This window comes from Ranitomeya variabilis, chromosome 4, assembly GCF_051348905.1.
Source record: "Ranitomeya variabilis isolate aRanVar5 chromosome 4, aRanVar5.hap1, whole genome shotgun sequence".
NCBI classification, from domain to species: Eukaryota; Metazoa; Chordata; class Amphibia; order Anura; family Dendrobatidae; genus Ranitomeya; species Ranitomeya variabilis.
The window spans coordinates 754,242,388-754,369,502 of record NC_135235.1 but is presented as its reverse complement, the minus strand read 5'-3'; the positions used below and the strand labels follow the sequence as shown (position 1 = coordinate 754,369,502).

General features: G+C 45.1%; 1 protein-coding gene and 1 long non-coding RNA gene across 4 annotated transcripts; one reads left to right on the top strand and one right to left on the bottom strand.

The window, feature by feature from the left end:
* Positions 1 to 31,274: 31,274 nt before the first annotated feature.
* LOC143766847 (gastrula zinc finger protein XlCGF66.1-like) lies at positions 31,275 to 114,000 on the bottom strand. Of its 3 annotated transcripts, XM_077254833.1 has the most exons (7): positions 49,470 to 49,561; positions 37,896 to 38,131; positions 36,014 to 36,472; positions 35,808 to 35,931; positions 35,627 to 35,724; positions 35,338 to 35,428; positions 31,275 to 31,935 (listed from the first exon to the last, which is right to left on the bottom strand). In XM_077254833.1, exons 3-7 carry the CDS (start codon positions 36,266 to 36,268, stop codon positions 31,334 to 31,336), a joined length of 1,170 nt encoding a protein of 389 aa, XP_077110948.1. In that variant the 5' UTR covers positions 36,269 to 36,472; positions 37,896 to 38,131; positions 49,470 to 49,561; the 3' UTR covers positions 31,275 to 31,333. The 3 variants fall into 3 exon arrangements, with proteins under 3 accessions (XP_077110948.1, XP_077110949.1, XP_077110947.1); XM_077254834.1 differs by lacking the exons at positions 37,896 to 38,131; positions 49,470 to 49,561 and adding an exon at positions 113,927 to 114,000; XM_077254832.1 differs by lacking the exon at positions 49,470 to 49,561 and having other exon boundaries at positions 37,896 to 39,416.
* On the top strand, positions 48,798 to 65,276 carry LOC143766853 (uncharacterized). The gene is made up of 3 exons (XR_013213652.1): positions 48,798 to 49,120; positions 50,283 to 50,463; positions 64,059 to 65,276. It is a non-coding gene; the product is annotated as an uncharacterized LOC143766853 (long non-coding RNA).
* Positions 114,001 to 127,115: the final 13,115 nt, after the last annotated feature.

Here is a 127,115-nt window from a genome sequence, read left to right as displayed (position 1 = left end):
TGTCCCTGCATCTCTCCTCTCTGATGTGCTATTCTGTGTTCTGCAGTAGTGATGTGTCGTTCGTGAACGAGCCGACACAAAGAGCCGGCTCCCTGCTGTGAACGATGGGAGCCGGCTCTGCAGCGTGAGTGAACCGAATCTTTTTTTTTTTTTTTTTCCTTGTCTGGCGCCTGCAGCCTATCAGATTCAGCAGCTCAGTGAGTGTGACTGCGACTCATGTGGGAGGAGCAGACAGGAGAGAGGGAGATGTGAGTCTGTGGAGTGTAAAGAAATGCATGGGAGTCCAGTGAAAATCAGTCCCCAGGAAGGCATTCACCTCACACAAGTACCGCAGCTGTGCAGCCTGTAGCCTCCCATCAGGCCAGGCTTGTGCTGGAGAGGTGGCCATGCTGTTATTATCAGCTCCCTCTAATAACGGCTGCAGTTCTGTGCCATCTCCAATTATCTGACACTCTGCAGCTCTTCTTGTCTTTACACTTTTGCAACCTTTTTAATGCACCCAAAATATCTGCAAATCATGGTGATTAACCCCTTCATGTTGCAGCTATTGTTCTTTTTCTGCCACACCTTTCAGGAGCCTTTGTAAGGGCTTGTTCACACGATCCTTTTTTCGCTGCGGATTTTTCAGGTCCTGATTTGTGAAAACCACAGTGCAAAACCTGCGGTGGTTTTCACTGCGGTTTTCAGTCCTTTTTCTACTGAGGATTCCACTGCGGGTTTCCACCTGCATTTTCCTATTGGTGCAGGTGGAAACCCGCTGCGGAATCCGCAGAAAGAATTGACATGGTACTTCTTTTTTTCCACTGAAAATCCACGCTGATTTTCAAGCCGAAAAAAGGATAGTGGGCACAGCGGATTTCGTTTTCCATAGGGTAACATTGTACTGTACCCTGCATGGAAAACATCTACGGATCCGCAGCTGCAAATCCGCTGCGGATCCGCAGCGAAAACCGCATCGTGTGAACATAGCCTAAGGGCTTGGGGTTTTGTGTTTCTTTTTTTGCAGGACAAGTTTTAGTTCTGAATGAGCCCATTTTACCATATAATGTCCTGAAAAACCAGGAAAAAAAAAGTTCACAGTGAGGTAAAATGAAGGTGGGGAAGCAATTCCACCGTATAGTTTGGGGGATTTGTTTTGCGTAGTTCAGAGTGCACGGTTTCATTTGAGGTGGTCTCACATGTGGCATCACAGGAGGCTGGGGCTGCACTCGCTTCTCTGCAGCGTCTCGCCACATTGATCACCTACAGTAAGGGTACCGTCACACAGTGGCACTTTGATCGCTACGACGGTACGATCCGTGACGTTCCAGCGATATCCATACGATATCGCTGTGTCTGACACGCAGCAGCGATCAGGGACCCTGCTGAGAATCGTACGTCTTAGCAGATCGTTTGAAACTTTCTTTCGTCGCTGGATCTCCCGCTGACATCGCTGGATCGGTGTGTGTGACACCGATCCAGCGATGTGTTCGCTTGTAACCAGGGTAAACATCGGGTTCTAAGCGCAGGGCCGCGCTTAGTAACCCGATGTTTACCGTGGTTACCATTGTAAATGTAAAAAACAAACAAACAGTACACACTCACCTTCTGATATCTGTCACGTCCCCCGGCGTCTGCTTCCCGCACTGACTGTGAGCGCCGGCCGTAAAGTAAAAGCAGAGCACAGCGGTGACGTCACCGCTGTGCTGTGCTTTACGGCCGGCACTGACACAGTCAGTGCGGGAAGCCACCGGCGGGGGACGTGACAGACATCAAAATGTGAGTATGTAGTATTTGGTTTTTTTACATTTACAATGGTAACCACGGTAAATATCGGGTTACTAAGCGCGGCCCTGCGCTTAGTAACCCGATGTTTACCCTGGTTACCCGGGGACCTCGGCATCGTTGAAGACAGTTTCATCGATGCCGAAGTCGTTCCCCTGATCGTTGGTCGCTGGAGAGCAGTCTGTGTGACAGCTCCCCAGCGACCACACAACGACTTACCAACGATCACGGCCAGGTCGTATCGCTGGTCGTGATCGTTGGTAAATCGTTTAGTGTAACGGTACCCTAAGGCCAGGCCATCAATGTTAGTCATGGACAATCTCTTTAAACTTGTTCTATCTGTAATACTACCTCAATCATATTTACTGTAACTTAACTGTTAATAAAGTTGGTATGTAACTAGGGTTGCAGTGCCATATTCTGTTTGACTTGCTGGGATTTGTAGTGCTGTGCACCACCAGCAGGAGAAGTTGATACCATGGTATAGTAGCATTTATACATTTCTGTTCCACGTTGTGTTGAAATAAACTGAGTTTACTATTCCGTATGCTTTGCACAGTGTGTGTGTGTGTGTGTGTGTGTACAGTGTATACATTGTGTATGTGTACAGTGTGCGTGTAAGGCTACTTTCACACTAGCGTTGTGTGGTGTACGTCGCAATGCATTGTTTTGGAGAAAAAACGCATCCTGCAGAATTATCTGCATGATGCTTTTTTTCTCCATAGACTTTCATTAGCGACGCATTGCGATGTATGGCCACACGTCGCATCCGTCGTGCGACGGATGCGTTGTGTTTTGGTGGACCGTCGGCACAAAAAAAGTTCCATGTAACTTTTTTTGTGCGTCACGTCCGCCATTTTCGACCGTGCCCCCTCCTCCCCGGACCTTACAATGGGGCAGCGGATGCGTTGAAAAACTGCATGCGCTGCCCCCGTTGTTCATTTCTTTCACAACGTGCGTCGGTACATCGGGCTGACGCATGGCGACGGCCCCGTACCGACGCTAGTGTGAAAGTAGCCTTAGCACAGTGCTTGCAGCATGCCTTTATTTGTATGAATTACAATCTTATACAGCACCAACATATAGCACAGCACTTACTAATTCAGAAAGGACGTGTACAAAAAATGGCCCATATTACAAAGTAATACAGGTTAGGCTGGGTTCACATTGCGTTAGTGGCGTCTGTTAGACGGACTATGTTACACAGCAGCATAAACGCGGTGTAACGCAGTCCGTTACGGCCGCCATTGACTCCAATGTCGGACGCATCACTAGCGCCCACCCACAATGGGCGTGCACTAGGGATGTGCCGTCATTGAGTGACGGACCCTGAGACGCGGGCTGCAGCGTTTCCGGGTCCGTCACTGCTAGCGCAGATAGAGCTAGAAGATGCTCTATCTGCGCTAGCGCAATGTAAACGTCGGCACTTGCGTTAACAGCAGCCCGTTACCGTATGTGCTGAGCGGGCTGCTGCTAACGCAGTGTGAACCCAACTTAGGACTACAACCGAGTAGCGCGGGCTCTGTTCACAAGAGCCAACAATCTGCGGAAACAGCAATGCTAAAAACCAGTCTTTACTGCTTCACTAGATACTTATACAGGTGTATCATGAGGCTGTCACTTTACAGGCAAAGACTGGGAACGATGACAGTGTAAAATCTAGTTTTATTTAAAAAAAGAGCCGGTTCACGAGCCGAAAGAGCCGGCTCTTTATAGTGAGCGGAGCCGAAAGAGCCGGATCACCAAAAAGAGCCGGACTGCCCATCACTATTCTGCAGGCAGCTGTTTCTGCCTGCCCTCTCCTTTATCAGCCCTTGCTGTTAACCCCTTCCATTCATCCCTGCAAGAACCAACAGCCAAACAGCCTCATCTTCAAGACTGCTAAGTATCACTTCTTTTTGTTAACCCTTTCCCATAGGAAAAGAGTGATAGGCTGTAAGTGTGTGTGTGCGTGTAATTTACAGTAGATAGTTGGGAAGGAAATAATATTAGGGAAATATTAGGGTTATTGTGGGTTAAATTCTATATTATTGTGTGTATAATTGTGCGATTGTAGTGGTCATTAATTACAGTCGACTACTGGTTGTGTATAATAAATATCCCTTTTATTAGTACACGGATTTGTCTTCTTCAGTCGCCATGTGTAGAATATAGTTCAAAGGAATCTGAATAGCAACAGGCGAACTATTAGCCGAATATTGATTATTAATGGTCAAGCCTGACATTAATAATTAATACACGTATACCGCCCTGCGGCAGGAACCTATTAGACACATGTTCTGATATTTGTTCTAATATAATGAGTCTTAAACTGGTGGAATCTCGTTTATATTCTAAAATGAAATGCCTAAACAGACAGATTACACTTTTCCTAATATTATGTCTATGACTGGTCATCCTATTATGGATCGCTTGGGTCGTTTTTAGATCCCTGATATTGGATGAATCTCCCTTCTCTCCCTCCTGTGCTGCTAAATGTGATCATATGGTCCCTACAAGACCAGGTCCAGTCTTTCTGACCAAACTTCACTTTTATGATCGACAACATTAAATGTGCAGTGAGGCCAAGTGTGAATCTCTGTACAATAACAGAGTTTCCCTTTATCCTGACTTTTCAATTTCTTTCAAAACCGACTAACTTCAAACAGAATTCTTAAACTACATGAAACACATTACCCCTGTGCCATGCTATATCTCTAAGCTGTGTGTGGCTGATGGCTGTAATATACATTTATTCCCGCCTGCAGGAGATGTGTTGGCATGGCTGGAGCCCTGGTTTCATGGATTCACTCCACATCATAAATTACCGTATATAATGTTTTCAATACTAAGGAATTCAGATTACTGCCCAATCTCTCCTGAAATGTAGAGCACTAATACTTTCTCTACTCTTCTGGTCAGGATTCACAGTAGCTCCAATGGTCCACCATAAATGAGTGTGACTCCAGTTTAGTTCTCCCTCGTACATACATTGCATTGTTGTTGGGGACGTGCCCGAGATCTAAATTTAAGACACCGGACCTCTGCAGTATTAAAAAAAATTTTCTATGAAATTTTGTCTAACATTTCTTCTTGAAATTTCTCTGACAGAAAATATTGGCCCTTACGATAGTTTAAATTGCCAAGAGCCACCGAGCCCCATTCTGTAATTACCCCAGAGAGGTTTCATCACTAGTTACTCATTTTTTACTGATGAAGACTGTTAACTTTGATAATTTCAGTAGATGTTATTGTCAAAAACTGTGACTATCGACTACTGTAGTCGGTGTCAAAAATACTCTGATCTAACCAGAGCCGATTCTTCAAATCTGACGTGTCTCACTTTATGTGGTGATAACTTTGAAATTCTTCCCAAAGAATTCTAGGAAACAAATGGACCTTACAAATTATTTTCCACATTCTCTTCAATCCGACAATACCCTGTATATGGATGTGCACTACTGTCTGGGCACATGGCAGGGTTAACATAGGAAGGAGTACCATTTAGCTATTTGAATGTAAATCTTGCTGGAATAGTTTGCAGGCACACTGCATTGGGAGCACTGTTCATGGTCATCTGGCAGCTCAAGAGATGGCCACCACAAACGGGCTTGATGTTTGTCTAATCCATTTTCCAGATCCCAAGGCTTGCCTTGCTCATCATCCTGACCCATGCACATGGATCTGGACTTGCACAGAGACCCCTAGGCTTGGGCCATGGTGTTATAGTATGTTAGGTAATATGAGATGGCAAGAAGAATACTCAGGTAGCCGGGTCAGAACCAGGAGGGCAGAGAAAATACAAAATCAAGATGCAAGATCAGTCAGTAAACAGGCTGGGGTCACAACAGGAAACAATTACACAAGTCGGGAGCTGAGCACAGAGGACTGAACCCGAGTAGAATAAGGCTGTATCTGGCAGCTTCCAACAATACGCTGCAAGCTTTAGTATGGTGTGGTGCTTTACAAATGGCTGAAGCAGAGAGCAAATTACTTCAGCTGGACAGCACACACACTCATACTGCCAGACTAGATGGTACTATTGGTCCCAAGCACCCTAATCTTAGTCGCTGGAGATAGCCCTTGTTACAGAACCCCCCAGCCCCCAGAATATGTTGTGCAGTCATATGTATGTATAATAGGTTCCATGTGAGATTCATGTCCCTAATGCATCAGCCCACAGGCGGCGCCCCTGGGTAGAGGGGACAAGATATTCTCCATCTGACCTCCCCCACCTTTGTAATTCCCACAGTAAATATCGGCAGGCTCCGGCCACCTGCGGCTATTGTAATGTATGTCTGGCCTGCCACTTTTGAATTGGCCTGCCCTTTGTATCTGTGTGATATATTCTGTGTCCTGTGAGTAAAGAGTTGTCACACTGGAAATACGTGGAGAAGCAGTGATATTTTATATGCGCCCATGTAATGAAGCCATTCCAGTCAGCGTCCTTCATTCAGAATCCAGCCAAAGCAGAGTGGACCTCCTAAAACACGGGGTGGTACTGAAAGAGGTACTACAGCACAGAAGACCCTGTTACACTGGTGGCAGACAGCGGGATGTGATACCCCATCTACAGGAGGAAAGGAATGAATGGAAAACAACTACCAGAAGTTAAAGAGGACTACATTAAAAGACCTGGTGGAAGCTCAAGGGTTAATCGCCAGCAACAAAACAAAAGCGAATTTGATAGCAGCCATCATGGAACACGACAGTGCAGCGCCCTCCAATGTGAACGTGGAGGAGACTGAATTCCAGAGGGACGTAAAGAACAGACTGGCGTTCTATGGCCCAAACCCTGCAGTAGAGCTCATACGAGAGGTGATGGCAGAGCAGACCAGGATAGAGCTGGCCAAGGTGGAGATGGCAGAGTGGAGAGAGAGGAGAGTCAGCGAGCAGAGGGAGCTCTGGCCTCCGCCCAGGTACCTTCAACAGTAAGCCACAAAAAGATCCAGTATAATGCCTCCGACAGTTGGGGGAGGCAGAGGAAGACATTGATGGCTTTCTGCAGGACTTTGAGCAGCAGTGTGCCCTGCATCAAGTGAAGCCGGAGGAACAGGTTCAGATTCTGGCCAGCAAGCTGACAGGCAGGGCAGCGGACGCCTATCGCACGGTCCCTTGGAGGACTGTATGGACTATGAGCGAATCAAAGAAGTGATCTTGGCCCGGTATGCGCTGACACCAGAGGCATACCGCCAAAAGTTCCGCAGACTTATAAAACGGGTAACCGATACCCACGCTGAATGGGCCTGTAAATTACGGCGGTCACTGCTACAGTGGGTACAAGGGAGCCAAGCAACCACTAAGGAGGACGTCCTCCAGCTCTTCTTGTTAGAGCGAATCTTTAATGGACTAACCCCCGAGACACAGGAATGGCTTCGGGACAGACGACCAATGACTCTTGAGGAGGCCGCTCGTCTGGCCGACGAACACCATGATGCCAGGAGGTCTCAGTCGGCCAGATCAAAGATGGTCACTAGGGGTCCTCCCATGGGTCCAGAAGCCCTCAAACCACAGAAGATTGTCGGGGGACCAGCTCAAAACCCGACCTACCACAGTCCCCCTGGGGCGTGATGCCACACCTGCCATAAGCTGGGCCACCTGCAAAGACAATGTCCCAACCGGACTACGACTAACCAGGGGGTGGAAGTGATGGAGGAAGTGCTGCATGAAGTAGACCCCGTGCAGGCGGCCTGGGCAGATAATCGACAACAGCATCGACAGGTCGTGCGGGTTAATGGGAAACGTATGCAGAGACTAAGAGATTCCGAGCAACTTTGACCCTTGTGAAGCCTCATTTCGTCCGGGAGCAAGAGAAGACGGACCGGACAGTGGCAGTCCGTGTAGCAGGGGGAGCCATACATCGACTGCCCACTGCCAGGATTCACCTGAACTGGGGAGTCGGGGATGGCCTGGTTGAGGTCGGCTTGATGAATTGCCTGCAGATGTCTTGCTGGGAAATGACTTGGGGCCTATGTTGTCTGCCTTCTCGGTCGGCCCTCTGGCTGAGACATATCCTGTGACCACCCGGAGACAAGCTCGAGCTGTGGAGGCGGAATCACACTCAGAGGAGGCCCAGGTAAGACACCCCAGCCCTACACGTATTCCCATAGCCAGACAAATTTCTTGGGCCACCCCAGCTGAATTTAAGAAGGAGTTACTTGAGGATCCTTCATTAGAAGGATATCGTGGGAAGGCACGGGAGAGAAGTACTGGAAGGGGAGCAATTGGATAAATCAAAAATAGAACTTTCCTCACGGATTACAGAAAATCAAAATAAAAACTTTCTAAAAAAATTTGAGAAAAAATTTATTATTATACAAATGGAAACCAAAGAAAAGAAAAAGGAGAAATTTCTTAGAGATAAACGAGATTATGAAACAGGACAAATTTTCTCCTGGAATAAAAATAAAAATATATTTTTATTTTTTTTATAACAAATGCTTTGATAAATCTCCCAGAAAACAAAAACCATCGGGGGATGGATGGATAACGGACTCGATAAAAATGAAGATAAAAATGAAGAAATAGCAACATCGTCATCTGTTTTAAACACACCGGCCCCTTTAGGAGAAAGATCAGGAGAGGGGGCCGAAAAAAGCGTAAAGAAAAAACGCAAACAAGTGTCATGGAGAAAATAAAAGATGGAGTGGATTTAAATAAAGACGTTCTACAAATTCTCAATTTATCTAAAAGAATTCTTACAAATGATCAAATTGGCGTTCTATCACGGGGATTAAATTTTTGTCTGCCAGAACCTTTTGATTTATGTGAATTTAGAATTGATCTTTTTAAGAGCATAAGAAAATTACATCTACACAATTATTTTGTTAAAAATAAAGAGGGAAATAAATCCATTACCTCCACAGACAGCCCCACTACCATCGGAAGTTTGGGGTTCATGGCATATCCATCAACTAATGTAAAGGATATAGAAGACGCGCTTTTATTACCGCATTTAGATGAGAACTATGGGGAAATTACATCCCTCCAGGCACTCCTGTACAAAAAAACAATCGAAAATGTATCATCCCGTGAACAAAGAGCTTTAGCGGAAATACAAAAATGGGATGATATTGTTATAAGGAGAGCTGATAAGGGTGGAAATTTGGTTATTCTGGATACAAAAAAACTACATAGATGAAGCCCTTTCTCAATTAAATGATTACAATACTTACCTTATTTTGGATAATAATCCTACAACTAAGTTTAAAAACAAATTGAGAACACTTTTGAGAAAATATGTAGAGAGGGGAACCATCACTAAAAGTAAAGCAGAGAAATTACTACCAGAATACCCAAATTTCCCCCATTGGTACAGCATACCTAAGGTCCACAAGAACCCTAAACAACCGCCAGGACGCCCGATCATATCGGGAAAAGATTCCCTGACGGAGCCATTATCCCAATTCCTAGATTGGCTTTTGAAGCCTCTATTGTCAAAAATCCCTTTTTTTTGTTAAAGACTCAGGAGATTTTTTATTAGTCCTAAAAGACTTCCATTGGCAACCAAATTTCTCATTAGCTTCCATTGATATGGAGAATCTGTATACCCGAATTCCACAGACCAAAGGCTTGGAAGCTATACACCGAATTCTATCGCATACAGATAAAGATCTAGATTTCATCTCATTTATAATGGAGAGTTTGGACTTTGTGCTCTCCCACAATGCGTTTAAATTTATGGAGAAATGGTACCCTCAAAAGATCGTTACCGCAATGGGTACTCCGGTGGCATGCGTTTATGTAAACCTGTTTCTTGCAGCGTTTGAGGAGAAGCATGTCACCGGGTCCCAAAACCCATATTTGAAACATTTACGGATGTATTTACGGTTTGTGGACGATATTTTTATAATTTGGGACGGGTCTGAACAGGAGTTTAATAATTTTGTAACATTCTTGAATTAAAATAATGATGAGAATATGCGGTTTCCTTCAGTTTATGGTAAAAATAAATTAGACTTCTTAGATGTAAGCCTTGAAATTAAAGAGGATACAATTATCACAACTGTTCACAGAAAACCGACAGCCACAAATAATGTTTTACATTTTCAGAATGCACATCCTATGCACACGAAACAAAGTATCCCCTACAGCCAAATGGTGAGATTAAGAAAAATTAATAGCAGTGAGAATAATTATAAAAAACAAATTACAGAATTAAAAACGCGCTTTATCAATCGGGGCTATCCTCCAAACTTATTAGAGCAAGCTGAATTGCGCGTGGTAAATCTCACCCAAATAAACCTCCGAAAAAAAGGCAAAAGAGGAACTCTTAGTAATGTCGGAATAAATTCAAACATTAATCAAAGATTTTCGTTTTTGTTTAAACACAGCCCCATGGACCAAGAAATCCAGGCCTCTATACGTAAGAACTGGCACGTATTACAAAGAGATGATGATTTAAGCAAATTTACGACACTAGCGCCGCAGTTCGCCTATAAAAGGACAACAAATTTGGGCGATCTTTTGGTTAAAAATTACCTTCAACCGCATAATAATAATTGGTTTAAAAAAAAACCCTACCACAGGGGAATTATAAATGCGGGAACTTCAGCTTCTGTCATTTGCATAAAATTGATAATCCCATAAAAATTGGTACAATAGAGCATTATGTCAGAGATTTTATCACCTGTAGAAGTAACTTTGTAGTTTATGTAATTTTCTGCCCGTGCGACCATTTGTACATTGGAAAGACAATTAGGCCTATGTTCACCAGATTTCGTGAGCATTATAACTCAGTATTAACAGGCAAAGGACGCGTACGATTTATTAAACATATGCAGGAAAAACATTGCGGTGATCCCAGCCAATTGCGTTTTGCAGGCTTGGAAATAGTAAAGTTTCCACCGCAAGGAGGAAACCATAATAAACTACTACTGCAGTGTGAGGCCAAATGGATAATGCGTGCTAATGCCCAGGGCCCTTTGGGCTTAAATGATAAATTGGATATGGCAATTTTTTTATAATTTATTTCTGAAACTTAACATGGACAAAACAGAATTCATCATCTTTCCCCCATCTCACGTGACCCCCCCCAAAGAACCTATCCATTACAGTAAATGGCTGCCCACTCTCCCAAGTCCCACAAGCTCGCTGCCTCGGGGTAATCCTTGACGCTGATCTCTCCTTCAAACCACATATCCAAGCCCTTTCCACTTCCTGCTGACTTCAACTCAAAAATATTTCACGAATCCGTTCATTCCTCAACCAAGAATCTTCAAAAACCCTAGTCCATGCCCTCCTCACCTCTCGCCTTGACTCCTGCAACCTCCTGCTCTGTGGCCTCCCTTCGAACACTCTCGCACCCCTCCAATCTATTCTAAACTCTGCTGCCCGACTAATCCATCTGTCCCCCCACTATTCCCCGGCCTCTCCCTTCTGTAAGTCCCTTCACTGGCTCCCCATTGCCCAAAGACTCCAGTTCAAAAACCTAACCATGACGTACAAAGCCATCCACAACCTGTCTCCATACATCTGTGACCTCGTCTCCCGGTACTTACCTACACGCAACCTCCGATCCTCACAAGATCTCCTTCTCTACTCCCCTCTTATCTCCTCTTCCCACAATCACATACAAGATTTCTCTCGCGCATCACCACTACTCTGGAACCCTCTACCACAACACATCAGACTCTCGCCTACCATCGAAATCTTCAAAAAGAACCTGAAGACCCACCTCTTCCGACAAGCCTACAACCTGCAGTAACCACCGATCAACCAAACCACTGCATGAAAAGCTCTATCCTCACCTACTGTATTCTCACCCATCCCTTGTAGATTGTGAGCCCTCGCGGGCAGGGTCCTCTCTCCTCCTGTACCAGTTATGACTTGTATTGTTTAAGATTATTGTACTTGTTTTTATTATGTATACCCCTCCTCACATGTAAAGCGCCATGGAATAAATGGCGCTATAACAATAAATAATAATAATAATTTATATACAGTCTGCTTTATAGAATTTGATACATTGTTTTTAATATGGTATATTAAATGTATATTTTGATTTATCACCTGTATTAGTCACATTCTATATATAGGAAGTGACATCACCACTGAAACACACATGGACACGTAAAAGCGCAAGTGCGTGAAACGGCCGTCGTTCGTTTGTTCACTCCCCGCACCCCTCTCTTTTCCATACCTGCTGCCGCAGAAAAATGTCTGTAACCTGCTAATCGCAAATAAAGGACAACACTTCATACTGCTCAGAAGGGTGAGTACCACTTTATTCATCTTTAACTTGCTTCATGGATTGTTCTCTTTCTAAAGTTGTGCACCACCCATGTCAGTAACTAGCCTCGTAACGCCCTGATCATCTAAGGATCGATTAACCCTATATATTTCAATGCGAAGCACAGCATTCTGTGCCGTATCATACCCATCTTTTTTTGCAACGATCGGTCTAGATGTGTTTGTTCCTTAGTCTGTGGTTGTCCGACAAACCAGAGGAGGCCACGCAAATGAGAAACGATGGGCGATTATGTTCACTTGTCTATCCATTAGAGCCGTCCACATAGAGGTAATCGAATCTATGGACACTTCATGCTTCATAAATGCTCTCCGGCATTTCATTGCCATCAGAGGACCCGTCAAACATATTCTTTCAGACCGAGGCATGAACTTTGTTGGAGCAGCAAGAGAACTGCAACTCTCTTCCAACATGGATATCAAGGACGTAGAAAAATACCTAAGTGTACATGGGTGTACTTGGACTTTTAACCCACCACATTCTTCACACATGGGAGGTGTATGGGAGAGAATGATAGGTGTTGCAAGGAGAATCCTCGATTCAATCTTCTTAGGCTAGGTTCACATTGCGTTATTGGGTGATCACTAACAGACAGCGTTGCACGGCGAAAATGTCGCAATTAACGCCGTGCAACGGGTCAGTAGCGCATCACTAGCGCGTGCCAGTTTTGGCACACGCTAGCGATGTGCCGTTCTTTTGTGATGCGTCTCGGACGCTGCTTGCAGCGTCCGCAGCGTGCCCGAGGTCCGTTCCCCGCTGTGGCAGATCGGGGATCTGCACTAGCGGGGACGTTAACGCGGCCCCGAAAAAGACATTGCGTTAGCGCAATCCGCTAGCGCTAAACGGATTGCCCTAACGCAATGTGAACCTAGCCTTACAGGAAGGATCTGCAAGGCTGACACACGAAAGCTTGATGACATTCATGGCCGAAGTGTCAGCCATCATAAACGCCAGACCGTTGACTCCAATTTCCAGTGATCCTGATGACCCAACTGTTCTCACCCCAGCCCTGCTGCTTACGCAGAAGACCGACCCTAATTGCTCTCCACCTGGAGAATTTACTGTTAAAAACCATTACAGGAGTCGATGGAGACAAGTACAGAGTCTCTCCAATGCCTTTTGGGACAAGTGGAAAAAACAGTACCTGCCTACTCTGCAACAGGAGAAAGTGGCAAACCAGCAAGCCTAACCTCCAGCCTGGTGATAGTCTCTGAGAAATGAATGGCCATTAGGTCTCATTACCAAGACATTCCCAAGTAAGGATGGAATCGTACGTTAGGTAGAAGTAAAAATAGGAAAACAAGGTGAGACCAAATTGTTCCTCAGGCTAGTAGTAGGTCTCGTTCTGCTGTTCTCGTCCAATAAACACAATAGCGATATCGGCTGACTTCAAGCGGGGAGTGTTCTGTCCAGCCATATAATTGCTGTCTAGAAAGTTTTGTCATTTTTATATGTCTCTGTTATTACAGAAATTGTATTTTTGTGTGCATTAATCCTTCCTATATTTCATATTGTAAGGTAACAGCACTACCTGCTGGTCGTTTAATGCACAGATTCTAGTTTAATTTGCAATGTGTTGTGGGAAGTTCCTAGGGCATTGTGGGATTGTTCCTATTGCATTGTGGTCTTATTATGACACTGTGAAGGGAACAGCAGCCATTCTTCCTCCTTGCGTCTTAGGAGAAACCACATCATTCGTTTTCTTCATGCTCCTTAACCCCTTAACGACCGCCGATACGCCTTTTAACGGCGGCCGCTAAGGGTACTTAAACCACAGCGCCGTTAATTAACGGCGCTGTGGAAAAAGTGAATAGCGCCCCCCAGAGTCGGATTTTCTCTGGGGTCTCGGTTGCCGAGGGTAGCCGAGACCCCAGAGAACATGATTCGGGGGGTTTTTACCGACCCCCGAGTTGCGATCGCCGGTAATTAACCGTTTACCGGCGGTCGCAACAAAAAAAAAAAACGCGATTTGCCGTTTAATTTCTCTGTCCTCCGATGTGATCGCACATCGGAGGACAGAGAAATGTGGTCCCCGATGGCCCCCAATAGCCCCCCGATACTTACCTACCTCCCCCGGTGCTCCTCGCGGCTCCCCATGGGCGCCGCCATCTTTTTTCCGGGAAAAAATGGCGTGCGCACGCGCAGTACGCCCGCCGCCCGGCACCCGGAAGATCTTTGGGGTCTCGGCTGCCGGGGGTAGCCGAGACCCCAAAGAACATGATCGGGGTCGGTTTGCACTGACCCCTGCTTTGCGATCGCCGGTAATTAACAGTTTACCGGCGACCGCAAAAAAAAAAAAAAAAAGCGATCAGTTATTTCTCTGTCCTCTGATGTGATCGCACATCAGAGGACAGAGAAATAGGGGGATTCGGGGACCCTAACATACTCACCTGGTGTCCCTGGGTCCTCTTCTGTCTTCTCCTGCCAGCCGGCTTTTTCATCATGGCGGGCGCATGCGCAGTGCGCCCGCCATCTGCTGCCATCTGCCGGCCGGCAGGAGAAGACGAGTTGGGGCTAAAATTAGGGTTAGGGTTAGAGTTAGGGTTAGAGTTAGGGTTAGGGTTAGGGTTAGGGTTAGAGTTAGAGTTAGGGTTAGAGTTAGGGTTAGAGTTAGGGTTAGAGTTAGGGCTAAATTTAGGGTTAGGGCTAGGGTTAGGGTTAGGCTACTTGCACACTAGCGTTTTTTGGCTTCCGTTGCAATGCGTCGTTGGAGAAAAAACGCATCCTGCAAAAGTGCTTGCAGGATGCGTTTTTTCTCCATTGGCTTGCATTAGCGACGCATTGCGACGGATTGCCACATGTCGCATCCGTCGTGCGACGGATGCGTCGTGCTTTGGCGGACCGTCGACACAAAAAAAACTACATGTAACTTTTTTGTGCGACGTGTCCACCATTTCCGACCGCGCATGCGTGGCCGGAACTCCTCCCCCGCCTCCCCGCACCTCACAATGGGGCAGCGGATGCATTGAAAAAACAGCATCCGCTGCACCCGTTGTGCGGCGCTTACAACGCTAGCGTCGGTACGTCGGCCCGACACACTGCGATGGGCCGAGTACGACGCTAGTGTGAAAGTAGCCTTAGGCTTCTTTCACACTTGCGTCGGTACGGGGGCGGTCGCAATGCGTCGGCCGACGTACCGACGCACGTTGTGAAAATTGTGCACAACGTGGGCAGCGGATGCAGTTTTTCAACGCATCCGCTGCCCAGTCTATGTCGGGAGGAGGGGGCAGAGTTACGGCCACGCATGCGCAGAAATGGCGGACGCGACGTACAAAAAAAAGGTTACATTGAACTTTTTTTGTGACGACGGGGGCTAAAGTTATGGTTAGGGTTGGGGCTAAAGTTAGGGTTGGGGCTAAAGTTAGGGTTAGAGTTGGGATTAGGGTTAGGGTTTGGATTAGGGTTGGGATTAGTGTTACGTTTGGGATTAGGGTTGGGATTAGGGTTAGGGTTGGGATTAGGGTTAGGGGTGTGTGGATTTAGGGTTTTGATTAGGGTTATGGTTAGGGTTGAGATTAGGGCTGTTTTGGGGTTAGGGTTGTGATTATCGTTAGGGTTGTGATTAGGATTATGGATCGGGTTGAGATTAGGGTTAGGGGTGTGTTGGAGTTAGGGTTGGAGTTATAATTTGGGGGTTTCCACTGTTTAGGTACATCAGGGGGTCTCCAAACACGACAGCCAATTTTGCGCTAAAAAAGTCAAATGGTACTCCCTCCCTTCTGAGCTCTGCCGTGCGCCCAAACAGTGGTTTACCCCCACATATGGGGCATCAGCGCACTTGGGATAAATTGGACAACAACTTTTGGGGTCCAATTTCTCCTGTTACCCTTGTGAAAATAAAAACTTGGGGGCTAAAAATCTTTTTTGTTGGAAAAAAAAATATTTTTTTATTTTCACTACTCTGCATTATAAACTTCTGTGAAGCACTTGAGCTTTCAAAGTTCTCACCACATATCTAGATAAGTTCCTTAGGGGGTCTAGTTTCCAAAATTTGGTCACTTGTGGGGGTTTCTACTGTTTAGGTACATCAGGGGCTCTGCAAACGCAACATAACACCCACAGACAATTCTATCAAAGTCTGAATTCCAAAACGGCGCTCCTTCTCTTCCGAGCTCTGCCGTGTGCCAAAACAGTGGTTTACCCCCACATATGGGGTACCAGAATACTCAGGACAAATTGGAGAATAAATATTGGCATCCAATTTCTCTTGTTACCTTTGTGAAAATAAAAATTTGGAGGCTAAAAAAATCTTTTTTGTGGGAAAAAAAATATTTTTTATTTTCACTACTCTGCATTATAAACTTCTGTGAAGCACTTGGGCATTCAAAGTTCTCACCACATATCTAGATAAGTTCCTTGGGGGGTCTATTTTCCAAAATGGGGTCACTTGTTGGGGGTTTCTACTGTTTAGGTACATTAGGGGTCTGCAAACGCAACATAACGCCCGCAGACAATTCTATCAAAGTCTGCATTCCAAAATGGCGCTCCTTCCCTTCCGAGCTCTGCCGTGCGCCCAAACAGTGGTTTACCCCCACATATGGGGTACCAGCATACTCAGGACAAATTGGACAACAACTTTTGGGGTCCAATTTCTCTTGTTACCCTTGTGAAAATAAAAACTTGGGGGATAAAAAATTGTTAAAAAATATATATTTTTTATTTTCACGACTCTGCATTATAAACTTCTGTGATGCACTTGGGCATTCAAAGTTCTCACTACACATCTAGATAAGTTCCATGGGGGGTCTAGTTTCCAAAATGGGGTCACTTTTGGGGGGTTTCTACTGTTTAGGCACATCAGGGGCTCTCCAAACGCGACATGGCGTCCGATCTCAATTCCAGTCAATTTTGCATTGAAAAGTCAAATGGCGCTCCTTTGCTTCCGAGCTCAGCCATGCGCCCAAACAGTGGTTTACCCCCACATATGGGGTGTCGGCGTACTCAAGACAAATTGTGCAACAACTTCTGGGGTCCATTTTCTCCTGTTACCCTTGGTAAAATAAAAATTTGGAGGCAAAAAGATCATTTTTGTAGAAAAAATGCGATTTTTTTATTTTCACGGCTCTACGTTATAAACTTCTGTGAAGCACCTGGGGGTTTAAAGTGCTCACCACACATCTAGATAAGTTCCTTAAGGGGTCTAGTTTCCAAAATGGTGTCATATGTGGGGGGTCTCTACTGTTTAGGCACATCAGCGGCTCTCCAAACGTGACATGGCGTCCGATCTTAATTCCAGCCAATTCTACATTGAAAAAGTAAAACAACACTCCTTCTCTTCCAAGCTCTGCGGTGCGCTCAAACAGTAGTTTACCCCCATATATGGGGTATCGACGTACTCAGGAGAAATTGCACAACTTTTGTGGTCTAATTTCTCCTGTTACCCTTGTGAAAATAAAAATTTGGGGGCAAAAAGATCATTTTTGTAGAAAAAATGAGATTTTTTATTTTCACGGCTCTACGTTATAAACTTCTGTGAAGCACTTGGGGGTTCAAAGTGCTCACCACACATCTAGATAAGTTCCTTAAGGGGTCTAGTTTCGAAAATGGTATCACTTGTGGGGGGTTTCCACTGTTTAGGCACATCAGGGACTCTCCAAACGCGACATGGCATCCGATCTCAATTCCAGCCAATTCTGCATTGAAAAAGTCAAACGGTGCTCCTTCACTTCTAAGCTCTGCGGTGCGCCCAAACAGTGGTTTACCTCCACATATGGGGTATCGACGTACTCAGGAGAAATTGCACAACAACTTTTGTGGTCTAATTTCTCCTGTTACCCTTGTGAAAATAAGAATTTGTGGGCGAAAAAATCATTTTTGTGAAAACAAATGCGATTTTTTATTTTCACGGCTCTACGTTATAAACTTCTGTGAAGCACTTGGGGGTTCAAAGTGCTCACCACACATCTAGATAAGTTCCTTGGGGGGTCTAGTTTCCAAAATGGTGTCACTTGTGGGGGGTTTCCACTGTTTAGGCACATTAGGGGCTCTCCAAACGCGACATGGCGTCCGATCTCAATTCCAGCCAATTCTGCATTGAAACAGTCAAACGGTGCTCCTTCACTTCCAAGCTCTGCGGTGCGCCCAAACAGTGGTTTACCTCCACATATGGGGTATCGGCGTACTCAGGAAAAATTGCACAACAAAATTTGTGGTTAAATTTCTGTTTTTACACTTGTGAAAATTAAAAAAAATGGTTCTGAAGTAAAATGTTTGCAAAAAAAAGTTAAATGTTCATTTTTTTCTTCCACATTGTTTTAGTTCCTGTGAAGTACGTAAAGGGTTAATAAACTTCTTGAATGTGGTTTTGAGCAGCTTGAGGGGTGCAGTTTTTAGAATGGTGTCACACTTATATAGACCCCTCAAAATCACTTCAAAGGTGATGTGGTCCCTAAAAAAAACATGGTGTTGTAAAAATGAGAAATTGCTGGTCAACTTTTAACCCTTATAACTCCCTAACAAAAAAAAAAATTGTTTCCAAAATTGTGCTGATGTAAAGTAGACATGTGAGAAATGTTATTTATTAACTATTTTTTGTGACATATCTCTCTGATTTAAGGGCATAAAAATACAAAGTTTGAAAATTGCAAAATTTTAAAAATTTTCGCCATATTTCCATTTTTTTCATAAATAATTGCAAGTAATATCGAAGAAATGTTACCACTAACTTGAAGTACAACATGTCATGAAAAACAATCTCAGAATCAGCGGGATCCGATAAAGCGTTCCAGAGTTATAACCTCTTAAAGTGACAGTGGTCAGAATTGTAAAAATTGGCTCGGTCATCAAGTACCAAATTGGCTCTGTCACTAAGGGGTTAAACGGCCTGCCCTAAGCATAGTTGGTAAGCACTATCTATGTGTTACAATCCTGTGTTTATCAATACGTTTGTTGTACTAAGTAGATAATCATCAGTTTGTATATTACCTCATGTTACCTGTGTATTGCAGACTTTGTGTTTCATGCTCTGTGCAGTGATATAATCTGAAATGCTCATGTTATTGCATCCTATAGTTTCACCCTTTCCTGCCACATCTGCAATCAATAAAAGAAGGTTACAATTTTACAGTCTCTTTTTTTAAAGAAGGCAAGGGGTTTAGCTACATGTCTCATTGCACACCCTGCTAACGTGTATGAGGACAGTATACATCTACTGAAATGATCAAGATGAACATTCTTTTTATTTATAAAAAATAAGTGACTAATGGTGAAACCTTTCTGGGGTAATTTCAGTATGAGGCCCTGTGGCTCTTGCCAATATAAACTATCGTAAAGGCCAATATTTTTTATCATGAGTTTCAAAAAGAAATAATAGACTTTTAACCCCTTTCTGACATCAAACGTACTATTCCGTCCATGTGACCCAGGCCAATTTGACCATGAATGGAATAGTACGTTTCAGCGATCGGCTGCGATCAATGGGGGCGCGGCCGATCGCTGCTGGTGTCAGCTGATTCTAACAGCTGGCACCCGACACTAGGTGCTAGGAGCAGTCACAGACCACTCCCGTCACTTTAACCCCCGAAATACTACGATCCAACAAGATCACAGCATTCCGGGAGCCGGCACATGGACTGACAGCCACTCTGCCTTTGCATCGGAGACCCCACGGCATGACCCGGGGTCCCGATGCTGCCATGGTAACCAGATGTCATCATGTCGACATCTGGGTCACCAGAGCTACAAAACTTCCTGGCTATGCGCAGTGCATGATCAGGAAGTCTCTCAGTGTCATTGCACTGGGTGCAGCGTTGACAGCTTCATCTTCATACTATAGAAGCGATAAGCCTGCAAAAAGTGATTGCCCCATAGTGGGACAAAATAAAAAAGTAATTTTTTTTTTTTAAATAATTGCAAAACTATATATATATATTTTAAAAATCAATATAGTCTATCACTAAATAAATATTTGGATAAAAAAAATTAAACAATAAAAAGTACCCATATTTGGTATCGCCTTGTCCGCAACGACCCAACATATGAAGCTGGCCCACTAGCTAACCCCTGTAGAAAACACCATAAAAAATGCAAAAAACAATGCTTTATCATCATACCGCCGGACAAAAAGTGAAATAACACGTAATCAAAAAGACGGATATAAATAAACATGGAACCTCTGAAAACGTCATCTTGTCCCGTAAAAAACAAGCCCCAATACAGCTCCATCAGCAGAAAATAAAAAAGTTATAGCTTTCAAAATAAAGGGATGCAAAAATTATTATTTTTTTAAATGTAAAATAGATTTTATTATATAAAAGTGCCAAAACATAAATGAGGTATCGCTGTAATCGTGCTCACCCGAAGAATAAAACTGCCTTAAACAATTTTTGCCGCATGCGGAACGGTAATCGCCCCCCCCAAATGAAATTCATGAAGTGCTGTTTTTTGTTTATTCTGCAACCCAAAAATCGGAATAGAAAGCGATAAAAAAAGGTAATGTGCCCAAAGATGGTGCCAATAGAAACGTCAACTTGTCCCGCAAAAAACAAGACCCCCACATGACTATGTGGGCCAAAATATGGAAAAATTAGAGCTCTCAAAATGTGGTGATGGAAAAACTATTTTTTGCAATAAAAAGCATCTGTTAGTGTGTGACAGCAGCCAAACATAAAAACCTGCTATTAAAACCCGCTATAAAGTCTCTTTCACATGTCCTGATATTTCCGGTACCGGAGATGTCAGTGTCTGTGTGTGTAATACTTGCGGAACATGTGTGGCATGCATGTCCAGCATCAGTACCACATGGACGGGTGCCTGGGAAGGAGTGTTACAGTAAGCGGCAACCCTCAGCTGTCAGCTTCAGCAAGGTTGGCTATCAAGAATAGAGGATCCCCACAAATAAAAAAACAACCGGTGTGGGGTCCCCCTTATTTTTGACAACCAGCCCTGCTAAAGCTCACAGCTAGGGGCTGGTATTCTCAGGCTGGTAAGGGGCCATGGATATTGACCCCCCAGCCTAAAAATAGCAGCCCACAGCTGCCCAGATAAGGCACATCTATTAGCTGTGCCAATTCTGGCACTTTGCCCAGCTCTTCCCACTTGCCCTGAAATAGTTGTGGGGTTGATGTCACCGGTGACCTCAAGCCCACGGCTTAGTAATGGAGAAGCATGCTGGAAATCCCACCCATCGGTGACCCCGTCACGTGATTGCGGGTCACCAATGGTTTGGCATGACAACCAGGTCTCCAGCAGACCTCTATGGTTGTCCCTGCCGGACTGTAATAAGCACCGTCTGCTAGCCAAAACCACATGGACCAAGGATCGTCCCGCCGAACTGCCACTCTCCTTTTAACATTGGCAAAATGCTACTTAGACAACACAGGGTGAGGGTAAAACAGTGTGGCAATGCTTTACTGAACCGCAAAACAGGCAGATAACACATGGAACAGTCCCATCAAAATACCCAAGATGGTACACATTACAGAGTCTCACCCTTCCGCTGACTCGCCGGGATAATAGCAGCCATGACTTCAGACCTTCCAGGGTTGCTACCCCACCTGTGACACACACACAGAGAGAAGGTAACGACAAGCATAGGAAGATACAAGTTCAATATAGAATCACCGCACTCATACAATGGAAAAGGTATGTTTCAGGTGAATATTTATTAACAGTGATGAGTAAAGCGACCTTTTCCATTGTATGAGTGCAGTGATTCTATATTGAACTTGTATCTAAGGGGCCAATGGTCCCTTTTCACTAGCACCATATATCCATATTGTCTTGTCGAGTGCTAAACCATTCATATATACTAAGCGTAGGAAGATGACAGTCCATTCAATCGATACAAGGCCAGTTAATCCGAGGATCACAACCTGGCTTCAAATTCCAGGGTTGGTTACTCCACCTGTAGCATGCACACACAGACGAGGGAACAACAAGTATAGGAAGATGACAGTCCATTGAGTCCATACAAGGTCAGTTGATCCGAGCATCACAACCTGGCTTCTCCAAACATATCCATGGTTCAGCGATGGTCAATAGAGCAGATCTGTATTCTTCCAACCGAGGCTGAAAACGCCTAGGTTGTTTCCTATAGAATGATAGATCCGTGATCCTCGTGATGGAGCCATAATGTGTAATGGCTGCTGTCTTGTCTCTGGTCCTTTTGGGATGTATGAATGTCTTGGCAGAATCTCTCTGGCTGTTTCTCTCTCTCAGTTTCTCCATACAGAGGCATGTAACCTACGTTTAGACTTAACAAGTGTCCCTCATTCAGCATTTACATAAAGGGTAAGAATGGAGCCAAGATCAAGTATGATTACTTGATTATTTTAACTAGTTGTATAGTTTTTCCCTCTCTGCTTTAAAAGTCAACAAACTGGCTAAATAATAAAATGCATAATTAGCATATCAGCGAACATCAGTAGTGGTTAAGGATAAGTGCACAATAAAAGTCGATATTACAGGCTTAAACAAACAAAAGTGTTTTCTTGACCAACCAGAAATCAACACTTCAAGTGAACCTGTCACCATGAAAATGCAGTCTAATCTGCAGGCACCATGTTATAGAGCAGGACGATCCGAGTAGATTGATATATAGTTTTGTAAGAAAAGGTTCAGAAGAACCTGTGTTTTAATCTGTTAAATTTCTGCTTTTTCTGGGATTTTTGGTCCAGTGGGCGGACCTATCTGTGACTGGCAGTTATCTTTGTTTACACTGTTATACGAGAACGCTGCGAGTCACTGATAGCACTGCCCACTGGACCAAAAATCCCAAAAAAAGCAGAAGTTTAACAGATTAAAACACAGGTTCTTCAGAATCTTTTCTTACAAAGCTATATATCAATCTACTCAGATCCTCCTGCTCTATAACATGGTGCCTGCAGATTAGACTGCATTTTCATGGTGACAGGTTCCCTTTAAACTTGAACGCTAACATACAGATAATATTCTATTATTCTTCGTTTGCTAAAAATAGTCATCTGGTTAATTAAGATACAATGCTGTATGTCTTCACAATGCCAAAAGTAAAAAAAAGAAAAAAAAAGAGTTTTTAAAAATATTAAAAAAATATAAAAGTTCAAATTACCCCCTTTTGCCCCATTCAAAAAAGAAAAAAACAAAACAAACAAACCCTGGCTTCCTGTTGATGTTCAATACATCCGAAGGCGTTAATTGGGCGTATGGCTCGTGTGATGTAATAACTTCACATAAGCCCCATGACAGTGAGGCTCGACACCACTGAAGCTGAGGCCGTACGCCAGTGGAGAATGAGTGTTTTTATTTTAATGAGGCCAAACATGAGGAAGGAGTTCACTGAGAAAAAAAATGATATAATATATATCTTGATTAGAAGATTCATTGACAAAGGATAAAACTAAACTTTATTAATTCCAAATGTAAAACTATACCCACAATTCACCCCCTGAAGGTTAGTCAGAAGGCGACTAATAGAAAAATGATAATTACTTACGGGTAATTTGATTATCCAGAACCATGACAGCACCGCACATGAGAGATGGCATCCGCCCCCAGGAACAGGAAACCTGCAGCAGAGATAAAAGAATGGGGCGGCCACTCTCTCCTCAGTTTATTTCAGAGTATGGAAGATGACCGCTTTGTTAGTACACATTCATATATCATATTTACATTGTATAGCTGTATATTAGCTCTTATCTATATGTTCAAAAGTATGTATATATTATCTATTTATTTATATATATTATTATTTTTTTTTTTTTGTGAATCACACAACCATCACCAAGATAGGGCGGGAATTAATGCGGTGCTGTCATGGTTCTGGAAAATCAAATTACCGTAAGTAATTATCATTTTTTCCCTTCACCATGACAGCACCGCACATGAGAGGAAGAAATAGAAGACTCCTTAGGGTGGGACAACAGCAGATAACACCTTTCTCCCGAAAGAGAAGTTTGAAAGACCTAAATCTAGCCTATAATGACGGAAGAAGGTAGAGGGTGAGGACCATACTGCCGCCCTACAAATCTGCTCCACCGAGGCGTTTGCCCTTTCCGCCCAAGATGTGGCAATAGCACGCGTGGAGTGGGCCGTAACACCCTGTGGGGGAATTTGGCCAGAAGAGGAATACGAAAGTGAAATAGCCGTACGCAACCACCGTGCAATAGTTGCCTTTGAGGCCTTTTTTCCCCTGTTTGTCCCCTGGAAGGTGACAAAAAGGGCTGATGACTGACGCCAAGATTTTGTGGCTTCTATGTATTGAAGCAGGCAGCGTCTGACATCAAGACAATGGAAGGTTTGCTCTCCCTGGGATTTTGGTTGAGGACAAAATGAGGGTAAGATAATTTCCTGGTCCCTATGAAATTTAGAATTGACCTTTGGTAGGAAGGCCGGGTCAGTTTTGATAATTACTGTCATCCTGGAAGGTAGTGTAAGGGGGGTTCACTGAAATAGCCTGCAGCTCGCAAGTACGGCGGGCTGAAGTTAGAGCAACCAGGAGGACAGTTTTAAGGGTCAAAGATTTTATTGAAATAGAATCAAGAGGCTCAAAGGGGGAAACAGTTAGAGCATTTAAAACTAAATTTAGATCCCAGGGAGCCACCTTGGGAGATAATTTTGAGGGTCTAGATGTAAAGGAGGCTCGGGTGAACCTATAGACCCAAGGGTGGTCAGCAAGTTTGTGATCAAACAGCGCACCCAGGGCGGAGACATGCACCTTCAGGGTGCTAGTAGATAGCCCTCTCTCCAACCCTTTTTGGAGAAATTCTAAAATTTCTTTTACCGGGACTTCTTGGCTTGTCTGGGACAACTGTCGCCCCGAGAATTCCAGGATTTTTTGCCAAATTTTTTGATATTTTTCTGCGGTGACTTTTTTCCTGCTAGCGAGCAATGTGGTCACTAAAGGGTTCGAGAATCCTTTTGCTAGTAGAAGTCCCCTCTCAAGTTCCAGGTGGTGAGATGTAGCCTGTGTACTTGAGGGTGTTGAACTGGTCCCTGGTGTAGGAGATCCGATGTATCTGGAAGGATCCACGGGTCCGAGATAGACATGCGTCTGAGCCACGTGAACCATGCCCTTCTCGGCCAAAAGGGAGCTATGAGTATCACTCGTGCCTTGTCTTCCCGAATTTTCCTGAGGACTGTCGGGATTAACGGTATTGGGGGAAATGCGTATGCCAGATGGAAGTTCCACTGGTATAGAAACGCGTCTACCCCTTCTGGTTGTTCTCTTGGGTTTAGAGAATAGAACTTATTCGCCACAAAACAAAATCGGAAAGTGAAGAAGTCTATTTCTGGAACGCCCCAGTTGGCACATATTTTCCCAAAGACTTCCTGGCTCACGGCCCACTCCCCTTGATGTAATGGGTGACGGCTTAGGAAGTCGGCTACTTGATTCTCTGATCCTCTTAAGTATGTTCCGGTTAGAGAGAGAAGGTTGCTTTCGGCCCACAAGAAAAGTTCTTTGGCTTCTGCAATCAGGGATGGTGATCTTGTGCCCCCTTGGCGATTTATATAAGCTATTGTTGTGTTGTTGTCAGATAACACCACCACATGCCTTCCTTGTATTCTTTCTCCTATTTGAAGAAACGCTTGTCTCACCGCTGACAGTTCTTTTAGATTGGAAGACGCTGCTGTCATTGAGGGCTCCCATTGACCTTGTAGGACCTGATCCTCCACATGCGCTCCCCATCCCCATGGGCTCGCATCGGTGGTGAGGACTACTGGATTTTGTAATGACCACGGTACCGCTTTGCTTAGATTTTCTGGTTTTAGCCACCATTTTAGTGAGTCTTGGACCCTTAGAGATAGGAGAATCTTCCGATTCAGATTGTAAGGATTTCTTGCTTGCTCGGCTAGTACCTGCCATTGCAACTCTCTCGTGTGGCTTTGGGCCCACCGTGTTGCTGGAATTGTCGCCGTTAGAACTCCCAGGAGCGACATTGCATTCCGTGGAGAGATAGATCGTTGTAGCTGAAGAAGTTGTACCTTCTGTTGGATAGACTGAATTTTCCTCTGTGGGAGGATACACTGCTGTTTGATGGAATCTAGTAGGATCCCGAGGAATTCTTGAGACTGTGTTGGGACAAGTCTTGATTTCTTCAGATTTATCATCCACCCCAATTTCGTTAACACGTCTAGAACTGTTGTGACTGCTTTCTCGCAATCTTCTTTGCTGTTTGCTATCACCAAGAAATCGTCCAAATAAGGCACCAGTAATATGTCTTCTTTTCTGATGAAGGACGCCACTTCGGAAATAATTTTGGTAAATACGCAGGGTGCTATGGCTACCCCAAATGGAAGACATTGATACTGTAGGTGGGTGGGAGTTTTTCCGAGGTTTACTAGCAGTCTGAGATATTGCTGATGTTGGATTGCGATTGGCACATGGTAGTAAGCGTCTGTAAGATCGATTACTGCCATATAACAGTTTGGGTTGAGCACTTTTATCGCCGTCCTTAGAGTCTCCATCTTGAATTTCTCTATTTGAATGTAACGATTTAAGGCCCCTCAAGTTGAATATCACTCTCAACGAGCCGTCTGGTTTTGGCATTAGGAACAGGGTGCTGTAGAACCCTTTCCCTATTTCCTGATGAGGAACCTTTACTAATACCTCTTTTTGTATGAGGAGATGAACTTCTTTTTCCAGCGTGGCCTGATTTTTTTCCGCCACTTGGGTCATTGTCACACGATTTGGTGGGAGGTTGGAGAATCTGAGTTTCAGACCTTCCGATAATAGGTTGGTTATCCACTGAGAAGCCGGCAGTGCCGCCCAGTGGTGGACAAACCATTGGAGTCTTACCCCCACCGGAATCCTGGCGTCATTGGTGTTTGGGATCAGATTTAGGGGGAGGCTTGTTGAAAAGGAATCCCTTTTCTTTTCGATCTCTCCAAGGTCTGCCCCGGCCAGACCTGTCATCTGAACGGCCGCAGGTCCCCCTGTATCCAGATCCCCGAAAGGATGAACGGGAAGTCTCCCATCGGCACCTAGGAAAGGAAGGAGGTGGAAACCGCTTCTTTTTGTCAGACGCTTTTTCAAGAATCTCGTCCAGAGCTTTACCGAAAAGATATTGCCCTTCACAGGGTACTCCACAGAGTTTAACTTTTGACTGGAAGTCAGCCGCCCAATTCTTCAGCCATAATGCTCTAGGCCCAGAGTTGGATAAAGCACAAGCACGTGCGGCCCCTCTGACAGAATCAATTGATGCATCTGCCAGGAATTTTGCGGCACCTTGTAGGGAGGGCAATGCCTCCAGTAGTCTTTCTCGTGGGCACTTATTTTTGATTTGGTCACTTAACTCCTCCAGCCACTTGACCATAGCACGTGCCGTGCAAGTGGCCGCAACCCCGGGTTTAAATGACCATGTTGATGCCTCCCAAGCTGATTTTAGAAAGGCATCTGCCTTCTTGTCAAGGGGGTCTTTTAGGGCTCCCATATCCTCAAAAGGCAATGCTACCCCTTTAGAGGTGCTGGCTATGGCGGCGTCTAATTTAGGAGCCTTTTCCCATTTTTCACATACCGCTTCATCAAAGGGGTACTTGCGTTTTAAGGCTTGAGGAATGGAGATCTTTTTATTGGGCTTTTTCCATTCTTTCTTAATTAGATTAAGTATATTATCATGGAAGGGAAAGACCTTTCGCTTCTTCCCCTCCAAGTTACTGAACATGCTATCCTGAACTGACCGCGGCTCCTTTAGGGTTTCCACCCCAATAGTTGGGGGGGCTGACTAGTTTGAGCAGTTTTCCAATATCCTCTGACTGGAAATACGGGTGGCCATACTCCTCATCCGAGGAGTCTAAGTCTGAGGCATCAGAGGGGGTTAACACTCCCGGCTCATCCCCTGAATCTATGCCCGGCCCCTGTTCACTTGCTGGGGGAGGGGGGTTTTCTTTAGCCGCATGATGTTTCAGCTGCTCTTTGATTGTGGATTTAACTTCTCCCCGTATTATTGTCTTAATGTTCTGTAATAAGGAAGGTGATTCTTCTGCAACTGTTATCTATACAGGCCCGGCAGATTCTTTTGGTATATAGCTTAGGGAGTGTCACCTTACATAGTGGACAAGCCCTATTCTTTTGTTTGGAGGTGGCTTTCCTTCCCTAAAAAGACACAGTATATAGTGTATCAGTGTGTGTGATCTTGCCTTACAAAGGCACTCACCCCTCCAGGACCCCGGATACCGCGGTAGCTTGCGTCTCCTCAGATATTCTGGGTGCAGGCATCTCCGGATGCATCGCTGGTTCGGTCATTCTAGCAGGCAAACTGCGTGCTGTAGAGGACCAGCGGCTAATCGGTTGCTCCCAGTATATAGAAGGAGCGGTGCGCGCGCCACTGGAACAGCTTCCGCCCGGAAGTGTCCAGCACACCGTCTCCTTCGGCGTGTGACGTCGCTTCCGGCGCGACCGGAAGTCGTCATCCTTCACTTCGGCGGCCGGCGGCAGTGAAGGACACGCCCCCTACCCCGGACCTGCCTCCTGCCCAGAGCGGTCGCCGGGGAGTCCAGCGAGGGGAAAAAGGCGCGGTACAGCAGCTCCTTCACCCGGACAGCACCGCACGCAGTGCCGCCGAACATGGCTGGTCCCCCCCCGCGGACCTCGGCCTCCGGACCGGAATCATCAGAGGGTATCCCTCCGGAGGTATGAGCTCTGCCACAGGCGTCCACCTGCAGGAACAGGAAACCAAACTGAGGAGAGAGTGGCCGCCCCATTCTTTTATCTCTGCTGCAGGTTTCCTGTTCCTGGGGGCGGATGCCATCTCTCATGTGCGGTGCTGTCATGTTGAAGGGAAAAAAACATATACCCCACATCTCAGTATATAGGGTGTGGTGACGTATACACACTCACTCTCCAAGTCTCTCATTTCTAATGGTTTCATCGTCCTCACCAAAGACAACTCCTGAAGAAACTAGTTAATATTGACCTATATTCAAGTGAGACTAGATGAAGAAAACCCTAAAATCATGTATCGTGTTATCCGAAACAGTCAGAAAACTAGCCATATATAGGCAGACCCCAGACTTTATACTATATACTTCGTCCACGCCCCTTTTGAGGAAGCTATTGCGAAACGGCGCTCATCGGGCCTGGGGGAGCAGTACCAGCACTCCACACATAGCGCACGGACCTGCTATATTATCAACTACACAGCAGGTAATTGATATATTACAGTGCATTTTCTTCCCTCCTCTTACTTTTCAGGCTGTATATAGGTAGTGTAGTGGTTGCACCACTCCCCAGTTTTATTAGCAACAAATCTTGCCTTGCTGGGCATACCTTCATCTGCCTTTCTCTCTTAGGGAATACAGTACATTTGAACATATTTATATAATAACTGTCTCTTGCGCTTATACATACTGTAACTGTGCAAATACACAGTTTTTAATTGTACTCCTTATCACTTCTCTTCTTTTATGGCACCCACCATATTAGAATATGTTTTTGATATATACCGTATTTTTCCAACCATAAGATGTACTTTTTTTCCTCCAACTTTGGGAGGAAATTGTGGGTGCGTCTTATGGTAGGGATGTAGCATGTGGGGAGGGGGCAGCAGCGAGTGGGATCGCACTGTTATCCCACTTCAGGAGGCAGAAAAATGTCCCTGCTGCCCGGAATCAGCACTGGGGAAACCATGTGGTCCCGATGATTAAGTGCAGTGAATATTCATTAGCTGCTTCCCGCCCACCTATCAGCTCAGCGGTGAGCTGGGAGCAGCAAATGAATACTCCACTTAAGCAGGGATACACTTGGTTTCCCCAGAGCTGGATTCCCGCAGCAGCTGGGGAGATCTGTGTGTCCGGGGGAGGAGGCAGCAGCAGCAGGGGCCAGGGGAGAGGAGATCGCTGCATACCTGCCTAGGCTGGACGCTGAGTGCTGTGCACAAGAGGACCTGTGTGAGGGCAGAAGTGGGCGGGCTGGAGCATCACATGGCAGCTCAGAGCCCTCCCTCTTCTTGACATCATCACAGGTCCTTCAGACTCCCCACGAGAATCTGCAGGCTTCCTCTTATAACCTGTGCTGTGGAGAGGCAGGGAGGGCTCTGTGTGTGCAGTCATGGGATGCTTTTACCTCACCACAGTGTGGCTGGCTGCCACAATTAAGAGGTTAGTCTTTACAAAACACAATAAAGCACTCTGCCACTCCTTTGGTGAACTATAACTCCCAGCATGTCATAGGATCTGCAGGACATGCTGGGAGTTATAGTTCTCCCATGGGATTTTAAAGCAGCACTCCAGTGTTATTTTGCAGTGCTGGAGTGGTGCTTTCAATATAAGCCCTGTGCCCCCATTCTTATACTCACCCCCCAGCATCTTCATATAGTACTTCACAGATTCCACACTGGTCCCGCAGCTTCCAACATAACATACTATTATATATAATAACACCATAATAGTGTTATAATATACTAGTATGTTAGTTATGTTATTAAATATTTTACCACATTTTTTTGCTTCAAATATTTTTTTCCCTATTTTTCACCTCTAAAACCTGGGTGCGCCTTATAGTCTGGTGCGTTTTATAGTCCGAAAAATACGGTACTTCGTAAGTTTATAAGTGTCAGGAATAGATAGTATGTGAAAATACAGTATATACCGCTCAGTGAACACTTAACTTCCAGATATCATTTCCATATTCATACTAAATAATTGCACAGATCTCCCAGACATTATGGTTGCACACATCCCTAGTCTTTATAATGATATTGCACTTATTCCCTGACAGACCGCAGCATGGCCATTAGTTAGAAGCTGCTAATGATCTCTGTGGCAGGTAAGTGTTCCCTGAGTGGTATATATTGGGACACCTGAAAATTGAGTTTAGTTTAGGACAACCTGTCTGCACTACTAATTAACAGCTGTTACAATACCAAACTAGGGCAGTCCCTATAAGAGAAAAAACACAAGAATTATACTGTACCTTCACATACATCCTATTCCTGACTGACCGCCACTGCAGTGGCTTATAAACTTATGAAGTATCTAGTTTGAGGTCTGGGATCTGCCTATATGTAGCTAGTTTTCTGACTGGTTCGCATAACATGATACATGATTTTAGGTCAATATTAAATAAAGTCTCCTGATGAGTTACCTTTGTGAGGACAACAAATCCCATAGAAATGAGAGGCTTGGAGAGCGAGTGTGTGTACCTCACCTCACCCTCTATACTGAAATGTGGGGTACATGTTTTTTCTATTAGTCACCTTCTGACTAACCTTCAGGGGATAAATTATGGGTATAGTTTTACAATTGGAATTAATAAGTTTAGTTTTTCCTTTTCTCATCAAACATGAGGAATGACAAGAGACAACCCCTTTAAGAAGATCCAATTTGGATAAATCGATTCCCACATTAAGAAAATGAAAAAGGCCTCTCTATTTGACGGCTCTGATGTTTATTAACAGCTGATTTCCAAGTAAAATATTTTCCACATTAAGAAAATGAAAATAGCTTCTCCCCTGTGTGACTGCTCTGATGTCTAACAAGACGCTTTTTCCGATTAAAATATTTCCCACATTCTGAACATGAAAAAGGCTTCTCCCCTGTGTGAGTTCTCTGGTGAATAACAAGCTCTGATTTCTGTTTAAAACATTTCTCACATTCTGAACAGGAAAAAGGCGTCTCCCCTGTGTGAGTCCTCTGGTGACATACCAAACTTAAGTTAAGATTAAAATTTTTGCCACATTCTGAACAGGTAAAAGGCTTCTCCCCTGTGTGAGTCCTCTGGTGGATAACAAAATGTGATTTCTGTGTAAAGTATTTCCCACATTCTGAACATGAAAATGACTTATTTGCTTTAGAAGAAGTTTGTTTTTTAATGCCTCTGTTGTGAATTTGGTTTTCCTTTGTAGTCGATAATGAATCAGAAGATGGGACCTGTTTCATAGGACCAGATGACAGATCTTTGCTGTGAATGGATGATGATATATCTGGAGTAATAGCATTCACTTCAGTTGTATCGTGTAGGATCTCAAGATCATCCGATTTAAAAATTGAAGATGTCAGCTGTCCCTCTGATCTCCTGGTACAGTCATCTGCTAAGACAAAAAACAATTATTTTGTTAATAAAATATCCTTGAGTTTCATATTTTTGAACATTTCTACTTTCCATAAAAATGGCAAGCTGTGTAATAGAATTTAATTATTTACCAAGACAATGACAGTTCAGTCTAATAGAAAACTTTATTGGGTGAGCCAGTAGTGTGTGGTGTTAAACTGTTTGTTCATTCTGCCTCCCAAATATCGAATAAAAAGAAACCAATGTTATGTAGGCAAAGTAATACCAATTGTCATCTCACAAAAAAACAAGTCTCCTCTCAGGTCCATCATCTGTCAATGGAAAAACAGAGGTGTCCACACTATTAGTGGCTCAAAGGCTGTTGAAAACCAATACGGTTTCTCTAAACCAATCCAGTAAAATCCGCTCTCACTTCTGAGTCTTGCAGTGTGCTCAAACAACATTTAGGATCCCTGTATTTAGCAATATTATATAGTGAGAATAACCCACTTAATTTATGGTGTGTGTGTCTCCTGGAGCACAATCTGGGCACTATGTGTTGGGTAATAAAATGGCAAATGTGTAATTTTCGCTCTTCAACATCCACTGCCTGTTAATTTATGGAAAGTGGCTGTGGAGTCAAAATATGCACTCCTCCTATAGATTATAACACTCAATGAATTCATTTATAAAATGGAATCACTTTATGGGGACTTTGACTATTCTGGTTTTCTGTCATTTCTGTGTCCAATCTCATCTGGGATCTGTTCCCGCTGTCCAGCTGGAGTAATGTGCTCCATACTTCAGCCAATTGGAAAGTACCATACCCTACTAAAGCTCAAAGCATATTGCCGCAATTTGCCAGATACAGCGTTGTTCTCCACTGGTCCCGTTATCTGTGCTCAGCTTGCGGCTTGTGTTTTTGTTTTCTGATGTGACCATGGACTGTTTACTGACTACTCGTGTCTTCTGATTCTGTATTCTGTCCTTCTGGTTCTGGCTCAGCTGCCTGACTATTCTTCTTGACATCTAACACCACAGAATAGCAGGTAACACCATGGTCCAAGCCTAGGGGTCCCAGTGTAAGTCCAGATCCATGTAATGGTGTTAAAGGGCAATGATCAAGGCAATACTTGGGATATGGAAAGCAGAGAAGATAGTGCTAAGCATGTTCATAGTGGAGATCTTTTGAGATGCCAGGTGACCATGAACAGTGCTCCCAATACATTGTGTCTGCAAACTATTCCAGCTAGATCTGCATTCAAACAGCTAAATGGCGCTCCTTCCCTTCTGAACACTGCCATGCTCCCAGACAGTAATGTACAACCGTATATAGGGTATTGTGCGAATTTGGAATATAATTTGTAAGATCCATTTGTTTTCCATTATCCTTTGTGAATAATTCCAAAGTTATCACCACATAAAGTGACACACGTCAGATTTTGAAAATGGAGCCTGATTAGGAACACAAAACTGGCTGCAAGAAGAGGTTAAATCAGAGGATTCTGGACACTACTGTAGTTGAAAACTGTGACTATAGACAATAACATCTACTGAAATCATCAAATTCAACAGACATCATCAGTAATAAATCAGTTACTAGTGGTGAAACCTCTCTAGGGTAATTGAGTATGGGGCTCGGTGACTTCACAATTAGTGATGAGCGAGTATGCTCGTTACTTGAGTTTCTCTGAGCATGCTCGGGTGGTCTCCGAGTATTGGGGATTCAAGATGTCTAGCAGCCACAAATCATGCAGTTGCATCGACATAAATTAAATCTCCGAGCACTCCCAAATACTTGGAGACCACCCGAGCGTGCTCGGAGGAACTGGAGTAAAGAGCTTACTCGCTCTTCACTATTCACAATCTAAACTACTGTAAGGGTCAATATTTTCTGTCAGATGAGTTTCAAGAAGAAATATTACACATTTGAAAGAGAACTGTGTATAATAGTGCAGAGCGGAGATGTCTTATAGGGAACCTGTCAGCAGGATTGTGCACAGTAACCTACAGACAGTGTCAGGTCGGCGCCATTATACTGATTAACAATGATACCTTGGTAGATTAAATTCGTCTTGTGGTTGTTGCTTAATCTGTATTCATAGTTTTCAGTTAATGAGATTCTCGTGCTTTGGGGTGGGGCTGTGGGCGGGGCTTTATATGGTGCCCTGATTACATATTCATCTGTATTGGCTTATGGCAGGTCACTGATCATTCAATGACCTGCCCCCCATTTTTACATAATGCATATAATAGTGTTGATAATGCCTAAAATATTGTGGCCAGAAAAATGTCACCGGCTGTGGCGCCACCTGCGCAGTAGCACCTATAAGTAAGAGATAGATGCAACTGGACAGGCGCCACCGGTGTCATTTTGCTGGATGTTAATTTTTTTTTTCTAAGCCTTACAATAGCCACAATATTATAGGCATTATCAACAATGAGTAAGCAAAAAGTAGTAAGGACGGATAGCACTCACCGATCCTTAAAAATCTTGCTTTATTTCAACTGTAGGGATTTCACTCACTCAGGTGCGACGGCTGACACTTAGGAGGCAGGTTCCAACAAAAGTTCAAAGGTTTATTGCTTCATAAACCAGTTTAGCATAAACAGGAAAACAAATAGCCTTTAACTCAGGCAAAAAGGAAAAAACAAGTGTCCATTCCTTCAGGCTCAGTGCTGGAGCCTTAATACACTGGAGGCTAGCTCCTCCACACATATCCCCCTGTGTTAAGCATTAGCCTGTCTAATATAGAGCTAACCATACCCAGTAACCCATCACATGATTAGCCATGTGGTCTGACATCACCACAGGTCCTGAACACACATATATACATGGTAATATACAACAAAGAAATACTCCGGGCTACATTACAGCAACAAGGCACTTATGTGGCACATACCTCCCATCGACTACACACCCTTTAGCCATGCTACACAACGTATAAAGCATCATGGCCAGGAGAACAGATGAAGGAGTGTGTGAGCCAGTGCTTCTACGGGTCCCGGCCTCACTGCACATTTAATGTTGTCGATCATAAAAGTGAAGTTTGATCAGAAAGACTGGACCTGGTCTTGTAGGGACCATATGATCACATTCAGCAGCACACAAGGGAGAGAAGGGAGATTCATCCGATAAGATCTCAGGGTTCTAGGAAGCCAACAGCATCATTATTCTCCGATTTCTGTTCTTATCAGCACATTCTACGTACGCTGTTTGACTTTGTGATTTACAGATCTTGGCAAGAAACGGTCAGCGTCTTCTAATCCTGGGGGGTTTGTGGATCCTCCAGGTTGTAACTTATATAGAAAAGGGTTGTGGTCTAAAGGCAAAATGGTGATCATGGTAATACGGCCGGACTATACCACCGATAAAGCAGCCACAGCCGATGTCTCAGAAGAATCTGTGACTTCTCTGTATTTAATGGTTACCACTCACCTGAGTAGTCATATGTAGGAATCTCCTCTTTACACCTCTCATCCCCCCTCATATATGTCTCTGTAGTATTAATATGGGTCAGATCTTCACCCTGAAACAAATATTGTAAAAGTCACAGACAGATGGAGAAGTCCCATCTATGATCAGCTGTAATCCTGCCATCTCCACCGTTCTCATTACACAAGTATAAAACATATAATACTGGTGGATAAAACAAGACTGAGCACAAGACCTTCACCGGCGTCTACACATCATAGGGGAGATCTCCTGACACCTTCTCTCCATCTACCTGATGATCCTGAGGAACATTGGGATCTTCTTGTTTATAGTCCTGTGGAAGAAGAGGACGGGGACATCTCTCTGGTGTTGTCCTCTTACTGGATAGATCTGGAGGAAACACATACAGGGGGTGAATTCATTCTTTACATACAGATAATTATAGGCCGTGTGTATTTAGTCCTGTCTATTACCTGGAGATGTGAGGGGCTGGGGAACCTCCATTATGACGTTCTTGTACAGATCTCTGTGTCCTTTTAAATACTCCCACTCCTCCATGGAGAAATAGACGGAGACATCCTGACACCTTATAGGAACCTGACACATACAATGATACCGTCATCCCCCGATCCCTTCATAGCGTTACTGTTTTATGTCCCAGCATTCCCAGCAGTGTCACCTCTCCAGTCAGCAGCTCAATCATCTTGTAGATGAGTTCTAGGATCTTCTGGTCATTGATGTCCTCATGGATCAGGGGGTGAGGTGGAGGTCCCGTGATTGGGTTCAGGGGTTTTCCGCATCCCTCAGACACAGGGTCCTGACAGCGATCACTAGAGGTCTTCTTCACCACTGTGTAATCCTGGTAATGGAGAGACGCATTAATAAATCTCACTACAGACATTTCCAGAGTCCTCACCTCTCCAGTTCTGTCCATCTGTTATTCCCATAGATAAGAATGATGTAATGTGACGTCATCAGAATCTCTCAACTCTCCAGTAAGCCGGAAGAGGATCTCTAGGGTGAGGTGTAATATCCTCTCCGCCATCTTTTCTCTGTCCATATCCATCTGTGATGGGTAAATCAGGAAAATTCTCTTTTGTAGAAGATCTTCACTGGGAGGATCCGATATTGTAGAGACCTGAATGAGAAGATGAGCCGATGTAACATCATAAAAATCCTGTGTAATAATACAAATACTGGAGATAATAAAGGAAACATATGAGGAGATTTATTATTTTACAGTATTTAGTTTCCTTCTTTACATCTACTAATAAATCCTATATATTTAGGCCACAGACAACAAGCAGTTTCCTCCTCGGAGTCGGCAGCTGAATACGTTCCTCATAGACTCATCTTCCATAACACTAATTCTCGTCTCATTTACCGACCCTGGAATCGGCATTAGTAATACTGCAGGAGATATTCATTACACGCGACATGAGAAATAACTACTTCAGGATGAGGACGACATCTTCATCTTCTACTACGGCTCCAGTAACAAGCTTGTCCGAGTTCCCGATGCCTGATCGAGTAGTGGAGAGCGGCTCACTCATCACTAGTATCTACATTATTGTGCTGGAATTAGGAGAGAAATAATTGCATTTTGTGAGAACTTCTTTGGGCTTCTGTCCTCTCATCCTGCAGTTGTTTGAATGGATCTAATGTGGGCTTGGGATCCAGCTAAGCCCCAACCTGTCCACAGCTGTTATGCAGCAGTGTAGCTACCGGGGGGGCAGAGGGGGGTGGTCGCCCCGGGCCCTGTGCTCTGAGGGGGCACACCCGAAGCTATGCTACTGTAACTGTATCGGCGTGCACAGTGTGCCCATACAGTTACATTCTGCGGCAGTGCAGGGACAATAGATCTCCCAGCTCTGCTGCCCGGCCGCTATGGGGCCCTTAAGCAGGCGGGGGGGCCTGGTGCCAGCAGTGTGCCCCCCGCCCATCATCGCAAGTTCAACTGTATCGGCTAGATTCCGATAGAGCTAACCACAATAATGAGAGAAGGAGTGTTATGCTCCCTCTTCCATTATCCCCCTTTCAGCGTCTGATATCACTAACACCGACACTGACAGGGGGTTACGGTGACATCACTACCTGGCGCCCGCTGTCTGGAGATGTGCGTGCGCTCAGAGCAGTGGAGGAACCAGGAAGAAAGGGGAGTATTGGTTTAATTTTTTTTAATGGGGCTGAATTATGCTATAAAGGCTGCCTATGGGGGTGCATTATATTAAGGGCTGCATTATACTATAGAGGCTGCCTATGGGGGTTGTGGCGTTGCGCCTACTGTTTGTGTTGGGGAACACTCGCTTGGCAGCGGATTAACGTAGCCAGGCACAGTTCTTTCACACAAAATAGTCCATATGGTTTATTGAAACATCATAAACCCCTCCTTAAGCCAGGTTGCTTATCACCGGCTTACACATAGTCCATTACTTCATCACGTATGGCTTTACAAAGCATTCACTAGTCAAGCCTGTCTCTCTCCAGTCACTGGGCGACGCCGCAGTTCAGTAAATGACCTTTGTCAGTGCACATAGTTCTTTCCCCATACCTGGGGTTACCTCTCAGGAGCTCTGCTCCACAAGCTGACTCCTTGTCAGTCTTGGATTCGCAAACAAAGAAGCCATCCCAGGCTCTGCAGGTACATGGTATCACCAGGTGCTTCCAGGAAGTCTTCACTCACAGGAGCTTCCAACACCGACCATCCAGGTCCACAGTCTCTCCACGTCCTCTTCAGGAAGTCTCCACTCGCCGGAGCTTCCAACACAGACCTGACCTCTTTCAGGACCTACAACATCTACAACAATATTGCCAGTCCCTAATTCAACATCATAATTGTGCCTCCAAGCGCATCCTGAAGCGCACACACAGCGCCCACTAGCTGTAACAGGGTTCACTGTGTCACAGGGTGCATTATTTTAAAGATTGCATTATACTATACAGGCTGCCTATGGGGATGCATTATATTAAGGGCTGCATTATACTATAGAGGCTGCGTATGCAGGTATATTATATTAAGGGCTGCATTATACTATAGAGGCTGCCTATGGGGGTGCATTATATTAGAGGCTGAATTATGCTATAACGACTGCCTTTGGGGGTGCATTATATTAGGGGCTGCATTATGCTATAGAGTCTACCTATGGGGGTGCATTATATTAGGGGCTGAATTATGCTAGAGGCTGCCTATGGGGGTGCATTATATTAGGGGATGCTTTATGCTATAGAGGCTGCCTAGGGGGGTGCATTATATTAATGGCTGCATTATGCTTGAGGCTGACTATGGGGGTGCATTATATTAAAGGTTGCATTATGTTATAGAGGCTGCCTATGGGAGTGCATTATATTAAGGGCTGCATTATACTATAGAGGCTGCCTATGGGGGTGCATTATATTGGGGGCTGAATTATGCTATAGAGGCTGCCTATGGGGGTGCATTATATTAGGGGCTGAATTATGCTATAGAGGCTGCCTATGGGGGTGCATTATATAAGGGGCTGAATTATACTAAAGAGGCTGCCTATGGGGCTGCATTATACTACAGAGGCTGCGTATGGGGGTGCTTTATAGTAAAAGCTGCATTATGCTATAGAGACTGCCTATGGGAATGCATTATATTAAGGGCTGCATTATACTATAGAGGCTGCGTATGCAGGTATATTATAATAAGGGCTGCATTATACTATAGAGGCTGCCTATGGGGGTGCATTATATTGGGGGCTGAATTATGCTATAGTGGCTGCCTGTGGGGGTGCATTATATAAGGGGCTGAATTATACTAAAGAGGCTGCCTATGAGGGCTGCATTATACTACACAGGCTGCCTATGGGGGTGCTTTATAGTAAAAGCTGCATTATGCTACAGAGGCTGCCTATGGGGTGAATTATATTAGGGGCTGAATTATGCTATAGAGGCTGCCTATGGGGGTGCATTAGGGGCTGCATTATGCTATAGAGCAGTGTTCCCCAAGTTCGGTCCTCAAGAGCCACCAACGGGTCATGTTTTCAGGATTTCCTTAGTAATGCCCAGGTGAGAACTCCATAATCTAGACAGGCAACAATTCCATCACCTGGGCCATACTAAGGAAATCCTAAAAACATGACCTGTTGGTGGCTCTTGATGACTGGAGTTGGGAAACACTGCTATAGAGGCTGCCTATGGGGGTGCATTAGATTAGGGGGTGCATTATGCTGTAAAGGCTGCCTATTGAGGTGCATTATATTAGGGGCTGCAATATGCTATAGAGGCTGCCTATGAGGGTGCATTATATTTGGGGCTGCAATATACTATAGAGGTGGCCTATGGGGGTGCATTATATTAAAGGGAATCTGTCACCAGGTTTGGCCAATGAGATACGGCTTCACATTTCTGGGCTTATCTACAGCATTCTATAATGCTGTATATCTTCCCCCTACCCGTCCTGTAAGAGAAGAAAAATAACTTTTATTATACTCACCTGTGGGGTGGTGTGGTCCGAGGGGTGTCGCTCTTCCTGGTCCAGCGCCTCCCATCTTCTTATGATCACCGTCCTCCTGCTTGCTTCATGTGGATGATGCGTTATTGCATCATTCACACAGGCTCCTCTGCATCACGCTCCTGCTCAGGCGTACTTATCTGCCGTGTCGAGGGCAGAGCAAAGTACTGCAGTGCACAGATGCCGGGGCTCTTTGACCTGCGACATCCCTCAGACTGGCGTGCCATACAAATGATTATAATATAATAAAAGGTCTTTTTCTTCTCTTACAGGTCGGCTTGGGGGCAGATATACAGCATTATAGAATGCTGTATATCAGCCCTGAAAGGTGATGGCCGTAATTTATATAGGCCAAAACTGGTGACAGGTTCCCGTTAAGGGCTGCATTATACTATAGAGTCTGCCTATGGGGAGAATATTATACTATATAGAATCTGCCTATGGAAAGTGTGTTATACTATATAGAGTCTTCCTAATGGTGAGCTGCATTATACAATAGAGTCTGCCTATGGGGAGTGCATTATACTATATGGAGGCCTATGGGGAGTACATTATACTATATTGAGGATTGTCTAGATTGCCATCATACAGTGTGGAGATTACACTGTTGGAGTTATCAAACCGTTTGGAGGATACTAAGGGGTCAGTATATACAGTGAGGTGGCATACTGTGTATAAGAGCATCATACTGCATAGGAGAGCTGTACAGGGGAAAACTAGGAACATTATAAAATGTAATGTGGACACTTATTGTTATAGGGGAACTCAGGTTACTGTGACTGTCAAAGGGGCACACAGGGGGAATTATTACTTTCTTGGGGGGCAAAATATGGGCACTGTTTTCTAGGGCACTTGCACATGGCATTACTATATTCTGGAGGGTTGCTTTAGAATTTAGAGGGCACAGGGAACCACACAGCAGGGGCAGTAATAGGGACACATACGGCAGCAGCAGCTCAGTATTAGGGTATCAGGGGCAGTAATAGGGACACATACGGCAGCAGCGGCTCAGTATTGGGGTATCAGGGGCAGTAATAGGGACACATACGGCAGCAGTGGCTCAGTATTGGGTATCAGGTGCAGTAATAGGGACACATACGGCAGCAGCAGCTCAGTATTGGGGTATCAGGTGCAGTAATAGGGACACATACGGCAGCAGCGGCTCAGTATTGGGGTATCAGGTGCAGCAATAGGGTCACATACGGCAGCAGCGGCTCAGTATTGGGGTATCAGGGGCAGTAATAGGGACACATACGGCAGCAGAGGCTCAGTATTGGGGTATCAGGTGCAGTAATAGGGACACATACAGCAGCAGAGGCTCAGTATTGGGGTATCAGGTGCAGTAATAGGGACACATACAGCAGCAGCGGCTCAGTATTGGGGTATCAGGGGCAGTAATAAGGACACATACAGCAGCAGCGGCTCAGTATTGGGGTATCAGGGGCAGTAATAGGGACACATACGGCAGCAGAGGCTCAGTATTGCGGTATCAGGGGCAGTAATAGGGACACATATGGCAGCAGCGGCTCAGTATTGGGGTATCAGGTGCAGTAATAGGGACACATATGGCAGCAGAGGCTCAGTATTGGGTATTGGGGTATCAGGTGCAGCAATAGGGACACATACGGCAGCAGCGGCTCAGTATTGGGGTATCAGGTGCAGTAATAGGGACACATGGCAGCAGCGGCTCAGTATTGGGATATCAGGTGCAGTAATAGGGTCACATACGGCAGCAGCGGCTCAGTATTGGGGTATCAGGGGCAGTAATAGGGACACATACGGCAGCAGCGGCTCAGTATTGGGGTATCAGGTGCAGTAATAGGGACACATACGGCAGCAGAGGCTCAGTATTGGGGTATCGGGGGCAGTAATAGGGACACATACGGCAGCAGTGGCTCAGTATTGGGGTATCAGGGGCAGTAATAGGGACACATATGGCAGCAGCGGCTCAGTATTGGGGTAACAGGTGCAGTAATAGGGTCACATACGGCAGCAGCGGCTCAGTATTGGGGTATCAGGGGCAGTAATAGGGACACATACGGCAGCAGCGGCTCAGTATTGGGGTATGAGGTGGAGTAATAGGGACACATACGGCAGAGGCTCACTATTGGGGTATCAGGTGCAGTAATAGGGACACATATGGCAGCAGCGGCTCAGTATTGGGGTATCAGGTGTAGTAATAGGGACACATATGGCAGCAGCGGCTCAGTATTGGGGTATCAGGGGCAGTAATAGGGACACATACGGCGGCAGCGGCTCAGTATTGGGGTATCAGGTGCAGTAATAGGGACACATATGGCAGCAGCGGCTCAGTATTGGGGTATCAGGGGCAGTAATAGGGACACATATGGCAGCAGCGGCTCAGTATTGGGGTATCAGGTGTAGTAATAGGGACACATACGGCAGCAGCGGCTCAGTATTGGGGTATCAGGGGCAGTAATAGGGACACATATGGCAGCAGCGGCTCAGTATTGGGGTATCAGGGGCAGTAATAGGGACACATACGGCAGCAGAGGCTCAGTATTGGGGTATCAGGGGCAGTAATAGGGACACATACGGCAGCAGAGGCTCAGTATTGGGGTATCAGGTGCAGTAATAGGGACACATACGGCAGCAGTGGCTCAGTATTGGGGTATCAGGTGCAGTAATAGGGACACATACAGCAGCAGTGGCTCAGTATTGGGGTATCAGGGGCAGTAATAGGGACACATATGGCAGCAGCGGCTCAGTATTGGGGTATCAGGTGCAGTAATGGGGACACATACGGCAGCAGCGGCTCAGTATTGGGGTATCAGGGGCAGTAATAGGGACACATACGGCAGCAGCGGCTCAGTATTGGGGTATCAGGGGCAGTAATAGGGACACATACGGCAGCAGCGGCTCAGTATTGGGGTATCAGGGGCAGTAATAGGGACACATACGGCAGCAGCGGCTCAGTATTGGGGTATCAGGTGCAGTAATAGGGACACATATGGCAGCAGCGGCTCAGTATTGGGGTATCAGGTGCAGTAATAGGGACACATACGGCAGCAGCGGCTCAGTATTGGGGTATTGGGTGCAGTAATAGGGACACATATGGCAGCAGAGGCTCAGTATTGGGGTATCGGGTGCAGTAATAGGGACACATATGGCAGCAGAGGCTCAGTATTGGGGTATCAGGTGCAGTAATAGGGACACATACGGCAGCAGCGGCTCAGTATTGGGGTATCAGGTGCAGTAATAGGGACACATACGGCAGCAGCGGCTCAGTATTGGGGTATCAGGTGCAGTAATAGGGACACATACGGCAGCAGCGGCTCAGTATTGGGGTATCAGGGGCAGTAATAAGGACACATACGGCAGCAGAGGCTCAGTATTGGAGTATCAGGGGCAGTAATAGGACACATACGGCAGCAGCGGCTCAGTATTGGGGTATCAGGTGCAGTAATAGGGACACATACGGCAGCAGCGGCTCAGTATTGGGGTATCAGGTGCAGTAATAGGGACACATACAGCAGCAGAGGCTCAGTATTGGGGTATCAGGGGCAGTAATAGGGACACATACGGCAGCAGAGGCTCAGTATTGGGGTATCAGGTGCAGTAATAGGGACACATACTGCAGCAGCGGCTCAGTATTGGGGTATCAGGGGCAGTAATAGGGTCACATACAGCAGCAGCGGCTCAGTATTGGGGTATCAGGTGCAGTAATAGGATCACATACGGCAGCAGCGGCTCAGTATTGGGGTATCAGGGGCAGTAATAGGGACACATACAGCAGCAGAGGCTCAGTATTGGGGTATCAGGGGCAGTAATAGGGACACATATGGCAGCAGTGGCTCAGTATTGGGGTATCAGGGGCAGTAATAGGGACACATATGGCAGCAGTGGCTCAGTATTGGAGTATCAGGTGCAGTAATAGGGACACATACGGCAGCAGCGGCTCAGTATTGGGGTATCAGGTGCAGTAATAGGGACACATATGGCAGCAGAGGCTCAGTATTGGAGTATCAGGTGCAGTAATAGGGACACATACGGCAGCAGCGGCTCAGTATTGGGGTATCAGGTGCAGTAATAGGGACACATACGGCAGCAGCGGCTCAGTATTGGAGTATCAGGTGCAGTAATAGGGACACATACGGCAGCAGAGACTCAGTATTGGGGTATCAGAGGCAGTAATAGGGACACATATGGCAGCAGCGGCTCAGTATTGGGGTATCAGAGGCAGTAATAGGGACACATGGCAGCAGCGGCTCAGTATTGGGGTATCAGGTGTAGTAATAGGGACACATATGGCAGCAGCGGCTCAGTATTGGGGTATCAGGGGCAGTAATAGGGACACATACGGCGGCAGCGGCTCAGTATTGGGGTATCAGGTGCAGTAATAGGGACACATATGGCAGCAGCGGCTCAGTATTGGGGTATCAGGGGCAGTAATAGGGACACATATGGCAGCAGCGGCTCAGTATTGGGGTATCAGGTGTAGTAATAGGGACATATACGGCAGCAGCGGCTCAGTATTGGGGTATCAGGGGCAGTAATAGGGACACATATGGCAGCAGCGGCTCAGTATTGGGGTATCAGGGGCAGTAATAGGGACACATACGGCAGCAGAGGCTCAGTATTGGGGTATCAGGGGCAGTAATAGGGACACATACGGCAGCAGAGGCTCAGTATTGGGGTATCAGGTGCAGTAATAGGGACACATACGGCAGCAGTGGCTCAGTATTGGGGTATCAGGTGCAGTAATAGGGACACATACAGCAGCAGTGGCTCAGTATTGGGGTATCAGGGGCAGTAATAGGGACACATATGGCAGCAGCGGCTCAGTATTGGGGTATCAGGTGCAGTAATGGGGACACATACGGCAGCAGCGGCTCAGTATTGGGGTATCAGGGGCAGTAATAGGGACACATACGGCAGCAGCGGCTCAGTATTGGGGTATCAGGGGCAGTAATAGGGACACATACGGCAGCAGCGGCTCAGTATTGGGGTATCAGGGGCAGTAATAGGGACACATACGGCAGCAGCGGCTCAGTATTGGGGTATCAGGTGCAGTAATAGGGACACATATGGCAGCAGCGGCTCAGTATTGGGGTATCAGGTGCAGTAATAGGGACACATACGGCAGCAGCGGCTCAGTATTGGGGTATTGGGTGCAGTAATAGGGACACATATGGCAGCAGAGGCTCAGTATTGGGGTATCGGGTGCAGTAATAGGGACACATATGGCAGCAGAGGCTCAGTATTGGGGTATCAGGTGCAGTAATAGGGACACATACGGCAGCAGCGGCTCAGTATTGGGGTATCAGGTGCAGTAATAGGGACACATACGGCAGCAGCGGCTCAGTATTGGGGTATCAGGTGCAGTAATAGGGACACATACGGCAGCAGCGGCTCAGTATTGGGGTATCAGGGGCAGTAATAAGGACACATACGGCAGCAGAGGCTCAGTATTGGAGTATCAGGGGCAGTAATAGGACACATACGGCAGCAGCGGCTCAGTATTGGGGTATCAGGTGCAGTAATAGGGACACATACGGCAGCAGCGGCTCAGTATTGGGGTATCAGGTGCAGTAATAGGGACACATACAGCAGCAGAGGCTCAGTATTGGGGTATCAGGGGCAGTAATAGGGACACATACGGCAGCAGAGGCTCAGTATTGGGGTATCAGGTGCAGTAATAGGGACACATACTGCAGCAGCGGCTCAGTATTGGGGTATCGGGCAGTAATAGGGTCACATACAGCAGCAGCGGCTCAGTATTGGGGTATCAGGTGCAGTAATAGGATCACATACGGCAGCAGCGGCTCAGTATTGGGGTATCAGGGGCAGTAATAGGGACACATACAGCAGCAGAGGCTCAGTATTGGGGTATCAGGGGCAGTAATAGGGACACATATGGCAGCAGTGGCTCAGTATTGGGGTATCAGGGGCAGTAATAGGGACACATATGGCAGCAGTGGCTCAGTATTGGAGTATCAGGTGCAGTAATAGGGACACATACGGCAGCAGCGGCTCAGTATTGGGGTATCAGGTGCAGTAATAGGGACACATACAGCAGCAGAGGCTCAGTATTGGGGTATCAGGTGCAGTAATAGGGACACATATGGCAGCAGAGGCTCAGTATTGGAGTATCAGGTGCAGTAATAGGGACACATACGGCAGCAGCGGCTCAGTATTGGGGTATCAGGTGCAGTAATAGGGACACATACGGCAGCAGCGGCTCAGTATTGGAGTATCAGGTGCAGTAATAGGGACACATACGGCAGCAGAGACTCAGTATTGGGGTATCAGAGGCAGTAATAGGGACACATATGGCAGCAGCGGCTCAGTATTGGGGTATCAGAGGCAGTAATAGGGACACATGGCAGCAGCGGCTCAGTATTGGGGTATCAGGTGCAGTAATGGGGACACATACGGCAGCAGCGGCTCAGTATTGGGGTATCAGGTGCAGTAATAGGGACACATACGGCAGCAGCAGAGGCTCAGTATTGGGGTATCAGGGGCAGTAATAGGGACACATACGGCAGCAGCGGCTCAGTATTGGGGTATCAGGTGCAGTAATGGGGACACATACGGCAGCAGCGGCTCAGTATTGGGGTATCAGGGGCAGTAATAGGGACATATACGGCAGCAGCGGCTCAGTATTCTGGTATCAGGGGCAGTAATAGGGACACATACGGCAGCAGCGGCTCAGTATTGGGGTATCAGGGGCAGTAATAGGGACACATACGGCAGCAGCGGCTCAGTATTGGGGTATCAGGGGCAGTAATAGGGACACATACGGCAGCAGCAGCTCAGTATTGGGGCATCAGGTGCAGTAATAGGGACACATACGGCAGCAGTGGCTCAGTATTGGGGTATCAGGTGCTGTAATAGGGACACATACGGCAGCAGCGGCTCAGTATTGGGGTATCAGGTGCAGTAATAGGGACACATACGGCAGCAGCGGCTCAGTATTGGGGTATCAGGTGCAGTAATAGGGACACATACGGCAGCAGTGGCTCAGTATTGGGGTAGCAGGTGCAGTAATAGTGTCACATATGGCAGCAGCGGCTCAGTATTGGGGTATCAGGGGCAGTAATAGGGACACATACGGCAGCAGCGGCTCAGTATTGGGGTATCAGGTGCAGTAATAGGGACACATACGGCAGCAGCGGCTCAGTATTGGGGTATCAGAGGCAGTAATAGGGACACATACGGCAGCAGCGGCTCAGTATTGGGGTATCAGGGGCAGTAATAGGGACACATACGGCAGCAGCGGCTCAGTATTGGGGTATCAGGTGCAGTAATGGGGACACATACGGCAGCAGCGGCTCAGTATTGGGGTATCAGGGGCAGTAATAGGGACATATACGGCAGCAGCGGCTCAGTATTGGGGTATCAGGGGCAGTAATAGGGACACATACGGCAGCAGCGGCTCAGTATTGGGGTATCAGGGGCAGTAATAGGGACACATACGGCAGCAGCGGCTCAGTATTGGGGTATCAGGGGCAGTAATAGGGACACATACGGCAGCAGCAGCTCAGTATTGGGGCATCAGGTGCAGTAATAGGGACACATACGGCAGCAGTGGCTCAGTATTGGGGTATCAGGTGCTGTAATAGGGACACATACGGCAGCAGCGGCTCAGTATTGGGGTATCAGGTGCAGTAATAGGGACACATACGGCAGCAGCGGCTCAGTATTGGGGTATCAGGTGCAGTAATAGGGACACATACGGCAGCAGTGGCTCAGTATTGGGGTAGCAGGTGCAGTAATAGTGTCACATATGGCAGCAGCGGCTCAGTATTGGGGTATCAGGGGCAGTAATAGGGACACATACGGCAGCAGCGGCTCAGTATTGGGGTATCAGGTGCAGTAATAAGGACACATACAGCAGCAGCGGCTCAGTATTGGGGTATCAGGGGCAGTAATAAGGACACATACGGCAGCAGTGGCTCAGTATTGGGGTATCAGGTGTAGTAATAGGGACACATACGGCAGCAGCGGCTCAGTATTGGGGTATCAGGTGCAGTAATAGGGACACATACGGCAGCAGCGGCTCAGTATTGGGGTATCAGGTGTAGTAATAGGGACACATACGGCAGCAGCGGCTCAGTATTGGGGTATCAGGTGCAGTAATAGGGACACATACGGCAGCAGCGACTCAGTATTGGGGTATCAGGGGCAGTAATAGGGACACATACGGCAGCAGAGGCTCAGTATTAGGGTATCAGGGGCAGTAATAGGGACACATACGGCAGCAGCGGCTCAGTATTGGGGTATCAGGGGCAGTAATAGGGACACATACGGCAGCAGCGGCTCAGTATTGAGGTATCAGGGGCAGTAATATGGACACATACGGCAGCAGAGGCTCAGTATTGGGGTATCAGGTGCAGCAATAGGGACACATACGGCGGCAGCGGCTCAGTATTGGGGTATCAGGTGCAGTAATAGGGACACATACGGCAGCAGCGGCTCAGTATTGGGGTATCAGGTGCAGTAATAGGGACACATACGGCAGCAGAGGCTCAGTATTGGGGTATCAGGTGCAGTAATAGGGACACATATGGCAGCAGCGGCTCAGTATTGGGGTATCAGGTGCAGTAATAGGGACACATACGGCAGCAGCGGCTCAGTATTGGGGTATCAGGTGCAGTAATAGGGACACATACGGCAGCAGCGGCTCAGTATTGGGGTATCAGGGGCAGTAATAGGGACACATACGGCAGCAGCGGCTCAGTATTGGGGTATCAGGGGCAGTAATAGGGACACATACGGCAGCAGTGGCTCAGTATTGGGGTATCAGGTGCAGTAATAGGGACACATACGGCAGCAGCGGCTCAGTATTGGGGTATCAGGTGCAGTAATAGGGACACATACGGCAGCAGCGGCTCAGTATTGGGGTATCAGGGGCAGTAATAGGGACACATACGGCAGCAGCGGCTCAGTATTGGGGTATCAGGGGCAGTAATAGGGACACATACGGCAGCAGTGGCTCAGTATTGGGGTATCAGGTGCAGTAATAGGGACACATACGGCAGCAGCGGCTCAGTATTGGGGTATCAGGTGCAGTAATAGGGACACATACGGCAGCAGCGGCTCAGTATTGGGGTATCAGGGGCAGTAATAGGGACACATACGGCAGCAGTGGCTCAGTATTGGGGTATCAGCAGGATGAGGAGTTTGTGCAGGTTGGGAATAGATGGTGATGGGGCTGGAATATGAGAAGTGAAATGTGTCTTTGTTGTATTCTCTGCAGACGAGTCGTTGCTGGAAGACATCATGTCGGTCTGGGCCAGATGGAAAAGACGGGAAAAGTGAATGATTCCATCAGAAAAAACATCAGCGGTAAGACATTATCTGTAACTGTGCTGTGATGTTATATGTTCTGTAGGGCTGGTATCTACCACTGACCATATGGCAGTAATATCCATGTTGGTCTTTATATAGAGATTATCTTCAGTAACAGCGCGGTCATCTGCTGAGGTTTTCCTCCACTATTAGGGGGCGTCACCCAGCTGTAATGAAGGTTACCTGGTTAGGGGCCCACTCAGAAGCTTCGCCCCCCTGAAGCAATACCCTAGCTGCGCCTCTGTGTTACATCACTGTTCACACCACACAGAGACCCCAAAAGGGCCTCAGTGCTGAAGGGGTTAATGTCCCCGGCTGCGCTCAGTAATGGGGAATCTCCACATACCTCCACCTGCAGAGCCGCACTCCACAGATATGGTAAATGCTAGAGTATGGGCTCTAGTGATGTGACGTTCATGAACGAGCCGACTCAAAGAGGCGGCTCTTCACTGTGAACGATATGAGCCGGCACCTATCAGTGAGCCGCTTGTTATCTAGTGGCTCTCTGCTCTCCTCCCTTCCCTCAGCCTGGTGGTGGAGGGGGAGGAAGGAGCCAGGAGAGTCTGTGTGCTGGAGGGGGAGAGAGGAAAGCTGCTGCTGAAAGTACTCAAATCCAAAAATAAGTCTAGAATTGCCATGAAAAACACGCAACAAGACTCAAACCACAATGTTCATTAATATTAAATGCAGTAATGTTTATTAATAATTACAAAATAACAATAATAATTTTTACCAGCAAAAAACCTCCAAATGTAAATGGAGCGGATATATCCACATAACATCAATAAAAAACCTATCTGAGGAATCAATAGCAAAAAATGCCCATACAAAAGGACCTGTCTTCTAATGAGCTGCGACCTGTCAGAAAATGTGACCGTGGTGCACAGAGCTCAATGAACATCGGTGGTGGAATAAATAGAGCTCTAATTAGTTAATTACTGCCACACAGCAGGTATATTAGCGCTCACTACCTCTATCAGATTGTACCGAGAAAGATTACAATTACAGAGTGGACACTCACATGAGGTATGATGGCCGGGTCTCCGCTCCTATACCCCGTTGCACATTTTTTGCATTTGTTTGATGTTCTTATAATGAAAAATAATATAAACAATGTTAATCTGTTAACTAGAAGGTTTTGTGTCATTATTTTGGTGAGATTACTGAAGAGCCGATTCAAGAGCCGAAAGAGCCGATTCCCAAAAAAAACCCCGAAGTCCCATCACTAATGGGCTCCTTCCAGGTGTGACGTCATTTCCAGGGGCGTGTCCTATCGGGAGGGGGCGTGTTCTCCAAGGCGGCAAAGGAAAGCAGCATGACAGCTTGTGGACGCCATGGAGGTCAGTGGTTTCAGGGTGAAAAATGCTACTTGCCGATCGCTATTCGCTATTGGGGGGAGGCCCTGTGGTGGTCGACCTACTTGTCTGTGTGGGGAGTGACCCGTGGTGGGATTTTGGTGGGCTCCGCTGTTGCTGGCTATTGTGGGGGGCCTCCGCTGCTGCTGGCTATTGTGGGGGACCCCTGTGGTGGGATTTTGGGGGGGCTCCGCTGCTGCTGGCTATTGTGGGGGATCCCTACGGTGGGATTTTGGGGAGGCTCCGCTGCTGCTGGCTATTGTGGGGGACCCCTGCGGTGGGATTTTGAGGGGCTCTGCTGCTGCTGGCTATTGTGGGGGACCCCTGCGGTGGGATTTTGGGAGGCTCCGCTGCTGCTGGCTATTGTGGGGGATCCCTGTGGTGGGATTTTGGGGGGACCTGCTGCTGCTGGCTATTGTGGGATTTTGTGGGGGGGGACTGCTGCTGGCTGTTGTGGTGGACTTCTGTGGTAGGCGACCTGCTTGTGTGAGGGGGGCTGCAGGCTATTGGGGGACCCCTGACCTGCTTGTGGGGGGGCGACCTGCTGCATGCTATTGGGGGTGACCCATTTTAGTGGGGGGTGACCTGCTTGTGGGGGGGACCTGCTGCTGGCAATTGGGGGGACCCCTGTGGTGGGATTTAGGGTGACCTGCTGCTTATGGGGTGACTTGTTTGGGGTGGGAGACCTGCTGCTGGCTATTGGGGTGACCCCTATGGTGGGACCCCTGTGGTGTGATTTGGGGGCGACCTGCGTGCGGGGGACCCCTTTTAGTGAGGGTGACCTGCTTATGGTTGGGTTTGGGGAGGCGATCTGCTTGTTGCGGGACCCCTTTTATAGTGGTGCCCGCCAATATTTATTGCTAAAGAGTGTTTTTTAGGGGGTTCTAGGTCTCCTTGTTCCCCCCTTTCTTGGAGAGTGGCACACTACTTTGTTAAATCTGGTGATTATGGATTTACAGGCCAGGGAAACAGCTTGGAGCCAGAGGGCTCAGGGGATTTTTGAAAAAACTGGGAGTGGTGCCAGCATGGAATCCACTAGTGATGATGGGGGTTTTGCTAAAGTTACGAATGAATTAACTAACTTACATAGATCCTTAACTAAAGTATGGTGGAATTTGAGGAGCTTGGAGGAGTATAAGATGTCCGGTTTTGTCCCTCGTGGACTTAGGGTCCAGATTTTCCCTGCTTGGGAGGTAGATGAGTGTTTTCGTAAAAATTGGGAGACTGGTTTGATGAAATGCTCCCTCATACTTATTGATATGTTGATTACACACGATCAGGCCCTTCTAAATAAATTAAAGGAAGACATCAAGACCAGAGAGATTCTGCTAGCCAGTTTTGATGAGACACTGATCTCCTCTTTCAAGCAGCAACTTAAAACCACTATTGATAAATATGAAAGGGAGATTTCTGAAGGCAAAAAACGTAAATTTCAAAGGGACAAAGCAGATTTCTCTGGTGGTTTTGCCTACAAATGGGGCCATCGAGGCAATAAGAGGGCGGTGTCCTTTGATCCAAAAGCCCCGAGCGACATCAATACAAGACTTGAAGTCTCCTCCAGTGATTTTTTGTCATCAGACCCTAGCGACCTCGAAGGGGCCGCAGGCGGGGTCGACGTAAGACTAGGAGGGGTAAAGAAAAGGAAAACCAGGGCTTACAGGAACTCTCCCCCATTGCACAAACGGGAGACGAGGTTCAACCGCAGGAATTATTAACTTTGACTCTACCATCCCTGTTGGAACATGAAGACTTCCAGGACCCAGGTAATCTTCAGATTATTAATCTGTCAACACATGCCTTGACATCAATAGAAACAACGGTATTGACCAAGGGATTGTCTTTTTCTCCCATGAATACACTTGATAAATTCACTCTTGTCAAGGATGTTTATTTGTTTTGCCGTCAGTTAATCTTTAAACTTTTGTATCACCATCCTTCTCTAGCTGACCAACTTCCGAATGATGAAAGACAAGTCCTTAGGGATCTTATGGACTTGCTTGAGGAAAATGATACAGATCCAACTAGGAAAAGATTCTCTGGAAGACTGCCTTCACAAGCCACTCCATCTCTCTCCCTTTTCCCTGTGGTTCAGATCTTTTTTAACCGTACCTGCAGAGATATACAGACTCTACGTTTGGATGGTAATAAGAACAGGAATTTGAGTCCACCTGAACGGAAGGCCCTTTTGGGTCTACAGAATAATAAGGAGTTTCTGATCCGTGAAGCGGATAAGGGGGGTAACATTGTTTTATGGCCTAATTCCCTTTATTTACAGGAGGTTGAACGGCAATTAGGGGACTCTACATGCTACAGACGTCTACCTGCTGATCCCACTGAGATTTTTAAGAGGAAACTGGACCAACTTGTCGAACAAGTGTTTCGATCTGGTATTTTGAACAAGAAGGAGGTGGATTTCTTGACTACAGACTATCCTGTGATACCAACTTTCTACTTGCTCCCTAAGGTGCACAAGTCATTGGAAAAAAACCCAGGTAGGCCAATTGTGTCTGGCATCAATAGTCTATTTGAGAAACCTTGTACCTATCTGGATTTCTTCCTTCAGCCTATGGCCATGTCATTAAAATCGTTTATTAGGGACTCGACACGTTTGATTCAACTCCTTCAGGATATTGCTCTACCATCAGGCACGTTGTTGATCACTTTGGATGTCGAGTCCTTATATACCAGTATTAATCACGACATGGGCCTTAGAGACGTCTCATTTTTTCTGGAACACAATAGTACAGGGGACAGAGGACATGATCAGTTTATTCTTGATCTTTTATTTTTTGTCCTCGACAAAAACTACTTTGTGTTTGATAGAACATTTTATAGACAGGTAAAGGGTACGGCTATGGGGGCACGTTGTGCTCCTTCGTACGCAAACCTTTTTTTAGGGTGGTGGGAGGAGTCTGTAGTTTTCCAACATGTGGCATTCAAGGAACACTGCCAGAAGTGGCTTCGTTTTATTGATGATGTGGTAATGTTTTGGACAGGTACAGAGGAGGATTATCATCTTTTTCTTGCGGACCTCAACAATAACTCCTTCAACATCAGGCTTACCTCACATCTGTCACGGACATCGGTGGAGTTCCTTGACCTCAAATTAATTCTAGATGGTTCGTATGTCACTACTACCCTTTTTCGTAAACCCACAGCTACGAACAGCCTGTTACATTACTCTAGCTTCCATCCTAGACATCTAAAAAATGGCATTCCAACTGGCCAATTTCTTCGGTTGAGAAGGAATTGTAGCATGACGGCTGATTTCAACAGGGAGGCTCGGAAATTGACTGACCGTTTTAAACATCGGGGATACCCTAAGGCCATTATTTCCTCTGCTTACCAGAGAGCAAGAAACAGTGTACGATCGGATTTATTTCAAAGACGTACATGTGAGTCCCCAAGACCTCTTGGCATTGTTACCGCGTTTAACAATCAGTGGGGTGATGTGTACAAACTTCTGGATCGGAGTTGGGGTATTTTACTGAGTGAACCGAAGTTGAAATCCCATATCTCAGATAAACCCAAACTTATAGCTAGGAGGGCTAGAAATCTTAAGGACTTACTTTGTCATAGTCACTTTGTTCGCCCTACCACTAGGCTTAATAGGGGTATGAGGATTTTTGGCACCTATCCTTGTGGAAATTGCAATGTTTGCCAATTCACTATTACCCAGGATGGTTTGTCATTACCTATCTCTCCTTTTCAGATCAAACCCAGGAAGATTTTCGTCAATTGTAAAACTCGGTCGCTGGTCTATGCTTTAATTTGTGATTGTCCGAAGATATATGTAGGTCAAACAACCCAAGAATTGCGAAGAAGGGTTCAGCAACACCTGTCCAACATTGCCATGGCCCAGAAGGACCGAGAGAAGGGCAAGAATATTTCATCGGTGGCGACCCATTTTCTTGATGTCCATAGTGGCAACACCAAGGGCCTAAGGGTCATGGGGTTGGAGGTGGTCCCACTCAATATTAGAGGTGGGGACAGAGTGAAGAAACTGTTAAGGTGTGAATCCAGGTGGATCCACGACCTACAGAGCTGTACCCCACATGGACTAAATGAGGAACTTTTATTCTCTGGCTATTATAAATAGTCCTATCATCTGTTGCATGTGTTCTTTGTGGACTCTACATGTGCTTTATAACTGTTCCAACATTCTATGTCCCGAAAAGTGACTTTTTGTTCTAGGTATTATTATACTGCACTTCTTTTTCTTTTTCTTTTTGGTCTGTGTAATAATGGGATTAGACTTATGGGCTTATGTTGATATTTATATTTATTATTCTTATGTGTATGTAGTTGTGCATATGTATGCATATATGCATATATGTGTTGTTTGTTTTTGTATGTTTTTCTTTATTTATTATCTATTATTATTCATTTATATATTATTTATTTATTTTTTCCTCATTAATATATATATATATATATATATATATATATATATTTTTTTTCTTCTTCACATTCTTTTCATTAGTTTATTCTTTTTCTTTTTTGTATATGTATTTATGTGCATATCTGTTATCATTTATTGCTTTATGCTTATTAGTATTATTCTATTTATTCATTTATCTGCCTATGAAGGAGTTATTGTGGCAACATTGTAAAACTATCGTTCAATATATGTATTTGTATACATGTGGATATCTCTTCTCTGTGCCTCCGGCATGTATTATGCTCTTTGCCCTATTGATACCACCTTCTTCAAAACTCCTGTTTCTTCCCTGTGGATCCTTCTCTCGGCCGAGAGTATTACCTGTTGTGAATTTGGATTCTGGGCTCCCCCGGTGGCCACTGGTGGTATTGAACTGGTGTGCATCATCCCCTCTGTTCACCTGTTCCCATCAGGATGTGGGAGTCTCTATTTAACCTTGCTCCTCTGTCAGTTCCTTGCCGGTCAACAATGTAATCAGAAGCCTTTCTGTGCATGTTCCTGCTTCTAGACATCTCCTAGCTAAGTTGGACTTTCGTCCTTGTTTGTTTTTGCATTTTGTTCCAGTTCACAGCTGTTGTTTCGTTACTGTGTCTGGAAAGCTCTTGTGATCTGAAATTGCCACTCTGGTGTTATGAGTTAATACTAGAGTCTTAAAGTAATTTCAGGATGGTGTTTTGATAGGGTTTTCAGCTGACCATGAAAGTGCCCTTTCTGTCTTCCTGCTATCTAGTAAGCGGACCTCGATTTTGCTAAACCTATTTTCATACTACGTTTGTCATTTTCATCTAAAATCACCGCCAATATATGTGGGGGCCTCTGTCTGCCTTTTTGGGGAAATTTCTCTAGAGGTGAGCCAGGACTGTATTTTCCTCTGCTAGGATTAGTTAGTCCTCCGGCTGGCGCTGGGCGTCTAGGGATAAAAACATAGGCACGCCACCCGGCTACTGTTAGTTGTGCGGCAGGTTTAGTTCATGGTCAGTTTTAGGTTCCATCTTCCAAGAGCTAGTTCTTATATATATGCTGGGCTATGTTCTCTTGCCATTGAGAATCATGACAGTTTGACCGGCCCAAAAAGGGTTAAATTAATTGGCAGTGAAAGGAGAGAAAAGAGAAGTCTGCTGAAAATTTTTTTTTTTTTTTTTTTTTCCTCCAGTTCTGAGTGTTCTCATAATTGAATCACTTGCAAGTCTGCCTATACTGCAGCCTTCCTCTCTCTCTCTCCTTCTAATCCTTGAATGGCTTTGTGTTCACCTGTTTGAAATGGATCTTCAGAGTTTAGCTACAGGTTTAAATAATCTCGCCACGAAGGTTCAAAATATACAAGATTTTGTTGTTCATGCTCCTATGTCTGAACCTAGAATTCCTTTGCCTGAATGTTTCTCGGGGAATAGATCTTGCTTTCAAAATTTTAAAAATAATTGCAAATTGTTTTTGTCCCTGAAGTCTCGCTCTGCTGGAGATCCTGCACAGCAGGTCAGGATTGTGATTTCCTTGCTCCGGGGCGACCCTCAAGATTGGGCTTTTGCATTGGCTCCAGGGGATCCTGCGTTGCTCAATGTGGATGCGTTTTTTCTGGCCTTGGGGTTGCTTTATGAGGAACCTCATTTAGAGCTTCAGGCAGAAAAGGCCTTGATGTCCCTATCTCAGGGGCAAGATGAAGCTGAAATATACTGCCAAAAATTCCGTAAATGGTCTGTGCTTACTCAGTGGAATGAGTGCGCCCTGGCGGCGAATTTCAGAGAGGGTCTCTCTGATGCCATTAAGGATGTTATGGTGGGGTTCCCTGTGCCTGCGGGTCTGAATGAGTCCATGACAATGGCTATTCAGATAGACAGGCGTCTGCGGGAGCGCAAACCTGTGCACCATTTGGCGGTGTCTACTGAGAAGACGCCAGAGAATATGCAGTGTGATAGAATTCTGTCCAGAAGCGAACGGCAGAATTTTAGACGAAAAAATGGGTTGTGCTTCTATTGTGGTGATTCAACTCATGTTATATCAGCATGCTCTAAGCGTACTAAGAAGCTTGACAAGTCTGTTTCAATTAGCACTTTACAGTCTAAGTTTATTCTATCTGTGACCCTGATTTGTTCTTTATCATCTATTACCGCGGACGCCTATGTCGACTCTGGCGCCGCTTTGAGTCTTATGGATTGGTCCTTTGCCAAACGCTGTGGGTATGATTTAGAGCCTCTGGAAGATCCAATACCTCTGAAGGGGATTGACTCCACCCCATTGGCTAGTAATAAACCACAATACTGGACACAAGTAACTATGCGTATTAATCCGGATCACCAGGAGATTATTCGCTTTCTTGTGCTGTATAATCTACATGACGTTTTGGTGCTTGGATTGCCATGGCTGCAATCTCATAACCCAGTCCTTGACTGGAAAGCTATGTCAGTGTTAAGCTGGGGATGTAAGGGAACTCATGGGGACGTACCTTTGGTTTCCATTTCATCATCTATTCCCTCTGAGATTCCTGAATTCTTGTCTGACTATCGTGACGTTTTTGAAGAACCCAAGCTTGGTTCACTACCTCCGCACCGGGAGTGCGATTGTGCCATAGATTTGATTGCGGGTAGTAAATACCCTAAGGGTCGTTTATTTAATCTATCTGTGCCTGAACATGCTGCTATGCGAGAATATATAAAGGAGTCCTTGGAAAAGGGACATATTCGTCCTTCGTCATCTCCCTTAGGAGCCGGTTTTTTCTTTGTGTCTAAGAAAGATGGCTCTTTGAGGCCGTGTATTGATTATCGGCTTTTGAATAAAATCACGGTTAAATATCAATATCCGTTGCCACTGCTGACTGATTTGTTTGCTCGTATTAAGGGGGCCAAGTGGTTCTCTAAGATTGATCTCCGTGGGGCGTATAATTTGGTGCGAATTAAGCAGGGGGATGAGTGGAAAACCGCATTTAATACGCCCGAGGGCCATTTTGAGTATTTGGTGATGCCTTTTGGGCTTTCAAATGCCCCTTCAGTCTTTCAGTCCTTTATGCATGACATTTTCCGCGATTATTTGGATAAATTTATGATTGTGTATCTGGATGATATTCTGATTTTTTTCGGATGACTGGGACTCTCATGTCCAGCAGGTCAGGAGGGTTTTTCAGGTTTTGCGGTCCAATTCCTTGTGTGTGAAGGGTTCTAAGTGCGTTTTTGGGGTTCAAAAGATTTCCTTCTTGGGATACATTTTTTCCCCCTCTTCCATCGAGATGGATCCTGTCAAGGTTCAGGCTATTTGTGATTGGACGCAACCCTCTTCTCTTAAGAGTCTTCAGAAATTTTTGGGCTTTGCTAACTTTTATCGTCGATTTATTGCTGGTTTTTCTGATGTTGTTAAACCATTGACTGATTTGACCAAGAAGGGTACTGATGTTCCTGATTGGTCCCCTGCTGCTGTGGAAGCCTTTCAGGAGCTTAAGCGCCGCTTTTCTTCCGCCCCTGTGTTGCGTCAGCCTGATGTTGCTCTTCCTTTTCAGGTTGAGGTCGACGCTTCTGAAATCGGAGCTGGGGCGGTGTTGTCGCAGAGAAGTTCCGACTGCTCCGTGATGAGACCTTGTGCTTTTTTTTCTCGTAAATTTTCGCCCGCCGAGCGGAATTATGATATTGGGAATCGGGAGCTTTTGGCCATGAAGTGGGCTTTTGAAGAGTGGCGTCATTGGCTTGAGGGGGCTAGACATCAGGTGGTGGTATTGACCGACCACAAAAATTTTATTTATCTTGAGTCCGCCAGGCGTCTGAATCCTAGACAGGCGCGCTGGTCGTTGTTTTTCTCTTGGTTTAATTTTGTGGTGTCATACCTACCGGGTTCTAAGAATGTTAAGGCGGATGCCCTTTCTAGGAGTTTTGAGCCTGACTCCCCTGGTAATTCTGAACCTACAGGTATCCTTAAGGATGGAGTGATATTGTCTGCCGTTTCTCCAGACCTGCGGCGGGCCTTGCAGGAGTTTCAGGCGGGTAGACCTGATCGTTGCCCACCTGGTAGACTGTTTGTTCCTGATGATTGGACCAGTAAAGTCATCTCTGAGGTTCATTCTTCTGCGTTGGCAGGTCATCCTGGAATCTTTGGTACCAGGGATTTGGTGGCAAGGTCCTTCTGGTGGCCTTCCCTGTCACGAGATGTGCGAGGCTTTGTGCAGTCTTGTGACGTTTGTGCTCGGGCCAAGCCTTGTTGTTCTCGGGCTAGTGGATTGTTGTTGCCCTTGCCTATCCCGAAGAGGCCTTGGACGCACATCTCGATGGATTTTATTTCGGATCTTCCTGTTTCTCAGAAGATGTCTGTCATCTGGGTGGTGTGTGACCGTTTCTCTAAGATGGTCCATTTGGTTCCCTTGCCTAAGTTGCCTTCCTCTTCCGAGTTGGTTCCTCTGTTTTTTCAAAATGTGGTTCGTTTGCATGGTATTCCAGAGAATATCGTTTCTGACAGAGGAACCCAATTCGTGTCTAGATTTTGGCGGGCATTCTGTGCTAGGATGGGCATAGATTTGTCTTTTTCGTCTGCTTTCCATCCTCAGACTAATGGCCAGACCGAGCGGACTAATCAGACCTTGGAGACATATTTGAGGTGTTTTGTGTCTGCAGATCAGGATGATTGGGTTGCTTTTTTGCCATTAGCGGAGTTCGCCCTCAATAATCGGGCCAGCTGTGCCACCTTGGTGTCTCCTTTTTTCTGTAATTCGGGGTTTCATCCTCGATTTTCCTCCGGTCAGGTGGAATCTTCGGATTGTCCTGGAGTGGATGCTGTGGTGGAGAGGTTGCATCAGATTTGGGGGCAGGTAGTGGACAATTTGAAGTTGTCCCAGGAGAAGACTCAGCTTTTTGCCAACCGCCGTCGTCGTGTTGGTCCTCGGCTTTGTGTTGGGGACTTGGTGTGGTTGTCTTCTCGTTTTGTCCCTATGAGGGTTTCTTCTCCTAAGTTTAAGCCTCGGTTCATCGGCCCGTACAAGATATTGGAGATTCTTAACCCTGTGTCCTTCCGTTTGGACCTCCCTGCATCTTTTTCTATTCATAATGTTTTTCATCGGTCATTATTGCGCAGGTATGAGGTACCGGTTGTGCCTTCCGTTGAGCCTCCTGCTCCGGTGTTGGTTGAGGGCGAGTTGGAGTACGTTGTGGAAAAGATCTTGGACTCCCGTGTTTCCAGACGGAAACTCCAGTATCTGGTCAAATGGAAGGGATACGGTCAGGAGGATAATTCTTGGGTAACTGCCTCTGATGTTCATGCCTCCGATCTGGTCCGTGCCTTTCATAGGGCTCATCCTGATCGCCCTGGTGGTTCTGGTGAGGGTTCGGTGACCCCTCCTTGAGGGGGGGGTACTGTTGTGAATTTGGATTCTGGGCTCCCCCGGTGGCCACTGGTGGTATTGAACTGGTGTGCATCATCCCCTCTGTTCACCTGTTCCCATCAGGATGTGGGAGTCTCTATTTAACCTTGCTCCTCTGTCAGTTCCTTGCCGGTCAACAATGTAATCAGAAGCCTTTCTGTGCATGTTCCTGCTTCTAGACATCTCCTAGCTAAGTTGGACTTTCGTCCTTGTTTGTTTTTGCATTTTGTTCCAGTTCACAGCTGTTGTTTCATTACTGTGTCTGGAAAGCTCTTGTGATCTGAAATTGCCACTCTGGTGTTATGAGTTAATACTAGAGTCTTAAAGTAATTTCAGGATGGTGTTTTGATAGGGTTTTCAGCTGACCATGAAAGTGCCCTTTCTGTCTTCCTGCTATCTAGTAAGCGGACCTCGATTTTGCTAAACCTATTTTCATACTACGTTTGTCATTTTCATCTAAAATCACCGCCAATATATGTGGGGGCCTCTGTCTGCCTTTTTGGGGAAATTTCTCTAGAGGTGAGCCAGGACTGTATTTTCCTCTGCTAGGATTAGTTAGTCCTCCGGCTGGCGCTGGGCGTCTAGGGATAAAAACGTAGGCACGCCACCCGGCTACTGTTAGTTGTGCGGCAGGTTTAGTTCATGGTCAGTTTTAGGTTCCATCTTCCAAGAGCTAGTTCTTATATATATGCTGGGCTATGTTCTCTTGCCATTGAGAATCATGACAATTACCATGGGCTTTTATGATGCTGGTTCTTAGTGCGCACGCGCCGGATGGCGCCTGCGCACTGACCAGATGCCTGGACTTAGGGAAATCTTTGTTCTGAGCTCCTTTCTCCTATTGCGCAGACGCCGGCGTCTTTGTTACTTCCGGTTCTCCGGCCAGCTCCGGCGCCATGCACTTTGCGATCTCCCCTTGGACTCCAGCTGTTCCTGGTCTGATAATTATTAAGGTATATATAACGCCTGCACGCTCACTGTACCTACTGCCCCTGAAGAAGCCAGGTCTCCTGGCGACACGCGTTGGGCATTTAGTGCCCTGGTCCTCCTCCCCCCTCCTGGCTTACCTTTCACCACCCTAGGACTTTCCATAGGGACTGGAATCTACTTTAGGACAGGTTGTATTTGGACTTTGAGATGCTTATGCTCGCATATTGTATGTATATTATTGATCTGGTTGAGGTTGTGCTTTTCATGGTGGACCTTAGTATATTACGCCTTCTTACCAGTTTCTTTTGAGCTATTTAATTACCCTCTTTCTTTAGCCATACTGAGGGGTGTGGGGTTTAGGACCAAGGCATGACCTTATCATAGGTCTTTGTATTTACCATGTGTGTGATTTTACTTGTTTTTAATAGTCTATTGCAGTGTTCAGTGTTGTTGTGTTCTGAATAAAATTTATTTGAAATTGTATTACTTGTGTGGTGATCCCCGTCCCGTGCATGCCTTTCTTTTCTTTGTTTTATACTTATGGTGCGTTTTTTGGCATGCGATGGGAGATCCCTTATAGTGGTGCCCGCCAATATTTATTGCTAAAGACCCCTTTTAGAGGGGGCGACCTGCTTGTGGAGGGGCGACCTGCTGATGGCTATTGATGGGCCCCTGTGGTGGGGTTTGGGGGTGACCTGCTGGCTATTGAGGGGGACCCCTGTGGTGGGGTTTGGAGGTGACTTGCTGCTTACGGGGTGGACCCCTTTTAGTGGGGGCGACCTGCTGGTTATTGGGGAGACCCTGGTGGTGGGGTTTGAGGGCGACATGCTTGTGGTCGGGTTTTGGGAGGGCGTGACCTGCTGTCTATTGGGGGGGACCCTTGTGGTGGATGTGGGGGGAGACCTGCTGCAAGCTATTGGGGGACCCCTGTGGTGGGATGTGGGGGTGACCTGCTTGTGGTGGGATGTGGGGAGGCGACCTGCATGGGAGAGGTGACCTGCTGCAGGCTATTTGGGGGACCCCTGTGGTGAGATTTGAGGGCGACCTGCTTGTGGGGAGGCGACCTGCTTGTCATTGAATGTGGTGAGGCGACCTGCTTGTCGTTGAATGTGGGGAGGCGACCTGCTTGTCGTTGAATGTGGGGAGGCGACCTGCTTGTCGTTGAATGTGGGGAGGCAACCTGCTTGTCGTTGAATGTGGGGAGGCGACCTGCTTGTCGTTGAATGTGGGGAGGCGACCTGCTTGTCGTTGAATGTGGGGAGGCGACCTGCTTGTCGTTGAATGTGGGGAGGCGACCTGCTTGTCGTTGAATGTTGGGAGGCGACCTGCTTGTCGTTGAATGTGGGGAGGCGACCTGCTTGTCGTGGAATGTGGGGAGGCGACCTGCTTGTCGTGGAATGTGGGGAGGCGACCTGCTTGTCGTTGAATGTGGGGAGGCGACCTGCTGCTTGCTATTGGGGGATCCCGTGGTGGGATTTGGGGACGACCTGCTGCTTACAGATGGAACCCTTTTATTGGGGGGTGACCTGTTGCTTACTGGGGGATCCCTTTTATTGGGGGGCGACCTGCTTATGGGTTGGGTTTGGGGGGGGCTGAAGAGGGTTTAAGCTGGGTGGGGGGTGGACATCGAAGGGGGTGTGTGCTGGGTGGGGGGGTCCACGTCCGATGGGTGTTGGACGTCCGATGGGGGTTTGTGGGGGTTGGACGTCCGAAGGGGGTATGTGCTGGGTGGGGGGGTCCACGTCCGATGGGGGTTTGTGCTGGGTGGGGGGTCCACGTCTGATGGGGGTTTGTGCGGGGTGGGGGGTCTGCATCTGGGGGTTTCTGCTGGGTGGGGGGTTCCGCGTCCGGTGGGGGTTGTACGTCCGATGGGGGTTTGTGGGGGTTGGACGTCCGATGAGAGTTTAAGCTGGGGTGGCGTTCGATTGGAGGGGGTGTCTGATGGGATTTATGGTTGGGGCAGGGGGTGTCATATTGGATTTACGCTTGAGGGGAGGGAATGTCTGGTGGGCTTTGGATTTATCCTGTGGGGTCCGCTGGTTAATGTGAGGTGGATGTTTCTGACTGGAGGAGCGAGGTTATGCTGTGTGGCCCGCTGGTTAATGTGAGGTGGATGTTTCTGACTGGGGGAGCGAGGTTATGCTGTGTGGCCCGCTGGTTAATGTGAGGTGGAGGTTTCTGACTGGGGGAGCGAGGTTATGCTGTGTGGCCATCTGGTTGATGTGGGGGGGGGGGGGCTAATGCTTCATTGGGGTACACAAGAAAAATATGAGTGTATGCTGCTTATGCTATGCAAAAAAATTTTTTAGGTATTTCCCTGTAGAGGAGGCCACACCACCAACTGGCACGAAGCTAATCCTTTTTAGCTTAATGTCAGTAGGAGGCAGACATGGGCCTGGACCACCCAGCCCAGTTTCTGACTAAGGCTATGTTCACACGATCCTTTTTTTGCTGCAGATTTTTCAGGTCCTGTTTTTGAAAATCCGCAGTGCAAAACCGCGGTGCTTTTGCAGTGCTGATTTTCCTGCGGATTCTTCTGCGGATTCCTCTGCGGGTTTTCAACAGCACTTTCCTATTTGTGCATGTTGAAAACAGGATCGGAATCCGCAGAAAGAATAGACATGGTACTTCTTTTTTTCTGCAGGCAAATCCGCGCGGATTTCCCTGCGAAAAAAAGGATAGTGGGCACAGCGGTTTTTGTTTTCCATAGGGTAACATTGTACTGTACCCTGCATGGAAAACGGCTGCGGATCCGCAGCCTCAAAACAGCTGCGGATCCGCAGCAAAAAAAGGATCGTGTGAACAAGCCCTAAGGTTTTGGGGGGGGGGGGTTTATTAACGATTTTACTTTTTCTTTTTTTTTTTTTTTTTTTTTTCCAGATACGGCTTTTGAGGGCGACAGTGGAATTGTCACTCTAATCTCCCACCTAGAATTGTCACTACCGTATCATCTGTGGTCTACGAGGCAAGGCCCCAACACATCAAGAGTGTTTGTGGTTCCCCAGAGGACGGTCCATGCCACGAATCCCCCTACCCTCTGGCCCCCCCAGAGCCAGATAGAGTAGGGAGACGAAGACGAATCCGTTATGTGCCAGCCGCCGAAAGGTCTGCGTCCAGGTTATTCCATGCCCATCTTCATCATCGGTCTGTGAAGAATGATGTGTGATCTTCAGGACACATATATCCTACCAGGCAGTGGGGGGGCTACTTTAAAAAAAAAAAAAAAATGGAAAGGACAGGACAAGTATGTTTTAGTTTGCCCCTGAGCAATATGGACGTCTCCTGGGGAAACCTTCCTATTCATGCAGCCTCCATGTTTTCCAGAGGCTCCTGTGACCCTGCTCTTAAAATATCCAGGCTTCGGTCTAGGCCTTCTCTGGTGGCCGGTCCACACCGCCAGTGCCCTGAACAATCATGCACGCCAACTTTCTAGTGTGTCCTACTCTGCACCTATCAGTTTAAGAGTACTTCGCTTCTGCAACAGAGGACTAAAGTCTGCCTCCCAAGAGATCTGCTGTTCAATTTTGGTTGTTTTGGAAATGTTCTGTCCAAAAAACCGACGGGACAACTCTCCGACCCGCCAGGAAAAGACGAGACCTTCCTTTAGGCAAACCCCCTCCTGGCATCCATGAACCCACCAGCACTGGTCTGCTAGGCCTGGATCTAGCAGACTCTCTTCGACATGATGGGGCATTCCCACCTTGGATGTTTCTCAGGGTCGGCTGCCGTGTCCTTCACAATTCAAGGCCGGTATTATGATCTCTGGTCTGGGACACCGAAACCTCAGACATCGGAGGCAGGCCTGGGGGGAACAGAGCCACATACCAAACTGACAGTCCAGCCCGCAGGCACCAACAGCATATTACAGTTTTAAAATACTTTAGAAATGCATAAAATGAAACAAGCAAAGGCATAAAATTATTCAATGCAAAAAAATGCAGTTTTATAAAATTAGAAAAGTTTCTATAGCTAATGGTAAAATGATATTTATCCAGTATTTCTATAAGTAAAAGTCTGAGATTTCTGTGGGAAATGGTCATTTGTTCCTCTTAAACCAGTTCTGAATGTAAATAAAACATTGCTCTGATGAAGTCTCCACATTGTATTTTAGTCTTTCATTTCATGTGTAGGGCAGGACAAGCCCATGATGTATCTGTGTAACACATGGAAGGTGCTATAATAACAGCCTTAGGCCGGTTTCACACCAGCGTTCGGCAGGGCTGCGGATGGCAGCCTTCCTCCTCCGTTAAGGCTACTTTCACACTAACGACGCTTGCTGTACGTCTCAATACGTCGTTTTGGAGAAAAAATGCATCCTGCAAAGTTGCCTGCATGATGCGTTTTTTTCTCCATAGACTTTCATTAGCAACACATTGGGACGGATTGCCACACGTCGCATCCATCGTGCGACGGATGCGTCGTGTTTTGGCGGACCGTCGGCACAAAAAAAGTTCCATGTAACTTTTTTTTGTGCATCGAGTCCGCCATTTTCGACCGCGCATGCGTGGCCGAAACTCCGCCCCCTCCTCCCCGGAACTCACAATGGGCCACGGATGCGTTGTAAAACTGCCTCCGCTGCCCACGTTGTTCTACATAAAACACACTGTCCGTCGGGCCGACGGTTTGCGACTGCCCGTACCGACGGACTAGTGTGAAAGTAGCCTAAGCCCTGCTCACTGCCACAACTCTTCATTCAGTTCCGCCTACGTCTGCATGCGTCCTGCATACCCTATCTTTAATATTGGGTACGCAGGCCAAGCGGATGCCTCCTCATGCGTTGTTTTAACGCTGCGCCGACTGCAATAAAATGCAACATGTTGCGTTCGACGCAGTTCAGCGCATCTTCAAAATGAGGCATGCCTGCGTACCCAATGTTAGATGGGGGACGCATGCAGACTTAGGAGGAGCTGAAGGAAGAGGCGCAGCAGTGGGCGGGGCTTAACGGAGGAAGAAGGCTGCCGAACGCTGGTGTGAAACCTGCCTGAGACAGGTAAGCCACCTTTGAAACCATGTTCACATGTACAAGCTCTTAGCCCCTTTGTGGCGGGGCCAATTTTTTAAAATCTGACCAGTGTCACTTTATATAGTAACTAGATGGCAGCCCGATTCTAAAGAATCGTGAGTCTAGAATCCATATATACTTTATTTATTCAAATGTAAGAATAATACAATTAATAAATAATAGTAAGAAAGAACAAAAAATGGCTGCACTCACCAGCTCTTGACAATTCTTGACAGTACGGCACATTTCTGATTGGTCGCTCGCGGCAGGCGGCAACCAATCAGAAAAGTGCCGCGCACCACGAAGGCATATATCTTTGTCCACCCTGAGCGGGTGTAGGACGCTGGTGACGTCACTTATCTCCGGACATTATCTCCGGACAAAGCCACGGAAGTTGGCACAAATTGCCGGAAGTAGTATTCTAGGCAATTATATATTAGATTTTAATGTTATCAGTGTTTACCTTTGAACGTTTATATTGTATTGTCCTGTCACCAGCCATGTGTACGATTATCGGCCGAAAGCCTCTCTGGAACCAATAATCACCCCATGTAAAGGTATCTTTAGAAGTTAAAGATTCAGAATACTATGACTTTTATCATATCCTGAACAGTCAAGTTTTTTATGAACCGTTAAGGTTTTCTGGTTGAAGTAAAAAAAACTCTGAGTGTTTACAGTTTGAAACCATAAAATGTTGAAAAATTATGTCATTCTTGAGTATATCACTCAATGGTGCTCATAAACGTGTCAAATTTGATCTATAATATACTTTAATATACGTTACTTTAATCTTTAATATACTTAAGAACAGGGCCCCAGACATCACACAGGGGGTCTGAAACACCGCACAGTGGTCCAAAATATCGCTGTGCTCTGCCTGGGGCCCCATATGCTGCCTGGGGCCCCTGTGCTCTGCCTGGGGCCCCATATGCTGCCTGGGGCCCCTGTGCTCTGCCTGGGGCCCCATGTTCTGCCTGGGGCCCCTGTGCTCTACCTGGGACCACTGTGCTCTGCCTGGGGCCCCATATGCTGCCTGGGGCCCCTGTGCTCTGCCTGGGGCCCCTGTGCTCTGCCTGGGGCCCCAAGTTCTGCCTGGGGCCACTGTGCTCTGCCTGGGGCCCCATAGGCTGCCTGGGGCCCCTGTGCTCTGCCTGGGACCACTGTGCTCTGCCTGGGGCCCCTGTGCTCTGCCTGGGGCCCCTGTGCTCTGCCTGGGGCCCCATATGCTGCCTGGGGCCCCTGTGCTCTGCCTGGGGCCCCATATGCTGCCTGGGGCCCCTGTGCTCTGCCTGGGGCCCCTGTGCTCTGCCTGGGGCCCCATGTTCTGCCTGGGGCCCCTGTGCTCTGCCTGGGGCCACTGTGCTCTGCCTGGGGCCCCATGTTCTGCCTGGGGCCACTGTGCTCTGCCTGGGGCCCCATAAGCTGCCTGGGGCCCCTGTGCTCTGCCTGGGACCACTGTGCTCTGCCTGGGGCCCCATATGCTGCCTGGGGCCCCTGTGCTCTGCCTGGGGCCACTGTGCTCTGCCTGGGGCCCCACATGCTGCCTGGGGCCACTGTGCTCTGCCTTGGGCTCCATATGCTGCCTGGGGCCCCTGTGCTCTGCCTGGGGCCCCATATGCTGCCTGGGGCCCCTGTGCTCTGCCTGGGGCCCCATGTTCTGCCTGGGACCCCTGTGCTGTGCCTGGGGCCACTGTGCTCTGCCTGGGGCCCCATATGCTGCCTGGGGCCCCTGTGCTCTGCCTGGGGCCCCTGTGCTCTGCCTGGGGCCCCATATGCTGCCTGGGGCCCCTGTGCTCTGCCTGGGGCCCCTGTGCTCTGCCTGGGGCCACTGTGCTCTGCCTGGGGCCCCATAGGCTGCCTGGGGCCCCTGTGCTCTGCCTGGGGCCACTGTGCTCTGCCTGGGGCCCCATAGGCTGCCTGGGGCCCCTGTGCTCTGCCTGGGACCACTGTGCTCTGCCTGGGGCCCCATATGCTGCCTGGGGCCCCTGTGCTCTGCCTGGGGCCACTGTGCTCTGCCTGGGGCCCCATAGGCTGCCTGGGGCCCCTGTGCTCTGCCTGGGTGTAGGACACTGGTGACGTCACTTATCTCCGGACATTAGCTCCGGACATTAGCTCCGGACAAAGCCACGGAAGTTGGCACAAATTGCAGGAAGTAGTATTCTAGGCAATTATATATTAGATAACTCTGGAATGCTTCAACATCCCATTGATTTTGAGATTAATTTTTTTTTCGTGTTATATTAGACTTTATGATAATGGTAAACTTGAGTTGATATGTTTTGATTTATTTTGTAAAAAATCAGAAATTTTACAAATTTTAAAAAATATAAATTTTTAATGATTTTCCCTTTAAGGCCGGAGTCACGCTAGAGAGGAATACGGACGAGTGCTATGCGAGAAAAAAATCGCATAGCACTCGAACCAATGTTAATCTCCCATCACTTTTTTTTCACGGCCGTATATGTGCGAGTGAAATTGCAGTATGCTGTGATTTGCACCGTATATCAGCCGAGACTCGCCAATGAAAGTCTATTTGTGCAAGAAAAACTCGCACCACACGGGCCATCAGTGTGACTTGCGAGAAATACGCAACGGTGTCCTTTGAAAGGCCGACAATTCAGGTGCAGTGTACAGTAAAATCACACTGACAGGTTACAATAGAATAGATATATATACACAGTATAGGTGTATTTAAAATCTAAAGAGATACACTACAGACCAAAAGTTTGGACACACCTTCTCATTTAAAGATTTTTCTGTATTTTCAGGACTATGAAAATTGTACATTCACACTGAAGGCATCAAAACTATGAATTAACACATGTGGAATTATATACTTAACAAAAAAGTGTGAAACAACTGAAATTCTCTCTTAAATTCTAGGTTCTTCAAAGTAGCCACCTTTTTCTTTGATGACTGCTTTGCACACTCTTGGCATTCTCTTGATGAGCTGCAAGAGGTAGTCACCGGGAATGGTTTTCACTTCACAGGTGTGCTCTGTCAGGTTTAATAAGTGGGATTTCTTGCCTTATAAATGGGTTTGGGACCATCAGTTGTGTTGTGCAGAAGTCTGGTGGATACACAGCTGATAGTCCTACTGAATAGACTGTTAGCTGCTTTTTTCCTGCCATAATACAAATTCTAAGTAAAGAAAAACGAGTGGCCATCATTACTTTAAGAAATGAAGGTCAGTCAGTCCAAAAAATTGGGAAAACTTTGAAAGTGTCCCCAAGTGCAGTGGCAAAAACCACCAAGCGCTACTAAGAAACTGGCTCACATGAGGACCGCCCCAGGAAAGGAAGACCAAGAGTCACCTCTGCTTCTGAGGATAAGTTTATCCGAGTCACCAGCCTCAGAAATCGCAGGTTAAAAGCAGCTCAGATTAGAGACCAGGTCAATGCCACACAGAGTTCTAGCAGCAGACACATCTCTACAACAACTGTTAGGGCTTGTTTCCATTTGCGAGAAACACATCCGTATCTCGCATGTGGAAACCAAGCTGTGGCGCCGGCACTTTGGAGCGGAGCGTGCAGCTCCATGTGTTCCTATGCGGCCGCACGCTCCGCTCTGGAGTGCCGGTGCTACAGCTTGGTTTCCACATGCGAGATACGGACGTGTTTCTCGCAAATGGAAACAAGCCCTTAAGAGGAGACTTTGTGCAGCAGGCCTTCATGGTAAAATAGCTGCTAGGAAACCACTGCTAAGGACAGGCAACAAGCAGAAGAGACTTGTTTGGGCTAAATAACGCAAGGAATGGACATTAGACCAGTGGAAACCTGTGCTTTGGTCAGATGAGTCCAAATTTGAGATCTTTGGTTCCAACCACCGTGTCTTTGTACACAGAAAAGGTGAACGGATGGACTCTAAATGCCTGGTTTCCACCGTGAAGCATGGAGGAGGAGGTGTGATGGTGTGAGGGGCTTTGCTGGTGACACTGTTGGGGATTTATTCAAAACTGAAGGCATACTGAACCAGCATGGCTACCACAGCATCTTGCAGCGGCATGCTATTCCATCCGGTTTGCGTTTAGTTGGACCATCATTTATTTTTCAACAGGACAATGTCCCCAAACACACCTTCAGGCTGTGTAAGGGCTATTTGACCAAGAAGGAGAGTGATGGGGTGCTACGCCAGATGACCTGGCCTTCACAGTCACCAGACCTGAACCCAATCGAGATGGTTTGGGGTGAGCTGGACCGCAGACTGAAGGCAAAAGGGCCAACAAGTGCTTAGCATCTCTGGGAACTCCTTCAAGATTGTTGGAAGACCATTCCCAGTGACTACCTCTTGAAGCTCATCAAGAGAATGCCAAGAGTGTGCAAAGCAGTCATCAAAGCAAAACGTGGCTACTTTGAAAAACCTAGAATATAAGACATATTTTCAGTTGCCTTACACTTTTATTAACCCTGCTGTTCTGTTTAGATTTCACATACACTTGTACTGTAAAATTGTACCAAATAAAGTAAACAAAAATAATAAAAAAAAAAAATTCCCACAGAGAGTACCCCCCTAATGACGAAAAGTCAGGGAGCCTCAAGTCTCAGAATCACACGCTGAATTTTTATAACATTATAGAATTTCAAAAACGGTCATTTTTGACCTAACAGAACAGCAGGGTTAAGTATATAATTCCACATAGTTTTGATGCCTTCAGTGTGAATGTACAGTTTTCATAGTCATGAAAATACAGAAAAATCTTTAAATGAGGCGTGTCTAAACATTTGGTCTGTACTGTCTGTGTGTGTATATGTATATGTGTGTGTATATATATATATATATATATATATATATATATATTATAATATATCACACGGACAGCGGAATAGCTGATAGATAATTTGTCGGCTTCTGTTAAATCATTGCAGAGGCTGACAGGATAGGAGACATGGTTTACATACAGTAAACCATTGCAGAACAGTTAGACTTATGTAGGTCAGTGACTAATACAGTTAGTTGTGTGTGTGTGTGTGTGTGTGTGTGTGTGTAAAATTTGGGGCCTGTATGTATTTAATAATGTTTTCACTGAAAAAAACTGGCGTGGGCTCCCGCACATTTTTCTGTGCCACAGAGGGAAAGCCAGTGACTGAGGACAGATATTATAGCCTAGAGAGGGACCATGGTTATTGCCACCCCAGAAAAGGTGCATCTGTAAGATGCGCCAATTCTGGCACTCAGCCTCTGTCTTCTCACTGCCCTGAAACGGTGGCATATGGGGTAATAAGGGGTTAATTTCACCTTTGTATTGTAAGGTGACATTAGGCCAGCTTAGTAATGGAGAGATGTCTGATAGATGCCTCTCCATTACTAACCTGTGGGCTTGATGTTACTTGACAATAAAAAGGACATCAACCGCACAATTATGAACCCCTCTGCTACAGGGCAAGTGGGAAGAGCGAGGCTAAGTGCCAGAATTGGCACATCTATAAGATGCGCCATTTCTGCGACGGCTGAGAGCTGATGGTTTTTAGCCTGTGGGGCTGCCAATATCCATGGCCTCTTCACAGGCTATAAATATCAGCCTACAGCTGTCTGCCTAGCATTTGCTGGTTGGATTTTATGTCAATATTTTGTGTCCCCCTGTAAAATAGCCAGTAAAGGCTAAGCAAACAGCTGTGAGCTGATATTAATAGCCTGGGAACCTTTATGGTTATTGGCTCCTTTCCAGAATAGTAACATCAGCTGTCAGCTTTCCCACTGCTGGTTATGAAAATTATGCGCGGGAGCCCATGCAGGTTTTATTTTTTGAAAAATAAACATATTGCATTTCACGCAGGTTTCTTAGTTGTTTTTTTTACAGCATATGTAGGTTAATTATGTTAATGCTCCTACATGGGTGTGTGTGTGTGTCTTTAGTTAATATTAATGAGGGTATCTCGTGAAGAGTTTGAATAAGGAAATGCATCAAATTCCTTTATTTATTTATTTTTTTTTTAATATATCTTTATTTAGCGCTCACGATTTATAGAAACGCATCAAATCCGCATAAAAAAGTACAGAATTTCCACTGCGTTTTCTGCTAAGAGATGCACTAACCATGCAGACATTTCCTCAAGCAAATCTGCAACGTGCGCACATAGCCTTAACCATTATGCATCCATATTCATTAATGAGCAGAACCACGTGACCGCTGAACACAGGAAGAGCTGCCCGTAGACCATCGGACATGCAGGGACCGTGCCAGGAGCAGGTGAGTATGTGACAGCCGCCGCTCCCCCGCCGACAATGACTCGAGTATAAGCCGAGAGGGTCTCTTTCTGCCCCCAAAAATTTCGGCTTATACGCGAGTATATACGGTACAGCACTCTAGAAGGGTGTGTATAAGGGCATATAGGTGCTGGTGGTACTATATATGGGGAAAACCTGGTGACAGGTTCCCTTTAAGAAACCTATGGAACTAGGTTAAAATTAGCATTTTTTTGGATGGTGAAAAACTTGTAATTTAAATATTGATGGTGGCTGAACTGCAGGTGGTCTGTGTCGCTTCATAAGTTTAAGGCCGGGGTCACACTAGCGTAGAATACGGACGAGCGCTATGTGAGAAAGCATCGCATGGCACTCGGACCAGTGTTAATCTATGGGGCAGATCACATCTGTGATTATTTTTTCATGCCAAATCAGCATACGAGAACAATCGCAGCATATATACCTGACAGGGGCCCATACAGTCTATATCTACAATAATACATACCTGACAGGGGCCCATACAGTCTATATCTACAATAATATATGCCTGACAGGGGCCCATACAGTCTATATCTACAATAATATATACCTGACAGGGGCCCATACATTCTGATACCATCATTAATATATACCTGACAGGGGCCCATACATTCTGATATCATAAATAATATATACCTGACATGGGCCCATACATTCTGATATCATCAGTAATATATACCTGACAGGAGCCCATACATGCTGATACCATCACTAATATATACCTGACAGGAGCCCATACAGTCTATAGCTACAATAATATATACCTGACAGGGGCCCATACATTCTGATATCATCACTAATATATACCTGACAGGGGCCCATACATTCTGATATCACTAATATATACCTGACAGGAGCCCATACATTCTGATATCATCAGTAATATATACCTGACAGGGGCCCATACATTCTGATACCATCACTAATATATACCTGACAGGAGCCCGTACATTCTGGTATCATCACTAATATATACCTGACAGGGGCCCATACAGTCTATAGCTACAATAATATATACCTGACAGGGGCCCATACATTCTGATATCATCACTAATATATACCTGACAGGGGCCCATACATTCTGATATCATCACTAATATATACCTGACAGGAGCACATACATTCTGATATCATCACTAATATATACCTGACAGGGGCCCATACATTCTGATATCATCACTAATATATACCTGACATGGGCCCATACATTCTGATACCATCACTAATATATACCTGACAGGAGCCCGTACAGTCTGATACCATCACTAATATATACCTGACAGGGGCCCATACATTCTGATACCATCACTAATATATACCTGACAGGGGCCCATACATTCTGATATCACTAATATATACCTGACAGGGGCCCATACATTCTGATACCATCACTAATATATACCTGACAGGAGCCCATACATTCTGATATCACTAATATATACCTGACAGGGGCCCATACATTCTGATACCATCACTAATATACACCTGACAGGAGCCCGTACATTCTGATATCACTAATATATACCTGACAGGAGCCCGTACATTCTGATATCACTAATATATACCTGACAGGGGCCCATACATTCTGATATTATCCCTAATATATACCTGACAGGAGCCCATACATTCTGATATCATCACTAATATATACCTGACAGGGGCCCATACATTCTGATATCATCACTAATATATACCTGACATGGGCCCATACATTCTGATACCATCACTAATATACACCTGACAGGGGCCCGTACATTCTGATATCACTAATATATACCTGACAGGAGCCCGTACATTCTGATATCACTAATATATACCTGACAGGGGCCCTTACATTCTGATATCATCACTAATATACACCTGACAGGGGCCCATACATTCTGATATCATCACTAATATATACCTGACATGGGCCCATACATTCTGATACCATCACTAATATACACCTGACAGGAGCCCGTACATTCTGATATCACTAATATATACCTGACAGGAGCCCGTACATTCTGATATCACTAATATATACCTGACAGGAGCCCATACATTCTGATATCATCACTAATATATACCTGACAGGGGCTCATACATTCTGATATCATCACTAATATACACCTGACAGGAGCCCGTACATTCTGATATCATCACTAATATATACCTGACAGGGGCCCATACATTCTGATACCATCACTAATATATACCTGACAGGAGCCCATACATTCTGATATCATCACTAATATATACCTGACAGGGGCCCATACATTCTGATACCATCACTAATATATACCTGGCCAAAAGGAGAAAAATTCAGAGCATTGATTTATAAAACAAACTTTAATTACCATAAATAGTACAAAAATATATATCAAAACATTACATTATTTAATGACTAGAGCACAGGATGAATGTCCCAGGAATGCTGGAAAAGCGCCCATCCCCCCACTCCCCCAGATGTAAATACCCTTGTAATGGTATGCATAAGGAAAAGCACCTACACTATCCAACCAAGGTCACCCCAAAGCAGTGGGATTCTATAGTAATGCCATTAAGTATGGTGGTGGAAAAAGGGTGCTAGCACTTACCACTACACAGAGGTAGGAGGGGGCGGTCGGGCGATGGTCCCCAACGCACGTTTCGTGGCCACCAGTGCCACTTCCTCGGGGATATATACATTCTGATATCATCACTAATATATACCTGACAGGAGCCCATACATTCTGATATCATCACTAATATATACCTGACAGGGGTCCATACATTCTGATATCATCACTAATATATCTGACAGGGGCCCATACATTCTGATACATCACTAATATATACCTGATAGAGCCCATACATTCTGATATCATCACTTATATATATCTGACAGGAGCCCGTACAGTCTACAGTATATCTACAGTAATACATACCTGACAGGAGCCCGTACAGTCTATATCTACTGGAGAGCGCCCCCACACCGCCGCAGGGCCGAGGGATACCCGGAGCCGGGCCTCTAGGTCTCAGTCCTGGGGTTGTCACGGTGGCTAGACCCGGTCCGTGGCCCTGTCCGTCAGTGGGGGACGTCCGGTGCAATAAGTGATGGTGTAGCGGTGCAGTTGTGGGGTGCAGGTCGCGGTAAATAATGAGGACACCAGATTGCAGTCTCTTTACCTCTTTACTGAAGATCTCTGGGTCCTCAGTCCAGAATACGGTTCACCAGGCTGCGCAAGTCCGGCCGGTCCAATGGCACCTCCAGAGCTCTCCTCGCAGGTGGAAATCGGTGCCTTCCTTCTAGCGCTGTGTGTTGTAGTCCTTCCCTGCTGTGCTTACGGAAAGTACCCCACAACTGTTGTGTCTGTTTCTCGTGTTCCCTCACAACAACTTGATTAACTGATCTTCTGCTAATCTTCCGTCCCTTCCTGATATTACAGTTTCAGAACGGCACCCGTTTGTCGGATAGGCCTGGAGTTCTTCCGGGACCCTAGTGACGCCCCTCTCCCACAATTGCCTCCCAAGACTGCATAGGTGATGTAGGTGAGACAGCCCGCCTGAGACTGACTGTCCTGCCGCTGTTTGGAGTATTGCTTGAAGCTAGTAAGTGTAATACTCCCTCGGCGTTCCGGCCACCGGTAATGCGCCTCAGTAAGGTGCTGCCTCTTTCAACACAACCCTCACTGGTATTCTCCTTCTGCTTGATTTCGTTTCTCACTCAGCACAATCTATCTCGCTTCTCGTCCTTTCTTGAGTCCCGCCGCTTCCCGGAGCTGGCGCGGACCCGTTACGTTCTTCTCTATGCCAAGCCTCTGTCAGGGTCCCACCCCTGGCAGAAGCCCTACTGTCTCTCCCTCTACAACACCCTCTGCCACAAGGTGTTGCTTCGTTCGAATCCAGTCAGCTTTCTCCCTAACTTCCTGCCTGACCCCCAGTTTACCCACTATGGTGGGGAGTGGCCTAATGAATAGAACCCTTAGCTCCCCCCGGAGGCCCAGCTGTGAAATGTATTGGTGTCTGTGATACCTGCTCAGAGGAGCTCCTTCAGTGCCATCGAACGCACCATGGCTCCCCATAGTGGCGGAGCCACAGTACTGCAACGACCAGGACTCTGGGGCACTGCACTCCCCCCTGGTTAAACACAGTACTCCGGGACTGGGAAGAAAACAACAATACAGGTTAGCAAAAAGACATACAAGTTTGTTGAGTGCAAAACAATAAGTATACTTGAACAGGCTTCCCTTTATGGGAGGTGAGGACACTTTAACGTTACAAACATAGTCAACATTATAAATTACAGGCTATACATAACTCCTGTTACCCAACCGGGTATTCTACTCAGTGCAAATTCTGGAACAATAAATTAACATTGCCTTTAAGAAACATACACTCTTAGTTCACCAAAGGCCTTCCTATAATCACATTACAGGGCAAGGTAACTTCACATTCTCCTACTTTGAACCTGCAGGACCGCCTGTCCCTATGGCACCAGACCTACTGCCTCTCCTTTCTTTTACAGGACCGCCCCGTTCAGCCAGGGCCTACTGCCTTTCGCTACTATACATAGTATAGACATAACATTCCTTTCATTTGGAGAACTCTGAGCCGGCTCTACTTGGCTCCTTTAAGGACTCACTCTCTAACCCCTACGGGTTCACTTTCTGTCCTTAGCAACGAAGTAACTTTCTATGGGGACGCAGGGTTTACCTTCTATCCTCACCTTCATTATTACTTTCTTACTCTTAGTCATGCAGGACTCTAAGTCTACCTCCACAGGCTTTCTGCATCTTTCCCTTTAAAGAACATTATCTAGGTTTCACATTTTAAACAGATTAAACACACATAACTTTTTCATGTAAAACAGTTACATTTCTTTTTCAAAGCATCATCATCACATTACTGTTCTAAAACAGTATTACTTTCAAGTTCAGTTTAAACATCCCCTTTAAGAGGGGATCAAGTCTTTCTGAGGTAGCTCGTCTTCTCAGCCTACCAGTCCAAGCTCAGCAAAGGTTCCAGAATGGCATCTTCGCAAAGTGTCTTTAAATAAAACCAGTAGGAAGCACCTTTAAGAAGGTGCAAACTATTTACAAGAAAGTTTGAATCATGCAGTGTCCATGATTTCAGCAGTTCTTTCAACTGTGAGGAAACAGGAAGCAAAAGCAAAAGCAGAAGAAGGGATCCCGGGTAAACAAAGGGATCCCTTTAAGAATAACCCAGGTCGGGTTTAAAGTAGCAACAAGCAGGGAAACAAACAGTTAACTATGTACAGTTTCAGGTTTCCGAAGTTTAGTTGGACGGCTTCCAGGGCTGCACCTGGCACTTAACCCCTCTTGGCCTGGGCAAAGTGAGGTCCAGGGTTGCACCCAGTGCTGGACAAACACCGTTAATCCGTCTTGCATGTACTGTTAAATCGTGCGCAGCGATGGAGGTCTGCGCAGCTTGAGCATGGACATCTGCTGCAGCAGAGGTAGCGGCTGCTGCCAGGTCAGTCACTGGGATGGAGTCAGCAGCTGTGGTGCTAGCAGTCGCTGGAGGGGTGTCAGTTGTCAGGGCAGGGTCGTCCTTCATACCTGCTTCAGATGCGGTTCCTCCGGTGCCGGTCTGCTCTGCCTCCGCTGGGGTCTGGAACGCTGGTTGCAGGGCCTCGCGCTGCGGCGTTGTCATCTCTGCTCGCAGCATCTCGCTTTCCGGCAGGGCCTTGCTTTCCAGCTTCGGAGCGCTGGGACTTCTTTCCTGCTCTGGACCAGATGAGGCTGCCGACAGACGTCTGGTGAGGCTCCTGATGATGGCCTTCTTCCACCCGGCCTCAGTGCTCAGCTGCGTCCGCCGGGGTCGGTCGCTGAGCTCGTCCACTCCGGCCTGCAGGAATTCAGCATCAGCGGTGGAGGCCTGGTTGCGGTGCCCCTCCGGGTGGCTGGGGGAGTCCTCTGCTCCGACCCCACGCTCCGGCTCCGGGCGGCTCGCCATGGCGTCCTCCATGTCGCTCACTTCTTCCTGGTCCTTTTCCCGCTCTCTCCTTCGTGGGCGGTTTCGTTTTCTCTGTCTCTGCCCACCATTGAGGATCAGGAGGCGGATCTCGGCTGCTGACGGACACGTCCTCAAGGGGCCGAGATATTTAGACTGGGCGGCCATTGTCTTTCGCGCTCTTCAGCTTGTTCACGCCCACTTCCACGCCCTTCTTCTTCTCCTGCGCTCTCCATAGCGCTGTAATGGCGGCGGTTTTGGCGCGAACTTTTGGCGGTAAATGGCGCAGCACAGTCCTTGCACAACAAATCACAGTTCCAAGCACAACAAATCACAGTCCCAAGGCACACATGACCTGATTCTTCAGGCTTAAGTAGATCCTGTTCGTGACGCCAAGTTTGGAGAGCGCCCCCACACCGCCGCAGGGCCGAGGGATACCCGGAGCCGGGCCTCTAGGTCTCAGTCCTGGGGTTGTCACGGTGGCTAGACCCTGTCCGTGGCCCTGTCCGTCAGTGGGGGACGTCCGGTGCAATAAGTGATGGTGTAGCGGTGCAGTTGTGGGGTGCAGGTCGCGGTAAATAATGAGGACACCAGGTTGCAGTCTCTTTACCTCTTTACTGAAGATCTCTGGGTCCTCAGTCCAGAATACGGTTCACCAGGCTGCGCAAGTCCGGCCGGTCCAATGGCACCTCCAGAGCTCTCCTCGCAGGTGGAAATCGGTGCCTTCCTTCTAGCGCTGTGTGTTGTAGTCCTTCCCTGCTGTGCTTACGGAAAGTACCCCACAACTGTTGTGTCTGTTTCTCGTGTTCCCTCACAACAACTTGATTAACTGATCTTCTGCTAATCTTCCGTCCCTTCCTGATATTACAGTTTCAGAACGGCACCCGTTTGTCGGATAGGCCTGGAGTTCTTCCGGGACCCTAGTGACGCCCCTCTCCCACAATTGCCTCCCAAGACTGCATAGGTGATGTAGGTGAGACAGCCCGCCTGAGACTGACTGTCCTGCCGCTGTTTGGAGTATTGCTTGAAGCTAGTAAGTGTAATACTCCCTCGGCGTTCCGGCCACCGGTAATGCGCCTCAGTAAGGTGCTGCCTCTTTCAACACAACCCTCACTGGTATTCTCCTTCTGCTTGATTTCGTTTCTCACTCAGCACAATCTATCTCGCTTCTCGTCCTTTCTTGAGTCCCGCCGCTTCCCGGAGCTGGCGCGGACCCGTTACGTTCTTCTCTATGCCAAGCCTCTGTCAGGGTCCCACCCCTGGCAGAAGCCCTACTGTCTCTCCCTCTACAACACCCTCTGCCACAAGGTGTTGCTTCGTTCGAATCCAGTCAGCTTTCTCCCTAACTTCCTGCCTGACCCCCAGTTTACCCACTATGGTGGGGAGTGGCCTAATGAATAGAACCCTTAGCTCCCCCCGGAGGCCCAGCTGTGAAATGTATTGGTGTCTGTGATACCTGCTCAGAGGAGCTCCTTCAGTGCCATCGAACGCACCATGGCTCCCCATAGTGGCGGAGCCACAGTACTGCAACGACCAGGACTCTGGGGCACTGCACTCCCCCCTGGTTAAACACAGTACTCCGGGACTGGGAAGAAAACAACAATACAGGTTAGCAAAAAGACATACAAGTTTGTTGAGTGCAAAACAATAAGTATACTTGAACAGGCTTCCCTTTATGGGAGGTGAGGACACTTTAACGTTACAAACATAGTCAACATTATAAATTACAGGCTATACATAACTCCTGTTACCCAACCGGGTATTCTACTCAGTGCAAATTCTGGAACAATAAATTAACATTGCCTTTAAGAAACATACACTCTTAGTTCACCAAAGGCCTTCCTATAATCACATTACAGGGCAAGGTAACTTCACATTCTCCTACTTTGAACCTGCAGGACCGCCTGTCCCTATGGCACCAGACCTACTGCCTCTCCTTTCTTTTACAGGACCGCCCCGTTCAGCCAGGGCCTACTGCCTTTCGCTACTATACATAGTATAGACATAACATTCCTTTCATTTGGAGAACTCTGAGCCGGCTCTACTTGGCTCCTTTAAGGACTCACTCTCTAACCCCTACGGGTTCACTTTCTGTCCTTAGCAACGAAGTAACTTTCTATGGGGACGCAGGGTTTACCTTCTATCCTCACCTTCATTATTACTTTCTTACTCTTAGTCATGCAGGACTCTAAGTCTACCTCCACAGGCTTTCTGCATCTTTCCCTTTAAAGAACATTATCTAGGTTTCACATTTTAAACAGATTAAACACACATAACTTTTTCATGTAAAACAGTTACATTTCTTTTTCAAAGCATCATCATCACATTACTGTTCTAAAACAGTATTACTTTCAAGTTCAGTTTAAACATCCCCTTTAAGAGGGGATCAAGTCTTTCTGAGGTAGCTCGTCTTCTCAGCCTACCAGTCCAAGCTCAGCAAAGGTTCCAGAATGGCATCTTCGCAAAGTGTCTTTAAATAAAACCAGTAGGAAGCACCTTTAAGAAGGTGCAAACTATTTACAAGAAAGTTTGAATCATGCAGTGTCCATGATTTCAGCAGTTCTTTCAACTGTGAGGAAACAGGAAGCAAAAGCAAAAGCAGAAGAAGGGATCCCGGGTAAACAAAGGGATCCCTTTAAGAATAACCCAGGTCGGGTTTAAAGTAGCAACAAGCAGGGAAACAAACAGTTAACTATGTACAGTTTCAGGTTTCCGAGGTTTAGTTGGACGGCTTCCAGGGCTGCACCTGGCACTTAACCCCTCTTGGCCTGGGCAAAGTGAGGTCCAGGGTTGCACCCAGTGCTGGACAAACACCGTTAATCCGTCTTGCATGTACTGTTAAATCGTGCGCAGCGATGGAGGTCTGCGCAGCTTGAGCATGGACATCTGCTGCAGCAGAGGTAGCGGCTGCTGCCAGGTCAGTCACTGGGATGGAGTCAGCAGCTGTGGTGCTAGCAGTCGCTGGAGGGGTGTCAGTTGTCAGGGCAGGGTCGTCCTTCATACCTGCTTCAGATGCGGTTCCTCCGGTGCCGGTCTGCTCTGCCTCCGCTGGGGTCTGGAACGCTGGTTGCAGGGCCTCGCGCTGCGGCGTTGTCATCTCTGCTCGCAGCATCTCGCTTTCCGGCAGGGCCTTGCTTTCCAGCTTCAGAGCGCTGGGACTTCTTTCCTGCTCCGGACCAGATGAGGCTGCCGACAGACGTCTGGTGAGGCTCCTGATGATGGCCTTCTTCCACCCGGCCTCAGTGCTCAGCTGCGTCCGCCGGGGTCGGTCGCTGAGCTCGTCCACTCCGGCCTGCAGGAATTCAGCATCAGCGGTGGAGGCCTGGTTGCGGTGCCCCTCCGGGTGGCTGGGGGAGTCCTCTGCTCCGACCCCACGCTCCGGCTCCGGGCGGCTCGCCATGGCGTCCTCCATGTCGCTCACTTCTTCCTGGTCCTTTTCCCGCTCTCTCCTTCGTGGGCGGTTTCGTTTTCTCTGTCTCTGCCCACCATTGAGGATCAGGAGGCGGATCTCGGCTGCTGACGGACACGTCCTCAAGGGGCCGAGATATTTAGACTGGGCGGCCATTGTCTTTCGCGCTCTTCAGCTTGTTCACGCCCACTTCCACGCCCTTCTTCTTCTCCTGCGCTCTCCATAGCGCTGTAATGGCGGCGGTTTTGGCGCGAACTTTTGGCGGTAAATGGCGCAGCACAGTCCTTGCACAACAAATCACAGTTCCAAGCACAACAAATCACAGTCCCAAGGCACACATGACCTGATTCTTCAGGCTTAAGTAGATCCTGTTCGTGACGCCAAGTTTGGAGAGCGCCCCCACACCGCCGCAGGGCCGAGGGATACCCGGAGCCGGGCCTCTAGGTCTCAGTCCTGGGGTTGTCACGGTGGCTAGACCCGGTCCGTGGCCCTGTCCGTCAGTGGGGGACGTCCGGTGCAATAAGTGATGGTGTAGCGGTGCAGTTGTGGGGTGCAGGTCGCGGTAAATAATGAGGACACCAGGTTGCAGTCTCTTTACCTCTTTACTGAAGATCTCTGGGTCCTCAGTCCAGAATACGGTTCACCAGGCTGCGCAAGTCCGGCCGGTCCAATGGCACCTCCAGAGCTCTCCTCGCAGGTGGAAATCGGTGCCTTCCTTCTAGCGCTGTGTGTTGTAGTCCTTCCCTGCTGTGCTTACGGAAAGTACCCCACAACTGTTGTGTCTGTTTCTCGTGTTCCCTCACAACAACTTGATTAACTGATCTTCTGCTAATCTTCCGTCCCTTCCTGATATTACAGTTTCAGAACGGCACCCGTTTGTCGGATAGGCCTGGAGTTCTTCCGGGACCCTAGTGACGCCCCTCTCCCACAATTGCCTCCCAAGACTGCATAGGTGATGTAGGTGAGACAGCCCGCCTGAGACTGACTGTCCTGCCGCTGTTTGGAGTATTGCTTGAAGCTAGTAAGTGTAATACTCCCTCGGCGTTCCGGCCACCGGTAATGCGCCTCAGTAAGGTGCTGCCTCTTTCAACACAACCCTCACTGGTATTCTCCTTCTGCTTGATTTCGTTTCTCACTCAGCACAATCTATCTCGCTTCTCGTCCTTTCTTGAGTCCCGCCGCTTCCCGGAGCTGGCGCGGACCCGTTACGTTCTTCTCTATGCCAAGCCTCTGTCAGGGTCCCACCCCTGGCAGAAGCCCTACTGTCTCTCCCTCTACAACACCCTCTGCCACAAGGTGTTGCTTCGTTCGAATCCAGTCAGCTTTCTCCCTAACTTCCTGCCTGACCCCCAGTTTACCCACTATGGTGGGGAGTGGCCTAATGAATAGAACCCTTAGCTCCCCCCGGAGGCCCAGCTGTGAAATGTATTGGTGTCTGTGATACCTGCTCAGAGGAGCTCCTTCAGTGCCATCAAACGCACCATGGCTCCCCATAGTGGCGGAGCCACAGTACTGCAACGACCAGGACTCTGGGGCGCTGCACTACCATAATATATATCTGACAGGAGCCTGTACAGTCTGTATCTACAATAATATATACCTGACAGCAGCCTGTACAGTCTATATCTACAATAATATATACCTGACAGGAGCCCGTACAGTCTATATCTACAATAATATATACCTGACAGGAGCCTGTACAGTCTATATCTACCATAATATATACCTGACAGGAGCCCGTACAGTCTGTATCTACAATAATATATACCTGACAGGAGCCCGTACAGTCTATATCTACAATAATATATACCTGACAGGAGCCTGTACAGTCTATATCTACCATAATATATACCTGACAGGAGCCCGTACAGTCTGTATCTACAATAATATATACCTGACAGGAGCCTGTACAGTCTATATCTACAATAATATATACCTGACAGGGGCTCATACAGTCTGTATCTACAATAATATATACCTGACAGGAGCCCATACATTCTGATATCATCACTAATATATACCTGACAGGGGCCCATACATTCTGATACCATCATTAATATATACCTGATAGAGGCCCATACATTCTGATACCATCACTAATATACACCTGACAGGAGCCCACACATTCTGATACCGTCAATGATATATATACCTGACAGGAGCCCGTACAGTCTACAGTATATCTACAGTAATATATGCCTGACAGGAGCCCGTACAGTCTGTATCTACAATATAATATATCCGACAGGAGCCCGTACAGTCTATATCTACAATACTATATACCTGACAGAAGCCCGTACAGTCTATATCTACAATAATATATACCAGGAAGGAGCCCGTACAGTCTATATCTACAATAATATATACCTGACAGGAGCCCGTACAGTCTGTATCTACAATAATATATTTCTGACAGGAGCCCGTACAGTCTATATCTACAATAATATATACCTGACAGGAGTCCGTACAGTCTATATCTACAATAATATATATCTGACAGGAGCCTGTACAGTCTGTATCTACAATAATATATACCTGACAGGAGCCCGTACAGTCTGTATATACAATAATATATACCTGACAGGAGCCCGTACAGTCTGTATCTACAATAATATATACCTGACAGGAGCCCGTACAGTCTATATCTACAATAATACATACCTGACAGGAGCCCGTACAGTCTATATCTACAATAATATATACCTGACAGGAGCCCGTACAGTCTATATCTACAATAATATATACCTGACAGGAGCCCGTACAGTCTGTATCTACATTAATATATACCTGACAGGAGCCCGTACAGTCTGTATCTACAATAATATATACCTGACAGGAGCCTGTACAGTCTGTATCTACAATAATATATACCTGACAGGAGCCCGTACAGTCTATATCTACAATAATATATACCTGACAGGAGTCCGTACAGTCTATATCTACAATAATATATATCTGACAGGAGCCTGTACAGTCTGTATCTACAATAATATATACCTGACAGGAGCCCGTACAGTCTGTATATACAATAATATATACCTGACAGGAGCCCGTACAGTCTGTATCTACAATAATATATACCTGACAGGAGCCCGTACAGTCTATATCTACAATAATATATACCTGACAGGAGCCCGTACAGTCTATATCTACAATAATATATACCTGACAGGAGCCCGTACAGTCTATATCTACAATAATATATACCTGACAGGAGCCTGTACAGTCTGTATCTACAATAATATATACCTGACAGGAGCCTGTACAGTCTGTATCTACAATAATATATACCTGACAGGAGTCCGTACAGTCTGTATCTACAATAATATATTTCTGACAGGAGCCCGTACAGTCTGTATCTACAATAATATATACCTGACAGGAGCCCGTACAGTCTATATCTACAATAATATATACCTGACAGGAGCCCGTACAGTCTATATCTACAATAATATATACCTGACAGGAGCCCGTACAGTCTATATCTACAATAATATATACCTGACAGGAGCCCGTCCAGTCTATATCTACAATAATATATACCTGACAGGAGCCCGTACAGTCTGTATATACAATAATATATACCTGACAGGAGCCCGTACATTCTATATCTACAATAATATATACCTGACAGGAGCCCGTACAGTCTATATCTACAATAATATATACCTGACAGGAGCCTGTACAGTCTGTATCTACATTAATATATACCTGACAGGAGCCCGTACAGTTTGTATCTACAATAATATATACCTGACAGGAGTCCGTACAGTCTGTATCTACAATAATATATTTCTGACAGGAGTCCGTACAGTCTATATCTACAATAATATATACCTGACAGGAGCCCGTACAGTCTGTATCTACAATAATATATACCTGACAGGAGCCTGTACAGTCTGTATCTACAATAATATATATCTGACAGGAGCCCGTACAGTCTATATCTACAATAATATATACCTGACAGGAGCCCGTACAGTCTATATCTACAATAATATATACCTGACAGGAGCCCGTACAGTCTGTATCTACAATAATATATACCTGACAGGAGCCCGTACAGTCTATATCTACAATAATATATACCTGACAGGAGCCCGTACAGTCTATATCTACAATAATATATACCTGACAGGAGCCCGTACAGTCTGTATCTACAATAATATATACCTGACAGGAGCCCGTACAGTCTATATCTACAATAATATATACCTGACAGGAGCCCGTACAGTCTGTATCTACAATAATATATACCTGACAGGAGCCCGTACAGTCTGTATCTACAATAATATATACCTGACAGGAGCCCGTACAGTCTGTATCTACAATAATATATACCTGACAGGAGCCCGCACAGTCTATATCTACAATAATATATACCTGACAGGAGCCCATACAGTCTATATCTACAATAATATATACCTGACAGGAGCCCGTACAGTCTATATCTACAATAATATATACCTGACAGGAGCCCGTACAGTCTATATCTACAATAATATATACCTGACAGGAGCCCGTACAGTCTATATCTACAATAATATATACCTGACAGGAGCCCGCACAGTCTATATCTACAATAATATATACCTGACAGGAGCCTATACAGTCTGTATCTACAATAATATATACCTGACAGGAGCCCGTACAGTCTATATCTACAATAATATATACCTGACAGGAGCCCGTACAGTCTGTATCTACAATAATATATACCTGACAGGAGCCCGCACAGTCTATATCTACAATAATATATACCTGACAGGAGCCCATACAGTCTATATCTACAATAATATATACCTGACAGGAGCCCGTACAGTCTATATCTACAATAATATATACCTGACAGGAGCCCGCACAGTCTATATCTACAATAATATATACCTGACAGGAGCCTATACAGTCTGTATCTACAATAATATATACCTGACAGGAGCCTGTACAGTCTGTATCTACAATAATATATATCTGACAGGAGCCCATACAGTCTATATCTACAATAATATATACCTGACAGGAGCCCGTACAGTCTATATCTACAATAATATATACCTGACAGGAGTCCGTACAGTCTGTATCTACAATACTATATACCTGACATGAGCCCGTACAGTCTGTATCTACAATAATATATACCTGACAGGAGCCTGTACAGTCTATATCTACAATAATATATACCTGACAGGAGCCCGCACAGTCTGTATCTACAATAATATATACCTGACAGGAGCCCGTACAGTCTGTATCTACAATAATATATACCTGACAGGAGTCCGTACAGTCTATATCTACAATAATATATACCTGACAGGAGCCCGTACAGTCTGTATCTACAATAATATATATCTGACAGGAGCCCGTACAGTCTGTATCTACAATAATATATACCTGACAGGAGCGTGTACAGTCTGTATCTACAATAATATATACCTGACAGGAGTCCATACATTCTATATATACAATAATATATACCTGACAGGAGTCCGTACAGTCTATATCTACAATAATATATACCTGACAGGAGTCCATACATTCTATATATACAATAATATATACCTGACAGGAGTCCGTACAGTCTATATCTACAATAATATATACCTGACAGGAGCCCGTACAGTCTATATCTACAATAATATATACCTGACAGGAGGCCATACAGTCTGTATCTACCATAATATATACCTGACAGGAGCCCATACAGTCTATATCTACAATAATATATACCTGACAGGAGCCCGTACAGTCTATATCTACAATAATATATGCCTGACAGGAGCCCATACAGTCTATATCTACAATAATATATACCTGACAGGAGCCCGTACAGTCTGTATCTACAATAATATATACCTGACAGGAGCCCGTACAGTCTATATCTACAATAATATATACCTGACAGGAGCCCGTACAGTCTGTATCTACAATAATATATACTTGACAGGAGCCCGTACAGTCTATATCTACAATAATATATGCCTGACAGGAGCCCATACAGTCTATATCTACAATAATATATACCTGACAGGAGCCCGTACAGTCTGTATCTACAATAATATATACCTGACAGGAGCCTGTACAGTCTATATCTACAATAATATATACCTGACAGGAGCCCGTACAGTCTATATCTACAATAATATATACCTGGAAGGAGCCCATACAGTCTATATCTACAATAATATATACCTGACAGGAGCCCATACAGTCTATATCTACAATAATATATACCTGACAGGAGCCCGTACAGTCTGTATCTACAATAATATATACCTGACAGGAGCCCGTACAGTCTATATCTACAATAATATATACCTGACAGGAGCCCGTACAGTCTATATCTACAATAATATATACCTGACAGGAGCCCGTACAGTCTATATCTACAATAATATATACCTGACAGGAGCCCGTACAGTCTATATCTACAATAATATATACCTGACAGGAGCCCGTACAGTCTGTATCTACAATAATATATACCTGACAGGAGCCCGTACAGTCTGTATCTACAATAATATATACCTGACAGGAGCCCGTACAGTCTATATCTACAATAATATATACCTGACAGGAGCCTGTACAGTCTGTATCTACAATAATATATACCTGACAGGAGCCCGTACAGTCTATATCTACAATAATATATACCTGACAGGAGCCCGTACAGTCTGTATCTACAATAATATATACCTGACAGGGGCCCGTACAGTCTATATCTACAATAATATATACCTGACAGGAGCCCGTACAGTCTATATCTACAATAATATATACCTGACAGGAGCCCGTACAGTCTGTATCTACAATAATATATACCTGACAGGAGCCCGTACAGTCTATATCTACAATAATATATACCTGACAGGAGCCCGTACAGTCTATATCTACAATAATATATACCTGACAGGAGCCCATACAGTCTGTATCTACAATAATATACACCTGACAGGAGCCCGTACAGTCTATATCTACAATAATATATACCTGACAGGAGCCCGTACAGTCTATATCTACAATAATATATACCTGACAGCAGCCCGTACAGTCTATATCTACAATAATATATACCTGACAGGAGCCCGTACAGTCTGTATCTACAATAATATATACCTGACAGGAGCCCGTACAGTCTATATCTACAATAATATATACCTGACAGGAGTCCGTACATTCTATATATACAGTAATATATACCTGACAGGAGTCCGTACATTCTATATATACAATAATATATACCTGACAGGAGCCCGTACAGTCTATATCTACAATAATATATACCTGACAGGAGCCCGTACAGTCTGTATCTACAATAATATATACCTGACAGGAGCCCGTACAGTTTGTATCTACAATAATATATACCTGACAGGAGCCTGTACAGTCTATATCTACAATAATATATACCTGACAGGAGCCCGTACAGTCTGTATCTACAATAATATATACCTGACAGGAGCCCATACAGTCTGTATCTACAATAATATATACCTGACAGGAGCCCGTACAGTCTGTATCTACATTAATATATACCTGACAGGAGTCCGTACAGTCTATATCTACAATAATATATATCTGACAGGAGTCCGTACAGTCTATATCTACAATAATATATACCTGACAGGAGCCCGTACAGTCTATATCTACAATAATATATACCTGACAGGAGCCCGTACAGTCTATATCTACAATAATATATATCTGACAGGAGCCCGTACAGTCTATATCTACAATAATATATATCTGACAGGAGCCGGTACAGTCTGTATCTACAATAATATATACCTGACAGGAGCCTGTACAGTCTATATCTACAATAATATATACCTGACAGGAGTCCGTACAGTCTATATCTACAATAATATATACCTGACAGGAGCCCGTACAGTCTATATCTACAATAATATATACCTGACAGGAGCCCGTACAGTCTATATCTACAATAATATATACCTGACAGGAGCCTGTACAGTCTGTATCTACAATAATATATACCTGACAGGAGCCCGTACAGTCTGTATCTACAATAATATATACCTGACAGGAGCCTGTACAGTCTATATCTACAATAATATATACCTGACAGGAGTCCGTACAGTCTATATCTACAATAATATATACCTGACAGGAGCCCGTACAGTCTATATCTACAATAATATATACCTGACAGGAGCCCGTACAGTCTATATCTACAATAATATATACCTGACAGGAGCCCGTACAGTCTATATCTACAATAATATATACCTGACAGGAGCCTGTACAGTCTGTATCTACAATAATATATACCTGACAGGAGCCCGTACAGTCTATATCTACAATAATATATATCTGACAGGAGCCTGTACAGTCTGTATCTACAATAATATATACCTGACAGGAGCCCATACAGTCTATATCTACAATAATATATACCTGACAGGAGCCCGTGCAGTCTATATCTACAATAATATATACCTGACAGGAGCCCGTACAGTCTATATCTACAATAATATATACCTGACAGGAGCCCGTACAGTCTATATCTACAATAATATATATCTGACAGGAGCCCGTACAGTCTATATCTACAATAATATATATCTGACAGGAGCCGGTACAGTCTGTATCTACAATAATATATACCTGACAGGAGCCTGTACAGTCTATATCTACAATAATATATACCTGACAGGAGTCCGTACAGTCTATATCTACAATAATATATACCTGACAGGGGCCTGTACAGTCTATATCTACAATACTATATACCTGACAGGAGCCCGTACAGTCTATATCTACAATAATATATACCTGACAGGAGTCCGTACATTCTATATATACAGTAATATATACCTGACAGGAGTCCGTACATTCTATATATACAATAATATATACCTGACAGGAGCCCGTACAGTCTATATCTACAATAATATATACCTGACAGGAGCCCGTACAGTCTGTATCTACAATAATATATACCTGACAGGAGCCCGTACAGTTTGTATCTACAATAATATATACCTGACAGGAGCCTGTACAGTCTGTATCTACAATAATATATATCCGACAGGAGCCCGTACAGTCTGTATCTACATTAATATATACCTGACAGGAGCCCGTACAGTTTGTATCTACAATAATATATATCTGACAGGAGTCCGTACAGTCTATATCTACAATAATATATATCTGACAGGAGTCCGTACAGTCTATATCTACAATAATATATACCTGACAGGAGCCCGTACAGTCTATATCTACAATAATATATACCTGACAGGAGCCCGTACAGTCTATATCTACAATAATATATATCTGACAGGAGCCCGTACAGTCTATATCTACAATAATATATATCTGACAGGAGCCGGTACAGTCTGTATCTACAATAATATATACCTGACAGGAGCCCGTACAGTCTATATCTACAATAATATATACCTGACAGGAGTCCGTACAGTCTATATCTACAATAATATATACCTGACAGGAGCCCGTACAGTTTGTATCTACAATAATATATATCTGACAGGAGTCCGTACAGTCTATATCTACAATAATATATACCTGACAGGAGCCTGTACAGTCTGTATCTACAATAATATATACCTGACAGGAGCCCGTACAGTCTATATCTACAATAATATATATCTGACAGGAGCCTGTACTGTCTGTATCTACAATAATATATACCTGACAGGAGCCCATACAGTCTATATCTACAATAATATATACCTGACAGGAGCCCGTGCAGTCTATATCTACAATAATATATACCTGACAGGAGCCCGTACAGTCTATATCTACAATAATATATACCTGACAGGAGCCCGTACAGTCTATATCTACAATAATATATATCTGACAGGAGCCGGTACAGTCTGTATCTACAATAATATATACCTGACAGGAGCCCGTACAGTCTGTATCTACAATAATATATACCTGACAGGAGCCTGTACAGTCTGTATCTACAATAATATATACCTGACAGGAGCCCGTACAGTCTGTATCTACAATAATATATATCTGACAGGAGCCCGTACAGTCTATATCTACAATAATATATATCTGACAGGAGCCCGTACAGTCTGTATCTACAATAATATATACCTGACAGGAGCCCGTACAGTCTGTATCTACAATAATATATACCTGACAGGAGCCCGTACAGTCTATATCTACAATAATATATATCTGACAGGAGCCCGTACAGTCTATATCTACAATAATATATATCTGACAGGAGCCCGTACAGTCTGTATCTACAATAATATATACCTGACAGGAGCCCGTACAGTCTGTATCTACAATAATATATACCTGACAGGAGCCTGTACAGTCTATATCTACAATAATATATACCTGACAGGAGTCCGTACAGTCTATATCTACAATAATATATACCTGACAGGGGCCTGTACAGTCTATATCTACAATACTATATACCTGACAGGAGCCCGTACAGTCTGTATCTACAATAATATATACCTGACAGGAGCCTGTACAGTCTATATCTACAATAATATATACCTGACAGGAGTCCGTACAGTCTATATCTACAATAATATATACCTGACAGGAGTCCATACAGTCTGTATCTACAATAATATATACCTGACAGGAGCCCATACAGTCTATATCTACAATAGTATATACCTGACAGGAGCCCGTACAGTCTGTATCTACAATAATATATACCTGACAGGAGTCCGTACAGTTTATATCTACAATAATATATACCTGACAGGAGCCCGTACAGTCTATATCTACAATAATATATACCTGACAGGAGCCCGTACAGTCTATATCTACAATAATATATACCTGACAGGAGCCCGTACAGTCTGTATCTACAATAATATATACCTGACAGGAGCCTGTACAGTCTATATCTACAATAATATATACCTGACTGGAGCCCGTACAGTCTATATCTACAATAATATATACCTGACAGGAGTCCGTACAGTTTATATCTACAATAATATATACCTGACAGGAGCCCGTACAGTCTATATCTACAATAATATATACCTGACAGGAGCCCGTACAGTCTATATCTATATTAATATATGCCTGACAGGAGCCCGTACAGTTTGTATCTACAATAATATATATCTGACAGGGGCCCATACAGTCTGTATCTACAATAATATATATCCGACAGGAGCCCGTACAGTCTGTATCTACATTAATATATACCTGACAGGAGCCCGTACAGTTTGTATCTACAATAATATATATCTGACAGGGGCCCATACAGTCTATATCTACAATAATATATATCTGACAGGAGTCCGTACAGTCTATATCTACAATAATATATATCTGACAGGAGTCCGTACAGTCTATATCTACAATAATATATATCTGACAGGAGTCCGTACAGTCTATATCTACAATAATATATATCTGACAGGAGCCCGTACAGTCTGTATCTACAATAATATATACCTGACAGGAGCCCGTACATTCTGATACCATCACTAATATATACCTGACAGGAGCCTGTACAGTCTGTATCTACAATAATATATACCTGACAGGAGCCCGTACAGTCTGTATCTACAATAATATATACCTGACAGGAGCCCGTACAGTCTGTATCTACAATAATATATACCTGACAGGAGTCCGTACAGTCTGTATCTACAGTAATATATACCTGACAGGAGCCCGTACAGTCTATATCTACAATAATATATATCTGACAGGAGCCTGTACAGTCTATATCTACAATAATATATACCTGACAGGAGCCCGTACAATCTATATCTACAATAATATATACCTGACAGGAGCCCGTACAGTCTGTATCTACAATAATATATACCTGACAGGAGCCCATACAGTCTGTATCTACAATAATATATATCTGACAGGAGCCCGTACAGTCTATATCTACAATAATATATACCTAACAGGAGTCCATACAGTCTGTATCTACAATAATATATACCTGACAGGAGCCCGTACAGTCTGTATCTACAATAATATATACCTGACAGGAGTCCGTACAGTCTATATCTACAATAATATATACCCGTAATATATACCCGCCCACCATTCCAGGAGTAAGCAGCACTGAACATGAGCTCCTGAACTTTCATCACTTTATACCTTGTAATGAGGAAACTTTAGGACACAACCTGGATAAATTCATCCCTGTGGATTACAGAAGTGAGCTGGACTGAGCCGGACTAAAGATCTTTATGAAAAAGGAGGAAAAATAAGTTTTAAAGGACAAAACAAGAGTCTCCAGCCGGCCATACAGCAGGCAGCACCAGGTCTGGCATCCAGAGGACAGCACCCTCAGGTAGGACCATCCTCACCTCACCACACTCAGACTTGCTAGAACTTACAACTATCAGAAATTAGAATATATATATTAGAATAGGATTAGAATTATAAAAATGGAAAATGGAAATTTGGATCAAAACAAGCAGAACAAAGTAAATGCAGATAGCAGAGAGCCGGGGACACAAGCCTGCAGGGGGTCAGAAGGGCAGAAGAGCATTCAAGCAAAGAAAGCCGTAAAAACTGCCACAATTAGAGACAACCCAGAGACCCTCTATGCTGACTTTACATCTAGTGAGGAAGATAAAAGAAAAACCAATGTGTTATTCTTCACAGAACATCTCCTGGCCTGGCAAACCGCCCTGTGCAAACATTATAAATATACAACCAAGTCCGATATCAATAATGGCCGACAGATCAGAGTCAGAAACCATGAAGATGACGAGTGCAGCTCACTCACCATCACTCTGTATAACAATGGCACCGTCCTGGTACAAGGGACTGAGGACAATCTGGAGCAATTTGAAGACAGATTCCCTGATATTAAACTCCAGGCCCAAACTCACAGAGTACAACAAACCCCAGCCAGCTCTGATGCCTGCAGCACTACGGAGACCTGCAGAGACACCACTGCCCCCAATGCTTCACACCCCTCACCCCAGACCCTCAGAGACTGTCTATCTCAACTAGAAAGAGACTTTGTACAGTTTAAGGAAGAACATCTGAGGAACACTGGTGACAGAAATGCTAATGACCCAGCAATTAATGAGATAAACAAACTGAAATGTGAATACAGGTCGGCTCTGCAGGAAATAAGAGCCGCAATGTGTGAACTGCAGCAGGAAAATGCCAGACTGAGGCAGGAGATAGAAAAGCTGAAACCACTGACCACTGGACATCTGAGCCAGGAGGGGGCCATGGATAGGAGGAGTGCAGAGGACATGACCTCCACTGGCCAGAAGGCTGAGAGGCCTAATAAACCCAATATTGAAGAACCTGAGTCTAATAAAAGGGAGACAGAAATAAGACCCTCAGAAGAGAGAAGAGAACCTGCTACCAGCACAATCTCCAACACAGACCCCCATCAGCAGCCACATCACCCATCCACAACATCACAAAGTCCTGATACCGTCCTCATAATGGACTCAAATGGGAAATACCTGAATACACGGCGGCTATTCCCAGGAAAAAGGGTCAATAAAATCCGCTGTGCAACTATTGAGCAGGTGACAACGGTCATCAATAATCCACGGTTTACCAACCCAAACCATATCATCATACACACCGGCACAAACAATCTGCCAGACCAGCACCAGCAGATATCAGGACAACTGACCCAACTAGCAAGGACGGCACAACTAAAATTCCCTGAGAGCAAAATCATTCTGTCATCTCTGCTCCCAAGAAAGGATATATCCAGCCACACCATCCAGAACATCAACACGGACCTAACTGCAAGAATGAAATCTGTGCCAGGAGTGATTCTGGCACAACATCCCTCCATAAATCACCATCACCTGTATGACAGCAAACACCTGAATAAACTAGGGGTCAGCCTTCTGGCCAAAGAGCTGAAGGACATTGTACTGAACAGGGACCCTAGGCCTGAATCCAACACCAACCACAATCTCATGAAAAGACCCTCAACAATGCAAAGGCAGGAAGCCACAACTATATCTAAGGAACCTGGAAACAAACACCCTCACCCAAAATCTGACCATCAGAGGAAGAGACCACCATGGAGGAAACCACCGAACTCACAGAGAGACCTACAAAACAGAGGCATCCAGAGCAGAGATATACAGAGCGGAGACATGGAGGAGATAATGACTCTGCTCAACACATTGTGCAGGAAACAAATGTGACTGGATGGAACATCATTGCTAAACCAGTCAGAGATCCGGTGTGTCCTACACAGCCACACTCATTACAAGGTATACACACACAAGTGATATATTAAAAATAAATGACTTCACTTAAAATTAGTAGCTGGAACATCCAAGGCCTGAACACCTCGGTGTTTGGATATAAAACAAATGACCCAGATTTTATACAAAAACTGAAAAACATAGACATTCAGATTCTCCTAGAAACATGGACCAGGGCCGAAAATGAATCCCTGGTGCCCATCGGATACAGGGAAATCTGTGTCCCTGCCCTAAAAAATAAGAACATTAAACAGGGCCGCTGCTCAGGAGGAATATTGATCTGGCATAAAGAAGAGCTCCACCAGTACATCAAACCGGTGAAGAGAGGAGACAGCCACATATGGCTTAAAATCAGCAGCTCCATCCTCACCGCTCAGTCTGATTGCTATGTCTGCGCCATCTATATACCACCACCAGTGTCACCCTACTTCAATCCAGAGAGCTTTGAGATCTTACAAGGAGAAGTTGCCCATTTTCAGGCCCTGGGCAAAGTTCTCATCATCGGAGACCTCAACGCTAGAACTGGGAGAGAAAAAGACTTTCTGACCACGGATGGAAACACCTACATTCTTGGTGCTGAGACTGACAGCCATGACTCAGCACAAATGGAGAGAAACAGCTACGACAGTACAGTCAACAAAAGTGGCAAAAAGATCTTGAACCTATGTAGAAGTTTAGGACTTCATATTCTTAATGGTCGCACCAAGGGAGACTCCCTAGGAAGATACACATTAAACTCCCATGTAGGAAGGAGTGTAGTAGACTACGCCATTACAGATATGGACATGGAAAATATCGGCGGCTTCACAGTCACCCCACAAACGCACCTGTCAGATCACAGCCAACTTCTTCTGTACATAAAATCTACAGAGAAACCATCAGCACAAAAGCCTCAGCAGAGCGGCCTCTTCAACCTGCCTCCATCCTATAAATGGTCCAAGACGTCAGCAGTAAAATATCAAGAGGCTCCCAGCAGACACAGAATACAGGGGATGCTCCACCACTTCTACAACTACGAGTACAAGCCTAACCCAGAAGGAGTGAACCAAGCTACAAAAGACCTCAACGATATATTCTACACCATGGCCGAACTGTCCGACCTGAAAAAAGTCAACTATAAAAGGCCAAAAGAAAAACAGACCAATGGTTGGTTTGACAGAGAATGTAAAACCATACGGAAGACCCTGAGAACAGCCTCAAACAAAAAACACAGAGACCCCAACCATCCGGGTCTGAGGGATGCCTACGACACCATACAAAGGCAATACAAAACCATCCTCAAGAGGAAGAAACAAAGTTACATCTCCACCAAACTTAACCAACTGGAAGACGCCCTCCAGGACAACTCCTTCTGGGAACTATGGAACCACATGGGCACAAAAAACAAGAAGAACATCATCCATATCCAAAATGGCAATATCTGGCTTCAGTACTTCAGAGACCTCTACAAAGACATCCCGAAGGAAGAACTAAACCAAGAACAGAAAAACATAACAGAAAAACTAAAAGCTATGGAGGAAAAAGTCAAACATTTCCAAAACCCACTGGATACACCAATCACACTTCAGGAAGTTACAGAGAGAATATCTTCCATAAGGTGTAGAAAGGCCAGTGGCCCAGATGGAATCCCACCAGAAATGCTGAAGTACAGCCCACCAGAAATACATGCAGCAATGGTCAAATTGTTCAATATTGTGCTGAGTGCTGGCTACTTTCCTCGTACCTGGAATCAAGGCCTCATCACACCCATCCACAAGAGTGGGGACAGGTACGACCCTGCCAACTACAGAGGCATATGTGTCAGCAGCAACCTGGGGAAACTGTTCAATAGCATCCTGAACAAAAGGATCCTTAATTTCCTCACCGTGCATAACGTCCTCAGCAAAAGCCAAGCAGGGTTCATGCCAAACCATCGCACTACCGACCACATCTACACCCTGCACAGCCTCATTCAGAGCCACGTCCACAACACTAAGCACGGGAAGATATACGCTTGTTTTGTGGATTTCAGAAAGGCTTTTGACTCAGTGTGGCACCCAGGCCTGTTACTGAAACTGCTGGAGAGTGGAATAGGAGGAAAGACCTACGATGTCATCAAAAGCTCCTACACCGAGAACCGCTGCAGTGTGAGTGTGAACGGTAGAAGAACGGCTGATTTCCAACAGAGCCGCGGAGTCAGACAGGGCTGCACCCTAAGCCCAACGCTCTTCAATATCTACATCAATGAGCTGGCCACCACTTTGGAATCTTCCACGGCACCAGGTCTCACACTCCATAATGCCCAGGTGAAATTCTTGCTGTATGCAGATGACCTATTGCTGCTGTCACCAACTGAGAAAGGTCTCCAAGACAACCTGAAAATCCTGGAGAAATTCAGCTCCACGTGGGCTCTACCGGTCAATGCAAAGAAAACCAACATCATGGTGTTCCAGAAGAGAAAGCCAAGACCGAACCAGCACCTTCCATTCATGCTAAAGAACTGCGCTCTTACAGAAACGGACAAATATACCTACCTGGGCCTGGAAATTCACCGGTCAGGGAGCTTCAAACAAGCCATAGAGATACTGAAAGACAAGGCCTGCAAAACCTTCTATGCCATCCGAAGGAAGCTCTACCATCTGAAGCCACCATTGAGGGTCTGGCTAAAAATCTTCGATGCCATAATCACCCCAATCCTCCTATACGGCAGTGAAGTCTGGGGCCCTCACACATACCCAGACTGGTCAAAGTGGGATTCCAGTCCAACAGAAATATTCCACCTGGAATTCTGTAAACACCTTCTTCAGGTCCATCGGACCACCACCAACAATGCCTGCCGAGCTGAGCTGGGCAGATTCCCACTGCACCTAGCTGTCCTGAAGAGGGTGCTGTCCTTTCAGGCTCACCTGCAGAGTAGCAACCCAAGCTCCCATCACCATAAAGCCATGCTACATATAGGTGGTCCCCACAAACCAGGACCCCCGGAACAGCTCACCCAAACCCAACCTGCCCGAACCGTCAACCAAAACAACTCGACAAAAGCCACAATCAGGAAGATGGTAGAGGAGGGGCAGGAGAGGTACGTCAGTGTCTGGAGGAACGAAATCAGCAGCTCACAGAAACTGACAGTGTACCAGAGTCTACAGAGAGACTACAGACTGGCCCCATATCTGGAGAAACTCTCAGATCCCAGAGACCGCCAGATCCTGAGCCGGTATAGACTCAGCGCCCACAATCTGGCCATCGAGGTTGGCCGGCACAGACAGAGCTACAAGCCCAGAGAAGACAGACTGTGCCTACACTGTGACCTGGAGACCCTGGAGGATGAGACCCACTTCCTGCTACACTGCCCCAAATACTCAGCAGTGAGGGACATTCACTTCAGGAGACTCTCACATCTCTTCCCGGATTTCAGCTCCATGAAGGAGGAAGAGAAAACATATATCCTGCTGGGGGAAGCAGAGAGCGCGGTGGAGATAGCAGCCCAGTATGTGAGCGCTTGCCATAGACTTCGAGAAAGACAGCCATGATATGCCATGGACTTCCTTACCCCCACCCTGCACCCCATCCATCGTTCCCACAGTCCCTATCCATCGTCCCCGCAGTCCTCACCCATTATCCCCACAGTCCCTGCTCCTTATTCCCTATTGTACTTGTGCTTTGGCAAAACTGATGTTTATTTGGTCCTGCCAATAAAGCTTCTTTGATTGATTGATTGATTGATATACCTGACAGGAGCCCGTACAGTCTATATCTACAATAATATATACCTGACAGGAGCCCGTACAGTCTGTATCTACAATAATATGTACCTGACAGGAGCCCGTACAGTCTATATCTACAGTAATATATACCTGACAGGAGCCCGTACAGTCTGTATCTACAATAATATATATCTGACAGGAGTCCGTACAGTCTATATCTACAATAATATATACCTGACAGGAGCCCGTACAGTCTGTATCTACAATAATATATATCTGACAGGAGCCCGTACAGTCTATATCTACAATAATATATACCTGACAGGAGTCCGTACAGTCTATATCTACAATAATATATATCTGACAGGAGCCTGTACAGTCTATATCTACAATAATATATACCTGACAGGAGCCCGTACAGTCTATATCTACAATAATATATGCCTGACAGGAGCCCATACAGTCTATATCTACAATAATATATACCTGACAGGAGCCCGTACAGTCTATATCTACAATAATATATACCTGACAGGAGCCCGTACAGTCTGTATCTACATTAATATATACCTGACAGGAGCCCGTACAGTTTGTATCTACAATAATATATACCTGACAGGAGCCTGTACAGTCTGTATCTACAATAATATATATCCGACAGGAGCCCGTACAGTCTGTATCCACATTAATATATACCTGACAGGAGCCCGTACAGTTTGTATCTACAATAATATATACCTGACAGGAGCCTGTACAGTCTGTATCTACAATAATATATATCCGACAGGAGCCCGTACAGTCTATATCTACATTAATATATACCTGACAGGAGCCCGTACAGTCTATATCTACAATAATATATACCTGACAGGGGCTCATACAGTCTATATCTACAATAATATATACCTGACAGGAGTCCGTACAGTCTATATCTACAATAATATATACCTGACAGGAGTCCGTACAGTCTATATCTACAATAATATATACAGTCATATGAAAAAGTTTGGGCACCCCTATTAATCTTAAGCTTAATGTTGTATAAAAAATGTTTTTTTTTGCAACAGCTATTTCAGTTTCATATATCTAATAACTGTTGCACACAGTAATGTTTCTGCCTTGAAATGAGCTTTATTGTACTAACAGAAAATGTGCAATCTGCATTCAAACAAAATTTTACAGGTGCATAAGTATGGGCACCCTTATCATTTTCTTGTTTTAAATACTCCTACTTACTTTTTACTGACTTACTAAAGCACTTTTTTTGGTTTTGTAACCTCATTGAGCTTTGAACTTCATAGCTAGGTGTATGCAATCATGAGAAAAGCTACTTAAAGTGGCCACTTGCAAGTTGTTCACCTGTTTGAATCTCCTCTGAAGAGTGGCATCATGGGCTCCTCAAAACAACTGTCAAATGATCTGAAAACAAAGATTATTCAACATAGTTGTTCAGGGGAAGGATACAAAAAGCTGTCTCAGAGGTTTAACCTGTCAATTTCCACTGTGAGGAACATAGTCAGGAAATGGAAGAACACAGGTACAGTTCTTGTTAAGGCCAGAAGTGGCAGGCCAAGAAAAACATCAGAAAGGCAGAGAAGAAGAATGGTGAGATCAGTCAAGGACAATCCTCAGACCATCTCCAGAGATCTGCAGCATCAACTTGCTGCAGATGGTGTCACTGTGCATCGGTCAACTATACAACGCACTTTGCACAAGGAGAAGCTGTATGGGAGAGTGATGCGAAAGAAGCCATTTCTGCAAGCACGCCACAAACAGAGTCGACTGAGGTATGCAAAAGCATATTTGGAGAAGCCAATTTCTTTTTGGAAGAAGGTCCTGTGGACTCATGAAACCAAGATTGAGTTGTTTGGTAATACAAAAAGGCGTTATGCATGGTGGCAAAAAAACAGTGCATTGTATAGTTGACCGATGCACAGTGACACCATCTGCAGCAAGTTGATGCTGCAGCTCTCTGGAGATGGTCTGAGGATTGTCCTTGACTGATCTCACCATTCTTCTCTGCCTTTCTGATGTTTTTCTTGGCCTGCCACTTCTGGCCTTAACAAGAACTGTACCTGTGTTCTTCCATTTCCTTACTATGTTCCTCACAGTGGAAATTGACAGGTTAAATCTCTTAGACAGATTTTTGTATCCTTCCCCTGAACAACTATGTTGAATAATCTTTGTTTTCAGATCATTTGACAGTTGTTTTGAGGAGCCCATGATGCCACTCTTCAGAGGAGATTCAAACAGGAGAACAACTTGCAAGTGGCCACTTTAAGTAGCTTTTCTCATGGTTGCATACACCTGGCTATGAAGTTCAAAGCTCAATGAGGTTACAAAACCAAAAAAAGTGCTTTAGTAAGTCAGTAAAAAGTAGGTAGGAGTATTTAAAACAAGAAAATGATAAGGGTGCCCATACTTATGCACCTGTCAAATTTTGTTTGAATGTAGATTGCACATTTTCTGTTAGTACAATAAACCTCATTTCAAGGCAGAAACATTACTGTGTCCAACAGTTATTAGATATATGAAACTGAAATAGCTGTTGCAAAATAAACCATTTTTATAAAACATTAAGCTTAAGATTAATAGGGGTGCCCAAACTTTTTCATATGACTGTATCTGACAGGAGCCTGTACAGTCTGTATCTACAATAATATATATCTGACAGGAGTCCGTACAGTCTATATCTACAATAATATATATCTGACAGGAGTCCGTACAGTCTATATCTACAATAATATATATCTGACAGGAGTCCGTACAGTCTGTATCTACAATAATATATACCTGACAGGAGTCCGTACAGTCTGTATCTACAATAATATATACCTGACAGGAGTCCGTACAGTCTATATCTACAATAATATATATCTGACAGGAGCCCGTACAGTCTGTATCTACAATAATATATACCTGACAGGAGTCCGTACAGTCTGTATCTACAATAATATATACCTGACAGGAGCCCGTACAGTCTGTATCTACAACAATATATACCTGACAGGAGCCCGTACAGTCTGTATCTACAATAATATATACCTGACAGGAGCCCATACAGTCTATATCTACAATAATATATACCTGACAGGAGCCCGTACAGTCTATATCTACAATAATATATACCTGACAGGAGTCCGTACAGTCTGTATCTACAATAATATATACCTGACAGGAGTCCGTACAGTCTATATCTACAGTAATATATATCTGACAGGAGTCCGTACAGTCTGTATCTACAATAATATATACCTGACAGGAGTCTGTATCTACAATAATATATACCTGACAGGAGCCCGTACAGTCTGTATCTACAACAATATATACCTGACAGGAGCCCGTACAGTCTGTATCTACAATAATATATACCTGACAGGAGCCCGTACAGTCTATATCTACAATAATATATACCTGACAGGAGCCCGTACAGTCTATATCTACAATAATATATATCTGGCAGGAGCCCGTACAGTCTGTATCTACAATAATATATACCTGACAGGAGCCTGTACAGTCTGTATCTACAATAATATATACCTGACAGGGGCCCGTACAGTCTATATCTACAATAATATATACCTGACAGGAGCCCGTACAGTCTATATCTACAATAATATATACCTGACAGGAGCCCGTACAGTCTATATCTACAATAATATATGCCTGAAAGGAGTCTGTACAGTCTGTATCTACAATAATATATACCAGGAAGGAGCCCATACATTCTATATCTACAATAATATATACCTGACAGGAGCCCATACAGTCTGTATCTACAATAATATATACCTGACAGGAGCCCATACAGTCTGTATCTACAATAATATATACCTGACAGGAGCCCGTACAGTCTGTATCTACAATAATATATACCTGACAGGAGCCCGTACAGTCTGTATCTACAATAATATATACCTGACAGGAGCCCGTACAGTCTATATCTACAATAATATATACCTGACAGGAGCCTGTACAGTCTGTATCTACAATAATATATACCTGACAGGAGTCTGTACAGTCTGTATCTACAATAATATATACCTGACAGGAGCCCGTACAGTCTATATCTACAATAATATATACCTGACAGGAGCCCATACAGTCTATATCTACAATAATATATACCTGACAGGAGCCCGTACAGTCTATATCTACAATAATATATGCCTGAAAGGAGTCTGTACAGTCTGTATCTACAATAATATATACCAGGAAGGAGCCCGTACAGTCTATATCTACAATAATATATACCTGACAGGAGCCCATACAGTCTGTATCTACAATAATATATACCTGACAGGAGCCCGTACAGTCTGTATCTACAATAATATATATCCGACAGGAGCCCGCACAGTCTGTATCTACATTAATATATACCTGACAGGAGCCCGTACAGTGTATATCTACAATAATATATGCCTGAAAGGAGTCTGTACAGTCTGTATCTACAATAATATATACCTGACAGGAGTCTGTACAGTCTGTATCTACAATAATATATACCTGACAGGAGCCCGTACAGTCTATATCTACAATAATATATACCTGACAGAAGTCCGTACAGTCTGTATCTACAATAATATATACCTGACAGGAGCCCGTACAGTCTATATCTACAATAATATATACCTGACAGGAGCCCATACAGTCTGTATCTACAATAATATATACCTGACAGGAGCCCGTACAGTCTATATCTACAATAATATATACCTGACAGGAGCCCGTACAGTCTATATCTACAATAATATATGCCTGAAAGGAGTCTGTACAGTCTGTATCTACAATAATATATACCAGGAAGGAGCCCGTACAGTCTATATCTACAATAATATATACCTGACAGGAGCCCATACAGTCTGTATCTACAATAATATATACCTGACAGGAGCCCGTACAGTCTGTATCTACAATAATATATATCCGACAGGAGCCCGCACAGTCTGTATCTACATTAATATATACCTGACAGGAGCCCGTACAGTCTATATCTACAATAATATATACCTGACAGGAGCCCGTACAGTCTATATCTACAATAATATATACCTGACAGGAGCCCGTACAGTCTGTATCTACAATAATATATACCTGACAGGAGCCCGTACAGTCTGTATCTACAATAATATATACCTGACAGGAGCCCGTACCGTCTGTATCTACAATAATATATACCTGACAGGAGCCCGTACAGTCTGTATCTACAATAATATATACCTGACAGGAGCCCGTACAGTCTGTATCTACAATAATATATACCTGACAGGAGCCCGTACAGTCTGTATCTACAATAATATATATCCGACAGGAGCCCGCACAGTCTGTATCTACATTAATATATACCTGACAGGAGCCCGTACAGTGTATATCTACAATAATATATACCTGACAGGAGCCCGTACAGTTTGTATCTACAATAATATATATCTGACAGGAGTCCGTACAGTCTATATCTACAATAATATATATCTGACAGGAGTCCGTACAGTCTATATCTACAATAATATATATCTGACAGGAGTCTGTACAGTCTATATCTACAATAATATATACCTGACAGGAGCCCATACAGTCTATATCTACAATAATATATACCTGACAGGAGCCCATACAGTCTGTATCTACAATAATATATATCTGACAGGAGCCTGTACAGTCTATATCTACAATAATATATACCTGACAGGAGCCTGTACAGTCTATATCTACAATAATATATACCTGACAGGAGCCCATACAGTCTATATCTACAATAATATATACCTGACAGGAGCCCATACAGTCTGTATCTACAATAATATATATCTGACAGGAGCCTGTACAGTCTATATCTACAATAATATATACCTGACAGGAGCCCGTACAGTCTATATCTACAATAATATATACCTGACAGGAGCCCGTACAGTCTGTAACTACAATAATATATACCTGACAGGAGCCCGTACAGTCTGTATCTACATTAATATATACCTGACAGGAGCCCGTACAGTTTGTATCTACAATAATATATATCTGACAGGAGTCCGTACAGTCTATATCTACAATAATATATACCTAACAGGAGTCCATACAGTCTGTATCTACAATAATATATACCTGACAGGAGTCCGTACAGTCTGTATCTACAATAATATATACCTGACAGGAGCCCATACAGTCTATATCTACAATAATATATACCTGACAGGAGCCCGTACAGTCTGTATCTACAATAATATATACCTGACAGGAGCCCGTACAGTCTGTATCTACAATAATATATACCTGACAGGAGCCCGTACAGTCTGTATCTACAATAATATATACCTGACAGGAGCGTGTACAGTCTATATCTACAATAATATATACCTGACAGGAGCCCGTACAGTCTGTATCTACAATAATATATACCTGACAGGAGCCCGTACAGTCTGTATCTACAATAATATATACCTGACAGGAGCGTGTACAGTCTATATCTACAATAATATATACCTGACAGGAGCCCGTACAGTCTGTATCTACAATAATATATACCTGACAGGAGCCCGTACAGTCTATATCTACAATAATATATACCTGACAGGAGCCCGTACAGTCTATATCTACAATAATATATACCTGACAGGAGCCCGTACAGTCTGTATCTACAATAATATATACCTGACAGGAGCGTGTACAGTCTATATCTACAATAATATATACCTGACAGGAGCCCGTACAGTCTGTATCTACAATAATATATACCTGACAGGAGCCCGTACAGTCTATATCTACAATAATATATACCTGACAGGAGTCTGTACAGTCTGTATCTACAATAATATATACCTGACAGGAGCCTGTACAGTCTATATCTACAATAATATATACCTGACAGGAGCCTGTACAGTCTATATCTACAATAATATATACCTGACAGGAGCCCGTACAGTCTATATCTACAATAATATATACCTGACAGGAGCCCGTACAGTTTGTATCTACAATAATATATACCTGACAGGAGCCCGTACAGTCTGTATCTACAATACTATATACCTGACAGGAGCCCGTACAGTCTGTATCTACAATAATATATACCTGACAGGAGCCCGTACATTCTATATCATAATATATACTAGGAAGGAGCCCATACACTCTAGCATCTTCAGTAGTGAGCCGGCTAGAGTGTATGGGCTGCAGTCAGGACCTGGAAGGAGCCCATACACTCTAGGCTCAACCATGCTAGAGTGTATGGGCTCCTTCCAGGTGTGACGTCATTTCCGGGGGCGTGTCCTATCGGGAGGGGGCGTGTTCTCCAAGGCGGCAAAGGAAAGCAGCATGACAGCTTGTGGACGCCATGGAGGTCAGTGGCTTCAGGGTGAAAAATGCTACTTGCCGATCGCTATTCGCTATTGGGGGGAGGCCCTGTGGTGGTCGACCTACTTGTCTGTGTGGGGAGTGACCCGTGGTGGGATTTTGGGGGGCTCCGCTGCTGCTGGCTATTGTGGGGGACCCCTGCGGTGGTATTTGGGGGCTCCGCTGCTGCTGGCTATATTGTGGGGGACCCCTGCGGTGGGATTTTGGGGGGCTCCGCTGCTGCTGGCTATTGTGGGGGACCCCTGCGGTGGGATTTTGGGGGGCTCCGCTGCTGCTGGCTATTGTGGGGATCCCTGCGGTGGGATTTTGGAGGGCTCCGCTGCTGCTGGCTATTGTGGGGGACCCCTGCGGTGGGATTTTGGGGGGCTCCGCTGCTGCTGGCTATTGTGGGGGACCCCTGCGGTGGGATTTGGGGGGGCTCCGCTGCTGCTGGCTATTGTGGGGGACCCCTGCGGTGGGATTTGGGGGGCTCCGCTGCTGCTGGCTATTGTGGGGGACCCCTGCGGTGAGATTTTAGGGGGGCTCCGCTGCTGCTGGCTATTGTGGGGGACCCCTGCGATGGGATTTGGGGGGGCTCCGTTGCTGCTGGCTACTGTGGGGGACCCTTGTGGTGTGATTTGGGGGGGCTCCGCTGCTGCTGGCTATTGTGGGGGACCCCTGCGGTGGGATTTTGGGGGGCTCCGCTGCTGCTGGCTATTATGGAATGGAAACAAGCCCTTAAGAGGAGACTTTGTGCAGCAGGCCTTCATGGTAAAATAGCTGCTAGGAAACCACTGCTAAGGACAGGCAACAAGCAGAAGAGACTTGTTTGGGCTAAATAACGCAAGGAATGGACATTAGACCAGTGGAAATCTGTGCTTTGGTCAGATGAGTCCAAATTTGAGATCTTTGGTTCCAACCACCGTGTCTTTGTACACAGAAAAGGTGAACGGATGGACTCTAAATGCCTGGTTTCCACCGTGAAGCATATAGGAGGAGGTGTGATGGTGTGGGGGGCTTTGCTGGTGACATTGTTGGGGATTTATTCAAAATTGAAGGCATACTGAACCAGCATGGCTACCACAGCATCTTGCAGCGACATGCTATTTCATCCGGTTTGCTTTTAGTTGGACCATCATTTATTTTTCAACAGGACAATGACCCCAAACACACCTCCAGGCTGTGTAAGGGCTATTTGACCAAGAAGGAGAGTGATGGGGTGCTACGCCAGATGACCTGGCCTCCACAGTCACCAGACCTGAACCCAATCGACATGGTTTGGGGTGAGCTAGACCGCAGAGTGAAGGCAAAAAGGGCCAACAAGTGCTAAGCATCTCTGGGAACTCCTTCAAGATTGTTGGAAGACCATTCCCAGTGACTACCTCTTGAAGCTCATCAAGAGACTGCCAAGAGTGTGCAAAGCAGTCATCAAAGCAAAAGGTGGCTACTTTAAAAAACCTAAAATATAAGACATATTTTCAGTGGCCTTACACTTTTATTAAGTATATAATTCCACATAGTTTTGATGCCTTCAGTGTGAATGTACAGTTTTCATAGTCATGAAAATACAGAAAAATCTTTAAATGAGGTGTGTCTAAACATTTGGTCTGTACTGTGTGTGTGTGTGTGTGTGTGTGTGTGTGTATATATATATATATATATATATATATATATATATATATATATATATTATAATATATCACACGGACAGCGGAATAGCTGATAGTTAATTTGTCGGCTTCTGTTAAATCATTGCAGAGGCTGACAGGATAGGAGACATGGTTTACATACAGTAAACCATTGCAGAACAGTTAGACTTATATAGGTCAGTGACTAATATGGTTAGTAGTGTGTGTGTGTGTGTGTGTGTGTGTGTGTGTGTGTGTGTGTGTGTGTGTGTGTGTGTGTGTGTGTGTGTGTAAAATTTGGGGCCTGTATGTATTTAATAATGTTTTCACTGAAATAACTGGCGTGGGCTCCCGCACAATTTTCTGTGCCACAGAGGGAAAGCCAGTGACTGAGGACAGATATTATAGCCTAGAGAGGGACCATGGTATTGCCACCCCAGAAAAGGTGCATCTGTAAGATGCGCCAATTCTGGCACTCATCTTCTGTCTTCTCACTGCCCTGTAGCGGTGGCATATGGGGTAATAAGGGGTTAATGTCACCTTTGTATTGTAAGGTGACATTAGGCCAGCTTAGTAATGGAGAGATGTCTGATAGATGCCTCTCCATTACTAACCTGTGGGCTTGATGTTACTTGACAATAAAAAGGTGACATCAACTGCACAATTATGAACCCCTCTGCTACAGGGCAAGTGGGAAGAGCGAGGCTAAGTGCCAGAATTGACACATCTATAAGATGCGCCATTTCTGCGACGGCTGAGAGCTGATGGTTTTTAGCCTGTGGGGCTGCCAATATCCATGGCCTCTTCACAGGCTATAAATATCAGCCTACAGCTGTCTGCCTAGCATTTGCTGGTTGGATTTTATGTCAATATTTTGTGTCCCCCTGTAAAATAGCCAGTAAAGGCTAAGCAAAAAGCTGTGAGCTGATATTAATAGCCTGGGAACCTTTATGGTTATTGGCTCCTTTCCAGAATAGTAACATCAGCTGTCAGCTTTCCCACTGCTGGTTATGAAAATTATGCGGGAGCCCATGCAGGTTTTATTTTTTGAAAAATAAACATATTGCATTTCACGCAGGTTTCTTAGTTGTTTTTTTTACAGCATATGTAGGTTAATTATGTTAATGCTCCTACATGGGTGTGTGTGTGTCTTTAGTTAATATTAATGAGGGTATCTCGTGAAGAGTTTGAATAAGGAAATGCATCAAATTCCTTTATTTATTTTTTAATATATCTTTATTTAGCGCTCACGATTTACAGAAACGCATCAAATCCGCATAAAAAAGTACAGAATTTCCACTGCGTTTTCTGCTAAGAGATGCACTAACCATGCAGACATTTCCTCAAGCAAATCTGCAACATGCGCACATAGCCTTAACCATTATGCGTCCATATTCATTAATGAGCAGAACCACGTGACCGCTGAACACAGGAAGAGCTGCGACATGCAGGGACCGCGCCAGGAGCAGGTGAGTATGTGACAGCCGCCGCTTCCCCGCCGACAATGACTCGAGTATAAGCCGAGAGGGTCTCTTTCTGCCCCCAAAAATTTCGGCTTATACGCGAGTATATACGGTACAGCACTCTAGAAGGGTGTGTATAAGGGCATATAGGTGCTGGTGGTACTATATATGGGGAAAACCTGGTGACAGGTTCCCTTTAAGAAACCTATGGAACTAGGTTAAAATTAGCATTTTTTTGGATGGTGAAAAACTTGTAATTTAAATATTGATGGTGGCTGAACTGCAGGTGGTCTGTGTCGCTTCATAAGTTTAAGGCCAGGGTCACACTAGCGTAGAATACGGATGAGCGCTATGTGAGAAAGCATAGCACTCGGACCAGTGTTAATCTATGGGGCAGATCACATCTGTGATTATTTTTTCATGCCAAATCAGCATACGAGAACAATCGCAGCATATATACCTGACAGGGGCCCATACAGTCTATATCTACAATAATATATACCTGACAGGGGCCCATACAGTCTATATCTACAATAATATATACCTGACAGGGGCCCATACAGTCTATATCTACAATAATATATACCTGACAGGAGCCTGTACAGTCTGTATCTACAATAATATATACCTGACGGGGGCCCATACATTCTGATATCATCACTAATATATACCTGACAGGGGCCCATACATTCTGATATCATCACTAATATATACCTGACAGGGGCCCATACATTCTGATATCACTAATATATACCTGACAGGGGCCCATACAGTCTATATCTACAATAATATATACCTGACAGGAGCCTGTACAGTCTGTATCTACAATAATATATACCTGACAGGAGCCCGTACAGTCTGTATCTACAATAATATATACCTGACAGGAGCCTGTACAGTCTATATCTACAATAATATATACCTGACAGGGGCCCATACATTCTGATACCATCAGTAATATATACCTGACAGGGGCCCATACATTCTGATACCATCAGTAATATATACCTGACAGGGGCCCATACATTCTGATATCATCAGTAATATATACCTGACAGGGGCCCATACATTCTGATATCATCACTAATATATACCTGACAGGGGCCCATACATTCTGATATCATCACTAATATATACCTGACAGGAGCCCATACATTCTGATATCATCACTAATATATACCTGACAGGAGCCCATACATTCTGATATCATCACTAATATATATACCTGACAGGAGCCCGTACATTCTCATATCATCAGTAATATATACCTGACAGGAGCCCATACATTCTGATACCATCACTAATATATATACCTGACGGGGCCCATACATTCTGATATCATCAGTAATATATACCTGACAGGGGCCCATACATTCTGATACCATCACTAATATATACCTGACAGGAGCCCATACATTCTGATACCATCACTAATATATACCTGACAGGAGCCCATACATTCTGATATCATCACTAATATATACCTGACAGGAGCCCATACATTCTGATATCATCACTAATATATATACCTGACGGGGCCCATACATTCTGATATCATCAGTAATATATACCTGACAGGGGCCCATACATTCTGATACCATCACTAATATATACCTGACAGGGGCCCATACATTCTGATATCATCACTAATATATACCTGACAGGAGCCCGTACAGTCTATATCTACAATATATAAACCTGACAGGAGCCCATACATTCTGATATCATCACTAATATATACCTGACAGGGGCTCATACATTCTGATATCATTACTAATATATACCTGACAGAGGCCCATACATGCTGATATCATCACTAATATATATACCTGACGGGGCCCATACATTCTGATATCATCACTAATATATACCTGACGGGGCCCATACATTCTGATATCATCAGTAATATATACCTGACAGGAGCCCGTACAGTCTGTATCTACAATAATATATACCTGACAGGAGCCCGTACAGTCTATAGCTACAATAATATATACCTGACAGGGGCCCGTACATTCTGATATCATCAGTAATATATACCTGACAGGAGACCATACATTCTGATATCACTAATATATACCTGACAGGAGCCCATACAGTCTGATATCATCACTAATATATACCTGACAGGGGCTCATACATTCTGATATCATTACTAATATATACCTGACAGGAGCCCATACAGTCTGATATCATCACTAATATATACCTGACAGGGGCTCATACATTCTGATATCATTACTAATATATACCTGACAGGAGCCCGTACATTCTGATATCATCACTAATATATACCTGACAGGGGCCCATACATTCTGATATCATCACTAATATACACCTGACAGGAGCCCATACATGCTGATATCATCACTAATATATACCTGACAGGAGCCCGTACAGTCTATAGCTACAATAATATATACCTGACAGGAGCCCGTACAGTCTATATCTACAATAATATGTACCTGACAGGAGCCCGTACAGTCTATATCTACAATAATATATACCTGACAGGAGCCCGTACAGTCTATATCTACAATAATATATACCTGACAGGAGCCCGTACAGTCTGTATCTACAATAATATATACCTGACAGGAGCCCGTGCAATCTATATCTACAATAATATATACCTGACAGGAGCCCATACAGTCTATATCTACAATAATATATACCTGACAGGAGCCCGTACAGTCTATAGCTACAATAATATATACCTGACAGGGGCTCATACATTCTGATATCATCAGTAATATATACCTGACAGGGCCCATACATTCTGATATCATCAGTAATATATACCTGACAGGAGCCCATACATTCTGATATCATCACTAATATATACCTGACAGGAGCCCATACATTCTGATATCATCACTAATATATATACCTGACGGGAGCCCATACATTCTGATACCATCACTAATATATACCTGACAGGGGCCCTTACATTCTGATATCATCACTAATATATACCTGACAGGAGCCCATACATTCTGATACCATCACTAATATATACCTGACAGGGGCCCATACATTCTGATACCATCACTAATATATACCTGACAGGGGCCCGTACATTCTGATATCATCACTAATATACACCTGACAGGAGCCCATACATTCTGATACCATCACTAATATATACCTGACAGGGGCCCATACATTCTGATACCATCACTAATATATACCTGACAGGGGCCCATACATTCTGATATCATAAATAATATATACCTGACAGGGGCCCATACATTCTGATATCATCACTAATATATACCTGACAGGAGCCCATACATTCTGATATCACTAATATATACCTGACAGGAGCCCATACATTCTGATACCATCACTAATATATACCTGACAGGGGCCCTTACATTCTGATATCATCACTAATATACACCTGACAGGAGCCCGTACAGTCTGTATCTACAATAATATATACCTGACAGGAGCCTGTACAGTCTATATCTACAATAATATATACCTGACAGGAGCCCGTACAGTCTATATCTACAATAATATATACCTGACAGGGGCCCGTACAGTCTATATCTACAATAATATATACCTGACAGGAGCCCGTACAGTCTGTATCTACAATAATATATACCTGACAGGGGCCCATACATTCTGATATCATCACTAATATATACCTGACAGGGGCCCTTACATTCTGATATCATCAGTAATATATACCTGACAGGGGCCCGTACATTCTGATATCATCACTAATATATACCTGACAGGAGCCCGTACAGTCTGTATCTACAATAATATATACCTGACAGGAGCCCATACAGTCTATATCTACAATAATATATACCTGACAGGGGCCCGTACAGTCTGTATCTACAATAATATATACCTGACAGGAGCCCATACAGTCTAGGCTCAACCGGAGCCGCACTCCACATATTAGTGATGTGACGTTCATGAACGAGCCGACTCAAAGAGGCGGCTCTTCACTGTGAACGATATGAGCCGGCACCTATCAGTGAGCCGCTTGTTATCTAGTGGCTCTCTGCTCTCCTCCCTTCCCTCAGCCTGGTGGTGGAGGGGGAGGAAGGAGCCAGGAGAGTCTGTGTGCTGGAGGGGGAGAGAGGAAAGCTGCTGCTGAAAGTACTCAAATCCAAAAATAAGTCTAGAATTGCCATGAAAAACACGCAACAAGACTCAAACCACAATGTTCATTAATATTAAATGCAGTAATGTTTATTAATAATTACAAAATAACAATAATAATTTTTACCAGCAAAAAACCTCCAAATGTAAATGGAGCGGATATATCCACATAACATCAATAAAAAACCTATCTGAGGAATCAATAGCAAAAAATGCCCATACAAAAGGACCTGTCTTCTAATGAGCTGCAACCTGTCAGAAAATGTGACAGTGGTGCACAGAGCTCAGTGAACATCGGTGGTGGAATAAATAGAGCTCTAATTAGTTAATTACTGCCACACAGCAGGTATATTAGCGCTCACTACCTCTATCAGATTGTACCGAGAAAGATTACAATTACAGAGTGGACACTCACATGAGGTATGATGGCCGGGTCTCCGCTCCTATACCCCGTTGCACATTTTTTGCATTTGTTTGATGTTCTTATAATGAAAAATAATATAAACAATGTTAATCTGTTAACTAGAAGGTTTTGTGTCATTATTTTGGTGAGATTACTGAAGAGCCGATTCAAGAGCCGAAAGAGCCGATTCCCAAAAAAAACCCCGAAGTCCCATCACTACCACATATATGGCTGCTCTGTGCGCACTGGACCTGTGATGAGGTCACAGGGGGAGGAGTCAGGGGTCACGTGATCTGCAGTGAAGACGCTACATGGAGACTTCTCCTCAGTCAGTGACATTCCCGCCATTATTCGCCCTCACTACTGGCACAATCACCTCGCGCCGCCTTTTCTACACAATGTTCTGTGTGGAATGTAACGTGTGATTTCTCTGGAGACAAATAGACCCCACACATGAGGGGATTATCACCGGTTACCGGACGTCTAGTATATGGCGGCATATGATTGTGCTATCGCCTCCACACCGGGGGCTAAAATGCCGAAATCTCGCTTATTTACCCCCTTCCAGTGTCCGGCTAAGGCCAGAGACACACTGGTGCGAGATACGGCCGAGTCTCGCTGGTTAAAAGCAAGCTGTGGCACCTGCACTCCGGAGCGGAGCGTGCAGCTGCATAGCAATACATGGAGCCGCACGCTCCGCTCCAGAGAGCCGGTGCCACAGCTTGCTTTTAACCAGCAAGACTCGGCCGTATCTCGCACCAGTGTGTCTCCGGCCTTAGGGTCCCTTTCCACTTGCGAGATAAAAAACGGTCCGTAATCTGGACCGAAAAAACGGATGGAACGTATGCGATTGTCATGCGAGTGTTATGCGAGTGCCATGCGTTTTTTTTATCGCACCATCCGTATGACATCCGTATGCAATCCGTTTTTAACGTACAGAAAAAACGCAAGCAATCAGAATTCATGTGTGCTAGGCCTATATAAAGGCATTTAGCAACATCTGTGATTGCTTGTTGTGAGGTTTGTTTTGGGCACTTTTTGGCTGATCAACAAGCAAGCATGGCTGCCAGAAATCTTAGTCTGGACCCTACTGAGGAGCTCCTCTTTAACTGGATGCTATCACGGGAATATGGAGTGGGATATCCCCTTGTTGATGCTCCGAGGAGGCGGCGTCGATTTTGGGTGCATCCGCTCCTCACCCATCGGCCCAGAAAAGGACATTTTGTGCGCCTATATGAACATCTGCGGATGCATAGGGATAAATTTTTTAACTACACCAGGATGTCAGTTGAGGCCTTTGACTATCTCCTTGCAGAGCTTCGGCCAGCCATTACGTTTAAAAATACACATTTTCGTCGATGCATTTCTGCCGAAGAACGTCTCCTGTTAACCTTACGGTAAATTTCCACCGGAAAAGCACATATTGTAAACATATATGAATGTTGATATATCCCAAATTAAATTGACATGTTTGCTTTAAGTTTGCCTAAGCCATTCCTGCACACTGGTTTAGGACATGTTAAAGGGACACTGTCACCTGAATTTGTATGGACCAATCTTTAGACCTAGGGGTGTGGTTTTCAGGTGTTTGATGCACCCTTTCCTTACCTGCCGGCTGGATGCTGGATGCAAGATTTCATTGAAGTTCATTCTCTGTCCTCCGTCGTACATGCCTGCACAAGACAATGTGCAGGCGTGTACTACGGAGGTCAGAGAATGTACTTCAATGCAATATTGCAGCCAGCATGCAGCCGGCAGGTAAGGAAAGGGTGCTTCAAACACACAAAAACCATGCCCCTAGGTCTAAAGATTGGTCCATACAAATTCAGGTGTCAGTGTCCCTTGAATGAATGGCCAAATTAATACAATTAACGTCACTCTCCCTTTAGTATTTAAACTCAGGTATGTATCCTGCTGATTCCGACATTGTTTGTTTGCGACATACCGTATATACTCGAGTATAAGCCTAGGGTTGAAAAAACAGCATCTACCGGTGACTTACCAAACTAAAAAGAGATGCTCCATACCGTTCATTATTGGCCAAAAGGAGTTTCCATAGAAAGCTGTGCCATATATAATGCTCCATACCGTTGATTATTGCCCCATAGATGCTCCTTGTAAAGCTGTGCCATATATAATGCTGCTTCTGCTGCTGCAGCAATTTGCAAACAATAAAAACATACTCACCTCTCTTGCTTGCAGCTCCTCACCGTCTGGCTCGGCGTCTCTCCGCAATGACTGTTCAGGCCGAGGGCGGCGCGCACACTATATGTGTCATCGTGCTCTCTGAGCTGAACACTCATAGCCAGAGGACGGGAAGACAGAGCGGCGATGGCCGGGTGGAACATGGACAGTTGAATCTCAAATACTCACCTAGTGCGGGCGCTCCCCCGGCCTGTAACACTGTCTTTGGGTGCTGCAGCTCTTCCTCTGTCAGCGGTCACTGGCACCGCTGATTCGAGAAATGAATATGCGCCACCACCCCTATGGGAGTGGAGTCCATCTTCATTTCTCTAATGAGCGGACCCACGTGACAGCTGAACAGGGGACTAGCTGCGGCCCTGAAGACAGTGTTACAGGCAGGGGGAGCGCCAGGAGCGCTGGGACTAGCTGAGTATGCGCCGATCCTCTCTCCCCCTCACCCACTGACCCTGCGGCCGACCGTGACTCGAGTATAAGCCGAGAGGGGCACTTTCAGGCCTAAACTTTTATGGGTAAATCTCGGCTTCTAATCGAGTATATATGGTTTTTGGGTTAAACAAGCTTTTCAAACCAAACAAAAAAAAAAAGGTTAATCCAAACCTTTTGGTTACATCCTAATTTTTTCCTTTCAGCAAGGGTAACATGAAAAATGTATCGCACCAAGTTGGCCTATTTGGCCTGAGTACGCCCATAACCCATATGTGTGCTTAATCCACTGTTTTGCCATACCACTATCCATAACCCTACCCCTACCCCTACCTATACTAAGGGGTGGGGTTAGGCTTTTTTTGTTCTAAACAAAAACCTTTTGGCACTATCGAAATCTTTTTGGTTTACTTAAACATGGTCTCATATTCATCATCTCTAATTTGTTGCTGTTTGTGTTTTGCTGTTTACATTTCTAGGTTTTTGTCAACGGGCCAAACCTATGCTTCACTACATCTCGAGTTTCTTCTGGGTGTACCGACTATATCAAATATAGTGAAGCACACATGCTCCCAGATATGGATTGCCTTAAAGGACAAAGTGATGCCTCAGCCCACTACCGAAGATTGGGAACGGATTGCTAATGGCATCTATGACACGTGCCAATTTCCCAATTGTCTCGGTGCCCTTGATGGGAAGCACATCCGGGTCAAGAAGCCGCCGAACTCTGGGTCCCTATACTACAATTATAAGGGTTATTTTTCAGTTGTCTTGTTGGCCTTAGTTGACAGCAAGTACAATTTTATAATTGTAGATATAGGGGCCTATGGAAGAACTGGAGATTCTCGAATCTTCAGTTCTTCCATTATGGGTCGGCGGCTGAAGGCCAATGAATTGTGTGTGCCACCCCCGAGGAGTCTTCCTTCTTCTGGTGGTCAACCAATGCCATATGTGGTAGTTGGTGATGAGGCCTTTCAGCTAACAGGGAATGTGATGAGGCCTTATCCGCGCCGGGGTCTGGACAGACGTGGGCGCATTTTTAACTATAGACTAACTCGTGCACGTCGTCTGGTGGAATGTGCATTTGGTATCTTGACAGCTAAATGGAGGGTCTTGCATAGTTCCATCCAGTTAAGCCCCAACAATGTGGACATAGTAATAAAGGCCTGCGTCATACTCCACAACTTTACCCGGCAACATGATGTATCGGCGTCTCTGGATGGCAATTTAGGCTCACCAATCAATCCTCCACACATTGCCCAGGCTTTGACCAGACGAACCCAGCTCTCAGGCCTCAGAGTCCGTAATTTTTTAGCAAATTATTTTGTTTCGCAGGAGGGAGCAATACCCTGGCAAGAAAATGTTGTAATCTGATTGGAGACAATTGTTGTGGATTTGTTATTTTTCTTCTAAGTGTTCCTAAATTTACCTTAGATATGTTTTCAAACAATGTTTTGAGTTTCAAAATTAGGAAAATACCCAAAGCAAGAACAAACGTGTTGTTTATTTGTACAAACAGAAAAACAAGATTCCGCCTTCATTTAGAAAAACACAAAAAGTGCCATACTTGGCAATGCTTGGCTAATTTACAAACAAAAAAACATTACAAGTCAAACAAACAATGATTGGCTGTTCAGGGTGAGGTTGCTGGTTGTGATGTTTGCAATTACTAGTGATGTTTTTTTTTTGGAGGAAAACGAACATTGTGTGAATGGGTGGGTCTATGATGTTATGTTATGGCTTCATGACTGGGGCTAGACGCATCAGGTCGTACCTAACTGCAAACATTATGTTTGGACAAATGTCAGGATAGCCTTGTTTGGCGTTGACAAAAAAGGCATTGTTGTGGTTTTAGTTTTTTGCCCAACTTGACCATGGTCATAAGCTTTCAACAAACAATTTTGGGGTCCATGGGGGTACCTCGCACTACATAAATGTGAGCAAGGAGATGATGGAGGCACAGTGGCACCAATAGTCGATGGATAAATAATAGCCTATGTTAGGAGGGCTTATACTCGCCGGGGTGTTGACCGTCATATAAGGAATTTGAATTTGTGACTAATTTGGAACAACATAACAAATTTTGTATAAGCCAAGCTTTAAGGGGCATTTAGCAAGGCCACAAATTCCCCCTCTTGGCTTCTACTCGATTATCTTGGGAAAGTAGTTGTAATCCTTACATTGGCTACATGTTTTCATGTCAAAATAGCCAAATCTATGTGTGGCAACGACATTTTGGCTTGGAAAGAATACAACTTCCAAAACTAACAAGGCTACCTTTTGCCTAAACTTTCAACTAGACAATGTTTGCCAAAAATTAACCATGGAAACATTTTCAAACTTTACAAATCTATAAAAGAATTATGGGATGTGGTTGGGGAAGAGGTTGAACTGTGAATATTGGTGCCTTCTGGAACAGTGCTTTGCTCACGTGGAGCATTTTGATTGATTGATGCTGGGAGGTTGGCCTGTGTTCGCATTATGTGTTGCTGACTGGGCACATAATCAACTTGGCCATGAGAATAGAAAGCTGCTTGTTGTGTATGTTGCTGGGGAAATATATTGCTTGGTTGTGCAAAATTTAAATTTTGGGGTTGAGCCCGAGGAAGTCAGCCTTCACCCTGCCCAAATACATTTGCTTCCCTATACTGTGGACCATATTGACCTTGCTGACCATAATGTCTTTGGTATGGGGGCCATGCTTGCTGAGTCTGTGTGTGGGTAATATTGCTGATGGTGTTTGAATAACCACAAAAAGGAGGCGGTTGGCCTATGTTGCCATGCTCCTGACCTAATTGCCCTTCACCAATACTATGACGTGGCAAGGATTGTGTGGAAATTACAGATGAAGATGGCCGCCCAGAGACACTATTTTGACTAGTTATAGCTGTTTGTTGTGGCTCCCTAGTTGCAGGGACATGAGCAGTGCCAGAGCTGGAGGCATCGGGGCAGGCAGACAGCTGTTGGTGGTTTTTCTCAATTAGTTCAAAAAGCTCACGAGGATTTTGGGGGGGGGTTGCAGCATGTATGAGGTGCATTATCGCTGTTTTAGTATTTAACCTTAAATCCAGTGGTATTCGGCGAAGATGTTGGGCCAAGCTGCGACAAAATGCTTCCTCGCCATCATCTGAAATGGTGCGACCAATATAATCCATTACACGTCGATCAATCTCCCTCCTTGTCACGAGATTTTGGGCTTCTCTCCTTCGGCGCATTCGCTGTGGTATTGATGCCAGTGGTGACCTAGATAGGGGCAATGTTGGGCTGCTGCTCCTGGGCTGTTCTTCCTGCTGGGCATGATCCTCTTGAGGGTTTGGGGCTTCTCGACCTTCCTCCTCTGATGGTCCAGGGACATCTTCATCACTTTGGCGTTGTTGCTCACGTTGTGATGGGCCTGCCTCGGCCTCCGAGCCTGTGTCGGTTTCTCGTATGTTGGATTCCATTCTGGATATAAAAAATGTGGGCAATTACTAAATGTTGATGGGAAAAATCGGAATTAATGTCCTACAATTTGCAATGCCAATGAAAAACAGTGAGGCAGGGACGGAGATGCAGCGACAGAGGGTGATTATGATGGGAAGGGGGGGAATGTCAGACATGCCTACAACCTGGGTTAAAAGTGGGGAGATGAGCAATGCGGGCCCATGAGAGTCAGGCATACAACTGTATGAGCCACACATACCAGGACAGGACAAGGCAAGCCACATACCACAACAGAACGGGGTTAGGCACGCATAGCAGGACAGGGATGAGTGGGACAACGCATACACAGCTTCTACTCGAGGGTATAGGGTACTTACGGTCTTAGGTCAATGATGCGTGCTAAAAAGTTTAAGCGGCTCATATACAAGTATGGCCTTTTTTGTCTAGCCCCAGAACCACTTTGCTGACGTTGTTGGCGCTCTCTCCTGTATTGATCCCGGCAGCTCCGCCACCTCCGGGTTACATCATTCACTGCAAACAAAAATTTAAAACAAAAAATTAACCAGACAAATCTTCGTCATGTGAAGGCAACAAAATATATGTAGGATATAATTGGATAAGGGGACTTCCGTCTTTCTGTCTGTCTGTGGCGGATCTTCGATTGCTGATTTGTCTCGCCAGCTGCCTGTCATGGCTGCCGTGACCAATTAGCGATGCGCACAGTCCGGACAAAAATGTACGCTCCTTAATCCCCGCACTCAATGCCCGCCGCCCGCATACACACCTCCAGTCAGCGCTCAGACAGGGTTAATGTCGCCGGTACCGGACCACGTTATGCCTCGGGTAACGCACCGTTATCGGTGACATTAACCCTGTGTGATCCAAATTTTAAAGCTGGAAGATTCCTAGCCAGCACCAATAATTAAACGAGATTATGCGCAAAATAATAACTAACATAAAGAATACTTATATACTCACCCTCCAACAACGTTAGCGCGGTTGGGGAGGCTCAGGACCATGCATTGCCAGCTTGCAAGATTATGACGTAGCGGTATTGCGAGGACGCACGTCATCATCTCTCAAGACGACAGTGCATTCTTCAGACCACCGCCTCGCAACGTACAACGTTAAACACCTGCTTTGTATACACATGATGCAGGAGGGTGAGTATATACCGCTTTTGGCCTAAAATTGTTTTGGAAACAATAATATCCTGGCAACATATAAAAATAATCCGTGGATGGGCTAGATAATACGTGGGCTCTGTTATATACTACGTGGCTATGCAATCTAGTACGTGACCTGTGCTATATACAGTACTACCTAAACATTCGAGAATACCTTATGCGTTTCCAATTGTCCAAACATCTATTATATATATACACACATATCTCTATATATATATTTCTTGCTTCATTATAAAATCAAACCCCCCAAAACCACGACAACAAAAAGATATATCTATATACAGAGATATATTTATATATATATATATATATATATATATAATCTCGAGATATAGATATGCAGATATATACATATATATATATATATATATATATATAGATATATATAGATATAAATAAAATCTCTCTAAAAAATTGACACACCCATAAATATCTATATATATATATATATATATATATAGAGATATATATATGTATGTATGTATATATATATATATACATATATATATATGTAGATATATATATATCTACACAGATATTAACACTTTACTTACTCATCCTCGTCTGGACATCTGGGGTGCTCTCTGCATAATTTGGAAATAATTGCCGGCAAATATAAGTCCAGGAGGCGTCCTTAACAAGGCGGTTGTGATAATTGGAATCTTGAGGATCCCAAAGTTCGGGGCGCTCCTGAACTAACACCAAGAGCGTCTCCACATTAATTATATTCGACATGGCAAACTGAGGACAAATTTACACTCCGTGGAGGTGTGACACAAACAGGGATTCCTGACATGTGCTGTAGGGGCGCCTGCCAACACTTCCCTGTAGGTCACTTCCTGTCATGGGAGCATTTCACTGTTTTGGGCTAATTTCTCTAACTTCAATCCGTAAAAAACGGATGGCATACGCATGTTGCGTTTTTTTTATCGCACCCATTGACTTGCATTGGCGAGTCTCGTCCGAGAATCGCAGCAATACGCAGCATGCTGCGATTTTTTTCTCAGCCGATCCAGATTTTTCTCAGTCCGATTTCGGCTGAGAAAAAAATCGCAAATGAAAAGCCACCTATTAAATAACATTGGTCAGAGTGCAATCCGATTTTTAATCGGATTGCACGCATCCGTTTTCCTCGCAAGTGGAAAGGGACCCTTAGGGTCATATACGGCCATGTCCCTCTCCAGTCACTGTGGGGGTTTTGTTAATAGGATGGAGGGCGGCGTCCATGCTTGGACTTCAGAGAGAGTAATAAAATCTGCGCCAGCTCTCTGGAATGCGCTTCCCCAGACAATCAGACTGATACCTAACCCCGACCTATTCAAGCGCACTTTAACCCCTTTACCCCCAAGGGTGGTTTGCACGTGCATGACCAGTCCAATTTTTACAATTCTGACCACTGTCCCTTTATGAAGTTATAACTCTGGAACGCTTCAACTGATCCCAGTGATTCTGACATTGTTTTCTCGTGACATATTGTACTTCATGATAGTGGTCAAATTTCTTTGATATTATCTGCGTTTATTTGTGAAAAAAATGGAAATTTGGCGAAAATTTCGCAATTTTCCAACTTTGAATTTTTATGCCCTTAAATCACAGAAATATGTCACGCAAAATACTTAATACGTAACAATTACCACATGTCTACTTTACGCTACGTTCACATTTGCGGTCGGGCGCCGCAGCGTTGCCGCATGCATCATGCGCCCCTATATTTAACATGGGGGCGCATGGACATGCGTCGCACTTGCGTTTTGCGCCGCATGCGTCACTGCAGCGCACGTGTCCGGGTGCAGAGGACGCAGCAAGTTGCATTTTTGCTGCGTCCAAAATCAATGAAAAAAAGGACGCTGCGGCGCACAACGCAAATGTGAACGTAGTCTACCATCAGCACAATTTTGGAACCAAAATTTTTTTTTGTTAGGGAGTTATAAAGGTTAAAAGATGACCAGAAATTTCTCATTTTTACAACACCATTTTCTTTTAGGGACCACATCTCATTTGAAGTCACTTTGAGGGGTCTATATGATAGAAAATACCAAAGTGTGACACCATTCTAAAAACTGCACCCCTCAAGGTGCTCAAAACCACATTCAAAAAGTTTATTAACCCTTCAGGTGTTTCACAGGAATTTTGGAATGTTTAAATAAAAATGAACATTTAAATATTAGAAAATTGCGCTGGTAAACCCAATGTGTATGTTTAAGCCTATTACACAATAGTCAGAGAGAAACACATAGGCTGTTGTGTTAAACAAAACTAAACTTTATAAATGTTGCAACTTCCCAAAATATGTGTCATCCAATAATAAAACGTTATGTATAGTAGTACACTGGCGCTACACTAATTCAAGGAACAAAAGAGGGAAGAAGGAAGGGTTAATATAAAACAACGCTGCTGCTGGTGATCTGACAGGGTCTGTGTAGAACCCTGTTTAGTAAAATAACAACAAAGTGAATATGAGAGCTATCACCTGCGCTAGGAAGGTGCGTTGGTAAATAGAATATATGTATGTGGACACAGGAAAAATAGTTGCTCCCACCGAGGGGAAAGACAAAGGTATGCAGATCCGATAATCAGGGAGCAATGCAGCCGGACAAAATGATTAGTTACAAAAGCACTTACCGTACTGCATGGATCTGTAGTGGCGCCGAAGCGTAGCTGTACCTTCTCCCGGGAGGTGTCCAGTATTTGGTCCCGCAGTAGAGTGGAGCAGGGGGGTAAAGTGAGGGCTTTCGCCCGCTGAGTAGCTCCTCGATAGTCACAGGGGGTTAGACCAAACCGCCTGCCTCTGGCGTGCCCCGGCCGGAAGCGACGCCGAAGCGGTGGCGGAGTGTGAAAGGGGCGTGGCTAGAATGTGACGTCACACAAGTGTAAGGACGGGGAGCGTACAGGAACAGGGTGTGACGTAGTGAATCAGGTGACCGCCCCACGTGACTAGAAGGTTCAGTACGGATCGCGGTAAGGATCAGAAAAAAACGACGCGTTTCGAAAACAACGGTTTTCTTCCTCAGGGCTGGTCCTTCCCTTGCTTCAGGGTCCTTTTATAGCTTCCGTGATCCAATTATGTTAATAAAAGCCGAACAACTCAACTCCGCAGTTCAGTCCTCTAGGGGTCAGTGTGTCTAATAGGAAAATCCACTTTCAGTCCTAGACATGGATTTTATGTAATTCCCCCCTCTCCAATGTGGATGTACGACTTCAATACTGAAAATTTCAATCGTTTGGACTCTTCCTCCATGTACTTCAATAAAGTGTTTGGAAAGTGGATGACTGGTAAATTTTTTCTTTATATTGCGTATGTGCTCATTTATTCTAACTTTCAGGGGCCTTTTTGTACGGTCACGTGACCAGTCACAAGACCGCGACGTCATCGCAGGTCCTACACTCACTGCATTCTTAGGAACGGAGGCTGCCGTTTGCACCGCTGAGAGCCAGGGGCCGTCAGAGAGTGAGTATATCCATTTTTTTTATTTTTATTCTTTATTTTTTACATGAGTATGGATCCCAGGGCCTGAAGGAGAGTCTCCTCTCCTCCAGACCCTGGGAACCATACGCACCGCACACGCCGCATAAGATGACTGGGAATAGGATATTCGTTTTCCGATATCGCAAAAATATCGGAACTCGGTATCGGAATTCCGATACAGCGAATATCGGCCGATACCCGATATTTGCAGTATCGGAATGCTCAACACTAGTGGTGAGCACTTTGCCCCAACAAGTGCTTCACAGAAGTTTATAATGCAGAGCCGTAAAAATAAAAAATCATATTTTTTCACAAAAATGATCTTTTCGCCCCCAGTTTTGTATTTTCCCAAGGGTAACAGGAGAAATTGGACCCCAAAAGTTGTTGTCCAATTTGTCCTGAGTACGCTGATACCCCGTATGTGGGGGGAACCACTGTTTGGGCGCATGGCAGAGCTCAGAAGGGAAGGAGAGCCATTTGGAATGCAGACTTAGATGGATTGGTCTGCAGGCGTCACGTTGCATTTGCAGAGCCCCTGATGTACCCAAACAGTAGAAACCCCCCACAAGTGACCCCATATTGGAAACTAGCCCTCCCAAGGAACTTATCTAGATGTGTTGTGAGAACTTTGAACCCCCAAGTGTTTCACTACAGTTTACAATGCAGAGCCGTGAAAATAAAGTCTTTTTTTTCCCACTAAAATGATCTTTAGCCCCCCAAATTTTTATTTTCCCAAGGATAACAAGAGAACTTGGACCCCAAAAGTTGTTGTCCAATATGTCCTGAGTACGCTGATACCCCATATATTGGGGTAAACCCCTCTTTGGGCGCACGGGAGAGCTCGGAAGGGAAGGAGCACTGTTTTACTTTTTCAACGCAGAATTGGCTGGAATTGAGATCGGACGCCATGTCACGTTTGGAGAGCCCCTGATGTGCCTAAACAGTGGAAACCCCGCAATTCTACCTGAAACCCTAATCCAAACACATCCTTAACCCTAATCCCAACGGTAACCCTAACCACACCCCTAACCCTGACACACCCCTAACTCTAATCCAAACCCTAATCCCAACCGTAAATGTAATCCAAACCCTAACTTTAGCCCCAACCCTAGCCCTAACCCTAGCCCCAACCCTAGCCCTAACCCTAGCCCTAACCCTAATGGGAAAATGGAAATAAATACATTTTTTTTTATTTTATTATTAAATAACTAACTAACTAACTAAGGGGGTGATAAAGGGGGGTTTGATTTACTTTTATAGCATTTTTTATAGCGGATTTTTATGATTGGCAGCTGTCACACACTAAAAGACGCTTTTTATAGCAAAAAAGTTTTTGCGTCTCCACATTTTGAGACCTATAATTTTTCCATATTTTGGTCCACAGAGTCATGTGAGATCTTGTTTTTTGCGGGACAGTTGACGTTTTTATTGGTAACATTTTCGGACACGTGACAGTTTTTGATCGCTTTTTATTCCGATTTTTGTGAGGCAGAATGACCAAAAACCAGCTATTCATCAATTTCTTTTGTGGAGGCGTTTATATCGTTCCGCGTTTGGTAAAATTGATAAAGCAGTTTTATTCTTCGGGTCAGTACGATTACAGCGATATCTCATTTATATCATTTTCTTATGTTTTGGCGCTTTTATACGATAAAAGCTATTTTATAGAAAAAATAATCGCTTTATTCTGAGGACTATAACTTTTTATTTTTTTGCTTATGATGCTGTATGGTGGCTCGTTTTTTGCGGGACAAGATGACGTTTTCAGCGGTACCATGGTTATTTATATCTGTCTTTTTGATCGCGTGTTATTCCACTTTTTGTT

Bases quoted from the DNA above. Each gene is read 5' to 3' on its own strand.
- LOC143766847 (XM_077254834.1), bottom strand. From the start codon at position 36,268: ATGGACAGAACTGGAGAGGTGAGGACTCTGGAAATGTCTGTAGTGAGA. The intron at 35,429-35,626 runs GTAGATGGAGAG...TATTTGTTTCAG, and splicing joins ATGTTCCTCAGGATCATCAG to GGTGAAGATCTGACCCATAT. The intron at 31,936-35,337 runs GTGAGTGGTAAC...TTGTCTTAGCAG, and splicing joins TCCTACATATGACTACTCAG to ATGACTGTACCAGGAGATCA.